Raw genomic sequence first — 143,187 nt, 5'->3', positions numbered from 1 at the left:
AGGTTTAAGTAGCAGACCCAAGCTCACGCAGCTAGTACACAGCAGAGAAGACGGTTAGCCGGGGCTGTCCCCACTGCCGTGGGAAAGGTTTGTCACTGTGTAAGTGTTCGTCTCCTCATTCCGTCCCCACTCTCAGAGTCTGAGGGGATGTGGTACAGCACAAAACCTACCAATTTAAAAGTCAGGCTGGACACGGTGGCTCACACCTGTAATCCCAGCATCTTGGAAGCCGGTGGTGGGAGGATCACTTGAGGCCAGGAGTTCGAGAGCAGCCTGAGCAACCTAGCAAGACCTTGTCTCATCAGTAACCTAAACACTTGTACCCCCATAATACGCTACAATAAAAATAAAATAAAATAAAATCAAAAAGACCTTGTCTCTACAATTAACCAATCGATCAATATAAAAGTCAGACAACTTGGACTTTAGTTTAGCCTCTGCTCCCCTTGGTGTTGTTACCCTGGACCCAACGCTGAACTTTTCTGATCCACATCTGTACAGAAAAGTGTAATATTGATGAAACCAGCTCTGTCTCCACCACAGAGTTGCAGGAGGACCACACAGGAGTGTGTGTTAAGGTGTTAAAAGGCCCTGCAGACATTCATGGCAGCAGCTCAAGCTGGTATCACACTTCATAGCTTGCAGAGTGTAATAACACTGTGAAAGAATTCCTGTTTTACACATGAAAACCGTGGCAAAGAGTGTGCGGACATGACACAGCTCATACTTCCCCGGATGGGAACTGCAGCCTGGATTGTAGTGCTCCAGTGTGATGGTGACGCCATCCGCACGGCACCACGCAGGTCTCTGAGATGATGACGCCATCCACACGGCCCCACGCAGGTCTCTGAGATGATGACGCCATCCACACGGCCCCACGCAGGTCTCTGAGATGATGACGCCATCCGCACGGCACCACGCAGGTCTCTGAGATGATGACGCCATCCGCACGGCACCACGCAGGTCTCTGAGATGATGACGTCATCCGCACGGCACCACGCAGGTCTCTGAGATGATGACGTCATCCGCACGGCACCACGCAGGTCTCTGAGATGGTGATGCCATCCGCACGGCACCACGCAGGTCTCTGAGATGGTGACGCCATCCGCACGGCACCACGCAGGTCTCTGAGATGATGACGCCATCCGCACAGCACCACGCAGGTCTCTGAGATGATGACGCCATCCGCACGGCACCACGCAGGTCTCTGAGATGATGACGCCATCCGCACGGCACCACGCAGGTCTCTGAGATGGTGATGCCATCCGCACGGCACCACGCAGGTCTCTGAGATGATGACGCCATCCGCACAGCACCACGCAGGTCTCTGAGACGATGACGTCATCCGCACGGCACCACGCAGGTCTCTGAGATGATGACGCCATCCGCACAGCGCCATGCAGGTCTCTGAGATGATGACGTTATCCGCACAGTGCCATGCAGGTCTCTGCGATGATGACGCCATCCGCACGGCACCACGCAGGTCTCTGCGATGATGACGCCATCCGCACAGCACCACGCAGGTCTCTGAGATGATGACGTCATCTGCACATTCTTTTCTCACTTTATCGTGCTGTCACCTTATTTATAAGGTTATTCATTAACAATAGACTTCCTTCTATTCTTTTTATTCATAATTTTATTTACAAACTACGTTCCAGGAACTCACCTATTGCATTAAGTTGAGTACAGCTATGTTCATTATTATTCATTTATTACTTTAGTATATTAAACTATATCATAATGGCTGAAAAGGATGAAGCAATTCTTTCTTTTTTTGAGACAGAGTCTCACTTTGTTGCCCAGGCTAGAGTGAGTGCCGTGGCATCAGCCTAGCTCTCAGCAACCTCAAACTCCTGGGCTCCAAGCGATCCTCCTGCCTCAGCTTCCCAAGTAGCTGGGACAACAGGCATGCGCCACCACGCCCGGCTAATTTTTTCTACATATTTTTAGCTGTCCAATTAACCTCTTTCTATTTTTGGTAGAGAGGGGGTCTCATTCTTGTTCAGGCTGATCTCCAACTCCTGAGCTCAAATGATCCACCTGCCTCGGCCTCCCAGGCTGCTAGGATTACAGGTGTGAGCCACTGCGCCAGGCCTGAAGCAATTCTTTAAAGGTACTTAAATTAAGACCAGTGAGGAAGTTAGACCTGATGGAACATGGCTCATACTATGATCCCTGGTGCAAACGAGTACCATTCCTAGTAGCCAGATATTATTTTCAATAAAGATGCATGCTAAGTACCTAGTTTTTAAAATATTCTAGCAAGTAACATAATGTTCATGTGGTTCTTTGACTTTAGAATATTTCACTGCCAAATTGGCATAAATCCTCCAACCTAACGTCCCTTACGAAGTCCTGCTGGAGAAGATCACATGGACGGTCTACCCTGAGAGTCTGTCTGTGCAGACTGTGGGCAGGCCGCAGTGCAGCCTTCTGCTGCAGGGTGCAAAAGGAAAGACAAGAGACTGGGGCTGAGACAGAACAGGGAGAGAGAGGCATAAGAAGGCAGAATTAGAAAAATTAGAGGCAAATAAGAAACAGGACTCTGTGTATGCCTGGCTTGGGCATTGCTCTGAGATGGGGAGAAGTACAGGAAAGAGAACAGGATGCTACTTGATATTCAGGTCACAGAAGCTGAAACAAACACTCTCCGAGAGTAGAAGTGGCTAGTGCACACACAAAACAGGAGCTAGCGAGCACCTACTGACTGCTGCCTCCGTGAACTGGACAGCTTCACGCCTCTACACCGCAGGTACTGTGCGGATGACGTCATCATCGCAGACTCTGCATGGTAATTTGTGGATGGCGTCATCATAGCAGAGACCTGCGTGGCACCGTGCGGATGACGCCATATTCGCAGAGACCTGCATGGCGCCGTGCGGATTATGCCATATTCGCAGAGACCTGCGTGGCGCCGTGCGGATGGCGTCACCATCTCAGAGACCTGCGTGGTGCCGTGCGGATGGCGTCACCATCTCAGAGACCTGCGTGGCGCCGTGCGGATGGCGTCATCATCTCAGAGACCTGCGTGGTGCCGTGCGGATGGCGTCATCATCTCAGAGACCTGCGTGGCGCCGTGCGGATGACGTCATCATCGCAGAGAACTGCGTGGCGCCGTGCGGATGACGTCATCATCGCAGAGACCTGCGTGGTGCCGTGCGGATGGCGTCACCATCTCAGAGACCTGCGTGGCGCCGTGCGGATGGCGTCACCATCTCAGAGACCTGCGTGGTGCCGTGCGGATGGCGTCACCATCTCAGAGACCTGCGTGGCGCCGTGCGGATGGCGTCACCATCTCAGAGACCTGCGTGGCGCCGTGCGGATGGCGTCATCATCGCAGAGACCTGCGTGGTGCCGTGCGGATGGCGTCACCATCTCAGAGACCTGCGTGGCGCCGTGCGGATGGCGTCACCATCTCAGAGACCTGCGTGGCGCCGTGCGGATGGCGTCATCATCTCAGAGACCTGCGTGGCGCCGTGCGGATGGCGTCATCATCTCAGAGACCTGCGTGGCGCCGTGCGGATGACGTCATCATCTCAGAGACCTGCGTGGCGCCGTGCGGATGGCGTCATCATCTCAGAGACCTGCGTGGCGCCGTGCGGATGACGCCATCATCTCAGAGACCTGCGTGGCGCCGTGCGGATGACGCCATCATCTCAGAGACCTGCGTGGCGCCGTGCGGATGACGCCATCATCTCAGAGACCTGCGTGGCGCCGTGCGGATGGCGTCATCATCTCAGAGACCTGCGTGGCGCCGTGCGGATGGCGTCATCATCTCAGAGACTCTGCGTGGTCGGGCCTGGCCTCCCTGAGCTCCTCGGGAGCTGCTCTGCCCATTGCACTGTGGGCAGCGGTGGCAGCAGCTGCCAGCTGGACCAGCCAATCAGTGTCACAGAGAAACAAGGTTCAGCCTACGGGCTTACAATTTCACTGCATCAGTCCCCAAAACAAATCCTAAATTCATCTAAATTAAAAATCAGAATTTAGTGGGAAAACCAGTAAATTATGGGGGTATAACCCCATTGTAGAAACCACAGAAAATGTAGAACACATTTTAAAAGTCGTCCATAACCCCGTAAACTCAGAGTAGTTACATCCTTTAAAAAGTAATTTATGTATAACTAGGCTCTAAATTTTCATAATAGTAATATAAAAAAAAATAACAGAAACTACCAAAGGCTGCTGAGACTTCACCTATCAGACAGGTTCTATTCTTACGTCTCTGTGGACTTCTTGCTTGTTTAAATAACACTCTTAATATTTAGACTCCAGAATTCTACATAACATTTTTACAATTAAAAACATCATAAACAAGCTGCTGCATGGGAAGAAAAGAAACCTGTGAATGTCAACAGGATACGTCCAACTCCACATTCACTTTTTTTTTTTCACTATATTTCCTTGCTTTTTAATGGTCCAAGATGGCAATCACATAATTTTAGATACAATTGTAATTTCCATATAGGGGCATCGTTCTATGGTATATTCCACATTCACTTCTGATCTTTATTACACGTCCTCTGCCAGTCTGGCGTGGTGGCTCCCACCTGGAATCCCAGCACCGTGGGAGGTGGGAGGATCGCTTGAGCTCAGGGGTTCCAGACCAGCCTGAGCAAGAGCAAGACCCCCAGCTCTACTAAATATGGAAAAATTAACCAGGCATGGTGGCCTGGGCCTATAGTCCCAGCTACTCTGGAGGCTGAGGCAGGAGGATGAGCCCGGGGGTTTGAGGGTGCAGTGAGCTACTATAACACCACAGCACTCTATCCAGGGCAACAGAGTGAGATTCTGTCTCAAAATAAAAAAGAAAAAAAAATCTGCCATTCTTATGTAATAGCTAGTATCTGCATACTATTTTGCATTCTGCTTTACTCACTGTGTGTCATTTTATATTAATATATACTTGTCCCTGAATTCATTTTCTAAGCTGCCATTCTCCCCACCCCCTCCAACTCTGTTTTTAATTCCATGTTGCTATCAGTTTTGTTCTTGCCACGTTAACGGTCTGCTTAGAATCTTCTCTTGGTTCTTTCTCCATTGTCTTTAGAATCAAAAACAAACTCGGGACCCAGAAAACCCTTCCAAGCTGGTTCTGTACTCTATCCCCCTCCTCCTGGCCTGGATACGAAGTCTCAAGTGGACACTCCGGGACAGAAGCCCTGGTCAGCTCTCCCAGCCCAGAGCATGAGGCCCACAGCCCCTGCCCACATGGCACCGTGCAGCTTGCTGGTTTCACTGGTCTACCTGGTGTGAATGACTATGGAGCTTTACCATCTCCTCTGAGGCTTGATGCTGTTGTTTCCTCCTCTGGTATGGACATGACTTGTTCCTAATGCTTGCCCATTTTCCACTGGAGACCCCATCATTTTCTCACTGGTTTGCATTAGATCCTTGTCAGTTTTAGATTTTGCACAAATCTTCTCTTGGTGTCATGTGTGTTAGCTCTATCCATAGTGTACTTCATTGAAAAGAAATGCCCAATTTTGATATATGTAATTAACTTTTTTTTTTTGCCTAATGAGTATGCTTTGTGAGTTTTTTTTTTTTTTTTTTTTTTTGAGACAGAGTCTCGCTTTGTTGCCTAGGCTAGAGTGAGTGCCGTGGCGTCAGCCTAGCTCACAGCAACCTCAAACTCCTGGGCTCAAGCGATCCTCCTGCCTCAGCCTCCCCAAGTAGCTGGGTCTATAGGCATGTGCCACCATGCCCGGCTAATTTTTTCTATATATATTAGTTGGCCAATTAATTTCTTTGTATTTATAATAGAGACGGGGTCTCGCTCTTGCTCAGGCTGGTTTTGAACTCCTGACCTCGAGCAATCCGCCCGCCTCAGCCTCCCAGAGAGCTAGGATTACAGGCGTGAGCCACCACGCCCGGCTTGCTTTGTGAGTTTTAACACTCATCCATCCAGATTGTTCTGCTGTTGTCCCATCTGTGGACATTGCTTCCCCTAGAATCAAAATTTTATTCATACTTCTTCTATTTTATCCTCTTAAGAATTTCTTTAGTTGTTCCATGCTGCCTTCTGAAGTCTGACCTCCGATTGTCAAAAATGGCGGGTTAGGGATGACCTCCTGGCTCTCCGCTCTCAGAGTGGGAGGTGAAGAAGACAATGTAAATCACTCTAGCGGGTAGTACTCCCACAGGATCCGCTTCACGGAATTGCAGGGAAGCTTCGAGGGCCTGCAGTGCTGCAAAAAGGAGGAAAGCGACTCAGTGGGTTTGCCGCAAAGTTCCGAGGGTCTGAGTTGGGGATTGGAGCGCAGGTCGGCCGTGCTCAGCGGCCAGCTGGCTGGGACTACGTGATCCGCCCCACAGGGGGACGCCTTCCCCTTCACCGACCCCCACACCCACACAGCAGTGAAGCATCTGAAGTCAGCACCAAGAGGTAACCCCAGCGTCAGGCGGTTGGGAGAGGAGACAGGAGCGGAAAGCAATTTGAACTCTCCAGTGCACGGCTCGGGGACTCCTTGGCTGGGAGGTCTGTACGCACTAGCAGCTTATGCTTTGCTTTTGAAGGGGCAGAAAAGTGAGACAGATCGCTCATTCGGCTGAGTTGTCTGGTGGACTCAGGCGGCCCGAGCTCGGCTGGCTGGCGAGGTGGCGGAAGAGGGAGGGAGGGAGTGAGCTCCTCAGTGGCACCATTGAGAAGGATGGTATCCTTCCTAACTCATTCTACAAAGCCAATATCACCTTGATACCAAAGCCAGGAAAAGACGCAATAAAAAAAGAAAATTACAGACCAATATCCCTCATGAATATAGATGCAAAAACCCTTAACAAAATTTTTGCAAATAGAATTCAGCAGCACTGTCAAAAATAATTCACTATGACCAGGTGGGCTTTATTCCAGGGATGCACGGCTGGTTCAACATACGCAAGTCTATAAATGCAATTCACCTCATAAATAAAACCAAGAACAAAGACCATATGATTCTGTCGATAGATGCAGAAAAAGCATTTGACAAAGTCCAACACACCTTTATGATAAAAACTCTTAACAAAATAGGCATAGGCGGCTCATACCTTAAATTTATCAAATCTATTTATGACAAACCCACTTCCAATATCATTCTGAATGGGGAAAAATTGAAACCATTCCTTCTTCGAACTGGAACTAGATAAGGATGCCCACTATCTCCTCTTCTATTCAAGATAGTGCTCGAAGTCCTAGCCATAGCAATCCAGCAAGAGAGGGGTATTAAGGGCATCCAGGTGGGGGCAGATGAGATCAAACTATCACTCTTTGCCGATGATATGATATTATACCTAGAAAACCCCATGGATTCATCAAAGAGACTCCTGGCTTTGATAAATGAATTCAGTAAAGTTTCAGGTTACAAAATCAATATACATAAATCACAAGCATTTATATATGCCAAGAATCATCAAGCAGAAACTCAAATCAAAAATGCAATACCTTTTACTATATAGCCCCAAAGAAAATTAAATATCTAGGAGTATATTTAATGAAAGATATGAAAGACTTATACAAGGAGAACTATGAAACACTAAAGAGGGAAATTATAGAAGATGTAAACAGATGGAGCAATCTACCTTGTTCATGGATTGGTAGAATCAATATTGTTAAATATCAATATGACCTAAAGTGATCTACAGAATTAATGCAATCCCAATCAAAGTGCCACCATCATTCTTTACAGATCTAGAAAAAATAATTCTTCACCTTGTATGGAGCCAGAAAAAGCCTTGTATAGCCAAAGCAATCTTAAGTAAAAAGAACAAATTGGGAGGCATCAGTCTTCCTGACTTCAAGCTGTAATATACAGCAATAACAGTTAAATCAGCCTGGTATTGGCACGAGAACATAAGCATTGATATTTGGAATAGGACTGAGATTCCAGAGATGAAACCATCTGCATATGGTAACCTAATCTTTGATAAAGCAGATAAAAATATACAATGGGGAAAAGAATCTCTCTTCAATAAATGGTGCTGGAAAAACTGGATAGCTACATGCAGAAGATTGAATCAGGATCCCTACCTCTCACCTCTCACAAAAATCCACTCAAGATGGATATAAGATTTAAACCTAAAGCATGAAACCTTAAGAATTCTAGAAGAAGATGTTGGGAAAACCCTATCAGACATCGGCCTAGGCAAAGAATTCTTGAGGAAGACCCCCAAGGCAATCACTGCAGCATAAAAAATAAACAAATGGGATCTGATCAAATTAAAAAGCTTCTGCACAGCCAAGGAAACTATTATTAGAGCAAATAGACAACCCACAGAATGGGAGAAAATATTTGCTCTCCACACTTCTGATGAAGGTCTAATAACAAAAATCTATCTAGAACTCAAAAGAATTAACAAGAAAACATCAAACAATCCCATTCAGAAATGGGCAATGGAAATGAACAGAATCTTCTCCAAAGAAGACAGAATAATGGCCTGCAAACATATAAAAAAAATGCTCAACATCTCTAATCATTAGAGAAATGCAAATCAAAACCACAATGAGACACCACCTAACCCCAGTGAGATTGGCCTGTATCAAGAAATCCCAAAACAACAAATGCTGGTGAGGATGTGGAGAGACAGGGACACATTTACAGTGCTGGTGGGACTGCAAATTAGTGCAACCTTCGTGGAAAAGAATGTGGAGATACCTTAAAGAAATAAAAATAGAAATACCATTCGATCCAGCACTATTAGGCATCTACCCAAAAGAGCATAAGACATTCTATTATAAAGACATTTGCACCCAAATGTTTATGGCAGCACAATTCACTATTGCAAGGACGTGGAAACAACCCAATTGCCCATCAATTCATGAGTGGATTATTAAAATTTGGTATATGTTTACAATGGAATATTACTCAATTCTAAGAAACGACAGTGAGCTAGCAACCGCTTATACTATCCTGGATGAAGCTTAAGCCCGTTATCCAAAGTGAGGTGACACAAGATCAGGAAAATGGGATCCACATGTACTCGCCATCAAATTGGAACTGACTGATTAAAACTATGGTGCTCAAGGGTGGTGGTGTTCACCAGGGATTGGGGTGGGTGGGTAGACCCACATCTTAGGGATGTGGTGAGCATTGTGGAGGGGAAGGGCAAACCTCTAACCCTTCTTAGGGAGAGGCAAAGATATACAATGTAACCAAAATGTAAAAAAAAAAAAGAAAGAAACATTTAGGGGGTGTCGGGCGGGTGGGAGGAGGGAGGAGATGGGCGTGCACTTACATAATGAGTGCGGTGAGAACCACTAGGAGGATGGACTCACTAGAAGCTCTGACTTGTTGGGGGGAGCAAGGGGTGGCAAGGGTGATAGATGTAACCTTCACAATATTTGTACCCCCATAATATGATAAAATAAAAACTAAATAAAAATAAGAAAAATACGCTTGGAAATACGTTTTAAGCATCATAATTTTAAGAATGAAAATATTTACCTATAGATTTACATGTATATACATTTTAGCATTTATTTTATATATGTATATGCATATGTGTTACTGTTGAAACCCTTAAGCATTAAAAACTCACACATTAAAAATGAAAAAAATAAAATAAAGTTCCTGAAGTCTGACCTCCTCCGGGGTAGGGACTGGGTGAGTTATTATGCATCCTTGAGTTCCCAGCACAGTCTGACTGACTCATGACAGGTCACCGTTGGTGGAAAGAATGAATGACACATCTCAGTGGCCATGTCATTGTCTTCGTTGAATGCTAGGAAGTCATTTCCTCTCCCCCCTGCCATGCCTTAGCCAAGAACCTTCCACTCCGTGGTCTCTTTTGCCCACAGTTATCTGGACCATCAGTAAACACGTGTCCACGCTGAGTGGATCAGAATCTCTCCTGAGAATCTGGAATTGGTGCCCAGACAGACTGAGTCAGGAGGCAGGGCAGCATTCCGGGGATCCACACTGATGTCAGGGATTGCAGGGAGTGTGCAGGGAGCAGTCATCTGTCCTGCAGGGAGAGACAGCGAGAGCCCATGGGGTGGCGAAGGAGAGACCAGGACTTCCTTGGTTCCTGCCAGGCTTCCAGTTGCTGGTTCTGAGCCCTCAGGAAGCCTTGGATTTCCTAAGCTGCCTCTGTGTCCCTTCACCTACGGAAAGCCTGAGGAGGTTCCTTTTCCGTGTAAGCAAATCGTGCCTAAGATACCGATGGGCTCAAGCAATCCTCCTGCCTCAGCCTCCGGAGTGGTGGGACTACAGGCGTGCACCACCAGAAAAATAAGCTTGGAAATATGTTTTAAGCATTATAATTTTAAGAACGAAAATATGTACATATAGATTTATATGTATATATACTTTAGCATTTATTTTATATATGTATATGCATATGTGTTACTGTTGAAACCCTTAAGCATTAAAAATTCATACATTAAAAATGAATTTTTTTTTTTCTATTTTTCTTTTTGTACAGACGGGGTCTCATCCTTGCTCAGGCTGGTCTCAAACTCATGGCCTCAAGCAATCCTCCTGCCTTGGCCTCCCAAAGTGCTAGGATTACAGGGGTGAGCCACTGCACCCGGGCCAGATTCATGTATTTTCTACATAGTTAAAGAATACTTGCGATTTTCATATTTTTCACTGAAGATAATATTAACTTGTTCAATACATATTTACTATAGCAAAGGTGTCTTTTGAGCTCTTTTAATAGCCACACAAATGTGGACTCACATGTTCAACTTGTCATCTACTGATCTCTTTTTTAACTGTCTACGTTTTTTATTCTTTAAGTGGACACGATTATGCTTACCACTACCAAACTCAGGAAGCCTCATTATAATTTTATTCATCTTTTGAAATTAGTAATATTGATTATGTATATTGCCATGTGAACTGTTACTGCCTATAATGACATTAGTTCTACTTTATTTTTAGAGCTGTTGGCATTCAAAACTGTTCCCATGAAAATGGAAAGTGTAGATAGCAAGTTGGTGCATTGGTGCAAGGACCCAATCAAAAGATAGAAATAAAGATCTCTCATTTATATGCTAATTCTAGTTTATGTGTTTTAAAAACATAACAAAATCTCATTAAATCAGTTCTCTATGATTTTACCTTTGTAGTAGCTCATACAATAACTGAGTTGAATAACTTTTTTTATTGCAAAATAAAAAACAGACACCAAAAACCACACAAAACACACAGCTTCATGAGTAATTGTAAGGCAGACACCCTTGTAATTACCACCCATGTTAATAAAGAGAACTTCACCACCCACCCAAGAAGCCACTGATTTGCTTAGATTTGTATGAGATCATTGTCAGATACTGAAAAATCTTCTCTTAGACATGTCATTTGTGTTAACTCCATCCATAATGTCTTTCATTGAAGAGAAATTCCCAATTTTGATGTAAGCAAATTAACTATTTTTTTCTTGCCGAATGAGTGTACTTTGTGAGTTTTAACACTGTTTCTTCTGAGTTGTTCCACTGTTACCCCTCTGTGAAATTAGTCACCACCTCCCCTAGAATCCTGAATGACTTTATGCCCCATCCCAATCACAAACCCCTGAGGTTAATTTTTAATTATATAAGTGACAAAAGGATTAGCTAAGCAATAATGCAAATAATTTTGCAAAGAGAATGTGTATATATATATATATATATATATATATATTAGATGGATTTTTAGCATTTAAAATAATTTTAGCAGGGTGTGGGGGAAATGGGGAGATAGAGGCCAAAGGGCACAAGGGTGTGGTTTCCTTGGATGAGTAAGTCTAGAGAGCTAATGTACAACGTGACTACACTTAATAATGTTGTATTGCATACCGGAAATTTGCCAAGGGAACAGATCTTAGGCACTCTCACCACACACAGAAAGGAGCTGTGTGAGATGATGGCTATGTTAACTTACTTTACTGCAGTCATCATTTCACTATTCGTGTGGGCACGTATATATCAAAATGTTATGTTGTACATAAATAAATAATGTTAAAATCCTACTTGCAGGCCGGGCGCGGTGGCTCACGCCTGTAATCCCAGCACTCTGGGAGGTCGAGGCGGGCGGATTGCTCGAGGTCAGGAGTTCGAAACCAGCCTGAGCAAGAGCGAGACCCCCGTCTCTACTATAAATAGAAAGAAATTAATTGGCCAACTAATATATATAGAGAAAAAATGAGCCGGGCACGGTGAGGCATGCCTGTAGTCCCAGCTACTCGGGAGGCTGAGGCAGGAGGATCGCTTGAGCCCAGGAGTCTGAGGTTGCTGTGAGCGAGGCTGACGCCACGGCACTCACTCTAGCCTGGGTAACAAAGCGAGACTCTGTCTCAACAAAACAAAACAAAATCCTACTTGCAGTCAAAAATTTATTATAATATTGGAGTAATGATTCTATGTAGTTCACTGTGTGAGACAGACAGATACAGATGTAGATAGACGCACACGCACGGTTTTAATATACTGTCCTCATGGTACTCGGCAAGCTGCTAATTTAATGGACGAGAAAGCCAAAGGTCAATGATAAATCGTTCCAGGATAAACCTAGACTTGAAATCAAGATCTGTCTAATACCCTGTGGATCCTGTTATGATCATTCTAGGTGGTTCTCATCAGTTCATTCAAGCAGGTTTGGCGTAATTTATGCTTGCAAGGTCTGTTACTGTATGTTATCGCAAGTAAAAAACTGCACTATTTTTTTAAATTATATAATACAAATATTTTACTCCTAAGAATGGTCTTTTTCCTGATTTGACCTAGTAAAGTTTCATGTTATTTTTAGCATAAGTTATATAGACTGGCTCAAAGCGAGTTTAGCACCAATAACTCTTATGGAATACGTGTTCTGTCAAACGCTGCACTGAGCAGTTAACACTGGGTATTTCATTTAACCTTGAACATAGTTCTTTTTTTTATTTTAGTGTGTTATGGGGGTACAAGTGTTAAGGTTACTTATATTGCCCATGCCCTTCTCCCCCCTCGAGTCAGAGCTTCAAGCGTGACCATCCCCCAAACATTGCACATCTTACTCATTGTGTTTGTATAGACCCATCCCCTCCGCCCCCCTCCCACCCTCCTGACACCTGATAAATGTTACTCCTATATGTCCACTTAGGTGTTGATCTGCTAATACCAATTTTCTGGTGAGTACATGTGGTGCTTGTTTTTCCATTCTTGAGATACTTCACTTAGTAGAATGGGTTCCAGCTGTATCCAGGAATATACAAGAGGTGCTATATCACCGTGGTTTCTTAAAGCTGAGTAGTACTCCATGGTATACATATACCACATTTTATTAATCCACTCACGAATTGATGGGCACTTGGGTTGTTTCCACAGTTTGCAATTGTGAATTGTGCTGCTGTAATCATTCGAGTGCAGGCGTCTTTTTTATAAAGTGACTTTTGATCTTTTTGGTAGATGCCCAGTAGTGGAATTGCTGGATCAAATAAATGGTAGTTCTTTAAGGTGGGAGTTAATATCTCCGTTTTATAGATGAGGGCACAGAGCGAGGCTGGTAAGAAACAGAACTGGGCTATATAAACTGAGGTCTGCGTCTGCCGCAGCTCCTATCGCTAATCCGCGGCACCTGCTGACTTCAGAGCCCAGGCCACTGTGCTGCAGGCAGGTCTTTTATTTGTTCGTTTTTTTTTTTTTTTTACTTGGATGTTCTTGAGTCATGGAACTGAAACTGTAGCAAAAAGAGATATCAGAGGAAGCAAATGAACAAACCACAAGTCCCATCAGAGCTCCTAAGGCTATGTCTCTCGGGCTTTCTTTCCTTGATTTGTAATGCATCAGGACGGTGCTTTGGGGGAAAAGTGAAACTTCATGCAATTGTCAGTGGAGAGCCCAGGCGGCTGCAGATCTACCCTGTGACTTACAGAAAGAATACACAGAAGGGAGAGAGAGAGGTACTAAAGCCTTCGTGTCATATTTATTAATTACTGTGGATTTTTTTTTTTTTTTTTTTTTTTGAGACAGAGTCTCGCTTTCTTGCCTAGGCTAGAGTGAGTGCCGTGGCATCAGCCTAGCTCACAGCAACCTCAAACTCCTGGGCTCAAGTGATCCTCCTGCCTCAGCCTCCCGAGTAGCTGGGACTACAGGCACAAGCCACCATGCCCGGCTGATTTTTATATTATATATATTAGTTGGCCAATTAATTTCTTTCTATTTTTATGGTAGAGACGGGGTCTCGCTCAGGCTGGTTTTGAACTCCTGACCTTGAGCAATCCGCCCGCCTCGGCCTCCCAGAGTGCTAGGATTACAGGCGTGAGCCACCGCGCCCGGCCTACTGTGGATATTTTTAAAAATATCAGTGTTATGGCAGTGTATCAATGAAAGAATAACTTTTGCAATATGCATTGAAGTTATTCTAAATTTAGTTTGTGTAGCAATTTATGTAAACCTGCCTGTCACAGTAAAAGGCTGTGTCTTCTTTCGTTTTCAAAGTCATAACTTAAATGACGACCAAGTATGTTAAGTGGCTTTTGTGAACTCCCCACAGTCTTTGCGTGCCCGGACTTGTCTGGTACAAAGTGTACACAACAGACCTGTGATTTATAAACTGTGGGGTAATCAAATGAACGCAAAGGAAAAAAAAAAGAATCCCCTTGTATTTGAGTGTTTTGGAAAAGATATTGCAAGAACAAATTGCTTGCTGCCATTAGCTTGACTTGTCTTTTATCTCAAAGGGACTTGGATTAAGCCTCTTTGTTATGTGAAAAACTAGGCTACATTATTCCCTGGAAATAATATCTGCATTATTCTCTACTGGAAACACTGCAAATCTTTCTGTTTCTATGATCAGAAATCATAGAAACATAGAGTGAAAAGGATGCCGAGAGAAAACACAACCCCAGTGTTTAACATCGGGCCTAAGTTCTCCTGTGCTCATATTTCCATCTGAAAAAAAATGAGGATATTACCATTACTTGATGGGTGATACAGAAGACTGTTTTAAAAATGTAGTCAAAGTGAGTGATACCTAGCTATGTGTTCACAGAAGGCGATTTTGTTTATAGGGTTTGATTCATGTGGTTTTTTGTTTGTTTGTTTGATTCCTGTGCTTTGAAGGGTTTCATTAGCCAGCCACTTTTCCCGGGACTGTAGGGAATGCTAAAGAATCCATACTCTAGTAGTCTGGAGGATTAGAGACAACATCCAAACTCATAAGTATATAAATCGGTAACACATTAAAAACATATTTAAGGAGACCACAACCCCCAACATCAACGTCTTTTCATTGCCTTCCAAGGGCCTCAGATTGTGTTTCATTTAGAATCTAAACATCTCAGGGGTAAAAGTAGTCTTATTCCCATTTAAACAGGTGAACAAACTGAGGCCTGGCGAGTTTAATGATATGATCTAATTCAGACAGATACAGCACAGATTGAAACAGGCTGGAACTCAGGCTTTCAGTCCTGTATTCTACTATAGTAAACTATTGCCTAAGTTCACTTTCTACTTATATGAGTGCTTTCAAAATTATCCTATAATATACAGAAATGTAGAGTCCCCATTTTGATTGTACTGAATGTGACTTAGTATGAACTAAACTGAATTCAATTTTAATCTTTTAGGAGAAAGATGAACTAGATCCTTTTGATTGGTCAATAATGACAAGTTTATAAGAGAGTTCAAAAGGAAAAAAAAAAGATTATTGGGGCCACGAAGTGACTTCCCTCCATTCCAAATTGTTTCAAGCTAAATTTACTCTCCAACCCCCTGAAAGAGCAAATGTCAGGCTTCAAGTCACAAAGCTGCTAGCCAGCAGAAGAGCAGTGTTTGCATGTGTCATGTGTTGGTTAATGTGCTCATCTCAAATTTCTAAACAGCTATACTTAAGGAATAGTGTGTCCAAAAATTCATAATCCTTTTGAAGCCTACTAGATTTGCTGGTGTCTTTTTTTTTAAGTGTACAAAGAAAGGGTACATTTGACAAGTATCAAGTTTGCATAAGTCAGGACTATTATTAATTCTATTTCACCATGACAACAGGCCACAGGCTTTTAAGCAAGGCATCTAAGAAAGTGGCCCAAAATATCGAGAATGCAACTCAATAAGCAAATTTTAAATAATTAAGTTTTCAACCACTTTTATTCATTTTATGAATTTGTACATAAGTGAAAAATCTGTCCTTGGAACTCGTATCTCTAAAGGCCAATCTCCAGTCCTCTGTGGAAAGCATCACAGGGCTTCAAGATGAAAAGAGAGAGCTAACTCTGATGATCAAAAGTCTCAAGGAAGGAGAGAGCAACTCCTTTCCCAAAAAGATTTGCTGATAAAAGCCTTGACTGTCCAAAAATAGTGCATGAAGTTTGTCTGCAATCAGCCCTGCTCAGGGCTGGGGTGTTCTGGACTGTTGACATAGTTCCTCAGTTGTAGTTCATTTCCCATAAACGATATTTGGTTGATCGGCGTTTTATTAATACGAGAGGCAGATGGATCGATGTTTTACTGATACGATGGCAGGTTAGACTTTGCCCGAGAACTATAAATGGTGGAAGATGGTGACTTAAATACATTCAAAATGGGATGACGTCCTGACGCAAACTGATGTGGTGATTTGCTACATCTGAATATAAAAATGGAGAAAATTAAGGTGTAAAAACAATCACCCGCACCATGACTACTCTTAAAAATGTGATTGGTTCACTCAAGATTGCCCAATCACCATCGGAAAATTTGCAGATTTCCTGCAACCCCTCCCTTATCATTCTTTCCCTTAAGGGATTCAAAGAGCTTTGTGTTTGCTGGCCACTATCATTGCAAGAGTGCAAACCAACTGAAATACTGGCATAGCAAACTAATTTGGAGAGGCAAATGTATAACTTGGATTGTTTGCTTTGGGGGATTTTCCATGTAAGCACTTTCACTGGCATGATGTTATAGATTGAGAGTTAATTGCTAAAAATTTTTGAAGAAAACTTATATTTTTTAAAAATTATAACTCCTTGAAAATATAACAGAGCACATAGTATACTGTGCTCTGTTATACTATGGGGAAAAAATCCATGCTCCTTTTTATGCTTTTTGGAGTATATTTAAATGATATATTTTTGGAATTTAACCACTTTCACAAAGCATACTGCATGGTCAGAAAAGAGCTGCAAGACTGGTAGAATCACTGTTTTTCTCTTTTGTTCTGAAAAAATAAAATTAAAACTATTAAAGTGCCTCTCCCCCCTCTCTCTTCCTCTCTCTCCCTCTCCCCCACTCTCTCCTGGTCTCTCCCTCTCTCTCAGTCTCTCTCTCTCTCGGTCTCTCTCTCTCTCTCTCTGTCTCTCTCTCCCCCCCTCCCTCTCTCTCTCCCTCTCTCTCTCTCTGGGTCTCTCTCTCTCTCTCTCTCTCTCGGTCTCTTTCTCTGTCTCTGTCTCTCTCTCGGTCTCTCTCTCTCTCTGTCTCTCCCTCTCTCTCTCTCCCCCTCCGCCCCCTCTCTCTCTGGGTCTCTCTCTCTCTCTCTCTCGGTCTCTTTCTCTGTCTCTGTCTCTCTCTCGGTCTCTCTCTCTCTCTGTCTCTCCCTCTCTCTCTCTCCCCCTCCGCCCCCTCTCTCTCTGGGTCTCTCTCTCTCTCTCTCTCTGGGTCTCTCTCTCCCTCTCTCCCTCCCCCTCTCTTCACTCCTGGAGACAGACCCATTTTGTTCTACAATAAAGAGCTGCCCATGTGAAACTGCTTCCTGCCCGGGGTTGCTTCATCCTATTGGCCCTGCTGGAATAGATGGGATCAAAATTATAACCACTAACCCTAAGAAATTATGCCAGAAATGTTGCACCTATTTCAAAAATATGGAGCAACCTGAAGGCACTTCGCTACAGGAGCCATTTGCCAAGGAAGAGCATTGCATGTCAGTGCAGATCAGCTTATGATGAATAAAAATTTTTCATGTCGTGGAAAAAAAAAAAAACTATTAAAGTGGAGTTATTCCATAGCCCCGACTGCTTTCTAGGATAGCAAAACATTGAATCCAATCTAATTTAGTTAAGTAAATAAATTAATAAATCTTAAACACCTACTATAAGCAAGGCACTGCAGTGGATCGAGGAAAACTTGGTGTCAGAGGAAAGGAAATCAATAAAATTATTATTTGTGGCTTTTTAAAAACACCAGTCCTAAGTCCAGGAAGCATTAATAAATACAGCATTCTACATCATGTTTGTCAGAAATCACCTTTCTACATGCCTGCCTTTACATCTCTCCCTTCCGCCCCCGGGGACATGTCTTTCCCATCTAATCTTCACATTTCTCAATACTGCAAAAGTTCAAGACTGGAAGAGTCATTCACATTGTTCACTTTTACTCACTTGCAAGGTGGGAACCAAAAGATCATTATCAGCATCACCTGTCTTCCTGCCTCACAGAGATGAGATAAATAGTTGACTGCTCCCTGTTTTAAACTAATTCAAAACTGTAGAATCATTCTTTTTTTTTTTAGAAGTTCCAGTGTATTTACTAATTTTGATGGAGAAGGGGTGACATTCTGGCTGGTAATGTTTAAACTATGATGACAGAGAGAAGCAGAATGTGAAGTGGTAGCCAAGCAAATATGTGGAGTTTAGTTAACTGCTTCCATATGATTTCAGAGGCTGTAAAGGCCTTCTTATCTCCAAGAATTACCACCGCTCTGCAGTGTCTAAAAACTTCATATCCTGGCCGGGCGCGGTGGTTCACGCCTGTCACCCTAGCACTCTGGGAGGCCAAGGCGGGCAGATCGCTCAAGGTCAGGAGTTTGAAACCAGCCTGAGCAAGAGCGAGACCCCTGTCTCTACTATAAATAGAAAGAAATTAATTGGCCAACTAACATATAGAGAAAAAATTAGCTGGGCATGTTGGTGCATGCCTGTAGTCCCAGCTACTTGGGAGGCTGAGGCAGGAGGATTGCTTGAGCCCAGGAGTTTGAGGTTGCTGTGAGCTAGGCTGACGCCACGGCACTCACTTTAGCCTGGACAACAGAGTGAGACTCTGTCTCAAAACAACAACAAAAAAACTTCATATCCTTCCAATTGAGCTCTCTCTGTTAAAATGCAGACTAAACACCCTGTAGCCCCAGACTTTCATGGAAGTGTGTTTTGATTCCTTATTGGGAGCAGGTTTTGACAGAGAACAGAAGGATGTTGACTACTATAGGATCAGGTAGAGAAGAAAGAGGCATAAGTTTTCTAAGCCTTGGGCACCATGCTTGCTTTTCAGTTTTGCTGGTGACTGATATAACGGAAATAATGAAACTTGATTTACTAAGAAATTGATTTATAAATGCTTTTTCTATAAGTTTTTTAAAAAATCAAAGTTCAGGATTGTAGAAAAGTTACAATAGTCCAAGAAACTCCTACATGCTTTTTATCTCCCCTTGGCAAAAGCTGCCCCTTGCTCTTTCATTGTTTCTCTCCATCTGCTCATTCATTATGCCTACAGTGTGCTTAGGTCTGAGTTTCCATCTCCTATCACTTCTCCTTAGACCAAATAGCTTCCATTAGTATTTCTCATACAGCAGATCTGCTGCTGAATCCTTCCAATGATCATTTATCTGAAAGTATTTATCTAAACATATTTGTAATAGGTGCTTTAAAGTCCTTATCTGCTAATTCAACATCTGGGTCATTGTGAAGTCAGTTTATATTGACTGCTTTTTCTCCTGACTATGGACCACATTGTTCCATTTTTTTTTTTTTCTCTCTTGACTGTAGTTGTCATTTTCCTGTTCTCCGGATTCCTGTAGTTTTCGACTGTATGTTGGACATTGTGGACAATGGAGTATAGCGTCTTTAGATTCTGTCTTCCTCTGAAAAGTGTTTATTTTCATTCTAGTAAGCAATTAATTTGGCAGGAATCAAATCATAATTCCTATAGTGGGCAACAGCTGAGAACTCTGCTCACGTCTTTTGGACGTTTAGCTATTTGCGTTCTGCCAGGCTCCTCAGACTCTTCCCTGCAGATGAAGAGTTCAGGGATCAGACAAGGACTTGGCAAAGTTCATATGCAGAATTTGGGGCTTCCTTTTCTGTAGTTTGCTTCTTTTTATTTTTATTTATTTTGTTTTTTTTTTTTTGAGACAGAGTCTCACTCTGTTGCCCAGGCTAGAGTGAGTGCCGTGGCGTCAGCCTAGCTCACAGCAACCTCAAACTCCTGGGCTCCAGCAATCCTCCTGCCTCAGCCTCCCCAGTAGCTGGGACTACAGGCACGCGCCACCATGCCCGGCTGATTTTTTCTATATATATATATTAGTTGGCCAATTAATTTATTTCTATTTTTATAGTAGAGACAGGGTCTCGCTCTTGCTCAGGCTGGTTTCGAACTCCTGACCTCGAGCAATCCTCCCGCCTCGGCCTCCCAGAGTGCTGGGATGGCAGGCTTGAGCCGCCGCGCCCGGCCTGGAAGTCCCTCTTCGTCACCTAACCGGCCCGTGGGCTCCACAGTCACAGGACGAGGGAGTGTGGCGAACGGCAAGGAGCCTTCACTGCCTCTGGCCAGAGCTCCGCGAGCAGCTGGCCTCCCTGAGGCTCCAACAGTGCCTTTTGCGGAGGGCCTTCCTCGACTACAGCCCTCTCCACCTGTCCAGACGCAGGAAACGCTTCTTCCGGCAGGCTCGCTGGGCATGCTGGGAGGAAGGCCGCGGACCGGAAGGGGTGCGCGACGGCAGGCAGAGCGCACGCGCAGCTGCTTTCCGCGGGGCGGCGCGTTGCCCAGCTCCTCTTCGGCAGTCTCCGGCAGGGCTCGGGTTCCCAAGCGGATAAAGCCGAGTCCTCCGTCCTCGTGGGTGAGGACTCCGCCTGCCTTCCCGCATTTCTCAGATCTTTGCCTCATTTCCCACTCAGTCGTGTCGGCAGGAGGACTGCCCGCAGATAGGCGGCTTCGTTGGGTGAGGGTCTTCTCTCCTGGTTCCCTGAAATTCTTCGGGTCAAAGGTCGAGCCTTCGTTTTGGCTGCTGGCGGTGGCGCCGGCCATGCCTCCTCGGATGCGGGCTGGCTTCTCCAAGTCAAAAGTTTTGTTGCTCTGCGTTTTTGCAGCCTCAGCTTCGACTGAAGTGAGCAAAGGCCTCTCCAGCCTCGACTGCTCTACAGACCGCTCTCTCCTCAGGGGAATGGCGACCGGCAAACGCTTTTTAAAGACGCAACAAATGAAACATCAATTCTACAAACCGTATAGGTTTTTTTTTTTGAGACAGAGTCTCACTCTGTTGCCCAGGCTAGAGTGAGTGCCGTGGCGTCAGCCTAGCTCACAGCAACCTCAGACTCCTGGGCTCAAGCGATCCTCCTGCCTCAGCCTCCCGAGTAGCTGGGACTACAGGCATGCGCCACCATGCCCGGCTAATTTTATTCTATATACATTAGTTGGCCAATTAATTTCTTTCTATTTATAGTAGAGACGGGGGTCTCGCTCTTGCTCAGGCTGGTTTCGAACTCCTGACCTCGAGCGATCCGCCCGCCTCGGCCTCCCAGAGAGCTAGGATGACAGGCGTGAGCCACCGCGCCCGGCCTCTATAAACTGTTTTAAGTAACTTAATCACATCAATAAGTATTTACTGAGCATTTACTTTGGGCTGGTTGCTGTGCTAACAGTAGGTACTTGAAATCCTTCCAGATATAAGAATTATATTGAGTTATAGTCGATTTGAATGGGTCTGGGTTTTTGTTTTGTTTTTTTAGAGACAGGGTCTTGCTCTGTTGCCCAGGCTGGAGTGCAGTGACATAATCACAGCTCACTGCAGCCCAAACACCTGGGCTCAAGCAATTCCCCTGCCTCAGCCTCTCAAAGTGCTGGGGTTACAGGTATAAGCCACTGGGCTCTGGGCCTGTTTTTTTTAAACTTCAAAATAAAACTGTTATTTAGAGATACTGCAACCCCTTCTCCCCAACATCCAAAAAACAGAATAAAACATACATTTTCTTGTTTTCTCATAAATGCTTCACATTTACGTGGTTCGTTTTCTCAAAGAAATCAGATTTCTTAGGCCAAAAGCATTTGCAGTTTAGTCACACCAACTTAGTTGCAATTAAAAATCCCCAACTTTCTTTGGTTGGTTTGAAATTTGTCAAAGGGTATTTTCATTAAAAAAAAAAAATCCCGGCAATAAAGCCTCTTTAATGACAGCGAGACAGCTGCTGTTTCCGTTCGGAAGAGAAGACCCCCTGGGGCTGGGTCCAACGTGAACGAGGACCTTTGGGGTCAGATCTGGGGCCAGTGAGAGGCTCCCCCTTTGTCTTCATCTTTCTGCCTAGAAGGTGGAACGTTACTCATCACAGTTTTAGTTTTTCTTTTATTGTATCTCAATAAGATAAAAATAGAGAATGCATCACCCTAGGACCCCACGCTAAATACCACTCCTTTATCTGGGCTAGAGGTCAAGGCAAGTTTCCAGGTCGGCCGGTGGGGTTTGTGGGGTTCCCCACCGCAGTTTGCAGCTAACTTCCTCATCCCCATCTTAAATCCTCAGTCTAGACCGGTTTCACTCATACAAGAGGCTCATTAGGAGGATGAAAAGGGACAGAAAAAGGAGGGGTGAGACAGTTCTCTTGCTTTATAGTTTTGCCTAGGGTTGCCTCTGGCTTATTAGAGTGTGAAATAATTAAATTAAGACTGAGTGCCAGCCCCTGTTCTGTGGTCCTCACTGTTTGGGACGTAGGCTGGAGGTGAGCCAAGTGCCCTTTATTGCTATTTTTGTTGTCTGGTATCTCTTTTCATTCTAATTCTGCTATCAGAACAGGAAAGGCCAGGTGCGCTGGCTCACCCATGGGGTCCTAGCTTCTCAGCATCACTTGAGGCCAGGAGTTCAAGACTGCAGTGAGCTATGATCGTACCGCTGTACTCCAGCCTGGGCAACAGAGTGTTAGAGGCAAGGACCCTCAAAGACCCTCAACTCCCCTATGACTCGTCCTACGCACGGGCTTCACCCTGGAAAATTCCAGCTATAGCTCCGAGAAGAATGCATTCCATGACGTGCTGACCACGGGATGCTCCAGGGAGTGCTGACTGCAATTGTTCCCGACCACCTGCCAGGTTGGAGATGAGTAACCAGTCACAAACAGCTTCGATACCGGTAAGACGCTGATTGGGGCTGATTAACCCAAACCCAAGACTCATGGTCACCCCAGTCTATTTTTCTGTTTCTACTTCCTTGTTTCTGTATGCTTATAAAACCTACTAAGAATCCAAGTAAAGTAGACCTTGACAACCCTTTGCTTGGTCTCGTTCCTTTCTCTCACCCATCTCTTTCAGGCATGGTCCCCCTTGACCCCACGAGTAACAGAAGGTCTTGAGGGTCATGACAAGTGGCGCCCAACGTGGGGCACGAGGTACGGACTTTTGTTGGATGCACGCGGTTTACAGACAGTTCTCTGGAGAATCCCTGAAGAGACCTCCATTCTGCCGCTCACAGAATCGACGGTCTGGTGAGTAGATTTTTTACATTGTCATCCCATCGAGATGGGCCATTCTTTGTCTAAAGAGGCCGTTTTTATCAAGGATCTCAAGGCCTCGCTCAGAGAGAGAGGAATTAGAGTTAAGAAAAAGGACCTAGTAAAGTTTTTTGTGTTCATTGATCATGCTTGTCCTTGGTTCATTGTTGGTGGACCTGAGATTCACCCACGCAAGTGGCAAAAGGTAGGCAGAGATCTAAACAATTTACTTCTAAATCAGGGCCCAGATGCCGTCCCTGTATCCGTTTTCTCGTACTGGGGACTAATCAGAGATATTGTTGAGGGAGCAGATTCAGACCCCAATAAAAAGCAGCTGCTCTCAGTAGCAGAATTCTGCCTCCGACCCATGTCGCGGTCCGCTTCGAGAACGTCTTTAGAGGCGACTAGAGGGTCGACTTCCCTTAATGATCCTGAGAGACCAACATGCCCCTCCCCTTGCCCCTCAGTTTGTATTAATATGCCCCCTCAGGACCCCTTGGCTGAGCTCCAGACATCTAGGGACGAGCCCCCGATTAGTAGGCCAGACACCAAGACCGTCTATCCTCCCTTACCCGAGGGTACAGCCCCTCATGCATTCAATTACCCGGTATTCAAGAAACAACCCCTCCAAGAGTCCCTCGACCCCGCAGAAGAGGCAACCCTTGGAGAGGAAGCGGCCCAATATCACGATCCCGAATGGCCTCCTCCTTACGCGCCCCAAATTTGTGCACCTTCGTTAATGCCTCCCCTTTCAATGCCCTTACTTTTGCGTGCCAAAAAAGACTTAAGTCAAAGGGTCACGCAATTAAAGGATGTCTTACAACTTCAAAAAGAGTTTGCCCAGCTTTCCAAAGACTTGTCCTCCCTCCAAGATACGGTTAAAGATTCGGTTTTCATTAGCCACCCACGTCATGAGACCACCCAATCCCAGGCCACCTTAAATAAAAAATCTTTAAAGTCCTCCCATAAAGCCCTAGCATTCCCGGTAGTTACCAGGTCTAATAGGCAAGGAGACCTTGCCGCCCCTTCTTCTAGCCAGTCCCCGCCCCAAGATTCAGATGACAAGAATACAGAAGAGAAAGAAAGGGAAAGTGAAAGTGATGACCCCCCGGAGGAGACAGTCCCGGGGCCCACTGCAGAGCCCACTGAATTTCGCAGACTAAAATTTAAAACCTTAAAAGAACTGAATTCTGCTGTTAGGGCGTATGGGCCCAATGCACCCTTTACCTACTCCCTCCTAGAGGCAGCCTCAGGGGGCGGCTACCTGCTCCCTGGAGAATGGGTCAAACTAGTACAGGCGGTCCTTTCTCACGGGAAGTTCCTCTCTTGGAAGGCCGACTTTCTCGACTGCTGTCAGACCACGGCTGCTAATAACTTAAAAAACCCCAATTCTGCATCTTGGACCCTTGAAAAGCTTAGCGGACAGGGGAGATTTGCTACTGAACAGCGCCAAAGGAGACTCCCAATTGGACTTTTGTCCCAGACCGCCGCAGCCGCCTTCAGCGCCTGGCGAACACTTCCCTCTACGGGATCTGTCCTTACTCCCCTGACAAAAATCACCCAGGGAGCTCAAGAGGGTTTTAGTGAATTTGTGGGCAGGCTTTTAGAGTCTGCTGAACGAACCCTCGGACACGAAGATGAGAATAATAGGCTTATTAAACAATTGGCCTATGAAAATGCCAACAGCACTTGCAGGGCCATCCTCAGGGGTAAACTCAAAAATAAAGACCTTAATGACATGATTAGAATGTGTAATGATGTTGACCCCTTAGCCCATAAGGTATCGCAGGCCGTACAGCTTGCAGTTGGGGCCGCCATCCAAGGGACCACGGCACAGAGGGACTACTTTAAATGTGGTCAACCAGGGCACTTTGCCCTCAGTGCCCCTTAGCCGCCTCCTCAGCTACCCCTAACCTCAGTGAGCCGCCAGGCAGGCCAGCCCAGCCCCCCTCCCTCTGTCCCCGCTGTAGGAGGGGAAAGCATTGGGCCAATCAATGCCGCTCCAAAACTGATGTCTTTGGAAACCCCTTGCCCCCCCTTTCGGGAAACGGCCTGAGGGGCCAGCCCCGGGCCCCCCGTCCTATTCAATTTCAGTCGGCCTCGGGGAACAGCCGACAAGAGAGCCCTCAGACTTGAGACTCCTCCGAGCAACCACAGGGAGCGCAGTAGTGGACTTGTGTGCCTCCTCCGACACAATATTAAGACCTGAGGATGGTGTTCAAATTTTGCCCACTGGCTCCTTTGGACCCTCCCCCCCCCCCCCGGCTAATATGTTCTTTTGTATTCTGGGCTGAGCCTCTTCCACTCTTGCAGGGCTCATAGTCCACCCCTCCATAGTAGATAGTGACTTTACCGGGGAGATTAACATCTTAGCCAGCGCGCTTACCGGCCCTGTGTGTGTCTCTAAGGGACAGCGCTTAGCTCAGGCATTGCCCTTGCCCCTTAATACATCCTTCCCAGCCATCGCCTCTAACCGAGGTGCTTCCTGCCCTGGCTCTTCTGATCTCTATTGGGTCCAAGCTATCACCAAAGAACGGCCCACCCTGTGGCTAAAATCAGATGGTAAACTTTTTGAAGGCCTTCTTGATTCAGGCGCCGATTCCAGGGTTATTGCCCAAGACGCCTGGCCCGATTCATGGCCACTGCAGCCCTCCCTTACGCACTTACAAGGTATAGGACAGTCTAGAGATACTCTCCAGAGCTCAAAAATTTTGACATGGGAAGACTCTGAGGGAAACAGAGGTACCACTCAACCCTTTGTAGTCCCGAGCCTACCTATTAACTTATGGGGGCGTGATATCCTTGCACAAATGAATGTCATGTGCAGCCCCAATGAGGTTATAACCAGCCAAATGCTTAAACAGGGATTCCTCCCAGGACAGGGTTTAGGCAAAGAGGGTCAGGGACTAAGAGCACTCTTAACCACCCTCCCTAAGTCAGACAGATCAGGACTAGGGTTCAAAGACCATTTTTCGTAAGGGCCATTAATCCCCCTGCACTTCAGGCAGATAAAATCACTTGGAAAAGTGACTCCCCTGTCTGGATGGATCAGTGGCCCCTCCCGTCTAACAAGCTAGCCGCAGCTACAGCGTTAGTGTAGGAACAATTAGCTGCCGGACACATAGAGCCCTCTACTTCACCATGGAACACCCCCATTTTCGTCATTCAAAAAAGGACTGGCAAATGGCGGCTGCTACAAGATTTACGGGCTGTTAACCAAACAATGGTTCCCATGGGGGCACTCCAGCCTGGTTTGCCTTCACCCGTAGCTATCCCCAGAGGCTACTATAAAATAGTCATTGACCTAAAAGATTGCTTTTTCTCCATACCATTGCACCCAGATGACTGCAAACGCTTCGCTTTCAGTCTCCCGGTAGTGAACTGTAGAGGACCCTCTCCGCGCTTTCAATGGCGAGTATTGCCTCAAGGCATGGCCAACAGCCCCACCCTTTGCCAAAAATATGTGGCTCAGACAATTGATTCTTTTAGAATTCAACATCCTCAGCTATATATAATTCATTATATGGATGACATTCTTCTCACTGGGGCCAATGAGGCAACCTTACATCAAGTTACCATGCAGGTTGTCTCGGCCTTACAAGCTTGAGGCCTCTGCCTATCCCCTGAAAAAATTCAGGTCTGCCTCCCTCACCTGTTCCTAGGCTTTGAATTGTTCCCCAATAAGGTCCTCTCCCAAAAGGTGCAAATCAGAAAAGACTCTCTTCAATGCCTTAATGATTTTCAGCGCCTTCTAGGCGACATTAATTGGCTTCGCCCATATTTAAAACTCACCACAGGACAGTTAAAACCCCTATTTGACATCCTGCAGGGAGATGCCAATCCAACCTCTCCACGCTCCCTAACTAAAGAAGGGCAGCAAGGCCTTAATTTAGTCAAGCAGGCCATAAATGCCCAGGCCATTGGCTATTTCTCCCCCGACACCCCCTTGTACTTCATTGTCCTCCCCACCCCCTTTTCACCCACGGGACTCTTCTGGCAGGGCAAGCCCCTTTTTTGGGTTCACCTGTCGGCTTCCCCCCCTAAAGTCCTTCCCACCTACCCTTATTTAGTAGCTAAGGTTATTCACTTGGGGCGAGAAAACTCCCTTAAGCTCTTTGGAAAGGATCCAGATATCATAATACTCCCTTACAATGCTTCCCAAATTCAGTGGCTAATACAAACTGATGATGATTGGGCAGTTAACTGTACGTCTTCCAGGGCAAACTAGATAATCATTACCCCCCTGATAAACTAATTCAGTTCCTCTATCGGACACCTGTAATATTTCCAAAAAAAACAAGAGTCTCCCCCATTCCAGGAGCCATCTTAGTCTTTACCGACGGATCCTCCTCAGGCACCGTGGCCTATAGCATTAATGGCCAGGTCCACAGTTTTCCCACCAGATTCTCCTCTGCTCAACTCGTTGAGTTAGTGGCCTTAGTCCCAGTCTTCAAACACGTAGATCAGTCACCATTTAACTTGTATACTGATAATTCTTATGTTGCTCATGCTGTCGCCACTTTAGAAACTGTGCCTCATATTCGGCCCTCCAACAATACCACTCAAACGTTCCAGCAACTACAAGGACTCATTCACTCCCATTCTGTGCCCTTTTTCATAGGCCATATTCGCGCCCACACTGGCCTTCCTGGGCCTCTAGTCGCTGGAAATAATCTTGTTGATCAGGCAACCCGCGTTGCAGGCCCAGTCCACACTATCGCTGTTGATCCTGTTTGTGCTGCACACCAAGCTCATAATTTACACCATCTCAATGCCCATACCCTCAGACTTAAATTCTCTATTATTAGAGAACAAGCCAGAGAGATCGTCCGCAAATGCAGGGCCTGTTTTACCCTTCTCCCTGAGCCACACCTAGGAGTCAACCCTCGCGGCCTAATCCCTGGGCTGGAACAGGCATAGCCTCTAGTCACCTCCAACCAGCAATACCTGCAGCTCTCTGCTGCCATCGATCTCCGAGAGCTCCAGCAGGGTCTAAAATATCTCAAAGAATCCCTCGCTTCACTTTCTGAGGTAGTGTTACAAAATAGAAGAGGCCTAGACTTAGTGTTCCTCCAAGAGGGAGGTTTGTGCGCAGCACTTAAAGAGGAATGTTGCTTTTACGCAGACAAAACCGGTCTGGTAGAAGATAGCATTGAAAGAGTTAGACAGAGCCTAGAGGATAGAAAAAAACGGAGAGAACAAAGTGAAGCGTGGTATCAAAATTGGTTTTCCACATCCCCCTGGCTATCCACATTGCTTCCCAGTGTCTTAGGGCCGCTTGTAGGTTTTCTGTTGCTCCTCACCTTTGGGCCTTGGGCATTCAAAAAACTAACTAATTTTGTCAAGTCACAGGTAGACGCAGCCACACAAAAATCGGTCTCCGTGTTTTACCAACGGCTAGAACAAAGAGACTCCAGAGAAGACCTCCGTGAAGAGTCTCCCAATACACCCACTGAAGGTCTAAATTTCTCAAACCTTGCCTCAGACATGGAACGCAGTTGGTTCCAAAGGCTGTGGAGATGCCCATGATGGGATTATCGCGATGCCGTGTACCAGATGCATACCCTGCCAACGGTGAGGTGACTCCATGACGGGAATATTGTAGGTCCATGCCCGGGGGCACACTTCATAATCAGAAGTGCCGGAGCTGGATGCCACCTACATAGCCTAAGATAGAGGCCTCACCTTCACGTTAATCGCCCAATCTTATATTAGGGGTGCTGGTCTCGGAAGCCCATCGCGTAGCCTAAGACAGGCTCTCCACCCACCTATATAAATCTCCCTCATATTAATAAAGAGAGGGGGAGATGTTAGAGGCAAGGACCCTCAAAGACCCTCAACTCCCCTATGACTCGTCCTACGCATGGGCTTCACCCTGGAAAATTCCAGTTATAGCTCCGAGAAGAATGCATTCCATGACATGCTGACCACGGGATGCTCCAGGGAGTGCTGACTGCAATTGTTCCCGACCACCTGCCAGGTTGGAGATGAGTAACCAGTCACAAACAGCTTCGATACCGATAAGACGCTGATTGGGGCTGATTAACACAAACCCAAGACTCATCATCACCCCACTCTATTTTTCTGTTTCTACTTCCTTGTTTCTGTATGCTTATAAAACCTACTAAGAATCCAAGTAAAGTAGACCTTGACAACCCTTTGCTTGGTCTCGTTCCTTTCTCTCGCCCATCTCTTTCAGGCACGATCCCCCTTGACCCCACGAGTAACAGAAGATCCCGCGGGTCGGGACAACAGAGAATCTGTCTCTTAAAGAAAAAGAAAAAACCCTATCAAAGAGGATCACATACAGCTGGCACAGTGGATCTGGCCAGAACTGTTTACTAAGTGAATTACTTAGCTCTATACAATATTCTTTTGTCCCTTCTCCCCTTAATGCTATTTTCTATGTTAAGTTTATTCTTGTATCATCTTAGTACCTGAAACTATTTTTTAATCACTGCTATTTAACCTTATTTCTACTCACCACTTGAATATTCCTGACATTCCAAGGATTTCACCAGAAAGCCTGCATTTCATTTTCTGATGAATCATAAATAACTCAACCAGACACGGCATGAGGTCAACAGCAAACATCTGTGCCCTTTGAGGCTCACTTCTCCCCTGAGTGCAGCTGGCTGGCATCAGCTGAACATCCAGTTATTTAACACATCGAGCTGTGCACCAGTGGGGCTGACCAGTGCTCACTGCTGAGTATCTTATGCTTTAAAGAGGGAGGAAGAAACGAGGAAAAGGGATAACGTGAGTGCTAACTACTGGTTTACTGATCATTCTGCTTTGCTTCCAGGGAAAACAGTTCTGTTGACTCTTTGGTGGTTGCAGAGCAGATGGGGACAGCCCGTCAGAGCCATTGCAAAGCGTGGCTGCAGGGCTGCACCCTTCTCCCGGCTCAGCTGTGGATGTAGGGAAGAGACTTCAAAGCCGGCTTGTGCTGTTCCTGCCAGTGGGGTGTGTGTGATCCCCATTGGTCAGCTCTAAGGAAGAAAGGAGGAGGAAATTGTCCTCCCTCAGGGGCTGTTGCTCACCGGGTAATCTACCAGTTTGTAGTTATGACCGTCTCTATCTAGTGGACACAAAGAAAACAGTTTCATTGTGTGATTCATATTTATTTCTCTAAGTTATTTTTGCAAGTCATCTGAGATGGCCAGGTTTTGCAGTCTGTCCAGATTGTGCCACATGTCAGTGACAAGTAAACCACTCCTGCTCCTGATTAAATTCTCTGCTCATGGACATATTTAGTAGTTGTCCTAAGGCAAAGCAAAGTTTAAGAAGATTGTCCCTTGCTGCTCTGCTATCCTAGCTCATAATTGTAACAGGAACTGGCTACAATCCTTTAGTCAGTTTTTAATACTATGTATAGGCAGTGCAATCAAACTCCTTTGTGAGTTAAGAATTATTCCATTTGGTCAACAATTTACCTTGTACGATATTTTGAAATGAATACATTTTTGAATAATTAAAATTTTAAAGCAAATGCAATTTCCGTGATTTTATTTTGCCTAAACCTTAATTTTCATTTAAAATTTATATTCTTTAATTCCATAATAACAAAGGGAAAATGAAATAATACTTAAAAGGATTAACTCTTACAGTTAAGAATAGCTTTATTTCAAAAACTGATTCTTTGAGCTACATGGACAGTTAAACTTTCCTACCACCACCTGCAAGCTTTTATTTAAATAAACATGAAAAATTAGGAGAAAACATTTGTGTACAGTACAAAATGGGATAAGATATAAGGCTCTTTAGGAAAGCTTATTATGCTAAAAAAGCAGGATTTAGCAGACAGCCACATGAAACAGTGATGGTGATATGAGCAAGAGCTGCCAGCTCCAACACGGAGGTGTCTGCTCACCCAACAGCATGGCCCCAGCATGGCCTAAGGAGGAGCCATCTGGTGGAAGTGAAACTGGGAGATTAAAAACAAACAAACTCCTGGGAACATAATTAATGGGGGGAAAAATGCAGTTACAGAAAGCTTCTAAAATTAGCAGATGGGTATGCTTCACGATGTAGAATAGACAGGCTACAAGCAAAAACCATTAATTCAATTAAAGACTTGCTAGCAATAGTAATAACACAAATTCACCTGTATTGACATTACAGTTATCACAGAACAGAATCTTGGAGGAAGTTATTCCAATGGTTGAATTTTTGTTTTTTTAATTTTGCAAAATTTTCTCATCAAAGAGGCATAAGCTCCCGGATTCTCATTTCCCAAGCTGTATTTCTGTTTCTCACTGATTATATCCTGAAGAAATCAAAGGTCTTCACCAGGTAAAGTCACTGTCTCTGGTTCCTGTGTTCAGACCTCTCAAGCCATTTGTATCTGTGTAACAAATGACTTAGAGATGCAATTAAAATAAGCAAAATATAATGCAAAAAACTTGGAAAAAGTCACAAGTGAAATGCTTTTATGCAGGCCGAAGGTTTTTTTTTTTACAATGCTGTTCATGACTTAGTAGAAAGAATTAGGAGCTTCTGCCACGCTGTTTAACAACAATCACTTATGTTGCTCATTTTCTGGGGCTTCATTCCAAGGAGAGCTGCACACTGTCAGCTTGGTTCTGTGGCTGTTGACAGTCATATTTCCTTGCTATGAAAGAAAACCCAACAATAATAAGCAAAAGAAGAGATAAATTAATGAAATTGCAAAATAATTACTAGCTAACATCATTAAATCATAGTCAAGCCATGATTCTCAGTAAAGAATTAGTTTGGAATGAAGCAATTTTATGTCTTCCGAGGAAATTTATTATACTTAATGATCCTCTAGTTTCTCAACACTGCTGCACCCATTTTGATATGTTTATTATTATTATTTATGTATCATGATTATTCAGAACTTCAAAATATAGGGTAAACATTAATTAAGCTATTAAAATTAATGTTTTGTCATTTCCTTCTTTTTTACCCCCATTTCTACCTTAAGTTAATAATGCTTTTGTCCATGCTGTAAGGATTTTGATATATTTTAACTTATAAGCCTAACAGACTTATTATTGAACATCAATGTCAACAATATAAACCAGATCTGGAATTCTGTCTTCTTTTTGTACTTTTAAGAAATGTTTATTGAAGAAAAACTGTCTTAATCTGAAACTACAGAAAACACAGCAAATATCATTCACTGCTTAGCTTTAAAACTTTCAACCTCTTCTTTTAAGTCTTTACTAGCAAAGAAAGAGATATTATTTGTTTATGCTACTCAGGGTAGATCCAGATTTTTATGACCTAAAGAACTTTGGGGGTCCTCTTTAAGAAAAAGAATTTTGTTTGCTATTTCCTCTTGAGCTGCCAGGCTCTGTCAGGAGAAGATATGTCATGAACACTAAGAGTGACCGATTATGCTGGCATTCATTAAATGTGCAAACCCACAGGTGTACTCACTGTTTAAGCATAATGGCGCTTAAAGATGTCCACATCCTAATCCCCATAATCTGCTAACATGTTACCTCGCAGGGCAAAAGGGACTTTGAAGATGTGATTAGGTCTTGAGATGGGGAGATGACCCTGGATTATTTGGCCCAACATAATCACATGGTTCCTAAAAATCTTTTTTAAGAACTTTTCCTGGCTAAGTTCAGAGAGAGGATAGGCGAACATGGAAGAAGAGTCAGAAAGATGCAATGCTGCTGGCCTGGATGATGAGGAAGAGGCCATCAGCCAAGGAATATGGGCGGCCTTCAGAATCAACAAAAGGCAGGACATGGATTTTCCCACAGGCTCCAGAGAAATGGAACCTGCTGACCTCCTGGTGTTAGTCAGCCAGACTGCTGTAGAACTTCTAACCCACACAACTGTGAGACAATTCCTTGTTTTAAGCCACCAGATTTGTGGTAATTTGTTACAGCAGCAATAGAAAACCAACATGCTCTGCAAACATAAATTCTGATAAATTTTATGTCATTCCCATCAAAATGTTGAAAAAGAAAAAAGTTGTACAGTGGGTTTATAATTGCATCTGCTATATTATTAAGGATATTACTGACAGAGGATAACTTCTGTTTTGAGTAGGCATCAATAAAAACTTAATTCTTGGCCAGGCACAGTGACTCAGGCCTATAATCCTAGCACTCTGGGAGGCCGAGGCAGGCGGATTGCTCAAGGTCAGGAGTTCGAAACCAGCCTGAGCAAGAGCGAGACCCCGTCTCTACTATAAATAGAAAGAAATTAATTGGCCAACTAAAAATATATAGAAAAAATTAGCTGGGCATGGTGGCACCTGCGTGTAGTCCCAGCTACTCAGGAGGCTGAGGCAGGAGGATTGCTTGAGCCCAGGAGTTTCAGTTTGCTGTGAGCTAGGCTGATGCCAGGGCACTAACTCTAGCCTGAGCAACAAAGCAAGACTCTGTCTCAAAAAAAAAGAAACAAAAAAACTTAATTCTTACAATTTTCCATATAGAACTTCTGATTCTGTACTTTTTTAAATAATACTTAAATTTTTCAGATGATTTTTTTATTGTGGTAAAATATATATAACATAAAATTTGTAATTGTAACCATTTTTAAGTATATAGCTCAGTGGCATTATATACGTTCACATTGTTGTGTGACATCACCACCATCCATCCACAGAACTCTTTTCATCATCCCAAACTAAACTCTGGACCCATTAAACAGTAATCACCCACCTTCAGCCCCTGGCAACCACAACTCTACTTTCTGTTTCTTTGATTTGTCTCATACAAGAGAAATAATCCAATACATTTCCTCTTGTGACTGGCTTATTTAACTTAGCATATTGTCTTCAAGGTTCATTCAAGTTGTAGTATGTGTCTGAACATCCTTCTTTTTCAAGGCTGAATAGCATTCTATTGCATGCACCCCACTGTTTATCCATTCATCTGGTGAGGACACTTGGGTTTTTTCCACCTTTTGGCTATTGTGAATAATGCTGCTATGTTAAATTAAATTTCATCTCATTTGGAACTGGTCATGCATATGGTAAAAAATGCAAAAGGAACAAAAGTGTAAACATCTGAAAAGGGTGTTTATTTAGCATTTGCAAAAGGAACTAAGTTTTCATTACTATTTCTGATAACATTTAGCTGATTGAACTCCATTCCAGAAAATCTATTTCAAACATGCAGCACAGAGTATACTCACAAAGGGAATACATTTCCAGTTGTTGTCTTAAACGAATTTTGCTGATTGTGTCGTAAAAGTTGGGCTCTGACGAAGTTTCTTCTGTAGGTGGCACGCTGAATATCCTCATAATTTTCCTTTTATTCCTAAAACACAAAATCAGTGCAGTGCAGAACAAAGACTTCCATTAATGTCTATAGGACTGTATTATTCTCATGATCCCGGCAATAAGAAGTTATGTTAAAAGGTCTTAAATGACAATAAGCCCATCTTATTTTCTGTTTTGTCTCTGTGAGATGCTTCCTTGGCCCAAGTATTCTTTCTCTCACTAACAAGTGTGAAGCTGTACATATATAGCCACAGGCTGTGAGAAAAGAAAGTAGCCGAACACGTCCATTTAATACAAGAAAGCGAAGTTACCTCCATATGGTTTTCCTCAATCTCCCCAAAAGCCAAATATTGCATGGAAAAATGCACAAACATGAAAACATCTGATTTTTCCTCCCTCTCACCTCCTCCAGGTAAAGCTAAATTACTGGGTTAGAGAAGAAACTGGAGTTGACCAGACCTTAATTGTAGAAAATAATGAATAAACATATTTCTTAAATACAATAGCACAACCTTAGTGGGGAGATCTTTTTAAAATTAAGAACAGTGAAAAAAAAGAAACAATAACAGTGTGCCTATGTGGGGAGGAAGTGGAGGCTACCTGTAGAGAGGAGCTGCTGCCTGCCCGCGAACAGACCTGGATGGAAAGCACAGCCTCCTCTCACCCGCCCCTAGAGTTCAGGGGCTGCTGGGCCAGCGGCCAGAGCTCAGCCAGGAGGGCGGGCGGAGGTATCGGAAAGCAAGGGCAGCCTCAGAACCATTCCCTGGGCCAAATGTAAGTTATTTCTGGATTACTGTTAATAATTATTTTGAACTATTTAATTCCCTTTTTTTTTACCTTGGCTGAGGACACCCTGAAGCATATGGCTGTAATAAGCAACTCGGTCTAACTAATGCTGCTTTTCCTCTTCAAAACACCCCATGGAATTAAGGTAGGAAATATTTATCGAGGATTTATACTATGTGGGCACACCCAGAACTCAAAGGTGAAAAGCAGAAGACATTTTATGGAGCAGACAGGCAAATACTCAGGTAAGACTGACATGGTTTAGTAAGTGCTGTGACACAGACACACACAAGAGACAAGGAAAAGCTTAAAGTGACTGAAAGGAGATTTGCTGAATACATAGGAGTTGGTGTTTCCGCATTTCAGGGACTTGGGCCAAAAAAATGTGCTCATTGAAGGGTGACAATGAACCCAGGCTGGATGATGAAATTGGGCTGTATTAGAAATCACAGCACTGGGAGGTTAGAGCAGCTGGCCCAGTGGCTGAGAGCTGCACTTAAAGCCTTTGTCCCTGACAGCAACGGCGGTTTTAGGGCCCAACCTTGGTCACTGGTGCCTGAGGACAGACCAGAGCAGGAACAAATATTCTGATGAAATTACTTTTTATGTGTTCAATTCAGATTTTTTTAAAAAATGTGCAAAACTTATAATTGCAGTTTCTTAATTACCCTCGGAAACTAAAAAATTTACCTCTTGGCATACATAAAGAGCCCGAAGCTAACGAGGATAACTATCAAATAAACATTGGTGGCTTCGTTCCAGGCTTCGTGAACAGTGTAATCAATAGAGCCATCGTCTCCCATCACTCCGTAACCTCCGGCCATGGGGCTGTGAGAGAGAAGAGAAAGCAGGGTTCTTTCTGTTAACGGTGGTGTGACCGTCTGCAGAAGGGCTGGCACACATGTGGCCTGTTTGTGCATGGCCCATGAGCCACAACGGAGTTACATTTCTTAAATGTAATGTCTCAAACGGTCTTAAGTACAGACAGCCCTTCATATCCGTGGATTCTACATCCACAGATTCAACAAACCACAGATGGAAAATATTCAGGGCAAAACCAATAAAAAATAACAAGATGACAATTAAAAATACAAATTAAGAAAACATAACAACCAGTTACATAGTACTTAAACTATATTAGGTATTGTAAGTACTCTAGGGATGATTTAGAGTCCACAGACGATGCATGAAGGTCATAAGCAACTATTACGGCATTTTACATCAGGGACTTGAATGTGCACGGATCTTGGTGTCCTTAAGGGTCCCGCACCGAACCTCCAGACACCAATACCTACACCTTATAACATCCTTGATTATGCTTCACAGCCCATAAAACCTAAAATACTTACAACTTGGGATGAAAATATCACTAAAAGGACAAAGGCTTTTGGACAAAGGACAAATGTTATTGCCGTCCCCAAATTGTAACTATCACCCAGGTAAAAGCAAGAGAACACCTTAAACCACAGACTGAAACACCTGGCTGTATGTACTAGTAGAACAACACTGCACTTGCCACAACAGTGCAGCCTTGCAAAGATGTGATGGCCAGTACGAAGCTCACCCACAGGCCTCCAGACACCACCCGGAAACGGAAACATTTGGAGCTTTATCTGGTTTTGGCCTGTTAGCCAAATTTGGTTAAAAAAAAAAAAACTATGGGATGAAAAGTTACTTTTTGCTATTTACACAGCTGTGACTTCTACTCAAGGAAATGCATTCTTTGGACATTCCCACAGAAAGTAAGTGCTAATAGCAAGTGTATCAAACAGCAAGTAAAAGAGTAATGATTTCTTACTTGTGTTTGAGAAGTTAATTGAATTTTTCCTTAAAGACAAAGTTCCTCCCTTGTGTTGGACATAAAAGGTAAGTCTAAGGAAAATGACCTAATAACAACTGAAAGAAATTGAGAAGTGTCTTAGACACTCTATAAAAAGGAGAAAAACTGAACAAATGATAGGTGATTAACGGTACTGTAGTTTCTAAAAATAAGAGTTATTGTCTAATACCAAGAAAAAGAGTATCTGGAATGTCTAAGAAGTTGTTTTGCATTTTTCTTCTAGGCTGCCTAAAATAATAAAGGCATTGCAGAAATTCTTCCACCAAAATACCTTGCAGTCCAGCCTGTAAGATTTGACTCAGTTAATAAAAATGTATTGAGGACAGAGTCTGCCCTTTTTCTTCTACTTGCCTCTGTATAAAATGAATGAAATTTCAGCAGAGGTCTGGCTCCTAACTCACGTGGAGTGTTTCCCCCTTTCTGACAACTGGTGTTTGTCAGATGTCTGGGGACATACTGTACTCATCTAGAATAAAGTGAATATCATGAAAAGCCAGAAGCTTACTCTTTGCACTGAGGGCAGGAATAATTTCTCTAAAATATCCATTGTTATCTGATGAATATAAAGATTGGTCTTGTGAAAATTAGCCAGGGAACAATAAAAACTTAAATTATAAAAATTTATAGCCCGGCGTGGTGGCTCACGCCTGTAATCCTAGCTCTCTGGGAGGCCGAGACGGGCGGATTGCTCAAGGTCAGGAGTTCGAAACCAGCCTGAGCAAGAGCGAGACCTCGTCTCTACTATAAATAGAAAGAAATTAATTGACCAACTAATATATATAGAAAAAATTAGCCGGGCATGGTGGCGCATGCCTGTAGTCCCAGCTACTCAGGAGGCTGAGGCAGGAGGATCGCTTGAGCCCAGGAGTTTGAGGTTGCTGTGAGCTAGGCTGACGCCATGGCACTCACTCTAGCCTGGGCAACAAGTGAGACGCTGTCTCAAAAAAAAAAAAAAAAGAAAAAATTTATAGATGCAAGATCAAAATGTTCTTTAAACACCATACTATACTCAATTTCTAGATATTAAAGACAGGCTATGGAGGTTTTTGTTTTGTTTTGAGAGTTGGGAGGTACAGGTGATATTGAGCATGTTCACAGTTTCAATTCTTTTGTTTTTAGACAGAGTCTCACTCTCTTGCCCGGGCTAGAGTGCCATGGGATCAGCCTAGCTCACAGCAACCTCAAACTCCTGGGCTCAAGTGATCCTCCTGCCTTAGACTCCTGAGTAGCTGGGACTACGGGCATGCACCACCACGCCCTGCTAATTTTTTTCTATGTATTTTTAGTTGGCCAATTAATTTCTTTCTATTTTTAGTAGAGATGGGGTCTTCCTCTTGCTCAGGCTGGTCTTGAACTCCTGACCTTAAGTGATCCACCTGCCTTAGCCTCTCAGAGTGCTAGGATTACAGGCATGAGCCACTGCGCCTGGCCAACAGTTTCAATTCTTATTCCTTAAAACTAAAATCGAGTTCCTCTGAATGTAATATTATGATTTATAGTAAGTAATCAGCCTACTTTAGAGATGAAAACTTTTGGAAGACCAGACACTATAATTGGCTTTATGATTTACGGAATCTCAAACTGTTAGTACCAAAATGTAAAATAGCAACAACCACTGCATTTGGTAAAAAAAGGTGACTTTATGTGTCTGATTTGTGATACTGCAGAAGGCCCAGGATAATTATGCAGCAAGGGTGGTAGCTTTCAGGATTGGGAGTGACTAACAAATTGGGGAAGAAAAAGAGAACAATATATAGCAATGGCCAATAGAACATTTCACAGGTGTCATTTACCTGAAAAATTACAAAAGTCTTTGTGACCTGTTTTCTAATGACTAAACAGATTTGAACCAGGTTAATTTCTTGCTTCAATTTTTTCACACAATTTTATGTATGTGCCAATCAATAAATGGTATATGCCTACCCAGAGCTTGACTTCCTGCTGCCCCAAATATGCCAGTCTTTAATTATGTTTACATAAGTATTTCTAATTACTGTTGACCCCAATGGTAAAATTTTAACGTGAATTATACAACATACATTATACAACATCATTGGCATGCAATGACACCACTATCCCATGACTCCAGGGACATGCACTTTGAGTTATTTTTAGTAGTGTAGTTGTGAAAGGTTTGCACTGAGGCTAGGCCTTTCCTGCCCAGTCCTCAATTAGAGCCAATGGCATGCCTCTGTAAGATGCCAGGAGTAAGGAATGATCTAGAGTCATAGTACAGACCCATGGCCCACATGTGGCCTGAACCATGACCCTGGCCTCTCCTCCCCGGCAAGCCACAGTGTATTAAAGTGTACACACATATACCTGTTGCCACACATATACCTGTTGCGTGGTTACTGCACACCCCCACCACCTTCCTCTAGAGTCTAAAGCAAACTGCCCAGGGATATTACAATGGATCATTCCTGGCAAGTTAATGATTCAGCAAGATTATCAATATACCCAGTCATGCGCTTGAAATGTCACTCAGGGCTCTTTTGAGAAAACTGACCTTCCCCCCACCACCCCATTTTTCCTGTAATATAATGCTTGAGCTACTTCAGTTAGAAGATGCATGAGCATGAGCTGAATTAAGTCCCAAGTAAATATGAGTATTCGGAGATAAAGTTACCAAAATATGACAAGGAGTTGGTTTTAGGTTGAGAACTTTGCTAGGGATCACATCACCGCACACCCTAAGTTTTTTTAAAAATCGGTGTCCTGATTTGGGGTTCCTGATCCCACGTCTAGGTGCGCCCGCAATTGAGCATGCTGAGCGTGCCTTGGATGTTATCATTTTTTGCCTCCCAACTGGAACCTTGTTATTTTTTGATGCAAATTCAGATCTGAAACACTTAACTCCCCAAGTCCCTTACGAGGACGAAACGCACTGCATAATAAACAAACAGGACTATTTCTCTCGGCCCTGTGAAAACACTGAAGGTTTGGGTCCTGAAGCAGAAGGGCACGAGCCAACAGGCCTGCTGCACCCAGCACGACGACGGGGGCGACCGCATCTGAGGTCTCCTCTTGGGGGTCCCCACATTCACCGAACTTCCACGGCCGCCCTCCCCCCGGGAGGCACTACAGCTCCAGGTCTCAGAAGAAACGGGGGTGGCGGCTGTGGTTACATAACCTGCCCAGAGTCACACGGGCCGGGGTGGAGGAGCCGGGCTGTCACACACCTCTCGCCTCCCAACCTGAACTCTTCGGCCGCGACCCCGGTCTTGCGAGACCTGCTCCTCCCGGAAGGAAATCACGCCGAGCGGGTACACAGCGTGATCCTGTCAGGCTGCGCGTGGCTCAACCCTAAAAACGCGCCCGCGGACGCCCGGCCACCCCGGGGCCGCCCCGCGCCGGGATGGGCTTTGCGGCCCTCCGCCCGCGCGTCCCCACGCACCGCCCCGCGCCGCCCGCCCGCCTGCCTCAGCAGGGCTCCGGCGCGGCCGGGCCGGGGGCGCCGACCCTCCCCTTGCCCGCGCCCGGGGCGGGGCGGGGCGGCGCGGGGGCGGGGCCGGTGACGCGGCCGCCGGCCGGGAGGCGCGGGCGCGGGCCACTCACGCTGCTCGCTCCGAGGGCGCCCGCGGCCGCCGCTGCTCCGCTCCCGGGCGCTTTTCCCCGGCGTCGGGGCCGGGGGAGCGCGGGAACCGGGACCGAGCGGACCCGGACGACCTCTGCCTGCGTCACTTCCTGCCGGCCCGTCGGTTTCCGGATGAGACGAGGAACCAGGTCTTTTTTTTTTTTTTTTTTTTTCTCCCTCCCCTGCCCCTTCCCCTTTTCAGTTTTTGAACCCGACAGACGCGGCGACAGCCCCCGGTGCCGCCCCCCGGGCGCGTGAGTGGAGCCCGGCTCCCTTCCCCACAGCCGCGCCGCGCCACCGCCGCGCCCCGCACGGCCCCGCGCGCGCCGCCCTGCGCGAGCCCCGCCGGGAGTAGGGGCCGGGGGCGCGGGCTCGGCTCCGCGCCCCGCGGCGCACGTGGACCTGGCCGCCGGGCGACGGGCGGGCCTCGGCGGGGAGGGGCGGGGGCGCCGTCCCGCGCCGCTGGGGGCCGCGGCGGGCACCGGGCCGCTCCTCCGTCGCCGCCGGGCGAGGGCTGCCCGTGGTGTTCGCGCGCGCTCTCCTCCACACGGTCGCGGCGTCCTCCCTGTCACGGCGTGTGGCGCGCGGCCGAGTCCGCGGTGCGAAGGCTGGATGCGGCCGGGCGCTCGCGTGGCTTTGTCGGCTTAAGGGCTTTGGGGCGTTCCGCGTGGGTGTGGGGCTCGGGGAGGGTGACTTAGAAAGAAGCGTTTTCCAGCTTGAGACGGGCAGCGAGTTTATGTTGGGGTTTGAGCGTCGGTGTTGAAGCGGTCGGATTTCAGCGGTTGGTGCAGCCTCGCCAATAAATGCCCCCTTGCCCACGTGCTTGATTGAGGTCTTTTTTTACTCTTCGCTTTGAGCAAGTTCTTCTCCAGGATCAGCCGACTGCTAACCATAAGTCATGCTAGACCGTGTGGAGGTTGTAGTCTTAATTGACAAGCAGAGATAAACACTAACATTTAACACTTAAGTTTCCCATCCCTTGTGGGCCATCTGTCAGAATTAAACCCACCGTTGTCTAGAATGAGACCATTGCTTGGTACACTAGTATACTACCTTTATGTATAGTATTTATATGTTTACGGATATGCACATAGCCATATATACATATAATTTTATAGCCATCTGGTTTGACTCTAAGGTTGGAAAATTAAGAACAGTAATAAGCTATGCCGAGTAATGTTTGTTTGCCAGGCCTCTGCCGAATGGTCTACATGTTTTATCTCATTTAATCTTCAGGAGTAAACTTTTCGCATAAGCATAGGTTGCTCAAAAATTAGTTGAATACATGAGTTTGATTTGAATGTGTCCAAATGTGGAACCTGTACATTAGATACTTGTTTTTGCTTTTGTAAAAGAAGGGTGTTGGTAATATAAAATGACCCATAAAGTAAATCAATGTGTTTTTTTTTTTTTTTTTCAAATCTAGAGATGGCTTTAAAAATTCATAGAACTGCAGTTAGTCCCTTTTTTTGGGTACTGAATAGGTTCCAAAGCTCTGCGTCTCTTACGTATCCTAGTTTTGGTTACATAACATTGTCACCAAATAAACAGACTATGAAAGTAACTATTGGGGAAGCCGTAATGGCCCATTCTTAAGTGGCCCCTTATCCATATTTAATTTCTTAGTGACATTCCTAATTAAGGATAAACAAATGACATAATGAAATAAGACTAGTTTTTCAGTATTAAACTAAGGAAATAAAAACAATGGGCTGGCTATTACTTTTGATGAATCTAGCACAATTTCACAAAGCATATGAAGGAAGGATGTTCGATTATTTATATTTTCCTAGGTAGTGAAAGTTTTGTGTGCCCAATTTTTTAGTGTGCCTTTAAATATCTTCAATGTATGTTTACTACTGAGTTCAGTACTCATGCATTAAGAAATTAAGTTTTTGATTGGATTTAATTAAGTAGTTTTGGCTGCCGTAATCAATAAGTTTATTTTGGCTATGTTTCCAAAGATACAATTTAATGATTTATATAGGCATAGCAGTTCCAATTAATATTGATTCTGAGATGAGGGTGGGGCCTGACAGTTTGCACCTTGTTAGAGTAGAAACAATTGAATGGACTAGAAAGAATGACGAAAAGTACTTGGAGGTGTGTCTTTGTGATTAAAGGTTATTGGAACTTACCTAAGATTCTAGTGGTCTGTCTTTGGGAAGAGAAAAAGATTGAGAATGCTTTGCCAGTTGGTATTTATGTGAGGGTTTCTTTACCTAAAGGCATTCTCTGGGGAGGGAATGAGTGGAGAGTTGTCATCAGTAGAAGGAGCTTAGAAGTAAAAGATGCACATCTGTTTTCTTTTGGAGTTAATAGAATGGTCTCATAGTGACTGATTCCTGCCTCCAGGTGCATCTTCAAGCACTTATCAACTCCGATGTTTGTGGTGGTTGCTGGTAGATAAAGAGGGGAAAGGTAGGGAATGGGGAGGTGGGGAGCAAAGCATTATTAGGCTTTCGTTTGGGCAAAATTAAGGAACTGCACGTCCACAGGCCTCTGTCATAAAAACCATTCCAATAATATTGAGTGTATATGTTTGTAAATCTCTTATTTGTATCAAGAAATATTGAGAATGTCCCTTAATGTGCTTTATAAACAATGGAACAGACTTAGAAAATGGTATATTCCAATACATGAATATTATCGAACTTTTCATAACATTCATAGCAGCCATTTCTGCATGTTTGTCACTATTGGAAAGCCATAGTGGCTATAATAACAGCATTATCTCCTGTCTGTAAAGCATTTAAGTGACGTTATATTTCCTGTAATAGGAAGACAGACCCTTCTCATTCCTCACTTTGAAAAGTGGCTTTCATATGGTGTGCCCATTAAGCTCCCTGAGTGCAGGGACTTTTCTGGTCTCAGCTCATTGTCTTTTCCCCTGGGCCTAGAACAGAGCCTGGCATATGGAAGATGCTCAGTAAATATTTGCTGAGTGACCAGTACCTTGAAATCTTCTCTTTCCACTAGTGAAGACCTCACCTGCCCTAAGGTGCAGGGCTACTCCAGCCTGACCTTTCCAGAGTCTGCAGCTCACCATGAGCTCTTGGACTGTGAGCTGTTTATACCATACTCTTTGGCATTTAATGTTTTATCGCTTTATATTATCATGTAAGTGTTCCACGTATTTTTTTTCCTCCAACCAAAATATAAGCTCCTTGAGGCCAGGGGATATATGCTTATATAATACTATTCTTGAGAACTGCCTTGGTATCCAGTATAATATGTATACAGAGTATGTTCATATTTATCTATTGAGTGAATGTTACATACCATGGGGACACATCAGAGATACCTAAAATAGTAGATAAAGTTTAGTTGGGCAAACCTAGTGTGTACTTGTGAAACAGTATGAGAGTTTAGGCAGGGGTCCTCAAACTACAGCCCGCGGGCCACATGCGGCCCGCCGAGGACATTTATCCGGCCCACCAGGTGTTTTTGCTGCCACTGCCTGTCCTGCTTAGCAGCCGACTCGTCCTGGGCCCACAGGATGCATGTGTGGAATGTGCGCCACATTCTCCAAAGGTCTGAGGGACAGTGAGCTGGCCCCGTTTAAAAAGTTTGAGGACCCCCGGTTTAGAGCTAAACAAAACAATAAGAGCAGACATTTATGTAGTGCTTAAAATGTGAATCTCACAACAATCCTTTGAAATAGGTACGTTTATCTCGTTTTTTTTTCCAAGGTGGAAATGGAGGCACAGCAAAGTAATTAAGTCAAGTCTTGCCCAAGGTCATGCCTCAAGTAAAAAGTAGGCAGTCTGACTCCAGAGTCAGTGTGGTTTCTCTGGGAAGTTTAACTTTATATTCCAAGGCCAATCTAGACATTTGCTCTACTTTCACAGCGGTAAAAGATGCTCTTTTTAAAATTTCAAAGTAGCATAAAAGATTGCAATGACTCTGAGCTTCAGAAACAGTGCTGGATTTTCTAGATAGAAGAGGTCAATGATGAAATAGTTAAGGGGATACTGTATATTGAAATGAATAAAGACGGGAGGAGGGATGGTGGGACGCACTGAATTCTGAATCTCAAGGTTCTTTTTATAGATGTTGAATTCTAAGATAATGACTCACCAGGACATAGGACAATGATTGTTTAAGTTACTAATTTAATGTCATAAAACTTACACCCAATGAAATAATATTGAATGGCACGATATATTAATGCATATTTTTTAAACGCTTACTAGATTTGAAACCCTAGTGGTAGTAGGGTGTTCAGTAACACCCACATTACCATACTCATTACCATAACTCCTACATTACCATACTCATTACCATAACTCCCACATTACCATACTCATTACCATAACTCCCACAATTACCATAACATGGGTGTTATTGCAGGTTTCCTGTGCACTTCTGTCCATTTGCTTTGTCCTTTTGTGGAATCTCGCTCCACTTTTTCAGCTCGTACTAGGCAGTAGAGAACACTGTTGGGACCAGAAGGCCTCTTCGAACCAAGTAATATTTTTTGGCGGGAAAAAAAAAAGTAAAATCGTGTGGTCAGTTTTGTGATAAACCTGGAATAAAGTCAGTTTGAGGCTGTGTAGAATTAGACGAGGGCCTGCAAACAGATCCCAGCAGGATGAAGAACGGTGGCATTCTCTGAGAGCCTAATTATGTGTGTCCCGTTTTTTGGGAGTTGACAGTATTCTTTTGGAGACATCAGGCATGAACAGAGTCACTGAATCTAAACGGCCCCCAGATAGGGGAGCTGGGTGTCACCACCCCTGAGGTCCAGGAATCAGAGGAGGAAGTGCCCTCACAGGAAGTGCGGGCTGCGAGCCTGGTCAGCAGCCGGGGAGGACACGCTCTTTGCAGGTACAGTATTCTGTGTTACCGGTCGGTCTCTCCTAGGAAGAATGACACGTCAGTCTATACTGAAGTGTTTATCCGATTGGCACGTTAGCCCTAGTCTTAATTTTAGTCTCTTCCCTGAATGAGAGGCTTTTAGGAGAAGAGAAAATGATACGCTGATTCGTTTACTTTAAGCCTCTCAAGCTAGGTAATTTAATGAAATCTCCACTACCCTCAATTTATGAATTTTAGGGTTGGAGAGCAGGATTCTGAACGTGATCTAGTTCTTTAACCAGGAATGTACATCAGAACGACCCAGGCTTTATCCCGTGTCTTCACTTAACCTCAGAGGTGCAGATTCGGTAGAGTTGCTGGAGCAGGGCCTGGGTGTCTGTGTTTTAAACCATCTTCAAGTGATTCTGGTGCCACTTGTGCTATAAGAAGAACCAGCCTTGTGTTTCATATATAAGAAAGCCAGGGCAAAGGGAAATGACTTGCCTAGAGTTGGTTCAGTGGTACCAAGATTTTATCACCAAATAATACACAATTTCAGAATTTTATGGCTAGAAGATGTTTTCCAGGTCATCAGTTTAGGAACTCATTTTATAGCTGAATATAAATCATGCTTGTTGATACCATTCTGAGTAAGGTATGAATGCAGAGAAACTGGTTTGTTTGTTTGTTTTCCACAAAGTCTGTCTTTTATTCTGGCCATAATAAAGATTTAAAAGCCAGTCACCAGAATTTTTATACAATTTTAACTGATGCTTTTTATTAATTTCAGCAACTGTCAATTATTTGCCATACTTTTATTGTATATCCTGTGGTCCCCTTTTTGATTTTTTTTAAAAAAAATATTGATACTTAAAGCTGACATAAACATTAATATTTCTTATTTGAATTACTTAGTTTTCAGTCTTAGCTAAAATATAATAGAGTGAAAATTTGCACTGCATTATTAGGGCTTTTTTTAATCTCGTTGATTTTTAACTTTTCTTCTTTTAAGGCATCTTACCTTGGAAACAGCACGCTTGGCTTCCATGTCATCTTTGAATGTGAGGTAGTCCTAGTTTCAGCACGTCCCCAGTACAGACCAGCGGGCAGGCTCGTTCCTTCAAGGCGTCTCTGTGAAGCCTGTGGAGTGGCAGCCGTTCCGGAAGTGAATGATAAAGTGGCAGCCGCCTGTGAGTGGGCTGCATGGCCAAATGACTCATGAAGATCTTCAAGGAAGAATGGTGAAAAACTGAAGAAAAAGGACATCCCTGAAGTAACTGCAGTGCCATCTAGGACTTTTGAGCAGCTGAAAGAAGATAGTTCTGAGAATGTGAATGACCAGGACTCTAGCATGTTTCTGTGCCTGTTTCTTACACTGTCTTTGTTAAGCCGTCCACTTTTGTGTGTGGTGTTTGAGTTATTTTCCAGTACTGCGGTAGCTGGCAATCTACTTACGATCAGAGTCTTATTCTGTATGGAACAGCCGTGGGACAAGAAATAGGAACAATTCACTGGGATGTTGGTTCCCAGAAATGGACTTTCCCCGAGCATTACCAGAGGGTGTGGCGTGTGGGTGAATGGCTTCCTCCTCCTGGCGTGCTGCTGCTCCTTGAAGTTCATCGTGCCTTTGGTCTCATCTTCCTCTATCTGCTCTCAGCCTCTGTGTATGCCTACTTTTTTTGGAACAATTTCTTCACACTGATGATCTGATTACTGTATTTTTCCAGTTTACTTTTATTTTTTTAATATACGGGGTCTCACGGTGCTCAGGCTGGTGTCGAACCCCTAGCTGCAGCTATCTTTCCACCTCGGCCTCCCAGAAAGCTTAGGATTACAGGCGTGAGCCACCGTGCCTGGCCTTTTTGCAGTTTAAAAATAAGAATTATATCTTCATAAATAGGCCTTTGATGTGGTGGTGGTTGTTCTACCCTAACTTTATTTTCTGAGATCAAGAATAGAACACTTCCCACTCTTTCCAGTGTTGTTCTTCTTTACAATTTTTATATCCTTGTTCAGTGTTTTGTTGTCATCTCTTGTTTTCTAGATGGAAGTGAAGGGTGATCTCTACCTTCTATTTTCAGTTATCTGGGAGACCAGAGCAATGTGGGTAGGAGAACTTTGAAAATTTAACAAATCTTTTAGCTATTGTTAAGAGATTAAACTTCCATCAAGCTTCTTTTTAGCAATATTGACGTAATATTACCTTCTTACCTTTTGTTTTTTGGGGGAGGCAGTAAGAAGCGTGGATTTCTCCAAATGCTAGTAAGCACAGGCAGGGGGGTGGAGGTTATGAAATTAACACGTGAACTAGTTGGTCATTAAGGTCATTACAAGTACACATTTTTAATAAGAAATTGGTTTGTTGATTAGAGTGAAGAGTATTTGCCGTAAGTAAATCTTAACTATTTTCAACTCTTCCATGACTAAGTCAGTTGACCCTATCAATAATTTTCTATTCCATAAATTGAAAATTTTTGCTCTTATGAATCAAGTTTTACCCAACAGGGAAAAATAAGCAGAATTTTAATTTAATGAACCAAAATTCCATAAAGCATTTGGGTTTTCCATATTTCCTTCCCTGTGGGCCTGTTTTATGTCATTCTTATTGTCCCACTTCTACTCTGTACCACCTGGTCCCCTTTTACATTTTTCTCTTCTGTCTAGAATTTCTTGTTTGGTTTCCTATGTGTTGCCTACTCCCTGCCTTTCCCATGATTCAACCTCCCATTTACAGCGTTTTCTAGTCTCTACCCTCTCTTGACTTGGTATGCCTCCTTCCTCGTCTGTTGCTGCTGTTATCTCTCCTGCCAGCTCCAGCTCCTGTCTTGTCCACCCTCGCCTCCCGTCCACTCTCATGTCGTCAGTGGCGGTCTGTTCTTTTCCACCGCCACCGTCCGCGATAGCTCATCGATCTGTCCTGGTTCATCCAGTTCTAATTCCTTCTCATCTCCAAGTTTATGTTGTTCTCTTCCTGTACTTTTTGGTCATGGTGCATTTGCTCCTTGAGCTCTTTTTCTACTTACAGGTATTGCTAGATGGATTTGTTGTCTGTCTTTGCACAGGACATGGTTCCTTGCTCTCCGTTTCTTGTGTAGCCAGGATGATTCAATTATTAATTCATTTTTCTTGGAACACTGAGCTTCTAAGAATTAGATTGGTGTTTTCTGCTTCTAAGAATTAGATTGGTATTCTAGAAGACTATTTAATATTACTTTATAGAAAGTCAAGATTAGTCGTGGGATCAGGATTAGTTGTGTGATCCTGTCATTTTTATTCAGTAGTTTGCGGCATTTATCACTCCCTTGTTTTGAAAGATTAAAGAACATCCAAAGCACATTTGGGGTGGAGGGGAGAACAGGAAGAGAAAGGTAAGTGCTAGAGAAGGCCCCATATTTTGAGAAATGGAAGGAAACTAAAACCACAAGCTTGAACATTTATTAGGTAAAAGGTCCCTTGAAAGAATAGAAAGTATCAGTATTCTATTAAGTAGTTTTGATATTGGGTCATTTGTATTTTTACATTCACCTTTAAGTTCCAAGATCTTTAATGCTTAATATGACTTAATCTTATAAATATTCATTTTGAGAGACTTGATGTCTCTTTAATTATTAACCTGTGTCATTTTGTAATTACAATAGACTCAAAAGACCATTAACAATTGCCCTCATTAGTTTCTTGTGTGGGAAAGCATATAAATTGTTTAGTCTTGCCCCTGTGGACTCTGTGGTTGTATTGTAATGAGAAGATAGCTTTTGGTAAGACTTTATCTTATTCTGTTGACTCCCACTGTCTCCTATTTTTACTTTGTTCTTGTAGATTCAATGATTGTGGTACTGCCCTGTACTTTAATTTTTTACAATGTATATAAACTGCTAGAGGTACACTGATGTGAGTGTAGCTCTTAGACTTAGAAAACCCTGTACATCACATATTGATTCCATCTTCTACAGTGAAAAAAAAAAAAAAAAGATATTAAGAATGGCCCTACAAGGAGGAGCTGATCATACTGAATGCTCTTGCCGCCCGAGCTTTCCTTGCCTGTGGCTGTTGAAGCTAAAAGAACAGGCGCCAGTCCAGGAGTGGTCCCGTAACATTCACCACCTAGGAGCAGCTAGTAAGAAGTGGTCTCAGAGCCACAGCTGGGCTCCTAGAAAGGAGTTTAGATATGTTAAGTTGCTGGTCTGTTTTCTTGAACTATAGAGATGAACAAGATATGGTCCATTCTTTTTGGAAACTTACACTTAATTGAGTTGGGTATATTAACAAGTGCATGATTGCAGTACTGGTGTGGCAATGCTAAAATATACATATGTAGCAGCTATTACAAGAGTAGACCAGTAGGGAGAATCAGAAAGCATAGGTCAAAGCCTAAAAAAGCCAGGCATATATGCATATATTTGGTGTATGTGTATAAACTCTATGAGGTAATAATCTCTGCTCTGTCCTTATTACCTGTGTGAACTGGGCAAGTTACTTAAAACACTCAGCCTCAGTTTCTTCATCTGTAAAATGGTAGTAATATCTAGTAGTAGTGATACATGGATGAAATGAGATAATCTATATGAGATGTCAGTATGGTCACTTATTCAATTATTATTTTAGAATTTGGAGAACTAAACTGGTAGAGAACATAATACAGGGAAAAAAAGAAAATTCCTTCTGGGGAGTTACACTGTTATTACAGAGATAATATGACTGATGGCTCAAAGTGCTTGGAATTCCCATTTTAAATTTGCTTTTATGGTTTTTGAAAAAACCAACCATACTACCTTATAGTCAGTCCCCATTCTTCTTTTTTTTTTTTTAATGAAACTTAGTTTATTTAGCTTGATCTATTTACCAGATGTCTTTCCCAGTGACTTTTTTTGTCTCTTCTCATGAATCAAATCCATTCTTAAAAAACTTAAAATTTGCAACAGTTTAGCATATTCGAGAGAAATGTTCCACAGGCTTCTAAAGTCTGTTCAGCAAAAAGAATGTGAGCATTGGAATAGGTCTTCATAATGACTGCTTACAGGAAAGTTGGAGAAAAATTTATTGGTTACAGAAGTTTTAGAGTATGTTACAAAATCAACCAGTCTTTGTATAATTGTAATACCAAGACTGGGTTATATATGCCAACCTGAGTATATTTCTTGGATTGTATTATGTTTGGCTAACTTGAAAAAAATCAACTTTTTTGTTTTTTCAAAGGTGTTGTGTAAATTAACTTCCTTTAACAGAACCAAACTGAACAAGCTACATTTCTAATATAGAAGAAATTGGCACCGTGATTTTATATTATTTTTGTTGATGGTGGATTATCTCCCTAAATCATGAAATCTTTAAGGTATGGGTCTATGGCTTAGACCAGGCGTCCTCAAACTATGGCCCTCGGGCCACGTGTTGCCCGCCGAGGACATTTATCTGGCCCGCCGGGTGTTTTTGCGGCTGCTGCTTGTCCTGCTTAGCAGCCAACTGGTTCCGGGCCCACAGTGCGCACTCTCCAACGGTCTGAGGGACAATGAACTGGCCCCTGTTTAAAAAGTTTGAGGTCGGGGCTTGGTGGCTCACGCCTGTAATCCTAGCTCTCTGGGAGGCCGAGGCGGACGGATCCTTTGAGTTCAGGAGTTCGAAACTAACCTGAGCAAGAGCAAGACCCTGTCTCTACTATAAAATAGGAAGAAATTAATTGGCCAACTAATATATATAGAAAAAATTAGCCGGGCATAGTGGCGCATGCCTGTAGTCCCAGCTACTCGGGAGGCTGAGGCAGCAGGATTGCTTGAGCCCAGGGGTTTGAGGTTGCCGTGAGCTAGGCTGATGCCACGGCCACTCACTCTAGCCTGGCCAACAAAGTGAGACTCTGTCTCAAAAAAAAAAAAAAAGTTTGAGGATCCCTGGCTTAGACCATATGATAAATCAGGCCAGATAAATGTTTCATTTCAAAAAATCATTTTTCTGACCTGGGCCGTTTGGCCTTGTGAAAATTCACTAATTGATTGCATGATTTCCCTTGTCTATTGTATTGTGATTTTGTGTATTATAAGTATTATATTGATATAGAACTACCAGCCTAGGATTTTGATAAGGATCAAAATATGTCTTATCTAAAGCCTTTTTTTAAAGGAAGTTATTATTTATAATTGAGAGGTTTCAATAAATTTGGTGTATATCTTAGAACTGATGTTTATATTCATAGATAGGAAAACTGTGTTCCCATAGAAAGGGAAACATGGTGCATTAATATTCCAAAGCTTAGTTTAAGCTGGCTGTGATTAGAAGAGTGGCTTTCATTTGTGTCCCTGGAAATTTTAGTCGTCCTTTGGGCATGTTAACAGTAGCGTGTTGAACAGCCATATGAATGTTTTGTTAGCAGAAATGTTTGGGAAATTGCCGTAGATGTTGTTGAATGAGCCGAGGTTGTGTCTTTCACTGCTACCTGTTATGCTTTTTGAGAAACTTTTTTCTGGTAGCATTTTTTCTTGAATTGTTACTTGTTAATATTGTTTACAATAACAGTTCCTATCGTGGAACCTCGATAGGGCCAGGCTCTTGACATACATTTTCCTCTTTGCTATTACTTACATACTTTCTAATGAAATTTGATGTTATGAAATACATTTGATATAATATGTTCATATACAGCACATAATCTGTGTAAATATTGATAAGTAAGCAAATAAGGCAATGTTAAGGGAGTTCTCCAGATCCATGGCTTTGTTGTATTACATTTTAAAAATGAGGAAATTGAGAGAGGTTATGGAGCTGCCTAAGGTCATGCAGATGAAGTGATGAAGCCAGGATTTTAATCTAAGTCCGATTAAATCCCATGCTTTCTACCACTTTTCTGTACTGCCTTTTAAAATATTTCCCATTGAAAAAGTAAAATTTGGCTGTTTTATGAATGCATATTATTTTGAGCTAAGGAGTACTTTATCCTCTATTGTACATCAATTTTTTTCAAAAATAAAATTACTTTGTTCCTGATTTGGAAGTAATAAGTAATACTGTTAAGTGTAATCAATGCTCAGTGGAAAAACAAAATCAGATAATTCAGAAAGGTATAAAGAAGACAGTGGTGAAGATCACTAGTAATTCTACCATACGGAGATTAATATTTTGGTGTATAGTCTTCCTGACTTTGGTGTGTAAATATATGTACATATATTTTAAAAACAAATAGGTTCATAACATGCATGCTGTTTGTAAGTCTTCCTTCATTTATTATATATTGGCCTTCATTCTGTGTCATTATGTGTTTTATATCTTCATTTAATTTTTTTTTGTTTTCCTTTTTTAAAATATAAACTTTTTCTTTTAGAAAAGTTTTAGATTTGCAGAAAAGTTGCGAAGATAGTATAGAGAATTCCCATATACTCTACATCCAGTTTCCCCCATGGTTAACATTTTACATTAGTGCCATGCATCTGCTAGAATTAATGAACCAATACTGGTACCTTATTATTAATATTAACTAAAGTCCATGTTTTATTCAGATTTCCCTAGTTTTACCTCATGTTTTTTCTGTTCCATGATCCCATTCAGGACACCGTACGTATTACATTTAGGCATCCTGTCTCCTTAGGTTCTCTTGCCTGTGGCAGGTTTCTGAACTTTCCTTTTTTTATGACCTTAAAGCAGTTTTGTGGTGTACTAGTCAGATGTTCTGTACAGCGTTCCACAATTGGGATTTGTCTGCCGTTTTTCTTGTGGTTGAACTGGGGTCAGGAGTTTTGGGGCGGGAGACCATAGACGCAGAGATGGCATTTTTTCATCAGCGTTTCAGCTGTACCTGCAATCAGTGTGACTCGCCACTGTTGACATTGACCTTGACCACCTGCAGGGCTGGCAGTTGTCAGATTCTCCACGGTTCTGTTACTCTTTTCACCCTTCTATGCTGTTCTCTTGGGAAGGAAGGCAGCCCACCCCTAAGTGGTGGGGAGTTAGGCTCTGCCTCCTCCAGGGCGGAGTATCTACATAAATTATTTGGAATCCTGGTGTACTGGAGGTATACCTATCCTCCATTTATTTATTCAATCACTTATATCAGTATAGACTAATAGATACTTATACTTTGGGTTATAATCCAATACTACTTGATTTATTGCTCAGATTGTACTAGCTTTGGCGATTGGGGCCTCTTTCCCTTGGTTCCTGTGACCCTTGCCATACCCCTACCATCGTGGGTTTATATCTTCATTTTTTTTAAATAGCTGCATGGTATTCCATTGTAAGAACGTACCATGATATATATTTAACCAGTCCCTTACTGATGGTAATTTAGATATCAGGCCTTTTCACTGTTAAAAACAATACCATCATAAGCAATCTATAGAATATATTTATGAAAATATTTCTTGATAATGTATTAAGGGAAGTGCTGTATTTAAAGGTCTTCCCATCTTACATTTTACATGACACGTGACTCTTGTCCATACCGTAAGCAGATGTCTGAGGTAGTGAGCCCCATACCTGTGAAAAACAGAGGTGTGTTTATCACTGTAGTTGCCTCCATTCTTTCCTCTTTTTTAGTATAACTAGGGTTGATATGGCCGTGGCGCCAGTAGTCGTAAGGAGCTGCTCGGAGATCACACATCGTCTTAAGATACCTGTGCCATACTAGGTTACTGTAGACAGTTAACAAGACAAATTTAAGCTCAGGTCAGAAAAAAAAAAAAAAAACAGCATTCTCAGTGTAAAACCTCTAGACCTGAAAGTTACCTTAGAAATCATCATGTTCTATCCCTACATTTTAGGAATAAGAAACAGAGTGTTTTTATAGTGATCTTATTATTATTAGTGATTTGCCTGGGATTAGGTAGTAGCAGAAGCATTCAAAAATCTGCAATTTTGTATAAGTCTCGGAATTTTTTGTTACATGGGTGTCTTTTGTTGTATATTCCATATTAGAATATACATGATTTTTTTATGTTGGGAAATTTCAAGCACATACCAAAGAGGACAAAATAGTATAATTAATTCCCATGTCCCCATCAACCACAGCTTTTTCTATCAAATTATGATTGATGTTATTTAAAACTCCTACCCACTCCCCACCCACGATATTATTTTGAAGCAAATCCTAGATATTAAATCACTTCATGTATAAATAATATATTCAGAAGGAAAAAAACTTTTTGAAAGCATAACCACAATGCCATTTTCACACCTTAAAAACATTTCTATTGAAGGATATTTAGTTATAAAAACTTTAAAAACTTATATTCCCTATGGATTACAATATGGTTCCTTGGTATAATCCCCTGGTATTATAGAGATATTTGTGTCCATCAGACAGAATGACCTAGGTTATGGCTTTTATGAAAATTTTGTTGTCTGAGTGTCTGGTCAGAAGAAATAGATTAATTTTTTATGTGAGTTCTTCAGAGACAGATTCATAAAGAATGTATGACAGGTGTTTCCGAACTATGTATTTGCTTTGTCCACCCTAATTAATACTTATTTTGTCCGTGTGTGAGGAAGAAATGCCAAGGATATGACAACAAGAATTATTTTTCAGATTTCACCCCATTAACCGAAGCCATGGATGGGAATTTAGTGCTGTAGTCATTCTACTCAGATCTTCTGTGGAGAGATTTTTTTGAATGTCAAGTAAGATTCCTGCATGCTATTTCCTGAATTGGGAGTTTACAAAGCTTCTAAGAAAACCACCATAATGATATCATCACTGAATTTGCTTTTAAGAAGATGACTTAAGAGGAAAGGATACCTTTGATATCAGAGATGGTCCTACAGGCAGAACGGACAACACTTACTCAGTTTTCTCCGAGCAGCACATTAAGTGGATTACTTGCTAGACTGAGACTTAAAAGGGTGATTAATTCTCCCAGTGTTTGAATGTTGTCTTTCCTGAGGTTTCAAATGATCATTAAAATTGAGATGCTATTTCTACAAAACAACTCTTCCTCAGAGGCTTTACACCCAGAACGACAAGCTTCCTTTTAAATTCCCATTTACTCACATCAGCTTTATCCTAGAACTGCCTGTTTGTTGACATCCTGTGAAATATGCAGTGATCCAAATTGGAGTTGGGGTGATAAAGGACAGAAATTTTCCTCTGGCTTTTTTTTAGGCGAGATGAAACCAATCTTAACTGCATGATTTTATTTAAAACTGTTTTGTTGCAAATGAATATTCATCTTGCCAGCCAAATGTTTTTTGTTATATTCAGACTCATGTTTTACTCTAACCTAAGGTTAGACTTTCCTGCCTTGCATTTGGCAGTGTTGCTGACTTTCCTACTCCCTTTTCTTTCATGAATAGGCTTTGTTATAGTCGTTTAGCTTTATTTTCCTCCCGTTTTGAGTGTCCTCTTTGTATTATTTCTGCATTCTGGCTCACTTTTATCTGCTTAATTCCATTCAGTAAACACCTTTTAAAGAAGAGAAATCAGGCCGGGCGCGGTGGCTCACGCCTGTAATCCTAGCACTCTGGGAGGCCGAGGCGGGCGGATTGCTCGAGGTCAGGAGTTCAAAACCATCCTGAGCGAGACCCCGTCTCTACCATAAAAATAGAAAGAAATTAATTGGCCAACTAATATATATATATATATATATATATATATATATATATATATAAATCAGCCGGGCATGGTGGCTTGTGCCTGTACTCCCAGCTACTCGGGAGGCTGAGGCAGGAGGATCGCTTGAGCCCAGGAGTTTGAGGTTGCTGTGAGCTAGGCTGACGCCACGGCACTCACTCTAGCCTAGGCAACAAAGCGAGACTCTGTCTCAAAAAAAAAAAGAGAAATCAGTATCTTCTTGTTTCTGAGCAAAAGTTGAAAAATTTAATAAAAATAACCACATTTTCAAGTGCATCTCTGGTCAAGCATATTCAGTTATTCTAGGCTAATGTATATTATGGATTTTAGGTTCTAGGAAGATGTAGTGTTCAGTATACAGTATTCTGTGGATGTTGGCGTATTTAGGGTTTAGCTTTGCAGCACTTCAGCTACTCTCCCTATTTTAAGCTACTTTTTAAAACCCCTTTTTGGTACAATAATGCTTTTTTCTTAAAATCCTCTTTTCTTAACTTTGACACCTTTGCTACTTGCCATCTGTGTGGCCTTGATTGAATTTCTTATCTTCTTTGTCCTTCAGTTTCCTAGTCTGGGAAGTGAGGATGCTAAGTAGCAACCCGCCTCATCGAATTATCGAGTTAAATGAGATAAGCTGCAGCACTGGGCACAAAATAAATGCCCTGTAGCTGTTGTGCCAGCTGTCTTTTCTCCTCTGGCATCTACTTGTGCCTCTCCCTTTACCTTCACTTAGATTAAGAAAAATGCTTTATGTATCTTTTTTAAATAGGTGACCCCCTTCACATTTTCTCCAAACTTAAAAAATTTTTTTTTTGTTTTAAAACGATTACAGATTCACAAGAAGTTGTGAGAGTACTACAGAAAGGTCTCATGTACCCTTCACTCAGTTTCCCCCAAAGGTAACTGTAGTACAAGATCAAAGCCAGAAAATTGCCATGGGTACAATCCACCGGATTTATTCATATTTCACTGGTTCCACATGCATTCATTCATGTGTGGGTGCGATATAGTCCAGCGCAGTTTGTCATGTGCAGATTTGTGTAACCACCACCACAATCAAGGTAGAGAGACCTGATCCACCGCCCCGAGCGTTCCCCCTGGCTGCGTCTTCATAGCCATCCCAGCCTCTGGTCACCACAATCTGTTCTCCATCTCTTACAGTTTTGTGATTTTTGAGAATATTATGTGAATGGAATCATGAGGTACGTGACCCTTTGAGATTAGTTTTGTTTCACTCAGCAAATTGCCTTTTAGAGCCATTCAAGTTTTGTGTATCAATGGTTTATTCGTTTTTATTGCTGGGTAGTATTTCATGGTATGTATGCACCACAGTTTAACCATTTGTCCACTGAAGGACATTTGGGCGGTTTTTTCTATTACAAATAAAGTTGCTGTGAACATTTGTGTACAGGTTTGTGTACGGACTTAAAGTTCCATTTCTCTGGAGTAAATGTGCACAAGTGTGATCTCTGGGTCAAAAAATTCTTAAATGCTCCATTGTAGGCTTTTTTTTTTTTGAGACAGAGTCTTGCTCTGTTGCCTGGGCTAGAGTGCCATGGTGTCAACCTCGCTCACAGCAACCTCAAACTCCTGGGCTCAAGCAATCCTTCTGCCTCAGCCTCCCAAGTAGCTGGGACTACAGGCATGCGCCACCATGTCCCCACTAATTTTTTCTATATATATTTTTTAGTTGGCCAATTAATTTCTTTTTATTTATAGTAGAGACAGGGTCTCACTCTTGTTCAGGCTGGTTTCAAACTCCTTACCTTGAGCGATCCTCCTGCCTCAGCCTCCCAGAGTGCTAGGATTACAGGCGTGAGCCACCGCGCCAGGCCTGTTTGTAGGCTTTTTTGAAGATACGCACTAATGCAGTTATTACTTGTGGATATATAAAGGTGATTATTTCTTAATGCCAACCATTATAAACAGCATATGTTGCCCTTTGTTTTAAAATAGCTTTGTGTATAATTGGCAGCATGTGTACTGTAATATAACATCTGTAGTCAATAAAATTTCATTTTGTTAGGGAATCCTCTTTCATATTTTATTGATATTTTTCTTGTGGGGAATATTACTGTTCTCAGATACTAAATTTGAATGGGGGAAATATTTCAAGTAATGGTTTTCTTTTTATCAGTTCTTTGCAATGTGGCAGGGATTCCAGTAATCACTGGGGAAGCATTTTTTTTAAAAAAATACCAAGACCTGGCACCATTTCCTGAGATTCTGATTGAACTGGCCCAGGCATAGGTACTTGTTTTAAAAGATTATCTAGGTGATAGCTTTTTGGGAGCTATTACAAAATAGTTCCAGCAAACCCTTTGTGTGTGTGTGTGTGTGTACGTGCGTGTGCCTGGGCGGACATAAAGAATATTTTAAATAATTATAAAGATTAGCACAAAGAATCAGGAAGTTCACTGATTGACTAATGTCTAACAGCATTTCAGCTAATTGGCAGAGCAATGTTGGCTTTTGTTTTCTAACGTAGTTGGGGTCCTAAGATGTTTTGTGAAATTATTGTCTCCCAGGCTAATAATAAATAGTCATCAGGGTGAGGCTACAAATATTCTTTTGACATGTGAGGGGTTCCTGACTAAGATAGCCATAAATTTAAGTAACTTTAAATTGTGTATCAAAAGTCAACATAAAGGCAATAATTATGGATGATGGACAGACGTTGTCTGGTTAATAGGTTTTGGCTTTCCCAAATGTATCTAGCCTTAGCATAGCTGATAAAGTTAAGTGTAAGAAATGAAACAAGAGGAGAAGGGTGAAATGTATTAATGAAAAGCAATGGTTGTTAACTCCAGCTGTTCATTTGAATGGCTGTCCTAGGTAGCTTCTAACCAAGTAGCTGTGCCTGGGCCAGTTCAGTAAGAATCCCAGGAATTGGCACCCAGGTCTTGGTATTTTTTAAAAAATGCTTTCAAGGGTCATTCTTTTGTTCAGCCGAGATTGAAAACCACTGAATTAACAGGCATGAATAGCTTCTCTCCTTGTACACACGCCACAGTTTGATAGTTTTGAGCTGCATGCATTTACCCCTTATGTATTTGGGCTCATGTTGGTTCTGCATAGCTCTTATTTATGGCTCTGTTGATTTCTGAGGGGGGGAAATCACATGTGAATGATGAACATATTTAAATTATGAAACACAGCTTTAATATGTACAACAGAAGAGTGTCTGTGTAGTGGGATCAAATACCCAGAACAGAAAATCAGAATCCTTGAAAAGTCAAAAAGGAAATTAGGCTTTATTTTAGGCCATACCATGGGTGAGAAACTTTTTGGGAGATTAAGCATTTATAAAAGCTACAAGGAGTATGAGAGTGAGAGATCTGAGTATTGACAGATCCTGTTGTCAGCTGCATTGAGTTTTTCTTTTCTTTTTCTAACTTAATTTTTTTACGTTGTGAAAAAAATGTTTACTTGTAACAAGTGAAAGTATGCAAGAAGGAACAAAAAACAAGAATTAATACCCCACTCATGATCATAGCCTGAAGTGAATTCTCCCATACCTTTTTCTATATTCATAAAAGTATATATAATGCTATAAGATTTGTGAGATTTTTTTGTTTTTTAAATAGGGTCATACTCTGCACATTATTCTGAAGCCTGCTTTTCCTTCTCAATGTATCACGGATATTCCTCCACGTCAATAGATACAGATTTAACTCTTGTTCCAAAAATTATGAATAAAATTTAAAGGCCAAGATGAATCAAATGTGAGTAGCCATTTGATACGGCTTTATGTAACATGATTTATTCAACCATTTTCCCTGTGAATGGACATTTCAGGGTGTTTCCTCTTTTAGAAAAAAGTTTTTGCAGCTATAAAGAATGGAATAATGTATATTTGTATGTAGAACCTTAGGTACTTATGCTTTTGTGTCTGAAGTATTTTTATAATCCATACTTTGGTTTTGGTCAGATTTCTCAGTTTCTGGGTATCTTTTCTATTAGTGAGAATTAGTGAGTTAACATCAACTGATTTATCATGGTTAATTAATCCTGAGTTGGGTGTTGGGAGAATGGATTATTTTAAAAATATTTGGGTACTAATGAATCCTAGGGAGCAGAACGTTTTTCACAGGCCCAGAATCCCTAAGGCAGCGACCTGTAACAGGAGGGTCTTCTGACAGATTACCAAATCACACACAAATGTATATTTTATGGCTTTCATCAGATTTTTAAAGGAGCTATTGCCCCAGAAAAGGTAAAAATTGGCAACACATGCATCAGAAACTAAGTCTAGAGAACTGTTTACAGAGTACTTGGGGTTCCCATCATAGCACATTTTTAGTGAGTGTCCTCTTTCTGTAAAGACCTGGATTGAAATAAACGTATCTCATTTCCAGGTGACATAAAACTAGGAGAGATGACTAATACTACAGATAGCAAACTCTAGGTTCAAACTAATCTGAATAGGTCTGTAATAATGTTCTAAAATCAGCAAGATGAGATACCCTAAGGACAAATCATCCGCAGGAGTTGAGAAATGCTTGGGGGTGGGTGGTGGACAGTCTCAAACGCAAGAGATGAAAAAATAGCTCGGGGTTTATTTGGGCGCAGGCTTCTGTGAGCCGTCTCTGCGATGTGGCTGCTAAAAACAGAGCCACCTCAGGTTACATCGGTGCGTGCCTAGATTACACGGGGCTGTTTTCCCTGTTCTGTGGGCTAGTTAAGTCACCTTTGATGAACTGTGCTTCAGTCTCTGAGCCACTTTTTAGGTGGGAAATTGGCAAAGGAGGGAGACAGGAATAATGATGGATTGAGGAATGAGGCCGCATGAGGAGCTGCTGCTGAAAGGGTTTGGTTGTTGGATCCAAGGGACAGGGAATGGTCCAAAATATAATCGTATAATCTACAGCGGGAGCGGCCCTTGTGGAGTAGGGAATAGGAGGCAGAGGGTGATGTGCAGAACTTAATGCTCTGTGGGCACGTAAGTTAAAGGTTCGAATGTGCGAATGAGTGGGCAGAAATTATAAGGCAAGGGATTCTGTCTTGGCCTGAGACAGAACCTTGTGGTGGTGAGAACTCTCCCGCAATGTGATGGGCTGCCTTGGACGGTAGGCTTCCCAGTTGGTGGAGGCCTTCAAGCCCAGCAGTGGGTGACTGGGTTGGAGCCATAGACTGAATTCCTGCTCGGAGCGAAAGGCTGTACAATGGGACTTCAAAACTCTTAATTGAAATTTTATATTTCTTCTCTTAGGTACCTTAATTCTAAAACCAGGAGAAAACTCTAGGATAGTACTGTAGTTTCTTTAAAGGCACATTTCTAAAAGTAATGCTTTTGACCGAAAGGCCACGTGGTTGTCAGTACAGGCGTTTCAGAGGTGCTGAAAAAAATAAAAACGGGGTTTTAGCCCAAACTGCAGCGCATAAGTTACTCTGCTGTTCAACCGGAAGTAACTAAGGGGAGACTTGCGTAGAGGGTGGGTTTAAGGTTTCATTTTTATTAATTTAAAGAGGGGAAAAAAACAATCTTTTCAAGCTACAAAAATGAGTAGAAAAGGAAATTTCGCCATCTCCTGTCCTCATGCTGGTTTCAGGAAACACGGGTACGCTATCTCCGTGAGACCAGTTGTTCTGGATTCTGACTCTGGCGATTGTAGCACCAGGTGGAACTTGCGTTGTGCTTCATCATGTGCAGAGCTTTGCACCTGGGTCTGCACACTGCCCTGCGTAAATGCATCTCCAAGATTTGTTTAAGTCACTCGAGACCAAGATATCCCTTATTTTCCCTCAAATAATTGAAGCAATCTAAAAATCCTTTAGGTTGTGGAAACGGATATATGTTGCAAACATTTTTTATATAAAACTTTTTTTTTTTTTCCTTGAGACAGACTCTCGCTTTGTTGCCCAGGCTAGAGTGAGTGCCGTGGCGTCAGCCTAGCTCACAGCAACCTCAGACTCCTGGGCTCAAGCGATCCTCCTGCCTCAGCCTCCCGAGTAGCTGGGACTACAGGCATGCGCCACCACGCCCAGCTAATTTTTTCTATATATATATTAGTTGTCCAATAATTTCTTTCTATTTATAGTAGAAATGGGGTCTCGCTCTTGCTCAGGCTGGTTTCGAACTCCTGGTCTCGAGCGATCCTCCCTCCTCGGCCTCCCAGAGTGCTGGGATTGCAGGCGTGAGCCACCGCGCCCGGCCTATAAAACTTTTTTAAAGCCCCTGTATCTCACATTAGTGCAGTCTTGGAACAGCTGGGGGCTGCTGCCACTTCAGATCCCCCGGTTTCCAGTCCTTGCCATAGTGCTAGAGGGGTGTGGGTTCGAGGGTCAGGAGATAGGCTTGCGGGTCCCCAAGCGGCTCCAGGGTTTGGTGGCCACATGATCCTGATCTCAGGCTGTCTTCTCACTTGGAAAGGAAAGAAAACTGCGAGCCCTCAGCGCAGCACCCGCACCAAGAGAGAACTTAATTGGCGCTCTGTTGCTGGGTCTGCTCTCACTCTTTCTGATTTAGCAGATACTGTTACCTGCAAGTCTTGTGCTGTCTTGAACGCAGCATGTGTAAAACTGAATTTTCTATATCCCCCACCCCTCCCCTCCCATACTAAACCTACTCCTGCCGTGCCCTCCGGTCACCTCTGTTTAATCGGAGGTACTTGTTTGTCAGACCTGGCACAGGGAGAGAGGTTGATCCCACAACTGTCTGGGGTTAAATTCCCGCCCCACAACCTATCTCCGTATGGCCTTGGACGAGCTTATTAACATCTCTGAAGCTCAGTTTCTTCAACTGTGAACTAGGTATGGCAGCAGTCTGTCCTAGGGAATCGGGAAAAGTCAATGAGATCAGTACACGTCAGGTGCTTAACATGGCACCTGGCACTTACCTGAGTGCACAGTACGTGTTTGTTATTTGTGGCTCTCAAGCTGGACGTCATCCTTAGTCCCTCTTCCAAAGCCAGTGCCACTGATTTGCCTCAGAGTCTCTCCTGCCTCCCTCCACACTGTGACCCAGGTAACTTTTTAGGAAAGTGCTTTTACATCAGCATCCTGCTTACCTGTTGTGTTCACTCCCTGCTGCCTGCAGCAGTTGCTCTCACCTGGCCACGTAGTATAATTACTTCATGGGAAGTCTTTTAAAAATACTGATGGCCAGGCCCCATCCCAGACCAGTCTCACTGATAAATACCGGGCATCACCTTTCCAGGAATTTTTTTTTTTTTTTTTTTTTTGAGACAGAGTCTCGCTTTGTTGCCCAGGCTAGAGTGAGTGCCGTGGCGTCAGCCTCGCTCACAGCAACCTCAAACTCCTGGTCTCAAGCGATCCTACTGACTCAGCCTCCCCAGTAGCTGGGGCTACAGGCATGCGCCACCGTGCCTGGCTAATTTTATATATATATATTAGTTGGCTAATTAATTTCTTTCCATTTTTATAGTAGAGACGGGGTCTTGCTCTTGCTCAGGCTGGTTTTGAACTCCTGACCTCGAGCAATCCACCCGCCTCGGCCTCCCAGAGTGCTGGGATTACAGGCATGAGCCACCGCGCCCGGCCAGGAAATTTTAATGAATATCCAGAATTGAGAGTCTCAACGGCCACAGAATAATGGACTAACACCTTAGCGTGGCACGTGCAAAGCCAGCAGCCTAGTTCCAACGGGCTTTTTCAGCCCAATCTACCGCTTCTCCTGTTCACATCCTGTCACTGGCACTCTGGACACATGCCTTTTGCCGTTCCTAGAACACGTCCTGTTGTGTCCTACCTACTTCTGAACCTCCGCCTGTACTGACTGCTCCTCCTAGCACGCCTCTCCCCCTTTCTCTGCCTCACCATTTCTACCACAACACCTTCCCCAAGTCCCACGGAGAATTGCATCCCTCACTTTTGTACAGACTTCTGTTGCAGGAACTTGCACTGTATTATAATTGTTTCTGTCGGATCCCGTTCATTTCATTTCTCTGGCTCTTGGCACCAGGGCGAGAAGCTCCCTGAGAGCCAGATGGGTAAATGGGTAGGAATGAACAAACAGCAGCCGGCCCCGGGGAGCCAGGAAACCTGTGGGCTGCAGATGCAAGTACGTACACTATACTGGATGTGGTTAGAAATGTGGTTAGCTTCTATCGTCTTCTATTGTTTTTCATGCTTTTGTAAGAAGGAAAGATCAAAATATAGGAAGTTTATCATCTGGGACCAGGGATGTTAAGACCAGCTTTTAAAAATACCCCCAAACCTTGAGCGTCATTGCACGTAACCGCGTGAAGTCCTATTGCGTCTGTCTCCTGAGGCTCTCTGGAGACTTCTGAATTGGGACGGCGAATCGGCCACCACGATGATGGCGGCTGTTTATTTTGCGCAGTGAATTATCCCAATTTAGTTACTGATATAAAGATACCCTTATATGGACAGTTCTCTGGACGTTATATGTTTCTAATTTTGATCTCACCCCTGGCCTTTGTGTTTTAGCTGCTGTCAAATCCTCTCGGCTATTTTTAATACTTTTTTTTCCCTTCATGTGTCTCGGAATTGTCCAACACATTCTGAAGAATTGAAACTTAAATGTGATTTATTCTTCCTGTTTTTCAGTGCCCGGGATTAGTTTAAGTTAAACGTGGTTTGAGGGAGATTACTGTAGTAAATGATCTCAGAGATATTCTTTTGGATGCTATTTAAAGGATGTGTTGCTTATTTGCCCTTTTATCGTAATTATTTTTTCCTGAACACTGACTGCCACAAAACTCTTTGGAGAAGAAATGGTTTATTTAAAGCTGATTCAAAGAACAGCGAATACTGTTCTGATGTGATTTGAGTATACAGATGCTGTGTATGAATAACTGGGATACTCTGTCTGCTTGTTACTTTAATAATGTTGAATAAGAAGGGCAAGATTTTTCTTTTTCAATATCAAAATGTTTTCTGGAATTTATAAATATGATACCCTTTTATGTTTTATCCTTTTTATTTAAAAAGAGGTTTTTTTTTAAAACAAAACAAAACAAACAAAAAAACCTTAAAAGAAATGTGGATCTGTCAAGACCTTCTTTCAACATGGTTTACATAAAAGGTTCTCAGTTTGGGAAATAAGGATGATTTTCAGTCATTTTTTTAAATTTCAATATTTTGGGGGCATACGAGTGCAGCTTTGTTACATGGATACATTGTGTAGCAGCGGGGTTTGGGCTTTTAGTGAGCTCATCACTCAAATAGTGTCCATCATACCCAATAGGTGATTTCTCGTCCCTCACCGAGCCCAGACTCCCCTCCCACCTTTCGCGTCTTCTGTGTCTGTTGTCCCGATCTGTACAACCCATAGGTTAGCCCTGCTTATACGAGAGAACATGGGGTGTTTGATTTTCTGTTCCCAAGTTATTTAAGTTAGGATAACGGCCTCCAGTCCCATCCAAATTGCTGCAAATGACATTATTTCATTCTTTTTTTTTTTTTTATGACAGATGGTGCTGTGATTAAACATACTTGTGTAGGTATCTTTTTGATATAATGACTTCTTTTTGACATAATGACTTCTGATATAATGATATAATGAAGCCAAATGACTTCATTTGATATAATGACTTCTTTCTTTTGGGTAGATACCCAGTTGTGTGATTGCTGAATCAAATGGTAGATCTACTGTTAGTTCTTTGAGAAATCTCTGTACTGTTTTCTGTAGAGGTTGTACTAATTTACATTCCCACCAACAGTGTATAAGTGGTCCCTTTTCGCCAGATCTATGTCAACATCTGTTGTTTTTTTTGACTTTTTAATAATGGCCATTCTGACTGGGGTATGGTGGTAACTCATTGTAGTTTTAATTTACACTTCTCTGATTAGTTATTTTGAACATTTTTTCATATTTTTTTGGCCATTGGATATCTTCCTTTGAAAACTGGCTATTCATGTCATTTGTCCATTTTTTAGTGGGGTTATTTGTTTTTTTCTTGCTGAGCTGTTGGAGTTCCTTGTGGAACTCACCGTATTAGTCCTTTGTCAGATACATAGTTTGTGAATATTTTCTCTCAATTCTGTAGGTTTTCTATTTACTCTGTGATTATTTCTTTAGCTGTGCAGGATATTTTTAGTTTATTTAAGCCCCATTTGTTTGTTTTTGTTGCATTTGCTTTTAGGGTTTTAGTCATAAATTCTTTGCCTCGGCCAATGTCCAGAAGAGTTTTTAGTAGGTTTTCTTCTAGAATTTTTATGGTTTCAGGTCTTACATTTAAGTGTTTAATCCATCTTGCATTAATTTTTTGCATATGGTGAGAGATGGGGATCCAGTTTCATTCTTCTGCAGATGGCTGTCAATTTTCCCAGCCCCATTTATTTAATAGGGTGTACTTTCCCCAATGTATGTTTTTGTCTACTTTGTCCAAGATCACTTGGTTATAGGTATATGGTTTTATTTCTGGGTTCTTTATTCTGTTCCATTGATCTGTGTATCTATTTCTGTGCCAATAACGTGATGTTTGGGTTACTGTACCCTTATAATATAATTTGAAGTAAGGTAATGCAATGCCTCCAGTTGTGTTCTTCTTGCTTAGAATTGCTTTGTCTATTTGGCCTCTTTTTTGGTTCCATATGAATTTTAGGATTGTTTTTTTCTAATTCTGTGGAAAAGGGTGTTGGTATTTTGATAGGAATTATATTGAATCTGTAGATTGTTTTGGGCAGTATGGTCATTTTAACAATATTGATTCTTCCAATCCCTGAGCATGGGATGTTTTTCTGTTTGTTTGTGTCCTCTAGGATTTCTTTCATGGGTGTTTTGTAGTTTTTCTTTTAGAAATTTTTCACCTATTAATACTTGGTTAAGTATATCCTAGGTTTTTTTGGCAACTATTGTAAATGAGATTGAATTCTTGATTTGATTCTCAGCTTGATCATTATTAATGTGTATAAATGCTACTGATTTTGTACATTGATTTTGTAATCAGAGTCTTTAATGAATGCGTTTATCAAATCTATGAGTCTTTTGGAGGAGTCTTTAGGGTTTTCTAGGTATAAGATCATGTCATCAGCAAACAGAGATAGTTTGACTTCCTCTTTTCCAATTTGGATGCCCTTCATTTCTCTCTCTTGCCTCATTTCTCTGGCCAGTACTTCTGGTACTATGTTGAATAGAAGTGGTGAAAGTGGGCATCCTTGTCTTGTTCAAGTTCTTAGGGGAAATGCTTTCAACTTTTCCCCATTCAGTATGATATTGACTGTGGGTTTGCCATATATGACTTTTATTGTTTTGAGGTATATTCCTTCTATGCCAAGTTTGTTGAAGGTTCTTATCATGAAGAGATGCTGGATTTTATCAAATGTTTTTTTTTCATCTGTTATATGATCATATAGTTTTTGTTTCTAATTCTGTTTATATGGCAGGTGACATTATTGAATTGTGTATGTTGAACCATCCTTGCATCCCCGGGATGAAACCCACTTGATTGTGGTGAGTTATCGTTTTGATGTGCTATTGGATTCAGTGTTCTAGTATTTTGTTGAGGATTTTTGCATCTGTGTTCATGAGGGATATTGGCCTAGAGGGTGGTACTGGCTCCATAGAATGAGTTAGGGAGAATTCCCCCCTCCTCAATGTTATGGAACAGCTTTTGTAGGATAGGTACCAGTTCTTCTTTGTACATCAATTTTTAGTCATTGTTTAAGAGCTTAAAAAAAAAAAAAAGATCTGAACCAAAGAATTGGGTCATGCACCCTCCTCTGACAATTGTAGTGACAAGAAGAAAAAACCACCTCTAACAATGAAAGCATTAAGGTCTAAAACGGATAATTATCTATTATTTCACAGTCTACAATCAACCATGAATGTACTGACACTGTTTGTCTACTCCTCTTTTGTGAACCAGTGCATGTATAAAGGAATTGGTCTCTGGTGTTTCAGAAAATGGCCTCTTGGATTATTATAATTATCGGGCTATTATAGCTCTTAGAGCTGAGTTGTTGATCCTTCTGGGGTTTTTTTTGTTTGTTTTTATTTATTTCCCAGACTAGTTTCTATTTCTTTTCTTTTTATATTTACTTATTTTTTAGAGACAGGGTCTTTTTCTGTCACCCAGGCTTGAGTACAATGGTGCAATCATAGCTCACTGTAGTCTAAACCTCCAGGGCTCAAGAGATTCCTCAGCTTCCTGAGTAGCTGGGACTATAGGCATGTGTCACCGTGCCAAACTAATTTTTAAATTTTTTTAGAGACAAAGTCTCAGTATGTTGAATAGGGTGGTCTCAAACTCCTGGCCTTAAGCAATCCTCTCACCTTGGCCTCTCAAAGTTCTGGATTACAGGCATGAGCTACTACTATGCCTGGCCTCTGGAGCTCTTTACTAAATGAAATGCTTAATGCCTAAGGATACATGCAATCATGTACATCTCTCAAGAGACCTAGGCTAGGCCCCCTGTTGAAACCAGCCACCTCCTGGACTAGCCAAGCGCAATTAGAATCTTTACAGATAATTTATCTCTTTTAATTTAAGGTTGATTTTGAGCTGCTTACCCTAAAAGTGACCACTTCAAAGTTTATCTGGTTGGAAAGAGATCATAACTCATTTATGGCAAAACTATTAAAAATTAGAAAATAGATTCTTGATTTCCCAAGTCTCTTGGTAAATTGCTATATCAAGTTGTCTTGATACCACACTTCTGTATAATTTTATTTCTACTCCTTTTACTGTTGAAATCTTAACCAGCATTCAAAAGGCTCCATTCGCATGCCATTCCTTTCGAGATGCCTTTCTTGGTTTACACAACTGGAAGGCCCTTCCTCTTTTCCTACATTCCTATTGGAATGAATTTTTAACCTTTGCAGTGCTTACTAATTACTCCCTTGTGTGGTAAAAAGTATGTGTACACTGTCTGGTCTCATTCGGATTATCAGCCTCTCGAAGGCAGAATTGTCTTTCATACCATTTTCCGCTGTGGTCTTTGGCATGCTGTCATTCACACAAATGCTTGGGAGTTTCATAATGGCAGGAATCAAATGTTTAACAAATGTTTGTTGAATGGATAATGACTGTTAGGAATGTACAGTTGTATGGAGTTTCCCAGGAATTCTAACATACTTTAAAAAGTCAACTGTTAAAAGTAATTATTCAAACCATAGCAGTAACAATGCTGCATTTGCTTTCTCAGTCCTGATATAAATTATAACAAAATTATGCTGAAATAGCTATTTATTATCAAGGTTTTTAAAAGACCTGTGTTGAAGAGTTTGCTACTACATGCATCTTTTTTTTTTTTTTTAGCTTACAAGAAATGAATTCTGAAGAAAATAACTGTGTATTCTTTTTTAGAGTTCTTTGTTCACGTGTGTATAAATTGAATCCATTTCTGAAGTATTAAGACAGACCGAATAGCTCTGGATCACATCAGTGTAGTTATCCTGAGCAGACAGGCTTTGCGAAGGTTTGTGTGCCAGTGAGCTTTTGCTACATAACAAACCACCTCATACTAGTGGCTTAAAAAAAAAAAATTTTCTGTCTCACAATTCTGTAGGTCGCCTCGCTGGTTTGGCCCTAAACTAGCCGGGCGGATCTCTGCGGTTAGCCGGCAGCTTGGCTGGAGCTATGTGGCTTGGGGTGTCTTCCCTCCACATTGGGGTGGCAGGCTGGCCAGTGCAGGACCCGAGCCGTGGTGGCCGTCCCTGGCTCCCTGTGGTCTTCTCGTCCTCAGTGGGCTGGCCGGGGCCGGGGCTTCCCGACAGCAGCAAGCCAGGGCGAGCCCCGGTGGGCCAGCACTTTTGGAGGCTCCAGGTTACATTTGCTACTGTTCTCGTGGCCAGGCCCAGAGCCACTGTGGTAAGGGACTCCCTGAGGGGAGGGACACAGGGAAGCAGGAGAAAACAGGGGGCCATTACTGCAACAATCTGCCAGGACATGCGATTTGTCCGTATTAATTAGTCATCATCCCTAAATTCTGATTCGACCTCCGGCTGGCGACAGGAGGTGGTATCACAGAGAAAAAATTAAAACAGGCTGTCATAGCTGTGGAGTTTTCCAGAAGAGTTTACAAACCCCAGTTTCCCTGAAATGCATAACAATCATTTCAAGTTCCTTTCAACTCTTTATTTTTTGAAGCTTTGTGCTATAAAAGCAGGGAGCCTTTAATCCTGACTCAGTAATATCCCAGGCTGGCCGCCAGCAGGGACTGCACTTATGCAAGACCTGGTGTGAGCGTAGCAGTGACTGCCCTTTATTGAGAGTGCCTGTGCGCCCGTGCTAGGCGCCGACTGTTTAGTCCTGACACTGTCCCTTGATGTGGGCGCTCATTACCCCCATTTTGCAGAAGTGGAAGCCAGCTCAGGGGTTAACCTCAGAGTTGCCCGAGGTCACACAGCTAGTAGGTGGTGGACTGTATCTGGGACTAAGGTCTTTCTGACTCCACAGCTACAATCCAAAGAAGAGTTTCGGCTGGACGCAGTGGCTCACGCCTGTCACCCTGGGAGGCTGAGGCAGGAGGATCGCTTGACATCGGGAGTTTAGGACCACCAGTAGCAAGGGCAAGACCCTGTCTCTACTGAAAATAGAAAAAATTAGCAAGGCGTGATAGCACGCACCTGTAGTCCCAGCTACTCGGGAGGCTGAGGCAGGAGGATCGCTTGAGCCCAGGAGTGTGAGGTTGCTGTGAGATAGGCTGATGCCATTGTACTCTATTCAGGGTGACAGAGTGAGACTCTGTCTCAAAAAGCAAAAAAAAAAAAAAACAAAAACAAATGTTTCGGTTACATATACGGTCTTTGCCCCACCCGAGGCAGAGCTTCAAGCGTGCCCATCCCCCACATGGTGCACACCGCACCCATTAGGTGTGCATATACCCATCCCCTCCTCGCCCTCCCACCTGCCTGACACTCAGTGAATGTTATTCCTGTATGTGCACTTAAATGTTGATCAGTTAATACCAATTTGGTGGTGAGTACATGCGGTGCTGGTTTTTCCATTCTTGTGATACTTCACTTAGTAGAATGGGGTCCAGCTCTATCCAGGATAATGCAAGAGGTGCTATATCACCACTGTTTTTGTGGCTGAGTAGAACTCCATGGTATACATAGAGCACATTTTATCAATCCACTCATGTATTAATGGGCACTTGGGTCGTTTACACATCTTTGCAATTGTGAATTGTGCTACTATAAACATTGTAGTGCAGATGTCTTTATTATAGAGTGTCTTTTGTTCCTTTGGGTAGGTGCCCAGTAATGGGATTGCTGGATCAAATGGTAGATCTATTTGTAGCTCCGTATTGCTTTCCACAGAGGTTGCACTAGTTTGCAGTCCCACCAGCAGTGTAGGAGTGTCCCTATCTCTCCGCATCCATGCCAACATTTATTGTTTTGGGACTTTTTGATAAAGGCCATTCTCACTGGAGATAAGTGATATCTCACTGTGGTTTTGATTTGCATTTCCCTGTTGATTAGAGCTGTTGAGCATTTTTTCACATGTTTGTTGGCCATTATTCTGTCTTCTTTTGAAAAGTGTATGTTCATGTCCTTTGCCCACTTTTTGATAGGGTTGTTTGACTTTTTTCTTGCTGATTTTCCTAAGTTCTATATAGAGTCTAGTTATCAGCCCTTTATCAGGTGTGTAACATGCAAATATTTTCTCCCATTCTGTATGTTGCCTGTTGCTCTTGTGGTAGTTTCCTTGTCTGTGCAGAAGCTTTTTAATTTGATCAGGTCCCATTTATTTATTTTTGTTGTTGCTATGATTGCCTTTGGGGTCTTCTTCATAAATTCTTTGCCTGGGCCAATGTCTATAAGAGTTTTTTCAACATTTTCTTCTAGAATTCTTATAGTTTCATGCCTTAGGTTTAAGTCTGTTATCCACCATGAGTTGATTCTGGTGAGAGGTGTGGATCCTGTTTCAGTCTTCTATATGTGGCCATCCGATTTTCCCACCACCATTTATTAAATAAGGATTCTTTTCCCCAGTGTATGTTTTTGTCTGCTTTGTAAAAGATTAGATGACTATATGAGGATGGTTTTATATCTGGGTTCTCAGTTCTGTTCCATTGGTCTATGTCTCTGTTCTTATGCCAATACCCTGCTGTTTTAGTTACTATAGCCTTGTAGTATAGCTTGAAGTCTGGTAAATTGATGCCTCTCAATTTGTTGTTTTTGCTTGAGATTGCTTTTGCTATACAGGGTCTTTTCTGGTTTCATACAAAGTGTAGAATCATTATTTTTTCTAGATCTGTGAAAAATGTTGGTATTTTAATAGGGATTGCATTGAATCTGTAGATCACTTTGGGTAGTATAGACATTTTAACAATGTTGGTTCTGCCAACCCATGAGCATGGTGTGGTTTTCCACCTGTTTGCATCTTCTGCTATTTCCTTCCTCAGTGTTTCATAGTTCTGCCTGTAGAAGTATTTTACCTCCTTAGTTAAATATATTTTTAGGTATTTTATTTTCAAACCCCCAACCAACACATAGTGAATGGGGAAGAATTGAAAGCATTCCCACTTAGAACTGGAACCAGACAAGGTTGCCCACTATCACCACTTGTATTCAACATAGTGCTGGAAGCCCTAGCCAGAGCAGTCAGACAACAGAAGGAAATCAAGGGTATCCAAATGGGGGCAGAAGAGGTCAAACTATCCCTGTTTGCTGACGATACGATCTTATACCTAGAAAACCCCTAAGATTCTGCCATGAGACTATTGGAATTGATAAACAAATTTAGCAAAGTCTCAGGTTACAAAATCAATGTACAGAAATCAGTGGCATTCCTATACGTCATCAACAAACTGGGAACCAAATCAAAGACTCAATACTCTTCACAAATAGCAACAAAGAAAATAAAATACCTAGGAATATATTTAGTTTATGTTTATTGCATGTAAGTGAGCGAGCCCACAGCCACACATGTGTGCATATTAACATGCTGTGGAAAAACTGTTGTCAGATATTTCTGGACTGGACCTGTCCTTTGGTATGGTCACTAGGCACGCGTGGTTACTAAGCACCTGAAACGTGGACCCTTCAGATTGAGGTGTACCTACTGTAAAATACAGAACTTCACAGACTTAGGACAGTACAAACAAAAGAATGTCAGGTACCTCATTAATATATTTTATATTCATTACAGGCCAAAATGATAATTATCTTGGACGTATTGAGTTAAAATATTAAAATTAATCTGACCTTTTTGTGGTTACTTTTTTTTTAAAGTAGTACTGGAAAATTTTAAAGTATGACATGTAGAAGGTTGGTATCCAGGTTAATTCGTTAGTGTGAGTTCATGAAAGTGGTCTTTGTTTTTTTTTTTTTTAATTTCATGGAAATAGTCAACTTAAAGACCCTTAGATCACCACCCTCCACTTGCGTGGCACTGCCTCTGCCTTCTTCCCAGGTACCCAAACTTCCTGAGGACAAATGGGAAGAAGTTTGTGTTTAACGACACGTACGGATTCCTCTCTGCCGTTTTAAGTGCTTAGATCAAAAGTAGATTTGACTCAAGGTATTGTCACGGATGGAAAGGAAGCTGCAGAATGACTCATCAGTTGGAGGATGCACTGTTTTCTTTGCCGGGTTTTGGTTCTTGCGTTTTGGAGCAGGTGTGGCTGCTGTTGAAAGAAATGGCAGAGTCACGCTGTGCATATTTGACACGTGAGCAACTGAAGAGTTGCTCGGTGTCCCCTGCCTCCAGGATAATGGACGTGGGGTACGTCAAGCATCAGACTTTTCCTCTCCAATCCGAAATCCAATGCAGAAACGAACTTGGTGTATTTGCTTTTGCTTACTTTCTGGCTTAGGGCAGGAATAATGTTTTGGCTTTAAGAGACTTTTCTACTGAACGGTGACATAACAGGATGAGAATAATTGTGTCAAAAATAGCCTCACGACGCCCCTTTGGGCATTACGAGTTCCCGAATTAGGTTTGCTATGGATTATTGAAAGTAATGATATCAACCAGAGGTTGGCCATCTTTGATTAGTGCTAACTTCTTTCCTTTAGGCACCTCTGGTGCCTTAGAGTGACAGTCAGTGCCCAGCAGCCACTGTGAAGCAAGTGCTGGCTGCAGCAGCCTGAGGTTGGGCCGGGAGGGTGGGATCTCAGGACAGCAGCCAGCAGTTTTTTGTAAACAACAGGAGGGGACTGTGCCGATGATGATCAGCTCACACCAAAGAAAACCAGCCCGTTTGCGCACTTGGAAGATCTGTAGGAGTGCAGCTAAGTGGTTAATATGGAAGACATGTTACATAGAGCAGGGAAACCGAGTCCAGGGTTGGTTGTGGCCGTTGGATTACCCCCATGTCTGTTCACCCATCTGTTTACAAAAAGGGAGGAGGGGAATGACATATCTCCCAGAGAGGTTTGGAAATTTGATTGATGTTTGTAAAGTGCTTTGATACCTTTCCTAGAGTGTCCAATAAGAGCAAAACATCTCGTCGGAACCTAAACACCTGAAAGCAAGTCAGTCTGAACCGTCCGGAGTAGATACTGGCAGTTCTGTGTCTTTGTCGTAAGTTGGACTTACTAAGAACGTTTCTATTTTTGAGAGAAAGTTTCATGTTCTGATTTTCCTTTAAATATCAGACACAATACCCGGGGTCTTTAACGTCAGCTTGAGCCTCGGCATGCCTTGTAGATGGCCCGTCACCTGTAGAGGGCAGTTTTTTTCCAGCCAGGCAGTTAAATGCACTTCAAAATGCTTCTTGCCAAGGACAATGCCTTTCGCAAATGTCTGAGATGTTTGTTCTCAGACGTGATTTATTAGTGAACCTGTGTCCTCATAGCAACTCCTTGGGGGGTGCGGAAGACAGAGCCAGAAAGCGAGAAAATGAAATTAGTTCGTCATACATAAAGAAAAAGGCTTTTATTTTAAGCGTATGTACGTACCCAGAGACTTACTCTGGAACTTGTATGTTCCATTGCCTGTTTAATTCCACACGGTGCCACGGCTGGTCAGAATTGTTGAAATAATCACACAGAAGAACGTCCTCTTACTCTGCCTTTCCCTGAGAGGGGCATGCAGCACTGCCACCTTGTTGCCAAAGTTTGGTCTGATCCAAAATGTGCTTGAAAATCAAGTGAATGCCTGTTGTGAAAAGAGCCTACTCTTTCTCTCTGTCAGTACTTGCAAAAACAACTTAAAAGAAGCTAGCATCGCTGGACTGGATTCAGCAATTAGCATAATCATGATGCTGTGTATTGTTCACCAGGGCACGCCCCTTGGCCAAACTTCCCATTAAGAGGACACCAATGTTGTCCTAGTGAATAAACCCCAGCACACATGATGCCAGTCGGCGTGTTCCTGTCTGCCGCTGGGCTGCAGTTAATTTTAGCCGGGGCTAGTTCTATGAGTTGTAAAACTGTTTACCCAAGTAGAAGTTAGTAAGCTGAAATGTGACTTCTCGGCCTACCGTGATAGGGTATCTATTTTAGACTTCGGATTGGGTTTGTGGATCGGGAGAGCAGACTTCTGGAGGATTGTGGCTCAGTTTTCTTTGAAACTGCTTGTAAGTACTGGGTGAATTTTTAAGACTTCTCTTTGTCCTTTTCTTCTTAAACCTTCCTGACGTTACCATCATAGAAAAAGTTTTTATTTCTTGGGAAAACTGCAAATGTTGCGATTGGTACTTAGAGAAATCTAAAAATGGTGGCAAAATATTTTTCTTTAAATGTATCCTACTCCAAGAAACTGTCTTACTCAGTTTTCCCAAGAGAAAGTATTTGATTGTTATTTTTGCGAAAGCAATCTGTAGGTGATTACTCATTTCATCTGTTAAAACATTTGATTAATGGATATGGTTCTTATATAGAAACGTTAGATTTCGATTGTGTCATTGAGCTTTATTTTCTATGGTAACCTAACTCTTGAGGGAAAAAAATGTTAAAAGTGAATATTCCTGCTGTACCCTGCACTACAAGTTTATGATGTAGAAATAATGGGGTGTCAAGTGTAATTTTGCTGAATATATAGAAGGGCAGCTTTCTTTTTTCTTTTTTTTTTTTTTAAGGAGTAATTTGTACTTAAAAATAGACGCATATACTCCTAAAGAGAAGTACTTAAAAAAAAAAATCAATTTAGGAGCAAAGTTTCAGAAAGTAATTTAAAGCATCCTCTGGAAGATTGAGTTAGTTATCAAAATTAAGCAAAGGCCATGAAATTCTCTAATCTTAACTGCTTTCAGTCTAACAAGTTATTGCCAATTTAGGTTTAGGCTGAAGAAATATTTTAAATTACATCTGATTCACCTTGCTCAGTGAGAAACGTGTTTTCAGAATGGACTGACTTTATGCTAGACAGAATGCCAGGATTTCTCTGTCAGTCCGCGCGTAAATTATATCAGCTCTAGGAATACTGATTTTAATGGGCACTTCTCCTGGGTGGTATAGCCGCTGCCCACCAGGTACCCGTGTCTGCCGTCTCTGCCATGGGGGAGGTATGCATCCGCTGGTTAGTGTCATGAATGCCATTGTCCCATTTTGAAAAGCTTTATTTTAAAGACTTCTTTATTATGTATTGTCTCATTTCAAATACAAGTGACATAAGATGTCAACAATGAGGGAAATGTTTCAGTGGCACATTTAGTGGGAAAAGAATGTAAGAAGGGAACATAGAACTGAGTTCTTGGCCTATTTTTAGAAAGAAACCTTTTTTTTTTTTTTTAACTTAGTTTCTCACTGAGTGGAGGAGAAATTTGCTGTCCAGATTAACTATAACAGAAAAGTCTCTCATGTTATTTTCAGCAGCAAAAGAGGTTTTGTTCCAGTAACGCTTCATAATATCTACCTTTATCCGAAGAATGTAACAGTTCAGAACATTTTCTTGCTTTTAATTGTTATAATAATGCACCACGAGAACCTTAGTGGAGTGTTTACAAAGGTGTCCTGTCATTGGATGTTAGTTTTTTAAACTAATATTCACTTGATCGATCAGTTGTAGTTTTTAGTCCTACCAAGAGAGAAGCTGATTAGAATGTATCCGCTTTTTTTAATCTAACAGAAAGAAGCTTTTTGTAGGTTTTTTCTACTACCAGGAAAGCGTGTGTTTTATGACAAGTCTTTAAAATTGTCGTGAACGCTTCCAGAGTGTTTGTGCTAATGATTTATGCGCTGTGAGAGAGTGATACAGGTGAATGAAAGAGGAGCCGGTCTGGTTGTGTGGGTGTCTGTGCCGGAACGCCCCACCCCACCCCGCCCCCGCCGTGTGCTGGGCCTGTGGCCCTCACGCTGCCTCCCATCCTGTGCGCCTGACCCAGTGATGTGGCTTTGGCTTCCCCGTGAGCACAGGCTCTGTCGACCGTGCATGGCCTTGGGTGTGGCAAGTCCCAATTGCGAGTCACAAATGGGGCGCCCAGGACCAGTGCCCACCTGCACCCGCCATTGCCGGCACGCTCCCCGCAGGTAACTGTGCACATCCGGCTCGAGTCCTGTTTGAGCCACCATGTCTGGCTGCCTGTCCTCTCGCTCTTCACCTCTTAAAATAGATATACAGGCCGGGCCCGGTGGCTCACGCCTGTCATCCTAGCACTCTGGGAGGCTGAGGCGGGTGGATTGCTCAAGGTCAGGAGTTCGAAACCAGCCTGAGCAAGAGCGAGACCCCGTCTCTACTATAAAATAGAAAGAAAGTAATTGGCCAAATAATATATATAGAAAAAATTAGACAGGCATGGTGGCGCATGCCTGTAGTCCCAGCTACTCGGGAGGCTGAGGCAGGAGGATCGCTTGAGCCCAGGAGTTTGAGGTTGCTATGAGCTAGGCTGACGCCACGGCACTCACTCTAGCCTGGGCAACAAAGCGAGGCTCTGTCTCAAAAAAAATAAAAATAAAAAATAAAAAAATAAAATAGATATACAAACCCAGAGGCCCTGACAGAATGGCTGCTGGTTGCAGTAGATTTATTTTAATGTTACTTTATTCCTACAGAATAGCTCTCTGCTCAGAAGCTTTGAGAGATTTTTGGGGGGAAAGCAGAGGGGACTCTTTCTTTGGGGGTCCCCTTCATTCACACAAGGTTTAATGGGTAACTGGTCTGCATGGCTATATGGGAACTATATTATATGACAGGTTGCTTTTTGGTTTGGAGCTGAGTGCTGTGTAATCATATCCCTGGAATATTCTCTTTCAAAAGGAAATTTTGTAGGAAGAGGCTTTGTTATACTGAGTTTCAACTTTTGTGATGAAAATGAAAGCAACAGTGAGGAGAGGGATGCCTTGGGCTTTGCCTGGCTTGTACACGTGTATAGGGTCCTAGGAATGCTGACTTCGGGGAAATGCTGGGACTGCTGTTACTATTTAGCATGTATTAAGCACCCCCAGAGCGCACACAATGCACAAAGAAGGCATGGTGCCCACTCTCGGAGCACTCACGTGCTAAAACTAAGCAGTACACAGAAACTGGCCCCCCGACATTCAGTACATAAACAGGCAGAAGAAACAGTATGAATCAGCCTGGTGCAGTGGTGTGCATCTATAGTGCCAGCTACTCGGGAGGCTGAGGCAGGAGGATCGCTTGAGCCCAGGAGTTGGAGCCCACAGTGAGCCAGGCTGAGGCCACGGCACTCCAACCTGGGCAACAGAGCAAGACCCTGGCTCCAAAAAAAAAAAAAAAAAAAGAATATGAAAACGAAAGAAAGGGAAACAAGATGGAGTGGGGTGGTCCGGGGAACTTTAACATTCAGTTCACCTGGACTCTTGCCTAAGAGGATCGGGACAGGTGGCTGTGCCACCCAGGCTGCTGCGTCCTGTCCCCTCCCTTCCAGCAGCTGGGGAGTTGACAGGGACAAGCGAGAAGACAGACCCCAAGAACCCTACCCTCCCGCAAAGGGAAGAAGATCGTGCCGTTTCACTTGTGTCTGAAACTGCTACCATGCAGATAGAAAGCCCAGTACATAGATATAAAAAAAAGCATCTTTCTCCATAAAATGATATTTAGGTAGAAATCTGAATTTGAGGTCCAGATTCTCTCTTCCCTCCCAAACTGACTTGCAGTTGAGCAAGTTACTTAACCCGGCGCTGGGTTAGGCTGTTGAGTCAGCTGTGAAATCAGTTAGAGAAATGCCTCGAGCTTCTCAGGAGAAAGGCGTCCGGAAGGCCTCCTAAGCATCACTGCAGTAGCCCTGAGAGGAGTTGGGCGCCGTGAATTGGAGGAAGGGCTGAGGAGGCGAGCTCAGGTGTTGGAGACTCGAAAGTGGGGACGACGGACTCTGTGAGTCACTCTCCGCCTCGAGCCCAGCCTCCGTCTCTGACTAGCCCATGGCCCCACAACTAAAAGGGACTTGGCGAGGGCTCAGCAGAGAACTTCAAAAAATAATGAAGGGTTGGAAAATGATGCCTCTGATAAAAGGGTTAGGGAACTTATTATTTAGCCTGGAAGGGGGGAGAATAAGCAGGGAGACGCTTGAGTTCTTATTTCAAGGGTGTGTGTGTGCCTCAGCGCCCAAGGGGTGGTGACCACCTGGTTACCTGTTTCCATTGGGAACACGCGGGTTAAGTCTGGCATTGGGAACCCTAGCAAGGGTCAGGTGGGGACAGCGGTGCTCACAGTGTGGTCCCTGTGGCTTCAGCAGCACCTGGTAACGTCCTGGGAAATGCAGATTCTCAGGCCCCCCCCCAAGACCTGCTGATCCAGAAACCGCGGGGGGCAGGGGCTGGCCCGTCTGCCTGTGTCCGACAAGCCTCCCGGGTGATTCTGACGCACCCGGGTGATTCTTCCAGCTTGCGGACCACTGGACGAGTTTTAAGGAGGAGGGTATTATAAAATGGGGAATTTGGATGCTGGCAAACGTAAGCTTTTTTTCCCTGAAGTCACCCCAAAACCGGGTCTACGTTTGTAATGTTTTCAGTGTTATCTCTGATGTCGGGAGATAAATGCCCTCCCAAGGTCCCTTCCAGCCCTGACTTTGCTCTGATTTCCTTTTTGTTACTTAGAGAAGATTGAGAATTAACCAGGAGAATTTCCCAGTTACCTTTCTGAACTCTTCAGTAGTTAAGACAGTGCAGTGTTCATTTCAGATGGGAATCACATGAGATAATATGCGAGTAATAATATTGTGTTATCGGATAAATCCCGCTTTATTTTATCACATACTAAATGGACTCTCTTTTCCTTCTTTGGCTTCTCAGAGCCACCTGAAGGGAAGTTTGGGCAGAGGCAGCAGGTAGTCGAAACAGAAGGGTGGGTTGAGGGGTGAGTTGACGTCAGCCCACGAGCACTGGCATTTCTGGACCGGCTGGCGAGATCTGTCACTGTCCCCACGGGGCCCAGTTCAGAAGACAGGAATCTGTAGGGGAAACCTCGACTCTGGCCATTTCCCCAGCTCTGTCACGTCCACAGCAGAAGAGCTGAGGGGTGAGCCGGCACCGCCTGCAAGAATGTCATTCCTCACTCCGGCCTGGGGAATGCCACTGGAGGCCCTGGGAGGAGGGTGACTCGCAAGGACCCCACGAGGATCTGTACCTTATTTGTTCTATGCCTTATTTGATGAGAGTCAAATACACGCACAGTCAGTGTGTTGGTCTTTGCCAGCCGTGCAGGGGAGGGACATGTTTTACCTTGGACATTTTTGTGTCTGTAGCAGATAGCGACAGTGGTCCACATGGGGGGCCCTTAGTACAGATAAGTTCTCATTGTTCAGCTGAAATGGCCAAGGCCACGGGCGCTGTCCCCTCCCCCACGTATCTAGAGTAGGGGAGGTGGCCGTTCCTACCCTTCCCAGTCTAAGTAGTTACTCCTCAGAGTCCCTCCCCATGTGCCCGCTCTCTGCCCCACCCCTAACGCTTCTTTTTTGCTTTTTTTATTTTTATTTTTCCCAGACAGGGTCTCATTTTGTTGCCCAGGCTGGAGTGCAGTGGTGTGATCCTAGCTCACGACAGCCTTGAATTCCTGGGCTCAGGGGGTCCTCCTGCCTCGGCCTCCCAAAGTAGCTGGGACTACAGGTATCTGCCACCGTACCCGGCTAATTTTTCTTGCTTTTTGTGGAGACCAGGTCTTGCTGTGTTGACCGGGCTGGCCTCATACTCCTGCCTTCAAGCTATCCTCTCACCTCGGCTTCCCCAAGTGCTGGGGCTACAGGCATGAGGCCCCACTTTTTTTTTTTTTTTGCACATAATGCATTTTAATTTACTTACGTCTTTGCCCTTTTGCATATTTCCCTTTGTGCTTTTGCTCCACAGGACTGCCTTGGGTTGAAAACACAAACTTCCGAGAGTGTGCCTGTTTGTCACACTTTGCGTGGCATTCAGCACGACCCTTTTCTTGTGACCGTCATGTAGAGAGGGCCCTCTGAGAACGTGTTGCCAGTGCTATTTTAAAAAAAGCGTCACTCAACACACTGCTGTGTCCCAAAAAAAGACACACGCTGCCTCAGCCAGGGAACTGTGGCCCTAGGGCTTCAGCACTGGGAAATGGCGTCACTAGCCTCTTTGGCTTTTACAGCTCTAGTTAATTGCATGTTTTCAGAGTGTTCAGAACTCCTTGAAGTGGGACAAGACAGGTGAGGGCAGCCGGGCCCCACACGCTGGTCCACCCTGCAGTGGGACGTGGAGAGTGAAGGCAGCAGGTGCACACGCTGACGTCACCGCTCGGTCTTTCCACCTTGTTGCAGTTGAAGAAACTGCCCGCACCCACATCGAGCACGGGCTGCCCCCTTCTCCACATGTCTGTTTTCAGAATAACGAGGCCCAGCGAGTGTGGCGGTTGCACACAGATAAGAAGGCCATGATCGCCGGGCGCGGTGGCTCACGCCTGTAATCCTAGCTCTTGGGAGGCCGAGGCGGGCGGATTGCTCAAGGTCAGGAGTTCAAAACCAACCTGAGCAAGAGCGAGACCCCGTCTCTACTATAAATAGAAAGAAATTAATTGGCCAACTGACATATATATATAAAAAAAAAAATTAGCTGGGCATGGTGGCTCATGCCTGTAGTCCCAGCTACTCGGGAGGCTGAGGCAGGAGGATCGCTTGAGCCCAGGAGTTGGAGGTTGCTGTGAGCTAGGCTGACGCCACGGCACTCACTCTAGCCTGGACAACAAAGCGAGACTCTGTCTCAAAAAGAAAAAAAAAAAAGGAAGGCCGTGATCCAGAGGGCATGGGGAGCTGGCTGCAACACCCCGAGTGAGCCTCTGACTGTAAATGGTTTCTCTGAAACCAGTCAACTCTCAATAACTGTGTACCCAACAGGGAAAATTCTAATTGTCTGTTCGATTTGGTGTTCAATAATGGCAAGCCCAAAGGCTATTTTCATTTCCGTACAAAGAGAGATTACTAAATAGTCATTCTTTTTTTTGGGGGGGGGGGTATTTCTTCCTTGGAAAAATAATGTTTCTAAAAATCAGTCTATAGGCCGGGCGCGGTGGCTCACGCCTGTAATCCTAGCTCTCTGGGAGGCCGTAGGCGGGCGGATCGTTTGAGTTTAGGAGTTCGAAACCAGCCTGAGCAAGAGCGAGACCCCGTCTCTACTATAAATAGAAAGAAATTAACTGGCCAACTAATATATATAGAAAAAATTAGCCGGGCATGGTGGCGCATGCCTGCAGTCCCAGCTACTCGGGAAGAGGCTGAGACAGGAGGATCGCTTGAGCCCAGGAGTTTGAGGTTGCTGTGAGCGAGGCTGACGCCACGGCACTCACTCTAGCCTGGGTAACAAAGCGAGACTCTGTCTCTAAATAAATAAATTAATTAATTAATTAAATAAAAGCGTTTCTCTTTGTAGGGTCAGAGCGCGACCCACCAGGCTTTACTAACGTGGCAGCACTTTTAAGAGGGCACCGGCTCGCTCGGTTATTCCCGCCAGACACTGCTAGGGTGTCCTTACGGCCTTAATCAGAAGGTGATTTTGGGTTATTTCGGGTGGCAGCTGATTTAAGGAAATCCTGAGCAGAAGCGGCAGCCCTCCTCTCGGCCTGCCTCGTGCCTGGACACGTGAGAACCAGGACGTGTGACGCTCACGTAAGGGCTGCCTCTCTTTGAAACACGGGCCGAATCGACTCCACTTTCAACAGGATAGAGGCCTTGAAGTCGGCGCAAACCAGAGCGCCTTCGCAGACTCACGTGCTGCCGTGCTGCGGCCAAGCCCGCGGTCCGGAGCCTTGTTACTCACGGAGGAGTGTTTCCTGGAATATGTGGGACTCAGAAAGCTGGTTTTTCAAGTTTCCCTCTTACCATCCTTCATCGTACAAGGAGTGCTCTTTCATCCTCGCCTTTGTTTATCCTCCTGTTTCTCCCGCAGTCCCGAGATCCCTGCCTGCCCCTGCCTGCCCCAGGAGGTGCCCACGGGTGCGGCTCCCTTTCCCTGGGGAGGAGGAGAGCGGTGTGGGGGGGGCCTTTTCTTTTATTTTTGAGACAGAGTCTCACTCTGTTGCCCAGGCTAGAGTGAGTGTCGTGGCGTCAGCCTAGCTCACAGCAACCTCAGACTCCTGGAGGGCTGAAGCGATCCTGCTGCCTCAGCCTCCCGAGTGGCTGGGACTACAGGCATGCGCCACCATGCCCGGCTGATTTTTTCTATATATATTAGTTGGGCAACTAATTTCTTTCTATTTATAGTAGAGACGGGGTATCGCTCTTGCTCAGGCTGGTTTTGAACTCCTGACCTTGAGCAATCCGCCCGCCTCGGCCTCCCAGAGTCTAGGATTACAGGCGAGAGCCACCGCGCCCGGCCGTGGGTGAGCCCTTGACCCGCGCACAGAGCCCTTCCCAGAGAGGCCGGCCACGGGTCCTGGCTGCCGGGCGCTTCCACGCGAGTGGAGCCCTCACGCTTCCGACCGGCGATCGAGCACGGACGCAGGCGATGCCCCGTCCAGGTGGAATGAATTGGTGGTTAAGGTTGAATTCTTTGAGAGTCGAATGGTTCAATGCAAGCAAGAAAACATCTTTTTACTTCTTCTAAAGGGACAGAGCAGGCGAATGTTTTTCGAGGCCGTAGACTAAGCTAGACGACGAGGCAGGAAAACCGTCTGGTGGCCGTCAAGAGAAAGAGGATGGCTTTTGGAAGAGGAAAAGAAGAGAATGGATCCCAGTTTAAAGATTGAGTTTATTTTCTTCTTTATTTTTTTGTTGTTGTTCATTCATTTTTTTGTTTTGTTCGCTTTTGCCTTTACCTTGAAGACTAAAAGCAAAAAGTAAGGTACGAAGCAGTTAACTCAGTGAGGCCGTGAGGAGTTATGAAACCTCCTCTGTCGTAAAGGTTTTAAAAAAAAAAGAAGAGTGATTGCCTTAAACCTGACTCGAAATGAAAGTGGCGCAGGGCCGGGTAATCGCCGAGTCGCCCTGTCACTCGTGCCTTGGCCGCTGTGGGGGGCGCAGGGTCCCCGGGGACTTGGAGAGCAGAGCGCTGGGCACGCGCCTCTTTCCATCAGGCCTGATTTCTGCCGGCTCCGCTTTTGTTTACCTTCGCCTGTTTTTTTTTTTTTCCCCTGGATCTTTCAGTCTTAGCGTCCTCAGGCCCTTCCAGGCATGTCAGTGACGATTAAATAAATCCAGAATTTTTACTTGAAGAAAAATGACTCAAAGCCTAAATCTGGAAGAAACTTCTCCTGATCGGGCATAAAGACTTGACATTTTATGCTAATTATTGTATTAGAATGATGATTTTTAAAGCTAAGGTTTATGTTGTGTTCTAAGAGGAAATGATCATTACCACCAGGCAATGGTATAGTAAGAAAATGTTTCATTTTCTTATTTCCCCACTAAGTATTAAGTAGTGAACTTCTGAGAACTCAAAGGATCCCATTGGACGCAGCCAGGGAAGAGCAGTACAGTTGCAAAAGTATCTTTTTCTAAACGCAAATCCGGGTCACTTTTTAAAAAAACTTAACACAGAGTAGGCCGGGCGCGGTGGCTCATGCCTGTAATCCTAGCACTCTGGGAGGCCGAGGCAGGCGGAGCGCTCGAGGTCAGGCGTTCGAAACCAGCCTGAGCGAGACCCCGTCTCTACTAAAAAAAATAGAAATTAATCGACCAACTAAAAATATATATACAAAAAATTAGCTGGGCATGGTGGTGCATGCCTGTAGTCCCAGCTACTCGGGAGGCCGAGGCAGGTGGATCGCTCGAGGTCAGGCGTTCGAAACCAGCCTGAGCGAGACCCCGCCTCTACTAAAAAAAATAGAAAGAAATTAATCGACCAACTAAAAATATATATACAAAAAATTAGCCGGGCATGGTGGCGCATGCCTGTAGTCCCAGCTACTCGGGAGGCTGAGGCAGGAGGATCGCTTGAGCCCAGGAGTCTGAGGTTGCTATGAGCTAGGCTGACGCCACGGCACTCACTCCAGCCTGGGCAACAGAGTGAGACTCTGTCTCAAAAAAAAAAAAAAAAAATTACAGAGTAAAATTCACCTTTCCAGTGTACAGTTTTGTGAATTTTTACACATGCACAGATTTTTGTGACCGCCAGCACAGACAGGATGCGGAACAATTCCAGCTCCCCAGAGTACTCCTGTGCTGCCCCTGTGTGTTCAGGCCTCCCTCGCACTCCCCGAGCTGTGGAAACTCCAAACCACACACACACACACATCCTCGGTCAAGGTCAGATTTACCTGGCTGAGGGAGTTTTAAGCACAACCTTTGACCAAAAAGTGGCTTGTGCTGTCCCACAGGTGAGCCCTAGCAAGTCAGACTAAAATACAAAAAACAGAGGGAAAAAATCTGAGCAGGGGTAGCAGTGGCTACACACTGTAGGGAAAGTAGATTTCAGAGCATTAGCCTGGTGGCGCATGCCATTCGTCCCAGCTGCTCGGGAGGCTGAGGCAGGAGGATCGCTTGAGCCCAGGAGTTTGAGGTTGCTGTGAGCGAGGCTGACGCCACGGCACTCACTCTAGCCTGGGCGACAGAGCGAGACTCTGTCTCGGAAAAAAAAGAAAAAGAATTAGTTCAGCCAAATACCCAGTCAAATAACAGACCTCTGGGGAGTAGGAGTGTCAGTAAGCGAAGTTGTTACAATTTATATCTAAAAGGCCCAGTTTTCAACATAAAAGCCAGGCGACATGTAAAGAACCCGGACAGTGTGAAACACACAGAGCGGGCAGGCACTGGAGAATGCTTTTAAGTCACCCAATATTGGCCCTGCAGACAAAGACTTCAAAGTAGCCACTGTAAATCCGTTCAAAGACTAAAGGAAACTAAAGAATTAAAAGAAAGTGTGGTGGCAGACTCATCAAATACAGAATATAGACGAAGAGAAATTATTAAAAAGAACCAAATGGAGATATGACACCAAAAGCACAGGCAACAAAAGTAAAAATAGTGGACTACATCAAAATTTAAAATTTACGTACGTCAAAAGGGCACAACAGAATGAAAAGACAGCCTACGGAATGGGAGAAAGTATTTACAAATCATGTATCTGATAAGGGGTTAGTATCTAGACTATATCAATAACTCAACGACAAAAACCAAATAGCCAAATTAAAACATGAGCAAAGGACTTGAATAGACATTTCTCCAGAGAAGATATACACATGGCCAATAAGCATGTGAAAAGATGCTCAACATCACTAATCAATAGGAAAATGAAGATCAAAACCACAACGAGATAGCCACTTACACCCATTAGGATGGCTACTAAAAGAAAGAAAACCAATAGAGAATAACAAGTGTTGGCAAGGATGTAGAAACATTGGAACACTTGTGCACTATTATTAATATTGAACGGCGAGCTTGCTGTGGAAGACTATGAAAGTTCTTTGAAAAATTAAATATAAAATTGCTATACAATCTAGCAATTGCTCTTCTGAGTGTATACCTAAAAGAATTGAACATGTGATCTGAAAGAGATATTTATTTTTTTTGAGACAGAGTCTCGCTTTGTTGCCCAGGCTAGAGTGAGTGCCGTGGCGTCAGCCTAGCTCACAGCAACCTAAATCTCCTGGGCTCAAGCAATCCTCCTGCCTCAGCCTCCCGAGTAGCTGGGACTACAGGCATGCACCACCATGCCCGGCTAATTTTTTCTATATATATATATATCAGTTGGCCAATTAATTTCTTTCTATTTAAGGTAGAGACGGGGTCTCGCTCTTGCTCAGGCTGGTTTCAAACTCCTGACCTCGAGCAATCCGCCCGCCTCGGCCTCCCAGAGTGCTGGGATGACAGGCGTGAGCCACCGCGCCTGGCCTGAAAGAGATATCTGTATACCCATTTTCATAGCATTATTCGCAACAGCCAAAGGGTGCAAGCAACCCAAATGTCCATTGATAGGTGAATGCATAAATACAATGTGGTACACATGTGCAGTGGAATGTTGTTCAGTCTTAAAAAGGAAGGAAATTCTGGCACGTGCTGTGATGTGGATGAACCCTGAAAACATTACGCTAAGTGAAATAAGCCAATCGCAAGATGCCAAATACCGTACGATTCCACTCTTTGAGGTATGTAAGCAGTGAGGTTCATAGACACAGAAAATAGAATGGTGGTTGCCAGGGATGGGGGGGGTGCTGAGGAGTTGTTGTTTTCTGGGTACAGAGTTTCAGTTTTGCAAATGAAAAGAGTGCTATGAGTAGTGGTGGTGATGGCAGGGCCACAGTGTGAATGCACCTAATGCCACTGAACTGTGCAACTTACGCATTGATAAGATGGTAAATTTTATATATTTCACCACAATTTGAAAAATTTTTTTTTACAAAAAAGAAAATTCTGTAGCTGAAAACGACAATAACCAAGATGAAAAACTCACTAGAGAGGCTCAAAAGCTAATCTGAGTTGGCAAAAGAAAGATTCTGCAAACTTGAAGGTAGAACAGTAGAGATACTGCAGTCTGAAGAACAGAAAGGAAAGAGAATGAAGACAAATGGACAGACCAGGAGAAATGGGAGCCGCCATTCAGTGCACCGTTGGGAGTACCAGAAGGAGAAGAGAGAAAGGGGCACACACAAAAAAATTTAATAGTTTAAAAGAGTTAATAGACATTTTAAATGTATTTTTTTAAAGAAATGTTAACTTCCCAAATTTGATGGAAAAACACCTATCTGCATATCCAAGAAGCTTCACAAACTCCGGTTAGGGTAAATGCAAAGAGATCCATCTCCAGACATGCTATAGTCAGAAGTTCCAAAGACGAAGAGAAGGTCTTGAAAGCTGCCCGACAGAGGCGATTGCCAAGCGCGGTGGACCCCTGCAAGGCTGTGACTCCTTGCCGGAATTGGGCGGGCAGGCAGCCGGACGGCATCGCGAAGTGCCGGATCCTATATCCAGCACGGCTGCCTTTCAAAAGCGAAGGTGAAAGTGTTGCGGCAGTGTGTACAGCTAGTGTTACAGCCCTTGTTACAGCTCTTATTCGTTTGACCTGAACCAAGCGGCACGCGAAGAGTCGGAAAACAGCCTTTACTCTTCCATAGCAGACTCAGCACGCTTAGCGTTACAGCTCTCTTCTTGTCTTCCGATGTTCTCCCCCTTCCTGCCCTTCTGGCCCTGCTTTTATACCCTTGGTAGGGCTCAAGAAGTGTCCAATCAACTACAAGCTTTAACATCCAATCAGCAACAAGCCTTAACATCCAACCAAAAACAGTGGGATTCAAAAATTACCCAATCAAGATCCTGCAAGCAGCGAGGCCAGAAACAGGCCCCTTTTGGCATGAGGGCCTGGGGCATTTGGCACTCGGGGGTCCCAGCGGCACTCGGGGGGGTCCCGGCGGCTGGGTGCTGCAGGGCCGGCCCCAGCGGCGTGCCTTTAACTGACCATGCACAGCACTGGCCCCCGGAGATGGGGAACTACGGGGAGGCATCAATCGGCCACGTCCCGCACCCGATCCGCGTCAAAAGAAACACACGTCCAAGTAAATAATGACTGAGAGAATCCATTGCTAACAGACCCGCCTTGCCAGAAACGCCAGAGAGCAGTTCTTGAGGCTGAAAGACGGTGACCCCAGACTGTGACCTGCACACGTGCTCAAAGGCAGGTGCTCGTGCCAGCAAGGCCACTCAGGAAGGGGGTGGTGGGAGACAGGAGAGTCACATGCCTCTTTTTCTTTCTTTTCTTAACTCATTCAGAATATCCCCAAAGAACAGCTTGTATCTGGCTGCTTTCTTGTTAGCCTATGAAAGCTCATCAGTAGCTCTGAGTTAGAACTCTCTAGAAGGAAAAACCGAGGCAGGCAGAGCTAACACCTCGGCCCGAAAAGGAAAGTCTTGATCGTGCGTGAGGAATTGAGTGCCAGGAGCACTCTCAGAGTAAGGACACGATTTTCAAAGAAATCTCATAAATGGTTATATCTCTTTTATATGTTTTTTTAACCGCTATTCCCCTGGTTCTTTGAAAGCATGTCAAGCAAATGCGTATGGTTTCTTAATTTAGTAAATTAAGATTCCAATTTCAGTAGTCTCCATGGGTGATGGGAGGAACTGCTAAATCGCCACCCGACTGCCAATCACATGAACAGTTTTGTGGATTTATTGCCCTGTTTAGCCTGTTGACGCCGCTAATTTGGCAAGTTTATTGGAGGAGTTGAGTCAGGTTTCCAAACTTTTCAGGAAGCATTTCAGAGGCTTGAGCAGCCTCTGCTACAGAGCAAAGAGGAAGAGGCTGGCTGAACGGATTTAACAATCATCTGTCCTCTCTTGCTTTTTTCTGCTGCCTAAAATTACTGCTTAAGAATCTCTGGAATGAGAACAAGAAATATGGGGCTGTAAGTTGAGAACGGAAAATAGCTAAGAAAATAATCTTCATTTATCAACTCTTCTGTTTATATTAACGTTGCATTAATAGAACGTGCGTGTAGTACCCGCAAAGTTTCAGGAGCACCGTCCATATTTTTATGTTGAGCTTCCAATATAATCAGCACAAAATTCACAAGTAAATATGTAAGAGCCATATCTATTTTCATACATGGTTCCATTTTAAACTGCGGCAGAAAGGAAAGCATTTCCCTAATATAGCTCTTGGAACTTGGCCAGACAGCCCGACACTTCAGGGCACAGAATGGGAGCAAGTGTTCCCGGGTCTGACATTTGGTAGAAGTTTCATGTGTTCAGTGACTTGTTGGTAAAGATTAAGCTATGTTTGGTTATGAGCAAAAAAAACCACCTAGATTGTCTGGGGTGAATTCCATGTATAGTACATGCAGAAAGGGAGGAAGGGGGAAATGCTTAGAAGCCTTTTCTGTCTCACTGTGGGAATTAATGCATAGAGCTCAGGCGTTCCTGCCCCTGTTTAACAACAGTGTCGTGCCCCAAACACTCCAGCAGGACGGCAAATCTGCTTCAACAGTCTCCACTGCAGGTAATTCTGCGTTTCCAGTGGGAGCTGATTTCAGCATGCAGCAACCCATTGAGTTACAATTTTTTTTTTCTTCCTGTCCAAATAGTCTTTCTTATTACATGAAAGACTGTTTTCCTTGTGCTCCATGCTTAAATTACACAAAGAGTGGCTGATATGTATTTCCTCATAGTAACCTTTTCACGGGTGCATTGCATTATAAATTTAAAATGAAAATAACAAATAAAATCTTTTTTACAATTACCCCTCATTCAGGCTTCATCCACACATCTTCAAGAGAGGGAGCGTACATTTCCCAAAGGCAGTCTTTCAGTTTTTAAAAAGTATTTTCCATGTAGGACCTTCTAAATCTTCTCTTCTTCAGGCCCAAACACCCTACCTCCTCTAACTTTATCTCATTTTAATTATTTTGGTGTTCATTTCTTTCTTCTCTAAAAACATATTTAATAGATTTATATATAATGCCTTCCCAGAGAGCAAGAGGCAGTGTGGAAAACATCTAAATAACACAAAAGCTTTATGAGCTGGAAAGAAATTTAACCATCAGAATAAGAAAAATGCGGGCCGGGCGCGGTGGCTCACGCCTGTCATCCCAGCACTCTGGGAGACCGAGGCGGGCGGATCGCTCCAGGTCAGGAGTTCGAAACCTGCCTGAGCAAGAGCCAGACCCCATCTCTACTATAAATAGAAAGAAATTAATTGGACAACTAATATATATAGAAAAAATCAGCTGGGCATGGTGGCGCATGCCTGTAGTCCCAGCTACTCGGGAGGCTGAGGCAGGAGGATCGCTTGAGCCCAGGAGTTTGAGGTTGCTGTGAGCGAGGCTGACGCCACGGCACTCACTCTAGCCTGGGCAACAAAGCAAGACTCCTTCTCAAAAAAAAAAAAAAAAAAAATTGCAGTGGGGGAGAGTGAATATAACAGGAACGAGGCCCAGAGAGGAAAAGGGGTCCAGCAGGGCTGAGCCCTGAGGGTCCGAAGTAGAAACTTCAGGCAGAGGATCGAAATAAGTCTGTTCTTGTGCCCTGAACTCAAGGAGGCCGTCGGCTGCACTGCTCAAGAATGGGTCAGAGATTCCTGCCCCCTCCCCGCCCCACGGGGCCAGCCTGTGGCTCGCAGTTCCAGGCTGGGCTATCTCTTCCTGCTGCTCTGGTCTCTGGCTGATGTGGAATGATAAGAGTCGGACAGGACTGGAAGGCGTCATCTGATTTTGCACGTTTTCCAAGCACGAAGGCTCTGCAGTGTTCTTAGTGATCCGTTCTCTTAGCACCCCTGTCCTCCCTCCCACCCCTCCGGTGAGGCCAGGACCACAAGGAATCTGAGCTCCCAGAAGAGAACCTAGCATCGCCAAGGAAACCTCACAGATGTCAAACCTGAGCGTCACTTCTGAGTTCCTTCGCAGTGTTCTCATTTGTACCTGCTGCCGTCGTGCTGACTGATGGCGACTGGATCGCGACTGGCGCCATTTAAACTTCGTTTTGTTTATGACGGTCACGTCTTCAGAAGGACCAAAACTGGACTGGATCACTTCTACAGTCTCTTCAAACTCTAATGTCCTGTGATTCTCCGATTCTGCCAACCACAACAGAAATAAAAGAGTGATTATAGGTTGCTTCTTGTATTAACCCCAAAGACCATTCCAGTAAAAAAAAAAAGAGGCCAGCAAAAACACTGGCTCCTTCAGGACACGGTTTTGTTCAGCTCGGCGCTGGTAGCCAGACCTCAGGAAGAGAAAGATGATGAAGGAAGAACCTCAGAGGAGGAAGGACCAGCGTGACTGAGGGTGGCCCTTGGAATCCTGCTGACTGGAACATAGTAGGAAACGCCAAACCGCACAGAGACGTTTTTACTGGGTGCTCAGATGCCAGAACAAAAGGATATTCTTGACGGTGAAAATCAAAGATAAAGGAATGTAAGACGTGTGTCTCATCTTATATTGTAGGTCGTGAGGCTGAGGACAAATTGTCTTGAGAGGCCTGGGCTGAAAACGTAAATAGATTCATGGTCAGTTTATTTTGTTTATTAAAGAAAACTAAGCAGATTTTGACAGCACATACTAGCTTCCTAAAAAATGTACTTGGTAGTGTTTGGATGGGTCTTCCGTTGATAAAAGTGGTCACTGCACGTGGTAGAAAATTTTGGATGACGTGAAAAATGTGTAACGGGCACCCGGAGAGCCCCCTGCTAACCTTGGGCAGGTTCTGTGAGGCTGGTGCCAGCGCGCTCACGCGTGGTCGGGATCATACGCACATGCCACGTGCACGCCGATTTTTCACTTAGGATTGCTACGTTCCAACGTCATGAAAAACTCTCAAGTTACGTCATTTAGTGACGACATAATATTTCATCCTGAGAAGTTGCCAGTTCTTCAGCCATCCCTTGTCTGGAAACATTTAGACGGTTTCCTCTTTTTCATGATCATAATAAGTGACTCTACAGTAAGCATCCTTTTTTTTTTTTTTTTTTTTTTTTTGAGACAGTCTCACTTTGTTGCCCAGGCTAGAGTGAGTGCCGTGGCGTCAGCCTAGCTCACAGCAACCTCAAACTCCTGGGCTCAAGCAGTCCTCCTGCCTCAGCCTCCCGAGTAGCTGGGACTACAGGCATGCGCCACCATGCCCGGCTAATTTATATATATATCTATATATATTAGTTGGCCAATTAATTTCTTTCTGTTTACAGTAGAGACGGGGTCTCGCTCTTGCTCAGGCTGGTTTCGAACTCCTGACCTTGAGCAATCCGCCCGCCTCGGCCTCCCAGAGTGCTAGGATGACAGGCGTGAGCCACCGCGCCCGGCCTAGTAAGCATCTTTGTATGTCAATATTTGCCCACATTTCAAAGTATTCGATTTTTTTTTCTCAGACTCTTCAGGTTAACGTCATTGAGAACACCCATAGACCCCACCTGAGTACCTTTTATTCAAAAGAAGGTACCGGGGTGGTTGTGCATTTGGCGCGTTTGCAAGAACCATTTCCTATAAGAAAGTAAGTGCTGGTTTTAGAACTGCTTAAACCATTTCTAACTGCACGGGAGGTAAAGTTGCGGAACGTCACGTCACGGCTGGCATTACAGAGCTGGCTTGAGAGCTGGCCTTGGCGCGACAGGCCCTGTTGTGCTGGCTTGCTTACCTCGAACTTTCTCTGATTGACTTCCTGGAAGCTCTGGGTGGATGAGGTGCCCGCAAGTCCAAATTTAAGGTATCTTAAATTAAGATACCTCAAATTAAGCCCAAAATTAAGTATCTTAAGAGACTGATCTCTGGTCCCCTAGAGAAGCGATCTTCCACTGAAACGTTTATATTCGCCCAAAAGTTAAATACTAAGGAATGGGTTTCCCGCCGTCCAGATCCCGTAGAAGCCATGCTGAGGACTTGCCTCCGTAGGAAAGTCGGGCCCTTCTCTTCCCTGTGGATTTGAAGAGCAGCCAGCAGTCTGGCCCAGCCACAGCCTCTCTAGCCCTGGGAGAGTTACGTCTTGCACCCCTTTCTGTGGGACCGTGTGTTTGCCGTGCACCTGCTGCAGGGACCTGTGTGCGTTTGCCCCTTGCTTCTCGATGCCGTTGTTTTAAGCGTGTTGCGATGACCTGTCCCTGAGCCCTTACTTGACAGGCCGGGTTTACTATGTCTCCATGGAAGGTTCCCTTTTTCCCTGAATAAGAGAATGATTCTATCTTTGTTTTCCTAACTGGGTAATTTTTATAACATCCTAAGGGACTTGGTGGAAGTTGGGGCCAATGTTTGCAATCCAGAACAGGGAAAAATTTCAAGAGTGAATATGGCCGTCTATTAATATGACCAGTATTGTTCTGTGATCAGTTCACCAGTTGTACAGTTTCATGGGTTTTGACAAACACGGATAGTAGCATAACCACCACCACACTCGAGATACAGAACGAGGAGCTTCCCCAACGGGCATATGCTTTCATCTCTCCTGCGTAAATGCATCTCAGGTTGGGAATGCTGGGTTGGGTGCTGAGCGTGCACTTAGTTTTATAAGAAACTGCCAAACTGTTTTCCAAAGAGCCTTTGCCATTTTGAGTGACTTTTGTTCATAGCTCCTTTTTTTTTTTTCTTTTCTTTCTTTTTGAGACACAGTCTCGCCTTGTTGCCCAGGCTAGAGTGAGTGCCGTGGCGTCAGCCTCGCTCACAGCAACCTCAAACTCCTGGGCTTAAGCGATCCTCCTGCCTCAGCCTCCCCAGTAGCTGGGACTACAGGCATGTGCCACCATGCCCGGCCAATTTTTTCTATATACATTAGTTGGCCAATTAATTTGTTTCTGTTTATAGTAGAGACGGGGTCTCGCTCTTGCTTAGGCTGGTTTCGAACTCCTGACCTCGGGCAATCCGCCCACCTCGGCCTCCCAGAGTGCTAGGATTACAGGTGTGAGCCACCGCGCCCGGCCTGTTCATAGCTCCTTATAGTGTTTCCTTTCTCTACCTCCTCACCTCCCTTAAAAAAGTCCCTGTCCCTCATGATGTGTGTCATTCTGTAACCAGAGACAAGGCCAGAGTCTGTGTGTTGAGGAAGAAGCGCAGGACTAGAGGGGGTAGACTAGGTGTGCCCACATGGCCACTAAGAAGGGAGGAGCACAGCACCGAGAGATCCTTCTAGAAGGATTTTGGAACTTCGAGTTTTTCTTCTTCTGGCCATGACCACGGTGATACCAACAACTTCAGGTTGCCTGGGGCTGACCACAACTTTGAAAACACTTTTACATAATTAGATTTGATCTTCACAGTAACTCCGCAAAAAGCGGCGTGCCATCACTGTCCCCATTTTGTAGATGACGAGACTGGATTCAGTGTGCGTGAGTTTCGCTAGGTCAGCTGCTAGATGACAAGAGGACTGGAACTGGGCCTCCTGTTTCCTGACCACCGCCCCTGGCTCCACCCGCCGATAACGACTGTAGTCGCCACAGATTGATCCCAGGTGCCAAGCCAGGGCCGGGCGCCCCTGGGCTCCACCCGCCGATAACGACTGTAGTCGCCACAGATTGATCCCAGGTGCCGAGCCAGGGCCGGGCGCCCCTGGGCTCTACCTGCCGATAACGACTGTAGTCACCACAGATTGATCCCAGGTGCCAAGCCAGGGCTGGGCGCCCCTGGGCTCCACCTGCCAATAACGACTGTAGTCACCACAGATTGATCCCAGGTGCCGAGCCAGGGCCGGGCGCCCCTGGGCTCTACCTGCCGATAACGACTGTAGTCACCACAGATTGATCCCAGGTGCCGAGCCAGGGCCGGGCACCCCTGGGCTGCACCCGCCAATAACGACTGTAGTCGCCACAGATTGATCCCAGGTGCCGAGCCAGGGCCGGGCGCCCCTGGGCTCCACCCGCCGATAACGACTGTAGTCGCCACAGATTGATGCCAGGGCTGGGCGGCCCTGGGCTCCACCTGCCCATAACGACCGTAGTCACCACAGATTGATCCCAGGTGCCGAGCCAGGGACAGGGCCGGGCACGCCTTACCCAGTCCGCAGGTGAGCAGCGGCTCTGGACCGAGGCGCCGGTTTCAGGCGAGTCGCTGGGTGGCTGGACCGGACCCAGGGCCTCCGAGGGCAGGTCTGTGCCCCCGCGCCTCCCTGCGTGGAGAAGCAGACCTCCCCTTTTGTCCTGCCGAGGGAAAAGGAGGCTCTCGCTGGCACTCCCTCCTCGACCAGATGCTCAGTGACTTAGGCTGGTCAGCTTGGGCCATGAGTGTGAAGGACAAGAGCCAGACTGAAGCACCGAGACCCAGTCGTGGAGATCAGTCGTCTACGGTTATCTCGGCGGGCCGGGGCCTCCGGGCCGGCCTGGTGGGGAGGTGGCGTCGGGATGGTGGGCAGCCTCCCCAATCGACACGGGGCTGGCACCTCCACCCACCACCGTGGACCCATCTGGACAGGGTGTCCCAAAGCTAGCCTGTGACCACACCCCATCCTAGCGCCGAAAACCAAAATTAAAAAACAACAAAAAAGGGGGAAAAAATGGATGTGGGCCTGGCGCCGGGGGCCTATGGGACAGTGAAGGAAAACAGACAGTGACCAGATAAACACGCACACATGTCACTGTACACGGGTGAGCAGCGCCGTGCGGGCCAGCAGCGCCATGCAGGAAGGTGACCCGGCATCACGAGAGCACAGAGGAGGCCTGAGCTGGTCTGGGGGCAGCCAGCGCGGGCCTCCGTGGGACTCAGCCGCAGTGGGGTCGGCCCTGTCCCGGGATGGCTCGGTCCTGGCACTGCCCACGGCGGGACGCAGGGGAAAAGCCCTCGGTTATATTTTAGTCCAGTTCCACAAGCCATCTGTCCTCTCTCTGCCCCCGTACGTAAACCGTCACCCAGAGTCCTGCCAGCTTTCACCACTGAGATGCCTCTTAAATCGCTGGCTCCCCGCGGCCCCACCAGCACACCTGGCCCAGACACCTGGGCTCTCGGCCGTGCCCGGCAGCGAGGTCAACGGTCATCTGTCCCCACTCGCTCTCTCACCTCCTCCCCGGCCGCCCACCACACCGCGACCAGAGAGCAGTCTCTCAAAAGTGCCAAGTCTTGGCCGGGCGCGGCAGCTCTCGCCTGTAATCCTAGCTCTCTGGGAGGCCGAGGCAGGCGGATCGCTCAAGGTCAGGAGTTCGGAACCAGCCTGAGCAAGAGCGAGACCCCCGTCTCTACTATAAATAGAAAGAAATTATTGGCCAACTAATATATATAGAAAAAATTAGCCGGGCATGGTGGTGCATGCCTGTAGTCCCAGCTACTTGGGAGGCTGAGGCAAGAGGATGGCTTGAGCCCAGGAGTTTGAGGTTGCTGTGAGCTAGGCTGACGCCCCGGCACTCACTCTAGCCTGCGCGACAGAGCGAGACTCTGTCTCGAAAAAAAAAAAAAAAAAAAAAGAAACTGCCAAGTCTTCTGCGACAGCACCCCCCTCTCTGATTAAAGCCCTTCGGTGGCACCCCACTGTCCATGTGGGGGCCACTGTCTTTAACGTGAGCTCTCGACCTCCCTCGCCCCGCCTGCCCCCTGCCCCCGGGGCCCTGCTTCCTGCCTGCGTCCCGAGACCGAGCCATGCCGGGACAGGGCCGACCACTGCGGCTGAGTCCCACGGAGGCCCTGGCTGCCCCCAGACCAGCTCAGGCCTCCTCTGTGCTCTCGTGACGCCGGGTCACCTTCCCGCACGGCGCTGCTCCCCCCGGTATGGTGATACGTGTGCATGTTTGTTTGGTCGCTATCTGTCTTCCTTCTTTGCCCCAGAGTCCCCGGGCGCCAGGCCCGCATCCGTTTTTGTTCATCACTGAGTTTCTAGTGACGGCCACGAAGAAGGTTCTTGATATTTGCCGGATATTGCTTTGGTCTGCCCTATTGGCAGGCTAGCCTATGAAAGAAGATTTCATTAAGAATTTGTTCATATTTTAAGATAGGTAATATTGGCCCAAAATGATTTTTTTTTTTTTATTTTCAGGTATACATTTAGTGTGTCCATCTTTTTAAAAAAATTTTTTTAGAGACAGGGTCTTACTCTGTTGCCCGGGCTAGAGTGCCGTGGCGTCATCGTAGCTCACAGCAACCTCAAACTCCTGGGCTCTGGGGGTCCTCCTGCCTTAGCCGAGTAACTGGGACTACAGGTGCCCACTACACCTGTCTAATTTTTCTATCTTTTTGTAGGAGTGGTCTTGCTTTGTTGTCCAGGCTGGTCTTAAACTCCTGGTTTCAAGCCACCCTCCTGCCTCCACCTCCCAAAGCTCTGGGATTATCAGGCATGAGCCACTGTACCTGTCTCCATCTTATAATAAAATACTCTTTCAGTGGAATCTTGTCTCTTGCCTTTAGAGTTGTCTTTTCATTTATCTCACTTGGGATGTGAATCTCCAGAATTGCATAGGCAATCTTGGAAAAGGGTAAGATCCATCAGCGTATAGTTTCTGTTTCGTTGTATGCCTGTAGCTTGCAGACATACATGTGCTTAGTATATGTGTGTTGATTTATTTATTACATATTCTTTTTGTTTGAAAAGCGTGCAACCACAGTATACAGTTTTGGGAGGAAAGGAAAAAAACCTACCACTCAAACTCATTATATTATAACAGGTTCTAATTTTGATATATTACCTTTTGGTCATTTTTAACATTGCCATAATTTCTGTGTACATAAAAGTTTGCGAACTGGTTTTTTCCCCTAAATAACCTCATTGTTGATGAGTCAAAGCATTATATTGTATATGGCATGGTATTTATTCAGTACAGTTCAATAAGCATTTACAAAGAAACATACTGTGCTAGGCACTATTCTTGTATGCTAATACCATTCAAAAAAATACACAGATTTGGTCCGTTAGCTATCCAATAATAGAATGCCATAGTTACGAAGTTTTTAGTGACATTTTTACTTCACGGATATAGTTTGGCATCTCCTCTTCATCCCAAAGGCGTGCGGGTGGGTAGAGTGGGTGGGAGCTGAGGTTAGAGTGTGCTTGGTGTGGTCAAGGAGTAGCAAGGGCCAGTGGCATGGGGCAGAGTGAGGTGGGTGGGTGGGTAGAGTGGGTAGGAGCTGAGGTAAGAGTGTGCTTGGTGTGGTCAAGGAGTAGCGAGAGCCAGTGGCATGGCGCAGAGTGGGGTGGGTGGGTGGGTAGAGTGGGTAGGAGCTGAGGTTAGAGTGTGCTTGGTGTGGTCAAGGAGTAGCAAGAGCCAGTGGCATGGCGCAGAGTGAGGAGGTGGGTGGGTAGAGTGGGTAGGAGCTGAGGTTAGAGTGTGCTTGGTGTGGTCAAGGAGTAGCGAGAGCCAGTGGCATGGCGCAGAGTGGGGTGGGTGGGCGGGTAGAGTGGGTAGGAGCTGAGGTTAGAGTGTGCTTGGTGTGGTCAAGGAGTAGCAAGAGCCAGTGGCATGGCGCAGAGTGAGGAGGTGGGTGGGTAGAGTGGGTAGGAGCTGAGGTTAGAGTGTGCTTGGTGTGGTCAAGGAGTATCGAGAGCCAGTGGCATGGCGCAGAGTGGGGTGGGTGGGCGGGTAGAGTGGGTAGGAGCTGAGGTTAGAGTGTGCTTGGTGTGGTCAAGGAGTAGCAAGAGCCAGTGGCATGGGGCAGAGTGGGGTGGGTGGGCGGGTAGAGTGGGTAGGAGCTGAGGTTAGAGTGTGCTTGGTGTGGTCAAGGAGTATCGAGAGCCAGTGGCATGGCGCAGAGTGGGGTGGGTGGGCGGGTAGAGTGGGTAGGAGCCGAGGCCAGTGAGCTGGAGCCTTTGTCATCCTCTAAATGAGTGAGTGTTCACTGGGGCTTGTCAACTTTCTTCCAGACACATGCACAAGTGCCCGTTCCGTTTGCGGAAATGTGCAGGAAAGTCACCGGCCACACCCTGTGGTGTCACAGAGTCAGATTTGGTTATCGCTGGTCGGGGAAGCCAGGCACATTCCACATAGTTAGTTGAAAGGCTGTGTAACCTAAATTTCTCATCTGCTTATCTTTTACTCATTTGAGGCAGTTGTTCCTCTCTGAAAATAACAACCAAACTATTTTCTTCAAATTGCATGAAATACTTAACCTAGTGGGACTTTCTATCTACCAGTCTATAATTACTAAGCATGCCTCAACCTCTGCTAATTCTAGAAACCAGGTGTGGTTTTTTTTTTTTTTTTCCCCACTTGGGGGGAGGTTATCCTAATTATAATCTGTCTGGAATTGCTTTATGGTTAGATCTGTCACATGCCAAAGTTAGATCCCATTAGCAGGCTTAAAACATTTATTTCAGAAAGAACAAACTGTTACAGGTTGCTCACGGTAATTGATGTCTTTTGTTTTCTTTCTGTTACAGGAGGAGACATCACAGCCTTCCCGGGTTGGGAGGGAAAATATGGAATGTGTTTTACTGCTGACTGAACACGACCAAATGAACTGTACTGACAGTGGTTTGAAAGCCAGCAGTTAGCAGTTTGTTCAGGCTCTAACGTGGGGTCCAGCACTTTCCAGAGCAAACTCTACTGTTTACAAGAACTCTCGGCCTTACAAAGTCTACAACCTCGAGCTTTTGTTTTATTTAACATATTTCGGCGGAAGGAGAAGTCACCCGGAGCCCACTTCCCAAAATGGCCCTGGACGAGTATCTGTGGATGGTGGTCTTGGGTTTCATCATAGCTTTTGTCTTGGCATTTTCCGTGGGTGCCAATGACGTTGCCAACTCGTTTGGGACTGCCGTGGGCTCTGGCGTGGTGACCTTGCGGCAGGCGTGCATCTTGGCTTCCGTGTTCGAGACCACTGGCTCCGTGTTGTTGGGGGCCAAAGTAGGGGAGACCATCCGGAAAGGGATCATCGACGTGAACCTGTACAACAAGACGGTGGGGACCCTGATGGCCGGGGAGGTCAGCGCCATGGTCGGTAAGTCGCTTACGGGAAACGCCGGCCGCCGCCCGGTTCCCTACGGCACTTGGGTCGTGTCCGTAAACGTGATTTTTGCTCTGACTTTTCAGAAACGGGCTCGATGTTTTACATTACTGTCTTATGTGTTGCTCTCTGCATATTAATTGGATCATGATTTTTAAAGTGTTAAAAACATCAAGCAAACATTTGTTGTCTCAAAGTTTTAGCCGGCGTAGTTGTTAAAATAGACTTTGTTAAGTGCATACTTTTCATGAAGCACAGAAAAAGATCTCCGTAGGAATAGCTTTTTATCATTTTAAAGTTATCTGAGAATGAGGAAAGGAATAACATGTCTTAGGGAATGTGCTTTAAAGGTTAATGTCATGAACTTTCCCTGAACATTGATTTGTGTTTTTTCTTTTTTTTCTTAAGATTTTTTCATCAATCAGGGCACAATGTTTTGAAGACTTGGATGTCAAAAAATATTTGTTAATGCAACTTTTTTATATCAAGTTCTCAGTTAAGGTTTAGTTACCAAAGGAATCTTACTGAAGTGCTTGTGTTTCAAGAAATCCTGGTCTTCCACGTCATGTGGCCCTTTCGTTTGGCTTTTGTTTTGATTTTCTGATTCCACTTTTGGGAGCTCCATCCAGTATGTTTTGTTTTGTTTTCTGGCCCCCAAAAATAATATGTCTGTCACCTGGTTGTGGTGTGACCTTTTACTGGCAGTTCTGAGTCGTCTAGAGGAAGACGAGTACTGAAGCCAAGTGTGACCCAGCAGACTAGCGGGTTGGTGTGACTACCCCTGGCTCGAGGTGACGCAGGCTCACAGCACCATGGGCTGCCCCCAGCACGGCCTCACTACAGCCGAAAAGAACATTCCAGGCAGAAACGCGTTAAGTGCAGCTGACAGGACTCTTTCTCTGCTTGCCTCTAGGTAGAGATGACGTCACAGCACACAGCTGATCTAGACGGGTAATTTGGCTAGGGAGAAGAGGGTTAGAGAGGAACCCTACCACCTTCTGCTTGCCACAGGACATATCCTTTGTAGGAAGAGTCCTGCAGTAGGAGGTAAGATACCCGGGTGCCAAGAATACGGCTACATCCCACAGGGTCCCTAGGGATTTATTTGTCACCAGCATTTCTTTTCTTTTTTTTGAGACAGAGTCTCGCTTTGTTGCCCAGGCTAGAGTGAGTGCCGTGGCGTCAGCCTAGCTCACAGCAACCTCAGACTCCTGGGCTCAAGAGATCCTCCTGCCTCAGCCTCCCGAGTAGCTGGGACTACAGGCATGTGCCACCATGCCCGGCTAATTTTTTCTATAAATATATATATTAGTTGGCCAATTATTTTCTTTCTATTTATAGTAGAGACGGGGGTCTCGCTCTTGCTCAGGCTGGTTTCGAACTCCTGACCTGGAGCAATCCTCCCGCCTCGGCCTCCCACAGTGCCGGGATTACAGGTGTGAGCCACCGCGCCGGGCCGCACCAGCGTTTCTTAAGCACCCAGGATGTGGCAGTTATTTGCCAAACTCGAGATGGCCCACTCTGCTTTTGTTCCAGCAAGTTAGTTTGAGAAGTTGTTGGGGCATCTGACCGGAAGCAGCCATACGGGTCCCTATTTCTCAGCTGGACACGTCGTGTTGTAAAGATGTGAGGTTCAAGATCACTTTCGTATCCACAGCCGTTGGTGTTACTGAATTTTACTTACCTTCACTGAACGTATATTTCTCAGCATAGTCAGATGTAATTGAAATTTTCCTTTGAAGTATAACCATTATGTGTAAAGTTCACTCTTGACAGTTGTGAGAATGTCTAAGATTTAACTCTGTCAAGCCGAAATTAAGATTTTTTCCCCGTCAACATGATGTGAGTAAGATGTGTTGAGAGTATGGGGCCAGTAAAGAAAAACACTGACAAAATTAAATCTTTTTTTTTTTTTTTGAGACAGAGTCTCACTCTGTTGCCCAGGCTAGAGTGAGTGCCGTGGTGTCAGCCTAGCTCACAGCAACCTCAATCTCCTGGGCTCAAGCAATCCTCCTGCCTCAGCCTCCCGAGTAGCTGGGACTACAGGCATGCGCCACCATGCCCGGCTAATTTTTTCTATATATATTAGTTGGCCAATTAATTTCTTTCTATTTATAGTAGAGACGGGGTCTCGCTCTTGCTCAGGCTGGTTTCGAACTCCTGGCCTGGAGCGATCCGCCCGCCTCGGCCTCCCAGAGTGCCAGGGTTACAGGCATGAGCCACCGCGCCTGGCCAACAAAATTAAATCTTAACTGGAGTTTTTCCTTTTGTTGGACAAGACCTGGGGGAGGGCTGGTGGCGCCTGCGTAAGACGCTTGCCAGCTTGAGGCTGCGGGCGGCCGGGGAACCTCCGTGCGCTGGAAAGTTTTCTGAGCTGGGCTTTGTGTCACTCTGACTTTCCGTGGGGACGGGACAGCTTGTCCAGCTTTTCAGCTTTCCCGTCCCTGGCCTTTGGCTCTTTCCTGAAAAAAACGAGGGATACTCAACCTCAAGTAGAATTTGGGTTTACCAAAGCAATTTGAGGTTTTGCTTGAATAACTTGATTTTGTTTGCTTTGGTTTCTTTTTCTTATTTTCTTGGTATGTGGTCAGATGAATCTCAAGCAACTATTTTGTTGGGGATCTGTATGCGTTAACCCAGGTTTTTAAGGTTGGGGCTCTCTGCGACGGGAGCTATGTCAATTTAAGAGGGCAGTATAATTGCCGTCAGCCAGAACCAAAGCCCGGTCGTTCTGTCCAGATGCCAGAGTTCTCCGTCCTCCTCTTTGAAATTCAACATCCACTCTTTCTGCTCCCTCTCTCCTCCCCTGCCCTTTATTCTCTTCCGTTTTTACTCTTTTCTTTTTCCTTCAGTCACTTCTCCCCAAGCCCATGGGCGGCTGTGCTTTCCGACAGTTGTGTAGGGGTGACAGGGCTGGCTGGAAGGGCTCGCCAGCGCCAGCTGATCTCCCCAACTGGCCGTCTGCTGAGAGCCCCGCTCGGCCCTGGAGCAGTCGGTCGGCTTGTTCGGGAACCAGCAGTGCTTCCAGAAGCCTGCGGAGAACTCACCGCTCCACATCTCCTGGCAGAAATGCCGCCCTAGCGTGAACTCAGGCCTCCCTGCCCACCCAGAACCGCGGCCATCCCAGCCACCCTCTGTGCTGCCTCACATCCCCGTCCGCCTCCCTGGCGACCCCGGGCTGCTCTGCCATTTCTGTCACCTTCCCAGGGAACAGTTGCCTCCCCACCTTCCCTAGGGTTTATTGTCTTGCACCCTGATCCCATGCTTAATGCCTTTCCTCTTCGTAGGATGTCATTATCCTACGCCAAATTAAATCTCTTTCTTTTTCCCACTGCTCTTCTTGGCATTAAACGTTCCTGAGGCCGGGAGCTTCTGCACTCCCAGGCCCCAGGCAGGTACTCCTGCCTCCTCCTCCTGCTGCCCCTGCACCCTCCCTACCACCCCCCTCTCCTCCCCTCTTCCTCCCCAACGCAGCAGTCCCGCACCCCTGCCTCTCTTGACAAACTGCCGCTCCAGGACACGCTTTGTAAAGTCAGCCAGAGGCAGGATGGCCGCTGTCAGGAAGCAAAAAATCTCATGGTCTGAGTCCAGCTGGGGAAGTTTATCCCATTCTCTTAACATCATTAGATTATTTTAACTGCTGTAAGACGATGAATCGTGCGGTTCACTTTTTGAAGCTGGGGTTCTGTGCTACGAAACGTGCTCCAAACTCTGGCTTTACTTTTAAAACAACTAGTCCCCGAGGAGCCAAAGCTCAGATGTGGAGGCTTAAGGGGCTTGTCCGTGGGGAGCCTGGTGCTGCCGCCCAGCCTATTCCCGTCTGGTGGCACGAGGCCGGCCCCCTCTCCTCCCAGCGTACGCTCTAGGGACAGGCACGGGGTCACGGCCGGCTCAGCTCAAAGGTCGGCACGCCGGGCACTCATGGGAGCAGCTGTTCGTGTTGCCTCACGAACTGGGACCGTTGACAGCCACGAATGATCCCTCTGCAACTCAGATATCTTTGAAGGAAAGGCCAGGAGTCTGCTTAGGATTGTTGCTGCTGCCGGGGCAACCAGATTTCCAGAATTAACCTTTGGGATTAATAAATGTGCCCGGCTTATCGGCCGAACCCTTTGTTCCCTTACAGTTCTGCAGGGCCTTTCAGCAACTGTTTCTGAAAGCGATCTCTCCCAGCTGATGCTTTTCGGCGCTCACTTCAGAATTTGATCTGCTTATGAAAATACCTGAACTGAACTGTAGCCCAGAAAAACACTAAGCCTGGAAGAGAGTGGTGGGATTGGGGCGGAAGGGCATCCCAAACTAAGGGATCCTCTTATGAACAACTGAGTGAAGCCTCTTTCCAGTATGTTGCCTTTCTCCTCTCGTGTTCATCTAGAGCCCTTTTAACTCTTCTGCTTGGCTTTGGGCAAACCTCACTCGGAACAAGCTCATCTCCAGCACCCTCACCTGACTGTGACAACAGGTGATGCGTCGTTAGATACGGAGTCGCCATGTTGAAGAAGGGGTAGTCGTTCTGTCCACCACAGTTAATTGAATGATTCTTGTCGGGACTGGAGCACTTTGTGAAGAAACAATCTGTAGAAAAAAAAATTTTTTTTTATGAGACAGAGTTTCGCCTTATTGCCCAGGCTAGAGTGAGTGCCGTGGCGTCAGCCTAGCTCACAGCAACCTCAAACTCCTGGGCTCAAGCCATCCTCCTGCCTCAGCCTCCCGAGTAGCTGGGGCTACAGGCGTGAGCCACCATGCCCGGCTAATTTTTTCTATATATATTAGTTGGCCAATTAATTTCTTTCTATTTATAGTAGAGACGAGGTCTCACTCTTGCTCAGGCTGGTTCGAACTCCTGACCTGTTTCCCGCCTCGGCCTCCCAGAGTGCTAGGATTACAGGCGTGAGCCGCCGCGCCCGGCCTAATCAAAATTAAACTCAGGGAGATGTTGCAGAGAACAACAGTTTGGATTTTTTTTTCCCCCTGGTGGCTGTCTGAGGGTCCACACTCTGTATCTGACTTTTTCTCCCTTATTTCATTCTGTAGGTTCGGCTGTCTGGCAGCTGATCGCGTCCTTCCTGAGGCTCCCGATCTCGGGGACCCACTGCATCGTCGGCTCCACCATAGGCTTCTCGCTCGTTGCCATCGGCACAAAAGGTGTGCAGTGGATGGAGCTCGTCAAGATCGGTAATTGCCATTCTCTTTTACCTGTGAGGACGGTTTGCCTTTTCTAGAGTAAGTTTTATTAAATGTGACCTTTTATCTTTTCCCTTCACATGCCAAGGTTTAGAAGACCTACATGGTATGGGTCATGCATTTTCCCTTGAAATTTCTGTCATCGGAGATGGTGAACTGTTACGTGTTAGATAGTTTTTTAACTCCGCTCTTTTAAGATGTTGCATTGGCATCTAGCTTTGAAAAGCTCACTCTTTGTTCTTCTCGGAAGACAAATGTTTTCGATCGAAATCGGTCTATAGCTCAGAGAAAGTCGAGGCCCCAGGAAGGAACACGGCACGAATCCAGGAGTCACGGCGGTGGGGAAGCCTCCGAGTGAGCCCCGCGTGACTCCTGCGTTCGCGGGGCCTCCGGTCTGGCCCCCGGGAAGCAGGGCCCTGCCGAGTGTTCCTTCTGGGTGCCAGGCCTGCCTCGTGTGAAGGTCTAGGAACTTAACCTCCTGGAGGCAAATCCATTCAACCTCGTAAGCAGCAAACCACGAGTTGTGAAAAATTTTCTTATGCCACCTGCATCCCCTGGGTTACTCTTTTTTTTTCTTAAACCAGAATCTCAGTGGTCTTGGAGCTCTGGATCAACTGTGTCCCTCACCTGCCAAACAGGGACACAGACTACCTGGAAAATCACCTTATACCCTGCGCTTCTTACAACAGTGGTTCTCAGCCCCAGCTGCACTTGAGAATTACTCGGGGAAGCAATTTAAAACTACCAAAGCCCAGGCCCCATCCCAGGCCTCCTAAATCAGAATTCTGGAGGTGGAGCCAGATAATAACAAGTTTTTGAACCCTCCCCACGTGGTTCCAGTGTGCGGCCAGAGCTGAGAACTACCTGGCTAGGGGCTCAGAGTCTCAAGGTTCCCAGAGTTAGATGTCAGGAATGAAAGTAGCGGGCTACTCGTGGAAAATGAAATGGAAGTTGGCCCATCTTTTACACGGCCTGCACTGTTGGGACAAGCACAGGTTCTCCGTATACACTGATAAGAAGGGAGGCAGGGGGCTCTGTGGGACATGGTCACTTGGCCACGCACTGCTGGTGGGACCAGTTACGTGTGACTGTGTTCGTGTCTGAGGATAGCTGTAAACGCGTCAGCTCTGCCGAGTCACAAGGGCTTGTTAGGTTCTGAAAAAAAGGTAAACAATTCTGGGAATATTTATTAATGTATGTAATATATTATGGCTATCATGGTATTCTATAAATATGGCCATGATTACATATGAATTTTAACATTCATTAGCTTTTTTTTTTTTTTTTTTAATCAGTTGCTTCTTGGTTTATATCTCCACTGTTGTCTGGTTTCATGTCTGGCGTGCTCTTTGTACTGATCAGAATTTTCATCTTAAAAAAGGTAAGTGAGGCTGTTTGAGTTCTTTTTTTTTTTTTTTTTTTTTGAGACAGAGTCTCGCTTGTTGCCCAGGCTAGAGTGAGTGCCGTGGCGTCAGCCTAGCTCACAGCAACCTCAAACTCCTGGGCTCAAGCAATCCTGCTGCCTCAGCCTCCCGAGTAGCTGGGACTACAGGCATGCGCCACCATGCCCGGCTAATTTTATATATATATTAGTTGGCCAATTAATTTCTTTCTATTTATAGTAGAGATGGGGTCTCGCTCTTGCTCAGGCTGCTTTCGAACTCCTGACCTTGAGCAATCCTCCCGCCTCAGCCTCCCAGAGTGCTGGGATTACAGGCGTGAGCCACCGCGCCCGGCTTGAGTTCTTTTAAATTTCAGAACCAGTTTTGGTTCTACTCAGTAGAAATTAATAGCGAGAGGGATTCGACGAGTAACTCTGTTTATGCATTGTGAAGGCATAGCACCCTGGAGTTAGAGTCAGATATTATTGTAAATAGAAAGAGCCAAGGGTAGATTACCCAGAGACTGCCCCAGAAACCAGCGTCACACATGGTGTTTGTCGCTCTGTGCTTTAGTTCATTAGTCAACACTCCTAGGAATTGTGCTCAGAGCTCAAAAAGGAAAGATAATTGTTTCCTGAATGTTAGACATCATAGAATAAGATCGCGTTAAGATCTCGAAATTGACTATCATTAGGAACAGCTGGAGAATTTTCTTACTCAGATGTAAAGGTGTGTTCCTGTTTTTTTTTGTTTTTGGGTTTTTTAAATGGAGAAAGCAAGCTTGAAACACTGACTCAATTTGAGGAGAGGACAAAAAGAGGAAAATATACTTACTGGGATATATTTTGTCTTAAAAACTTAGGATTTGCTGAGATCAGTAATCCAGAAACAAAACGTGACTGTCTTTTTTTAATTGACAGTCAAGGGAGGGGCTGTTGCAGTATTTGATGAGCCACAGGCCCGTCTTTGGTAGCTGTGCGGTCGCATGCCGGGTGGCCTTCCTCCTGCTGTCTCCTCGCTTGAGAGTGCAGCTCCTTTCTCTTAGCACTGGCTAGGCAGCTGTAGAAAGGCTCTTTCTCTTGGATGGTATGCACTTGCCATCATCCTATCTCACCCTTCCTTCCCCTGGGATTGGCCACACTGATATCCATCATCCTATCTCACCATTCCTTCTGGGATTGGCCACACTGACATCCATCATCCTATCTCACCATTCCTTCTCCTGGGATTGGCCACACTGACATCCATCATCCTATCTCACCCTTCCTTTCCCTGGGATTGGCCACACTGACATCCATCATCCTGTCTCACCATTCCTTCTCCTGGGATTGGCCACACTGACATCCATCATCCTATCTCACCCTTCCTTCTCCTGGGATTGGCCACACTGACATCCATCATCCTATCTCACCATTCCTTCTCCTGGGATTGGCCACACTGATATCCATCATCCTATCTCACCATTCCTTCTGGGATTGGCCACACTGACATCCATCATCCTATCTCACCCTTCCTTCTCCTGGGATTGGCTACACTGACTTCCATGATCCTATCTCACCATTCCTTCTCCTGGGATTGGCCACACTGACATCCATCATCCTATCTCACCATTCCTTCTCCTGGGATTGGCCACACTGACATCCATCATCCTATCTCACCATTCCTTCTCCTGGGATTGGCCACACTGACATCCATCATCCTATCTCACCCTTCCTTTCCCTGGGATTGGCCACACTGACATCCATCATCCTATCTCACCCTTCCTTTCCCTGGGATTGGCCACACTGACTTCCATCATCCTGTCTCACCATTCCTTCTCCTGGGATTGGCCACACTGACATCCATCATCCTATCTCACCATTCCTTCTGGGATTGGCCACACTGACATCCATCATCCTATCTCACCATTCCTTCTGGGATTGGCCACACTGACATCCATCATCCTATCTCACCCTTCCTTCTCCTGGGATTGGCTACACTGACTTCCATGATCCTATCTCACCATTCCTTCTCCTGGGATTGGCCACACTGATATCCATCATCCTATCTCACCATTCCTTCTGGGATTGGCCACACTGACATCCATCATCCTATCTCACCATTCCTTCTCCTGGGATTGGCCACACTGATATCCATCATCCTATCTCACCATTCCTTCTGGGATTGGCCACACTGACATCCATCATCCTATCTCACCCTTCCTTCTCCTGGGATTGGCTACACTGACTTCCATGATCCTATCTCACCATTCCTTCTCCTGGGGTTGGCCACACTGACATCCATCATCCTATCTCACCATTCCTTCTCCTGGGATTGGCTACACTGACTTCCATCATCCTATCTCACCATTCCTTCTCCTGGGATTGGCCACACTGACATCCATCATCCTATCTCACCCTTCCTTCTCCTGGGATTGGCTACACTGACTTCCATCATCCTATCTCACCATTCCTTCTCCTGGGATTGGCCACACTGACATCCATCATCCTATCTCACCATTCCTTCTCCTGGGATTGGCCACACTGACATCCATCATCCTATCTCACCATTCCTTCTCCTGGGATTGGCCACACTGACATCCATCATCCTATCTCACCCTTCCTTCTCCTGGGATTGGCCACACTGACTTCCATCATCCTATCTCACCATTCCTTCTCCTGGGATTGGCCACACTGACATCCATCATCCTATCTCACCATTCCTTCTCCTGGGATTGGCCACACTGACATTTATTTCCATCTTGGAAGGTGCCGCCCCCTCCTCCCTGCCAGGCTTCACCCTTTTCATTTCCTCTGCCTGGAATCCACCCTCACCTGGCAAACTCCTACTCAGCCCTCAGATGTCACTTCCTAGGAAGCCTCTCCTCTCCTGCCCCCAACTTCTGGTCGGTCTCCCCTCTCCTACTCCCGCAACACTCTGTACCCTCTTGTCACTGCACTCAGCTGAGTGCTGTTTATTTCTTGCTCAGTTGCCGGTTCACTATTTGACCTTAAGATCTGTGAGAGCAGAAACATGACTGTCTTGGTCACTTCGGAATTCCAGTGCCTGGCTCTGTGCTTGGCACCTACGAGGCACTTGCTAAACACTCGGGAAGAGGGAGTAATGGGCGCTTGGATGGGCAACAGGTGATGGAGGGAGTGAAAAGAGAGAAAGAAAGGAACAGGAGAAGAAAACACAGGTCAAATGTGACATTTGTCATTTGAGTTTTAAGAATAGGTTATTTGAGGCCGAGCGTGGTGGCTCACGCCTGTCATCCTAGCTCTCTGGGAGGCCAAGGCGGGCGGATTGCTCCAGGTCAGGAGTTCAAAACCAGCCTGAGCAAGAGCGAGACCCCTGTCTGTACTATAAACAGAAAGAAATTAATTGTCCAACTAATATATATATATATATATATATAAATCAGCCGGGCATGGTGGCACATGCCTGTAGTCCCAGCTCCTCGGGAGGCTGAGGCAGGAGGATTGCTTGAGCCCAGGAGTCTGAGGTTGCTGTGAGCTAGGCTGACGCCACGGCACTCACTCTAGCCTGGGCAACAAAGCGAGACTCTGTCTCAAAAAAAAAAAGAATAGGTTATTTGAGAAAACCTAAGGAGATTTAATTGAAAAACACAAACTCAGGGCTGACTGCACACCTGCACAAGTTATGGGTTGGGGGTCTTCCTCTAGCAACTGCCGTCCCTAGGAAATTAGTGCTCTGGAAGCCAGCAGCACAAAGCACGTAAGCACCCAGTGTTTTGCTCTCAGTGCAGCCTGGGTTCTTTTCACGTGATGCATGGCAGACCATGGTGCTGGCTGCGCCCCTCGCCCCTGGCCCGGCAGCCTCAGCGTTTGCGACTCCTCCGCCTCCCGGGCCTGGTCCAGTGTGACTCTCTCACCGCCGAGCCGCCTTTTGTCCCTCCTTACACCTTGCTCACTCCACTCAGGCTTCCCGACGACTGCCGACGGCTCCCTGAAACACCCCAGAGCAGCGTCTTGATGGGGTGCGCTGTTCCGCCAACATGCATGGCTTCCAGACACGTTTGCGTTTGGCAGGAGGTGTCTTTGAGAAGAGCCTCTGCTTATCCATTCTTCTGTAGCTCACAATCAGGATTGATTGATTAATTAATTAGACAGGGTCTCACTCCGTTGCCCAGGCTAGAGTGAGTGCCGTGGCGTCAGCCTAGCTCACAGCAACCTCAGACTCCTGGGCTCAAGCGATCCTCCTGCCTCAGCCTCCCCAGTAGCTGGGACTACAGGCATGCACCACCATGCCCGGCTGATTTTTTCTATATATTTTTAGCTGTCCAGCTAATTGCTTTCTGTTTTTTCAGTAGAGACGGGGTCTCCCTCTTGCTCAGGCTGGTCCCTAACTCCTGAGCTCAAACAATCCGCCTGCCTGGGGCTCCCACAGTGGTAGGATTACAGGCGTGAGCCACCTCGCCTGGCCTCACACACACATCAGGTTTTAGCCCCAGTTTTCCTTTAATCATGGAAGGTAGCGTGTTCATATAAATGTGCAAGAGTGTCTTAACGTAGTTATTGGAAGTTAGTCCCTTTTTTGACTATTTCAGCAGCACCCATGTGCCAGTGCTCTATTAAAGACTTCCTAGCCCGTGTGTTTGCATCAGATTTCTCCGTAGATCTGCTTAAAACTAAATTTATTGCATGCTTTTCCGAAGTTATGGAACCTAAGACACGTACAGTACCATTCTTTGTTGAAGTATTAGATTTAGGGAGTGTTGTAGCAGGAGCCTAAAAGTTCTAAATAAATGTTTTACTAGGCAAGGAACCCAGTTCTTTTTAGCTGTTAGTAGTTGGAAGTCTAACACTATGCCTTGCGGGAAGATCTTGAAAATCATGGCGCTGGGTAATGTAAAGTTGAAATGTGTTGTGTGATAGAGCAGACAACAGATGTCTAAGTCACTTGACTTAGGGACAGAGGTGAGAGTCTCAGAACAGGTGTCGAGCGTAGGCTTTTAGGGCCAAACCCGCACGTAGCTAGAGTAGTCAGCTCCCCACGTTGCGAAAATGTAGAGGCTGAGCTCCGGGCTTGGGTCCCCGGGAACCGACCTGACCTAACAGCCCTTTTCCGTTGCTGAGTCTGACATCAGCTCATGTGATGCTAGCGCATGAACGGGCCCGCCGGCCGCAGTAGTGGGCTCTTTGACACTGCACTTGTGTGGCAGAGATGGCCCCGGCCGGTGCCACGTCTGCAGACGTGAAGCACGTCACGGGCAGCCTTTTTTGGCCACACCGGGCTTTGGGGAAAACTTTCGTATAAATAGTGTTCTCTTGTCATTTTGCCTGTGTTGGCTGCAGATGCTCCTCAAATCCTGACCTCCCGCTTTGTCTCCTTGTCCCGCAGGAGGACCCCGTCCCCAATGGCCTCCGAGCACTTCCAGTGTTCTATGCTGCTACGATAGCAATAAATGTATTTTCCATCATGTATACCGGAGCACCAGGTAAGAATTCTCCGGAAGCTGCAATCCAGCAGGCAGAGGTGCATCGGATCCTGACAGTATCCGTTTATTTGGTGCTGGCATTTGTCGTGAGCTCACAGTAAAAAAGCATCACTCATGGCCTTTATGGAGTAGTAAAAACATCAATAAACGTGTTTACCTGTTGTAAGTTCCCAAGAGATATGTGAAGTACAAAAGCAGCAGACTTTCAAGTTTAAAAAAACAAAACAAAACAAAACAAAAAAACCCATTCTGGCCTGTGCCCAGCTGTGTTGCCTTTGCAGCTCACTCAGCCTCTCTGAGCCGCAGAGCCTGGTCTGAGCGCACACACCTGTGAGGCGGGGCGGGCCGGGGCGGGGGTGTGAGGCGCCAGGTGCCGGCCGGTACACGGGTAGCAGTCCCCACATCCATGGCATGGCAGGAGGCTCCAAGTGCCGACAATGTAGAGATCCCCGGAGATGCTAGTGATCCTAGCACTCTGGGAGGCCGAGGCAGGCGGATTGCTCCAGGTCAGAAGTTCGAAACCAGCCAGAGAGAGACCCTGTCTCTACTAAAAATAGAAAGAAATTAATTGACCAACTAAAAAATATATATACAAAAAATTAGCTGGGCACAGTGGCTCGCGCCTGTAATCCTAGCACTCTGGGAGGCTGAGGCGGGCAGATTGCTCCAGGTCAGAAGTTCAAAACCAGCCTGAGCAAGACCCCATCTCTACTAAAAATAGAAAGAAATTAATCGACCAACTAAAAATATATATATACAAAAAATTAGCCGGGCATGGTGGCGCATGCCTATAGTCCCAGCTACTTGGGAGGCTGAGGCAGGAGGATCACCTGAGCCCAGGAGTTGGAGGTTGCTGTGAGCGAGGCTGCCGCCACGGCACTCACTCTAGCCTGGGCAACAAAGTGAGACTCTGTCTCAAAAAAAAAGGTTCTGACTACCAGCCTTTGCTGGTGCCAAACCAATTCATCTGGGAACTAGAAGCCATGCTTTGTTTTTTCAGATACTGAAACCAATGATTTTTTTCCCCCAGAATTTCACCTTTTTTTCCCATTATAATGGTTTTGTTTTATGAGAGTTTGGAGGGTTTTTTTGGAGGAGGCGGTATTGGTTAAAAATTAATTATTTTCTTTTACATTCTGGATAGGAAAAACAAACTTTTGCATAGTATTCTTATTTGCACGCATTTCAGTGCTGACGAACTAATAACACTCCACTAGATATTTCTGCTAATGTTTTGGTAGAAGGGGTTTCTCTTGGTGAGATGCCTTCCTATAGCCAGGTCCTGAGCAGGCCCACTGTTGCAGGGCGTGCAGTCGACAGGTTTTAGTTTGTGTTGTTTCTTCATCCCGTTAATGTCCTTTACGGCTTAAGATTCATTTCGTGGCCGCGTCTGACAGAAAAGTCTCCCACTCTGTGTTCTAAAGATGGATTTCCGCCAAATGACACATCAAGTCACAGTCGAAAGTGCCATCTTCCAAAACAGAGGTGAATTCTTATTGCTTTCTCAAGCTAGGCTTTCCCGGTGCAACTGAGATGTTATTCGGCACATCTAATTGTATTTTGTGTACTTCATTGAAAATAAAGTAGATTTCTGCACGATTCTAACAGTGTATAACCTTTAACGTTGGTAGGCAGCGTTCACAGCATCGACCCTAACGCTGCTCGTTCTTGGGGCTCTCAGGCTTGGGGTGGTTTCGGGGCGAGCGCGTAGCAGCTGCCTCGCTCCATACGGAAAGCGCAGCCAGAGAGAGATGGGCTCCTGCACTCAGGGTCCCTGCGGGTTTCATGATTCGTGGGCTGTAGGATGTGTTTGTCACAGACTTTTCAAAGTGTTTGTGTTCCATGATAAAAAAAAAAAATCGGAGCAGCAGAGAAGCAACCACTCCACCCCAGGGGTCCCTCCCCACCGGGGCGGGGGGCGGCCCCAAGCACAGTGCCGGGCCCCGGGAGGGCCTGGGGCGGAGTCGGAAGTGAGCCGTAGCAGACAGACCGCTCGGTCCGGGAGCACCTTGCATGCAGCCCTCGTTCCTAGTTTTGTGTGCGCTCTTCGAGCTCACGTTCGCCAGACAAGGCAGAGAGCCACCGCCAGAGGCCTCCCGGGCTGGTGCTGTGGAAACTGAGGCAGCCTTCCGTAGTGCCGAGTCCTGGAAGCGGCACAGGGCAGACACAGGGCGACTCCTTGTTTTTCCTGCATTTTATTTTTCCCACTGTCTATTCTTGCTTCCTGGTTCTTCTTCTTCCAAATGCCAGAAGATGACAAGTATGATGTGTTTTTTTTTTTAAGAAAATATATGATTTTTAAAAAAATATTTGGCCTATTTTCCCCATCTCTTCTTTTTCTTTTCCCCCACCTTTTTGCCGTAGTTTGAGCGCGCATTTGCTAAAAAGAATCCTCTTTACCCGGGAGAGTATGTTATTCCAGGGAAAATTAAGCCGTATGATGGATGGAATGCTAAGACAACGTAAATACTTCATAGGTCTGTCACGAGACATAAATAATACAAGTCTGTTGAGCTGGGCTTTACATGCATTGAACCTCATAGTCCTCTGAACTCCAGGAGACTGGCAATTTTGCTAACCCCACTTTACGTGGGAAACTGAGGCAGAATTTGGACCGGGCAGTCTAGTCCTGACCCCCACCCAGGGTCTTGGTTATGGCATTATAGCGAAATGTAAGATAGCTTAGGTGAAGCTTCCAGGATAGTACCTGGTACGTAACGTTTCTGTTAGTGGCAATAAAAATTGCACCAGACAGGGGCGGTGTGGTGGCTCACACCTGTAATCCCAGCATTTTGGGGAGGCCCTCGCGTGTGCCTGCCCCCGCCTGTCCCGCGCCCCTTCCGGAAGTTTCCTTCCTTCCTTCTTTAGAATATAGGGCCTCACGGATGAAAGGGTGAAACTTTCTGACAGAAGTGAGTGGCAGCATTAATCTTACCCAGTTTTTCAACTCGATGAAGTTTTGATGAGCAGGATTTTTACGCGAGGAAGTGAATTAGGCGGGATGTGTTGGATGCTGCCTTGCAGGGCTTTGTTCTGGCTTCCCGCCTCCCTCCGCCCTAAATCACCACGGAGCTGTTTGCGTCTTAGGCTTAGTTTGGCTTGTTTGGCTTTGCATTTGACACGACTCTTCTCAAGTAAAAGCCATTCTTATACTCCAAAGGCTAAGTTATTAGCACTTTAAAGAAATTGCCTTTGCGTTTTTTATCTTAAAAAAAAAATGATTTGTGAGGACAAAAGTACTGTAAGAAGTGAAGTACTTAAGTTTGGATACAAACCTAAAAGTTCATTTTTAGCTGTGTTGAACCCGGTTTTCATTCAGTGCTTGAACGCTGAGTGCTGCAATTCCATGTGCACTTGGCGTGGCCAAAGCAGGATCACCCAGCTGAGTCTGGCGGTTCCACGTGAGGTCTGAGTCCAAGTGGGACACCCGAAACCCCAGCACCCAGCACCACGTGGTAACGGGCAAAGATACAGATTCCCAGGCCCAGCCCTGGACCCACCGAGTGAGAAATACTACAGCCCCGCAGTCTGCGTCTCAACAGGACCCGCTCCTGCCATGGCGTGAGAACGTCTCTTTCCGGAAACATTGCGATACCGCGTTATGGTTCTTACGAATGGGTGCTCTTAAAAGGTTCTGACAGGCCAGGTGCCGTGGCTCACGCTTGTCATCCTAGCTCTCTGGGAGGCCGAGGCGGGAGGATCGCTCGAGGTCCGGAGTTCAAAACCAGCCTGAGCAAGAGCAAGACCCCGTCTCTACTATAAATAGAAAGAAATTAATTGGCCAACAAATATATATAGAGAAAAAATTAGCCGGGCATGGTGGCGCATGCCTGTAGTCCCAGCCACTCGGGAGGCTGAGGCAGGAGGACCACTTGAGCCCAGGAGTTTGAGGTTGCTGTGAGCTAGGCTGACGCCACGGCACTCACTCTAGCCTGGGCAACAAAGCGAGACTCTGTCTCAAAAAAAAAAGTTCTGACCACCAGCCTTTGCTCACTCTTTTTTACTAGCCATTGAATTCTCAAGCGAAACCAGACCTGGTTTCCGGCTTCCCCAGAGTAAGTCTGTACCTGGGACGTGGCTGCCCCTCCACCTAGTCCTCTCCCTCTGTCTCTTCCTCCTCCGCCTCCTCCACTTGCAGCTGCTTCTGATCCTGTTTGGGGGATATCAGAGCATCCAAGACCCACGGCCCCCGGTTGGGCTTGTCCTCAGGGTCTCTGTGTTCCGTCGGCAGAGAGGCCAGAAGTCGCAGCCGCACTGATTCCCAGGCCCGGAGCAGGGACGCCCGGGGTGAGAGGAGTCTCTGGTTATCACCAAAGGCTGGATTCAAGACAGAGTGATTTAAATTCGCTTCCTTTTCAAACATTTGATGAACAAACCCTGGTTTGAGAAAGCTGGTACATGTAAAAAAAAAAAAAAAATCCTACTTATAGAGCAAATTAGGAAATTGCACTTTTTTATTTCTTTTCTTTTTTTTCTTTCTTTTTTTTTTTTTTTTTTTTTTGAGACAGAGTCTTGCTTTGTTGCCCAGGCTAGAGTGAGTGCCGTGGCGTCAGCCTAGCTCACAGCAACCTCAAACTCCTGGGCTCAAGCGATCCTCCTGCCTCAGCCTCCCGAGTAGCTGGGACTACAGGCATGCGCCACCATGCCCAGCTAGTTTTTTCTCTCTATATTAGTTGGCCAATTAATTTCTTTCTATTTATAGTAGAGACGGGGTCTCTCTCTTGCTCGGGCTGGTTTCGAACTCCTGACCTTGAGCAATCCGCCCGCCTCGGCCTCCCAGAGTGCTAGGATTACAGGCGTGAGCACCGGGCCAGCTGGCGCCCCACACACACACTTTTGTACGCTTTGATGATGTTGATCTAAAACAAACAAACCAAAAAAAAAAAAAACAAACCACATAACAAAAGCCAGGAACTTAGTTATCAGGTAAGCAAGATGATAAACACTAATTCTGCAAAGGAGACAGTGCTGCCTGCTGTTAAGTCGGAAGATATCCCCACCGTATTATTATGTGACCAGTGAAACCACTGGGCAGTATACGTAGTGTGATTCTGCTTCTGTTTGCAAAAAATGGTAAAAAAAAAAAAAAAAAAGAAACCCTTGCAGACACTCCGTTCCAGCCTCCGTACCTAGAAGCTGTGGGAAGGTGCCCGCCAAGTGGCGGCCACTGCTCCCCTGGGAGGCGGGCTCCGCGGGGGTTGGGGGGCTCCCGCGCCCTGCATCTGAGCATCCTGCGCTGTGGCTGGCGCTGCTGGTATTTTCACAGTGAGCGCGTGTTATTTATAAAATTAAGACGAGAGAAATCCGTGCAACGAAGTCAGTAAGGAGGAAGGTCACGGTAGGGGACGGTGAGCGTGGGTTCGAGGAGACCAACGTGGCTACGGCCTTGTTGTTCACAAGTTTCACTTGCTTTGTAGATTTCCAACAATGAGTGAATGTCACACGTGAAAAACAAGTGGCACGACAGAGGATGACAGTGGCGACCGGATTTTTATAAAAAGTCCTGTGTGTTCCTTTCCTCAAGTGGCTCGAATGTTCTTCTGATCTTTCGGGGACTTTTGGGAATAGAATTGTAAAGATGCTTGAGGTTAGAGCTGAATCGCTCTCCGTTGTACTTTGCTGCTCAGAAAAAAATGAAAGGAGCTGGAGATGAAAGGCCGTTTAGTGGCTGGTGCCCAGCGCGGAGATCCAGAGCTCCCCGCGCTGGTTCCCGGCAGCCACTTTCGGCTGAGCCAACGGGAGCATTCAGGCAGTGCCCTACTTTGTCGCCTCGGAGTGAGTTGACGTGCCGTGGCTTACTGCCCTCTCAAAGGGGTAATTATTTGGAAACAATTTGAAATCCGAACCAGGAAGACAAATCAATACAAAGCACTTCTGTCGAAAATTTTGTCACGGCCAGGTCAGCCTTGAGTTTTTAGAATAAAAAAGGTTTTTTGCCTTAGATGCCCATTGATTGATGCAGGTACTTCTCTGTGCTGAAAATCTCTGTGCTGAACTGTTTTTTTTTTTTATCTGTGAAACCGGGTATTATGATGTGTTCAGTGCAGTTTGGAGCTGTATAACGTAAATGTCAAGTTTGCATTTTTTTGTATGTAGGATTTAAAAGTAAATCCTTGTGTTCTTCCAGTGCTCTGTCAAAGCATTAAACTGCTGGGATAACTTAGTTAGACGCCTGTCCGCGTTCTGCTCCTGTGTCCCCCCTTGCTCCCTGGAACAAGCTGCTGTTTCCCGCATTCCTGCTCAGCACTCCCCTCTGCGGCATGCCTCTGTTCTGCTTTCCCTTCTTGTTTCTCACAACTGGGAGGGTGACTTTGGAGCTTTCTGGCCACGTCACATCCATGGCTGGGGCGGATGGGGTGGCAAAGGCACAGAGGGCAGGTGACACTGTGTCTCGCCAGCTGAGCAGAGGATGAGAAGCCCCGTGCCTGACCTCAGTCCCTCCCTTCCAACTTTGCCCCTGGCCCCCCAGGCCCACGTGGCCCTGCCGGGGAGCTCGGAGAGCACCTGGAAGAAGCTCCGGGTGCAGCGCTTCTCCACTTCTGTGTCGGGCCTGCTCGGCACGGGCAGGAAAACACAGGGCCTTACAGCAAAAGCGTTCGCTCTTTAAAAAAATCTGTGTCCCGGCCAGGCGCAGTGGCTCACTCCTGTCATCCTAGCACTCTGGGAGGCCAAGGCGGGAGGATTGCCCGAGGTCAGGAGTTCGAAACCAGCCTGAGCAAGAGCAAGACCCCGTCTCTACTATAAATAGAAAGAAATTAATTGGCCAACTAAAATATATATACAAAAAATTAGCCGGGCATGGTGGCGCATGCCTGTAGTCCCAGCTACTCGGGAGGCTGAGGCAGGAGGATCGCTTGAGCCCAGGAGTCTGAGGTTGCTGTGAGCTAGGCTGACGCCATGGCATTCACTCTAGCCTGGGCAACAAAGCGAGACTCTGTCTCAAAAAAAAAAAAAAATCTGTGTCCCAATTGTTCCTCTGTCCCTGCAGTAGGGAGGGCCTGCCCCTCTTGGATCAGGTTGACTCAGTGAAGCCAAAAGCAGCACAGTTCACAATTTTATCACCGACAAAACCACAAAGGAAACAGGGAAACCTGCCTAACACACCATGCTTTGGAGCCGCGAGAGTGGTTGGAATTGGTACGAGTTTGGTGTTGGTAACGAGAGTTTGGCGCTGGTAAGAGAGTTTGGCGTTGGTAATGAGAGTTTGGCGCTGGTAACGAGCGTTTGGCGTTGGTAACGAGCGTTTGGCGTTGGTAATGAGAGTTTGGCGCTGGTAACGAGCGTTTGGCGCTGGTAACGAGAGTTTGGCGCTGGTAACGAGAGTTTGGCGCTGGTAACGAGAGTTTGGCGTTGGTAACGAGCGTTTGGCGCTGGTAATGATCACCGACCGCTCAGGTTGGGGGAAGCGGCTCCAGGAGAGCGTCCGTCACTCGTGCAAACCCTGACATGGCGGTGAGACTGCAGAAGCCGGGAGCCACAGGCGCCCCGAGAGCAGCCGGGGTGGCTCGGGCAGCTCCCGGCTTCAGTGCAGGCCCAGAGGGTGCAGCTGAGAGGCAGGCCCAGGCCAGCTCCGACGGCAGAGCCGAGCCCGGAGTTCGAGGGTGGGGCAACGCGCCTGTCCTCCCCCATGGCCACCTCTGGGCTGTAACTGAGCTAGGTGATGCTGGGCTCTTGTGTTTCATATTTACATACGTTAATTCTGACTCTGACTATACGTTAATTCTGACTCTGACTATAGTATTAGCTACCTATGCTTTAACCTCTCACACCTATCCAAATGTTTACTAGTGCCTTAACTGTGTAACTTTGAGCTGGTTTGTGTGTATAAAATGGTTAACAATTTAGCTAAGCCTGCATCATTAAACCTTTATTTAATCTAAGAACAAAGTTTTAGATTGTTTGCTTCTTTAAATTAAAAGAAATTGTTTTTTGGGTTTTTGTTTTTTTTTTGAGACAGAGTCTCACTCTGTTGCCCAGGCTAGAGTGAGTGCCGTGGCGTCAGCCTAGCTCACAGCAACCTCAAGCTCCTGGGCTCAAGCGATCCTCCTGCCTCAGCCTCCCGAGTAGCTGGGACTACAGGCATGTGCCACCATGCCCGGCTCATTTTTTCTATATATTTTTAGTTGTCCAATTAATTTCTTTCTATTTATAGTAGAGATGGGGTCTCACTCTTGCTCAGGCTGGTTTCGAACTCCTGACCTCGAGCAATTCTCCCGTCTTGGCCTCCCAGAGTGCTAGGATTACAGGCATGAGCCACCGCACCCGGCCAGAAATTATTAATAATTTAGAAAAGTGGCATTCTTATTGTGTATTTTAGAAGTTAACTATACCATTCCGAATTCCCTTCTCTCCGTAAAGAGATTGGAAACCATTGTATCTTTCCAGAACTTTTCTATATGTTCACATATATGGCAGTAGTGTGGGAGTCAGGGTGTTTTCTTTTCTTTTTTTTTTGCAATCATTTTACTATGTTTTATTATTACCTATGTGATTTTAGTTTCTTGCCACTGTATTTTTAGCTATAGGGGTTTTTTTGTAGGTATCCTTTATCAAGTTCAGAAAGTTCACCACTATTCCTAGTTTACCCAGGATTTTTATTATGAATGAGCTTTGTATTTTGTCAAATGCTTTTTTCTTCATCAATCGAAATAATCATGTGATTTTTCTTGATTAGCCTATTGAGATAATGGATTATATTAATTGATTTTTAAATATTTAACCAGCCCTGCATACCTGAGATAGATCCCACTAGATCAGAGTGCATAATTCTCTTTATATGTTGTTAATTTCATTTGCTAAGATTTTCACAGGGATTTTTGCATCTTTGTTCATATGAGATGTCAGTCTGTAGTTTTCTTCTCTTATAATGCCTTTGGTTTTGGCATGAGGGTGATACTGGCTTCACAGAATTTTAGGAAATATTCCCTCTGCTTCTGTCTTCTAAAAGAGATGATAGAGAATTGCTGTAATATCCTTTTTAAAGGTTTGATAGAATTCGCCAGCAAATCCATGTGGGCCTGATACTGTTTGTTTGTAAAGGTTATTAATTATTGATTCTATTTAAAAAAAAAATAGATACAAGCCTATTCAGATAGTTCAGTTCTTCTTGTGCGAATTCTGACAGATTTTGCTTCAAGGAATGTGTCAGTTTCATCTAGGTTATCAGATTTGTAGTGTTAGAGTCATTGATAGTGTCCCTTCATCTTCCTTTTAATGTCCATAAGATATGTAGTGGCATCTCTTTGTTTTCTGGGGTTTTTTTTTTTATTTCCGGATATTGTGAGGGAACAAACATTTTGGTTGCATTTTATATCATTGCCTCTCTCTAGCGGGGGTTAGAGGCCTGCCTTCCCCCCCACACAATGCTCACGTGTCCTATAGTTGTGAGTTTACTCCCCCCCCAACCCCCCATCCCTGGAGAATATCACTACCATGTGAGCACCAACGTGTTAATCAGTCAGTACCCATTTGATGGCGAGTACAAGCGGATCCCATTCTTCCGATCTTGTGTTACCTCTCTTCAGATAATGGGCTCAAGCTCAATCCAAGAAAATATGAGAGGCGCTAGATCACTGTCATCTCTTAAAACTGAGTAATGCTCCATTGCATACAAGATACCAAATTTTAATAATCCACTCATGAATTGACAGGCACTTGGGTTGTTTCCACGTCCTTGCAGTAGCGAATTGTGCTGCCGTAAACACTCGGGTGCAGGTGACTTCATCATAGAATGACTTTTGCTCTTTTGGGGAGATCCCTAATAGTGTGCTGCTGCTGGATAGAATGGTGGTTCCACTTATAGCTCTTTGAGGTGTCTCCAAATTGTTTTCCACAGAGGTTGCACTAATTTGCAGTCCCACCAGCAGTGTGAGTGTTCCTGTCTCTCTGTATCCTCGCCAGCATTTGTTGTTTTGGGATTTTTTTGATAGATGCCATTCTTACTGGGGTTAGGTGGTATCTCATTGTGGTTTTGATTTGCATTTCTCTAATGATTAGAGATGTGTTGAGCATTTTTTAATATGTTTGCTGGCCATTATTCTATATTCTTTTGAGAAATTTCTGTTCATTTCCATTGCCCATTTATTGATGGGGTTGTTTGATTTTTTTCTTGCTGATTTTTTTGTAAGTTCTAGATAGATTCTTGTTATCAGCCCTTTATCAGAAGTGTAGAGAGCAAATATTTTCTCCCGTTCTGTGGGTTGTGTATTTGCTCTAATGGTAGTTTCCTTGGCTGTGCAGAAGCTTTTTAATGTGATCAGATCCCATTTATTTTTGTTGCTGCAGTGAGTGCTTTGGGGGTCTTCCTCAAAAATTCTTTGCCTAGGCCGATGTCTGAAAGGGTTTTCCCAACATCTTCTTCTAGAATTCTTAAAGTTCCATGCCTTAGGTTTAAGTCTGTTATCCATCTCGAATGTATTTTTGTGAGAGGTGAGAGGTGAGAGGTAGGGATCCAGTTTCCTTCTTCTGCAGGGCTATCCAGTTTCCCCAGCACCATTTATTGAAAAGAGATTCTTCTCCCCAGTGTATGTTTTTGTCTGCTTTGTTAAAGATTAGATTACCATATGCAGATGGTTTTATCTCTGGATTCTCAGTCCTGTTCCAGAGATCTATGAGTCTCTGTTCTTGTGCCAGTCCCAGGGTGATTTAATTATCATTGCTTTGTGGTGCAGCTTCAAGTTTGGTAGGCCAATGCCTCCCAATTTGTGTTTTTCTTTTCTAAACATACACTGGGTCTCTCTGTGCAGCACCCCCAGCTGCCTGAGTACTTCCTGGACGAGGGGTTGCTTTCCCCATCAGCACATGTGGGCCGGTTCCGTTTTATGACTGTGTGCTGTAATTATTTCACATCTCCCTAATGGTGCCTGTATTAGTTGTTCTGCAAATTCTTACTGTGAAAAGTAATGCCGTGGTGGGTTTTCTCGTACACGTGCCTGTGTGCTCACGCCTGAGCGTGAGTGTGCACCTTTGAACCTGTGTGGAATGTGCCCGTTGTGGCCAGTGACAGCAGGTGGGCCAGATTCGGAGTCCTGGCCTCTGGCAACGCTGGTCACAGAGCTGGGAATAGAAGACGTCCCTGAGCCGTGCGCACGCCCACCCTTTCGTTGGTTGACGTGATTGCTGCTTAGCGTGCAAGACTGGATTTTGATGAAAAGCTTTTCTACGTTGTAATTCCATAAACTGATGCTTCAAGGAAGAATTAAGTTGAATGGCCAGTGTCCTCTTAAAATATTTCTATTTCTCAGCTGGTTCCAAAAACGGTTTGTGTGTGCGGGGGGGAGGGTGTCGTGTCCCTTTACGGCCAGGCCGCTAGCTGCTGAGGAGCCAGAGGGGAGCAGTCCCCACGCTGGGCAGTGGCTATTTAGATGTTGATGTGTCAATGGCTTTAATCTCAGCTTAACATGATGTTCGTGCTCAGTTAGCCAAATCTTAATAATTAGCTTACTAACCAGTTTAAGCACATATTCTTAAGACATGGTATGTCTTTTTTTTTTTTTTTTTTTTTGAGACAGAGTCTCTCTTTGTTGCCCAGGCTAGAGTGAGTGCCGTGGCGTCAGCCTAGCTCACAGCAACCTCAATCTCCTGGGCTCAAGCGATCCTCCTGCCTCAGCCTCCCGAGTAGCTGGGAGTACAGGCATGCGCCACCATGCCCGGCTAATTTTTTTTTTCTATACATATTAGTTGGCCAATTAATTTCTTTCTATTTATAGTAGAGATGGGGTCTCGTTCTTGCTCAGGCTGGTTTCGAACTCCTGACCTGGAGCGATCCGCCCGCCTCGGCCTCCCAGAGTGCTAGGATCACAGGTGTTAGCCACCATGCCCGGCCAACATGGTATGTCTTAAACACAGAGCTTTCTACCCCAAAAGGCATGGCCCGTTTGTGTGTTTTTGTTTTGTTTGTTTGTTTTTTTTTTTTTGGTTGAGAATTGTATTAAATACAAAATCCAGGTGATTCGTTCCAGATTTGGGGATGGGAAACCCACGGCTCTGGGGCCTGGCCTCTCGGAAGGAGCCCAGCGACAAGGCCACTGTTTGTTTCTCCCTCCAGTGCTGGGCCTGGTCCTGCCGGCGTGGGCCATCGTGCTCATTTCCTTCGGCGTCGCTCTCCTGTTCGCCTGTTTCGTGTGGCTCTTCGTGTGTCCGTGGATGCGGAGGAAAATAGCAGGTACGGGCTGTTTCGTTCTTATGACTTACAAAAATGCTGCTGATCTGGGAGACTTCACAAGTGCTGCAGAGCTGTCTTCACTGGTGGGACAGGCGGAGTGCGGCCGAGCCTGGAACGTGGGCTGAGACGCACGCCCAGCCCTCTGCCTGCAGGCTTCCGGTTGCTTCCTGGCTCAGGCCTTTTCTTGGTAACTTGTGGCCCAGACGAGCAGTGGGGTCCCAGTTACCCTGGGTAACTGCCAGTGAACTGTGTGTGTGTGCGGTCAAGTTCTCCCAGCCTGGTAAAAACACTGGCCTTCAGGGAAATGCAAATTAGCACCACAGTAAGACATCGTATCACACCCACGATAATGGCTAAAAGTAAAAAGACTAGTGATTCCAACTGTTGGTGGAGAAAAATAAGTAGGACTCTCATGCATTTATGCTGAAATGTAAATGGTGGAACCACTTTGGGAATTGGTTTAGTGCTTTCTTTACCAAGTCAGCCATACGTAGTCACCGTGCGGCTCAGTCACTTCACTCCTAGGTGTTTGTCCGAGAGAAATGGAACCGTATGTTCCTAAAAAGACTTGTGTGCGAATCTTTTAGTCATAACAGCCAAAACCTGGAAACACCCCAAGTGTCTGTGAACAGAATAACCAAACCGTGGTAAATTCGTACAACAGAAGACCACTCAGCAACGGGGTGAACCACTGGGAAACACGACAACAGTGAATTTCACAGCCGTTGTGTCAGACAGGAGAAGCAGACACAGAAGAGGGCTACACTGTAGGATTCCATTTTTATAACGTTTCCCTAAATTCTCCATTAAATGTTTTATGGAATTTTCCATAAAATTTGAGAACAGGGAAGATGGCTCTATAGTGAGAGACCCCTGGTTGCCTGGGACGGGCAGGCAGGGGCGGGGTGGGGGGACAGCAGGGGGCAGAGCCATGTCTTCCTGCTCCTGGGGAGGGACTTCCGGGCGTACTCGCTGGTCATCCACCTGTACGGTTAGGATGTGTGCATTTTATCGTGATGTGGAAAATGTCGGGTGCCGGGACGCGGCCGCTCGCCGCCTCCCTGTAGCTCCGGATCTCCGCGGGCCAGCGCTGCGCGTGGCCAGTTGGAGGGCGCGCTGCTGGGGCCGGCCCCGGGGCAGAGAGCCGCTGGGAACCCGCGTGAGGGAATGCCCCCAGGCCCACGTGCTGCTGTTTCTGGCCACGCTGCTTGCGTGATCCTGATTGGGTAATTTTTGAATCCCACTGTTTTTGATTGGATGTTAAAGCTTGATGCTGATTGGATGTTAAAGCTTGTAGTTGATTGGACGCTTTTTGAGCCCTACCAAGGGTATAAAAAGCGGGCAGAAGGGTGAGAAGATCGGAAGACAGGAAGAGAGCTGTAACACTAGGTGTGCTGAGCCTGCTGTGGAAGAATATAAAGGCTGTTCTCCGACTCCCCGTGTGCCGCTCGGTTCTTTCCCAGGTCAAACAAGTAAGAGCTGTAACAAGAGCTGTGATGCTAGCTGTACACGTTGCTGCAACAATTGTGTGCATTATACCTCAATTAAAACAGTTTTTATTTTAAAAAAAAAAAACTAAATGGTTTTAAAATCAGCCAGGGCTGTTTTCCTCCGACCAGCAACATAATTGAATTCCAACCCTTCGAACCACATACTTTCAAAGAGCTCTCAAAAAAAAAGAAAAAAAAAAAGGAAATGTTTTCATTTGCCTTCAAGAATGCGCCTCATGTTTTAATATGGGTCTATCTGAGTTGAAAATCCATGTTTCAAACAAGATCAAAATAAATGAGACATACCGCATTCGTGAATTGGAAGACTCAATAGAGTCAAGTTGTCGGTTCTTCTCAAGTTGATTTATGTAGACTTAGCACGATTTAAATAAAAATTCTAGCAGGGTATTTCGTAGATTTACACAAGCCATTGTTAAAATGAATGTAGGAAACCAAAACAATTTTGAAAAGGAAGAATAAAGTTGGAGGACTCAGAGTACCTGGCTTTAAGACCTACTGGGAAGCCACCCGGCAGTATGGCAGGTAACGGAACAGAACGGGGTCCGGAAGTAGACCCGCACGAACGTGGCGAATAGAGCTCTGACGAGGGGGTAAGGGCGGTTGGGTGGGGAAAGGACAGTCTTTTAGACAAATAGTGCTGGGACACTTGGGTGCCCATATGCCAGAAAAAGAACCTTAACCTAAACCTTATACCTTATTTTAAAAAATCAACTCAAAATTCATCATAGATCTGTTAAATGTAAAATAAAAAGAACAGACTTTTTAAGGGAAAAAAAAAATAAGGGAAAGCCTTTGTGACCTTGGATTAAACAAAGAATTTTTAGATGTGACACCAAAATCATCTGTAAAAGAAATCCGATAAATTGTGCTTCATCAAAATGAAGAGCGATTGCTCTGTGAACACTATTAAGAGAACGAAAAGACAAGCTACAGACTGGGAGGAAGCGTTTGCAAATCCCGGGTGTCTGGCAAAGGACTTGTATTCAGAATCGATGAAGAAATGTGAGAAAGCAAACACCTCAGTTAAAACATGAGCAAAATATTTTAATAGACACTTCACCAAAGAAGATACCTGAATGGCAAAGAAGTCCATGAAAAAGTGTTCAACATTATTAATCATCAGGGAAGTGCGAATTAAAATCACAATGAAATATTACTATACATCTATTTGAATGGCTTTTAGAATAACTGACAGTATTAAATGTTGACAAGGATGAAGAGCAGCTGGAACTCTGATGTGTCGCTGGTGGGATTGCCAGGCGGTACAGGGAAACAGTGTGGCAGTTTCCTGTATGGTTAAATATACACTTTCCATAAATTTACTGTTAACCGCGCCTAAATATTTCCCTAGGAAAACGGAAGCTTAAACTCACACAAAAATCCGTACATGAATGTTTATAGCACCTTTATTAGCAATCGCCAAAAACTGGAAACAACCTAGCTTGTCCCCAGAATGAATAAACCGTGGTGCGTTCATACACCAGCACGCAACTGGGCCACGAAAGGGCACAAACTACTGGTGCGTGCAACAACACGGATGAGTTATGTTGAGTAAGGAGCCAGCCTCGAAAACCAGCACGCTTCATTACTTATAGGACTTTCCCCCCCAAAAAAAGGCAGAACTACAGGGACAGAAACCAGGTCAGTGGTTTCCAAGGTCAGGACTAGGCAGAGTATGGCACAGGTGGATTTGGGGAGACGGTGGGACTCTTCTGTACCCTGATCGTGCTGTGCTTACACGAACGTGTTGAAACTCAGGACTGTCTACACGTACACAGAAAGTTTACTGCATATAAATTGTAAAACAAATGGCTTTTAAAATCTGCATGAATGGGCCGGGCGCGGTGGCTCACGCCTGTCATCCTAGCACTCTGGGAGGCCGAGGCGGGCGGATCGCTCGAGGTCAGGAGTTTGAAACCAGCCTGAGCAAGAGCGAGACCCCGTATCTACCATAAGTAGAAAGAAATTAATTGGCCAACTAATATATGTAGAAAAAATTAGCCGGGCATGGTGGCGCATGCCTGTAGTCCCAGCTACTCAGGAGGCTGAGGCAGTAAGTAGGATTACTTGAGCCCAGGAGTCTGAGGTTGCTGTGAGCTAGGCTGACGCCACGGCACTCACTCTAGCCTGGGCAACAAAGCGAGACTCTGTCTCAAAAAAAAAAAAAAAAAAAAAAAAACCTGCATGAATGCATACAACTTCAAGCCCACGTTGAAGCCACGGCATAACGGTTTAAAGACCAGCTGCTTCCTCTCTCGTGAAGCTACTCCCTGCTCTGCGCTGAGAATGTCCCTCATGTCATGCAGACCACTGGCCTCAGAGGAGCCACGCTGCACACACTGCTTGTCTGATTTGACCCTGTGGGAGTGATGCAGTACACTTAAATGCTTTGATTTTTGAACACTTTTCCTAATGGCTAAACCTTGATGTCAAATGAACCTTACAATCTGCACCTTCCAGCTTTAGGCTCTGAAGTCAGAGCAGAAATGGACACCGTTCCCCATGCTGGCTTGCCAGGAGGTTTTCTGTGTGTATTTCTGTATATTTTGATATCTCCATGTACTTACTGTTTTATTATTTTATGTACAGATTAGTGGTTAAGGGCATGGAGCACAGAGCCAACCTTAGCTCTCAACCAAGCTTACATTAGCTCGGTGTCATCTGTCCCATGTCACCTGTGTAGCCTTGAGCTAATGACTTAACCTCTCTGTGCCTCAGTTAACTCGTTAATAAAATGAAAAAAATAATAATATACTTCTCTCATGTAAATGTTAATTTTTGCCATTATTATCATCTTTATAAATATTAATCTTCTCTCATTGATTATAAGCACCTTGAGGTCAGAGATCTTTATGTACTTTTTTTTTTTTTTTGCATTCCCTGTAGTGTATAACAAATTTAGTTTTAAAAATCTCTACATTTGACCATCTAGGGAGATACAGAGATAGATGATAGAGATGGAGCCTATATGCGAGCATCTGCAGGGGAACGAGAAGTTTATTTCCATCTGAGCTCTGCAGGTGAGAGTTCAGCAGTTTGCCCAGGACAATCTGCAAGCAGAAAGACAATTGAATTAGATTCGATTAAAAGGAATATACCATTGAGCTTTAAAACAGCTTTTTCAAAATCCCTTCATTCTTTTTAAAGTAAAGGGTTTTTAAAAGTAAGTAGGATCTCCCTGTTCCTTTTTGAAGAAGATACTTTACTTGTTTCCTAAAATTTGGTAACCTGAAAAAAATACGAGACCAAGAATTTATTGACCAGAAGAAAACCAAGCATGTGGCAGGGCGCAGTGGCTCACGCCTGTCATCCTAGCTCTCTGGGAGGCCGAGGCGGGCGGATCGCTCCAAGTCAGGAGTTCGAAACCAGCCTGAGCAAGAGAGAGACCCCGTCTCTACTATAAATAGAAAGAAATTAATTGGCCAACTAATATATATAGAAAAAATTAGCCGGGCATGGTGGCGCATGCCTGTAGTCCCAGCTACTCGGGAGGCTGAGACAGGAGGATTGCTTGAGCCCAGGAGATTGAGGTTGCTGTGAGCTAGGCTGATGCCACGGCACTCACTCTAGCCGGGGCAACAAAGTGAGACTCTGTCTCATAAAAAAAAAAAAAAGAAGAAAAGAAAAGAAAACCAAGCATGTTGTAACAGTATCTACAAAGATAAAAAGAATAAACATTTCCATGATTCCAAGGTTAGCTTAAGAAAATAGAAGGCCAATCTAGGTGGTTGTAGATTCTCAGAACATTAGCCCTGGAAGGAACCTTGGCCATAAAATCTAACCCTCCTTTTTTGTTGTTTTTGGATGTGCTTCCTTGGGCCCTAAACTTCCATCTTTCCCTCAGTGGCCGGATTTTTTGGCTAGGGTTTTCCGGATTGAACTTTCTCCACTTTTTTTCCCTCTATCTAGCTCTTAACATGTTGTGTGTATGTCCAAAATAAGTACCAAAGTTTAAATATATGTATATTCATTCTCCAATAAGAAGGGTTCTCCTCCAACATTCTCAGTTCTGACTATATTTTCCTTAGGTAAATTACAGAAAGAAGGTGCTTTGTCGCGAGTCTCTGAAGAAACCCTCAGTAAAGGCCAGGAGGCGGAGTCGCCAGTGTTTAAAGAGCTGCCGGGAGCCAAGACGCAGGACGACAGCGTGATCCCCCTCACCGGGGTAGCCGGGGAGGCGGCCGGGCCCTCGGAAGCGGCGTCTGCGGGGATCCACCCCCGGGCCGCGTACGGTAAGGACACCTGGACAGCCAGCCCGGGTTCTGTGGTGGCCCAGAGAAGTTCCTCAGGGGAGAACCAGCCCTGCCTGGGGGTGCAAAATCTGGTTTTAATGCACAGAAGTGTCCCCCACCCCTTTTACATTTTGAGAAAACCCAGAGGCCAAGAGGCTGAGCAGGAGCCCAGCTGCAGCCAGCAGGGCAGGCTTGCTCTCGTCCCCTGTGGTCTCCTCAGAGGTGCCAGGGGCCACCCACTGTGTGCGCCCACGAGCAGCCCTCCCTGCAGCTGCAGGCGTGGCCGGCCTGTGAGTGCTGGTCTCCCCGATGTACCAGGGATGCCTCTCCTCACAGAAGGCGGGAAGAGAAAGCTAAAATTGTAACCAAGGAGATGGACCTCCCATAGAGTCCCAGAAACCTTAGGAAACATCCAGACCGTCCTGGGGTTGTTCTTTAGCCTCATAACATTTGCGGACACGTCACCCAAGCCTGCCTGGGCAGCTCCCACCCCTCAGCGAGGCGGGGCACTGGCACCTGCCTGCCGGAGAGGTGTGGGTCTCGGACACGGCCCCAAGAAAGCAAATTAATCTTGCTCCCCGGCTCTGACACATACGGCCCTTTGACAGACAGGGTTGACCTTTTAAGCACCGAGGATATCTGTCTCACATGAAGTGAGTTTTGTCTCAAATATGAGGCTTTTCTAAAATAAGTTTCTTGTAACAGGGGTCCCCAATCTAGGGTGAGTTGTGTGATTATTTCCTTATATATTACAGTGTAATGATAAGAGAAATAAAGTGCACACAATAAGTGTAATGTGCTTGAATCATCCCGAAACCATCCTGGTTCGTGGAAAGATTGTCTTACATGAAAACGGTCCCCGGGTGCCAAAAATGTTGGGGACCACTGCCTTACAAGGATTCTCCCCTTCCCTGGTGCTGAGAGAGGAAAGAGCACTGGTAGTCATTTCTGGAAAACACTTTTTTAGCAGAACCTGACATCTTTTTTTAAAAATACCATGTTATTAGTTTTATCCCTTTGTTGTATGTTTCCAAGTTTCTTTTGATTTTTTTTTCTTTTTATATACATTTAAAATTTTCACTTTATACTGTTTATTTTCTCTTTCACTTATTTTCCCAAATGCAAGAACGTGTTCTGTAATATCAAGTTTCTTTTGTTTCGTTTTTTTAACCACATCACCTGCCCTTGGTAGCCGATTTCAGAAAATGACGTATTTGGGGGAAAAAATTAAAATCATTCATGATCCAACCTTCCTGACACAGAAACCCCAGGAAGTGGCAAGAAAGCATTTCCTTCCAGACACGGTTTGTATGCAAAAGGCTGGAACATGAGACCCTTTGTTTTTTGTTTTGTTTTGTTTTGAGACAGAGTCTCGCTTTGTTGCTCAGGCTAGAGTGAGTGCCGTGGTGTCAGCCTCGCTCACAGCAACCTCAAACTCCTGGGCTCAAGCAATCCTCCTGCCTCAGCCTCCTGAGTAGCTGGGACTACAGGCATGCGCCACCGTGCCCGGCTAATTTTTTCTATATATATTAGTTGGCCAATTAATTTCTTTCTATTTATAGTAGAGACGGGGTCTCGCTCTTGCTCAGGGTGATCTCAAACTCCTGACCTCGAGCGATCCTCCCGCCTCGGCCTCCCAGAGTGCCGGGATGGCAGGCGTGAGCCGCCGCGCCGGCCCAGACCTTTCTCTTTAACGCGTTCCAGGAAGGGCGCTCTCCATGACCCACGGCTCTGTGAAGTCGCCCGTCTCCAACGGCACCTTCGGCTTCGAGGGCCACGCGAGGGGCGACGGCCACGTGTACCACACGGTGCACAAGGACTCCGGGCTCTACAAAGACCTGCTGCACAGGATCCACGGGGACAGGGGCCCCGAGGACAAGCCCGCGCACGACGGCGCCTACAGGCTCCTGCGCCGCAACAACAGCTACACCTGCTACACGGCCGCCATCTGCGGGATGCCGGTGCATGCCGCCTTCAGGGCCGCGGACCCGGCCGCGCCCGAGGACAGCGAGAAGCTGGTGGGGGACGCCGTGTCCTACTCCAAGAAGAGGCTGCGCTACGATAGCTACTCCAGCTACTGCAACGCCGTGGCCGAGGCCGAGATAGAGGCCGAGGAGGGCGGCGTGGAAATGAGGCTGGCGGCGGAGCCGGCGGACCCCGGCCGGCCGCACGAGGACCCTGCAGAGGAAGAGAAGGAGGAGAAGGACACGGCCGAGGTCCACCTCCTGTTCCACTTCCTGCAGGTCCTCACCGCCTGCTTCGGGTCCTTTGCTCACGGAGGCAACGATGTGAGGTGGGTGCATCCGTTCACTCAACGCGGGGCCTGCCGGGGGTGCCGGGTGCCGGGCTGGGGGACACCAGCGAGCGGCAGGGAGGAAGCACCCCGCCCAGGCAGGAGGGGGCGGGAGACACGCACAGGCCGGTGAGTCACACGGGTCGTGGCCGGATGCCGACAAATGTCAGAGGGGGATGAAGGGCAAGGTGGCCGCAGCCTGGGGGCGGCAGTATAAGATCCGCCACTCAGGGAAGGGCCAGCCAGTGGGGTCCGGCAGAGGGACAGGGCCCCACGGCACGGGGCAAGGAGGCACCGCAGGTGCAGAGGCCCGAGGCCAGGGGTGCCCGGTGTGCTCAAGGAAGAACAGGGAGGCACGGCGGGCCAGAGCTGAGGCGGGCAGCAGGCCGTGCCTGCCTGGAGCGCACGGGGCGTGCGGACACAGAAGGGGCATCTGCCGACCGACCCCGAGAGGGGCCGGAGCAGCCGCGGCTGCCACGGTGCAGGTGGCGGGACTGCGTGGGCTTCGGCCTTGTGACGGGCTAGAGAGAAGCCAGGGTGTGAGTGGGGGCGGCCGAGGCAGTCCAGGGGGAGCAGGACCAAGGAGGAGGCAGGACAGCCGGACCCGAGCCGTCATGGTGGCAGTGGGCAGGAAAAGGAGAAGCAGGCGGGGTCCAGCCACTCCGGCCCCAGCGCTCCGGAGAACACAGTTGCCATTTCTCAGGGAGGGCGGCCAACTGGGGTGGAGGGGAGAAGCTTGGAGCTGGGCACGGGAAGCGCAAGACGCCGTGGCGTGCAGGGGACAAGCCGAACGGGCAGAGGCCGGGCCGAGAGGCAGGTGCGAGGGCCGGCGGTACCCGGCAGAAGCGCCTGAGCGACGAGGCACAGAGGCAGGGAGTTGAGTGCGCTGGGCGCCCGGCGTCCAGGGCTGTGGGAATGGGAAGGAGACAGCAAGGACATGTGTCGAACCAGGAAGCTAGAAGAACTTTCTAGAAGCTGATTTTTCATGTACATTTAGCAATAACCTGGAAGCTGACACGTGTGCACCCTTAACTCTTTTTTCTATTTGTTCAAAAATTTCTACTTTTGTTACTAAAAGCTGTTTTCAAAACCACAAACAGGCCGGGCGCGGTGGCTCACGCCTATCATCCCAGCACTCTGGGAGGCCGAGGCAGGCGCATCACTTGAGGTCAGGAGTTCAAAACCAGCCTGAGCAAGAGCGAGACCCCGTCTCTACTATAAATAGAGAGAAATTAATTGGCCAACTAATATATATAGAAAAAAAAAATTAGCCGGGCATGGTGGTGCATGCCTGTAGTCCCAGCTACTCGGGAGGCTGAGGCAGGAGGATCACTTGAACCTCTTTCTGGGTTTGGCCTGCACTTAAGGGAATGTCGTGGGCCGTTTGAGCCTCTACCCAGACCACTCAAACTTTCTCCCTCAGCAGTACGGCTGTGTCACTTTCTTGCCGTGCGTACGTTCAGTGGGGTCTCTTCAAGGGACCTTTCCTTTGCGTTCACAACTTGCCTAACTGTTCGGGACAAGAGGCTGAGCTTTTGGCCCGTCTCGGCTTTTTCACATTCCTTCCTCACCGAGCTTGACCATTGCTAGCTTTTCATTTGAAGTGGTAGACATGAGCCAGACACGAGCAGCTCACACCTGCAGTCCCAGCAACTCAGGAGGCCAAGGTGGGAGGATCACTTGAGGCTAGGAGTTCAAGACCAGCCCGGGCAACATAGCAAGACCCTGTCTCTAAAAAAAAAAAAACCAGGCCGGGCGCGGTGGTTCATGCCTGTAATCCTAGCTCTCTGGGAGGCCGAGGCGGGCGGATTGCTCGAGGTCAGGAGTTCGAAACCAGCCTGAGCAAGAGCGAGACCCCGTCTCTACTATAAAATAGAAGGAAATTAATTGGCCAACTAATATATATACAAAAAATTAGCCGGGCATGGTGGTGAATGCTTGTAGTCCCAGCTACTTGGGAGGCTGAGGCAGGAGGATTGCTCGAGCCAGGAGTTTGAGGTTGCTGTGAGCTAGGCTGACACCACGGCACTCACTCTAGCCTGGGCAACAAAGCGAGACTCTGTCTCAAAAAAAAAAACGAAAAAAACTAGCTAGGCGTGGTTGTGTGCCTGCGGTCCCAGCTACTCAGGAGGCTGAGGCAGGAGGGTCACTTGTGCCCAGGAGTGTGAGGCTGCTGCTGTGAGCTATGGTTGTGCCACTGCACCCTAGCCCAGGAGACAGAAATCCTGTCTCAAATAAAAATTAAAAAGTAAAGTGAAAGAGGTGCAGCTCTTCCTTTCGCTTGAGCACTTAGAGGGCCATTTCAGGGTTATTGACTGTCGTGATTTCAGTGTCGGCGTGTCTCGGGGAACAGAGGTGCCAGGGGAGAGGGAGAGGTGGCGCAGTGGCCTTCCTGGTGGGGCGGCCAGAGCGCACACACGTGGTGTTACGCGGGTGCAGCCCACGGCGCCCCGGAACAGCTACAGTCGCCACGTCAGGGATCGCTGGTCGCCGATCACCGTAGCAGACCTAATGACGATGGAGACACCCGGCACGCTGTGGGAGTTACGTGCGCAGAGATGTGAAGTGAGCACACGCTGTTGGGAGGGCGGTGCTGGGAGACTTGCTGGACTCAGCGTGGCCACGAGCATTTCAGTTTGCAAAAAAAAAAAACATCCCTGGGATCCGCAAAGCGCAGCGAGGCGCAGCACGCCAGAACGAGGCATGCCAGGACTGTGCACGGCGCCCACTGCGTGTATCATCCTTCGTCTTGTCTTTCCCCAGTAATGCTATCGGTCCCCTGGTCGCCCTGTGGCTGATTTACGAACAAGGTGCGGTGATGCAGGAGGCAGCCACCCCCGTCTGGCTGCTGTTTTACGGAGGCGTTGGCATCTGCACGGGTCTCTGGGTCTGGGGGAGAAGAGTGATCCAGACCATGGGGAAAGACCTCACCCCAATCACCCCATCCAGGTAAGCCAGCAGGTGAGCGCGGGGCACGGGGCTCATCCTCAGGGCCTGTGCGGGCCCCTTGGTGCAGGTGGTCTCAGGGAGGAGGGGGCAGCAGGCAGGAACAGCCCTCCCCCTGGCACCACCACAGCCTCCCCCTGCCGCCCCCCGACCTGAGTCTGCAGGGCCGGAGAGGAGGGGCAGGAAGATCAGAAAAGGAGGGAGACACTGAGCAGAGCGGAGGGAAGGGGAAAGCGCAGCCCGCCCTGCAGCCCCTGCCCTGTCCAGCCCCTGCCCTATAGCCCCTGCCCTGCAGCCCCTGCCCTGTCCAGCCCCTGCCCTGTAGCCCCTGCCCTGTCCAGCCCCTGCCCTGCAGCCCCTGCCCTGTCCAGCCCCTGCCCTGTAGCCCCTGCCCTGTCCAGCCCCTGCCCTGCAGCCCCTGCCCTGTCCAGCCCCTGCCCTATAGCCCCTGCCCTGCAGCCCCTGCCCTGTCCAGCCCCTGCCCTGTAGCCCCTGCCCTGTCCAGCCCCTGCCCTGCAGCCCCTGCCCTGTCCAGCCCCTGCCCTGTCCAGCCCCTGCCCTGTAGCCCCTGCCTTGTCCAGCCCCTGCCCTGTCCAGCCCCTGCCCTGTCCAGCCCCTGCCCTGTCCAGCCCCTGCCTTGTCCAGCCCCTGCCTTGTCCAGCCCCTGCCCTGTCCAGCCCCTGCCCTGTAGCCCCTGCCTTGTCCAGCCCCTGCCCTGTCCAGCCTCTGCCCTGTCCAGCCCCTGCCCTGTCCAGCCCCTGCCCTGTAGCCCCTGCCCTGTCCAGCCCCTGCCCTGTCCAGCCCCTGCCCTGTCCAGCCCCTGCCCTGTAGCCCCTGACCTGTCCAGCCCCTGCCCTGTAGCCCCTGCCTTGTCCAGCCCCCCTGCCCTGCAGCCTCTGCCCTGTCCAACCACCGCTGGGCTTGCCCAGTGTGAGTCCAGAGAGCAGCGGGGAGGGAGGGGTGCAGACTGCTCCGGGGCTCAGGGCCGGCCTTTCCAGAAAGTTCTCTGGCCACACCAGCTCCCACCAGCCACCCCTCTGCGGTTGCTCCTCCGTGTGTCCCTCCTCTTGCTCAGGTGGCCCTGCCGTCCTGGTGGGTCCCAGGCTCTGTGTGCGTTCCCTCTTCCTGTGGCCCCTGGCTGCATAGGGGTTAAATAAACGTACAGAGGGACTTTCAGAACACGCCAACATTTAGAGCTGCCTGTTGTAGGAAACCTTTGCTTTCCTCTCTTTCATTCTCTCAAAACGTATCGGAGTGGCTTATAACCAGTCAGTAACAAAGTCTTTTAAAATGTTAAAAATTTGTTTTGAAAAATCCTGGAGGTTTCCTTTTCTTTTCCTTCTAAGTTTTTAAGTATTCCCCCTTGAAATTTATTTTCATGAAGATTCCTTTAGAAGACTGATTTGAAGAAAAATTAGTAATCTGAGGAAAGTTCCCTTTTTTGTAATAAGCGCACATTTTTTTAAGCGGAAGCACAGTTTCTTTTCCTGCGCCACTTCAGAATCGGCCAGTGCACCCTCTCATTATTACACAGCAGGAATCTCTGACCCAGTTACACGGTGGGCGGTTTTTGAAAACGTTTCACAGAGCCAGGCCGCGCGGGCTGTGCACGGCGCAGCGTGGAGTCCTGGTGTGAGTCGTGTCCGTTGTGTTAAGAGCCAGTCCCGCCCCACCGGCGGCAGTGGACAGCTGACCCAAAGAATGTTCTAGTAAGAGCCCGGCCCCCACAGGAGGCCGACGCAGAGGGTGTCCGTGACGTGTCTTCCTGTGCTCCCTCCCGCAGCGGCTTCACGATCGAGCTGGCCTCGGCCTTCACGGTGGTGATCGCCTCCAACGTGGGCATTCCCGTGAGCACCACGCACTGCAAGGTAGGCCCCGCCGGCCCGGCCGGTCCGTGGCCGCTGAGCGACGGGCAGAGAAGCCGGTGGCGCCCTGCCAGGTGGCTGTCGCCTCCAGGTCCTCCAGGCCTGCTGTGGCACTCGATGGCTGTGGCACAACGTGCTTTCTCCAAGTGCCTCCCCGCCTCGGTCCTGTGCCCGGCCGGGCGGTGCCTTCCCTCCTCAGGCTGCTTCCCCTCGGCCCTGGCTCCCGTTCCTCTCGTTGCCTCCACGTGGGGTGGGTTTCGCGTTGAGGTCACGCGTGCGCCAGCCGTGTTCGTGGGCTCGCTCGGGGGTCACTGCAGGCAGGGGCTCAGAGCTGACAGTAGGGACAGAAATAAACAGAAGTCACCTCGGTGGAACCGGAAGTTACACGGCTGCCCCGGTGGTTTTTCCCTGCGTGATTTCCAAAGCGACTGTGTTGCCTTGGAGAAAACCCCACGTGCGGGGTAATTCCTGGCCCTGGCCACTGCCAAGCGCTGCGAAGCCCAGAGCCGTGCAGGAGGGAGCTCCGTCCTGGTGGGGATCGTTGCCGAGAGGAGGAACCTGCAGCCCGAGAACAGGCTCCACGGGCTGCAGCGAGTTATCCGAGGTCAGCCAGGACTGGAACCCGGCTCCCAAGAGCCAGGCCTGCCCAGTGTCTGGAGGCAATTCTAAAATGCCTACAGTGGCCCTTCTGCATGCAAAACTGCTCACCAATCTCCACAAATCAAAAGCCACTTCCAGGTTTTTCCTGGGTTTGTTCGTTGATACTGTTTCAGAAAAACATACTTGTGCCCCCCCGTGTGTCTGAGCCAGGAGGAGCTCGGCTGCCGAGGCCGCCGCCGCAGCCAGCGAAGTTTACTTACCCGCAGTTTTAAAATTCCAACCCACGTGTTTATAAACAAATGCCAACTAAATGCAGCTGGCTGAGGGTTTCCAGCACTGAGGCCAAGGAGCGCGTGGGGCAGCTAAGACAAGGCTGGGGCTCAGGTGCAAAGAACCAGTCTCAGTGGAAATAATTTGGTTTTTCCTTTTTTGCTACAATATATAAAAAAAAAAACTTCAGTGCCTGCAAATTTCCATTATAAAGATGACGTCCCGGCCGGGCGCGGTGGCTCACACCTGTAATCCCAGCACTCAGGGAGGCCGAGGCGGGCGGATTGCTCAAGGTCAGGAGTTCGAAACCAGCCTGAGCAAGAGCAAGACCCCGTCTCTACTGTAAATAGAAAGAAATTAATTGGCCAACTAATATATATAGAAAAAGTTAGCCGGGCGTGGTGGCGTCCCAGCTACCAGGGAGGCTGAGGCAGGAGGATCGCTTGATCCCAGGAGGTTGAGGTTGCTGTGAGCTAGGCTGACGTCACGGCACTCACTCTAGCCTGGGCAACAAAGCGAGACTCTGTCTCAAAAAAAAAAAAAAAAGAAAAAAAAGTGCATGTGCACTGAAATATTCCAAACATGCAAAACTATACAGAATGAAAAGTGACATCTTCCCTCTTCACCTCGCTTCAATTCACTGTGATATGTGGGAACAGAGAGGAAATGCATGTTGCTAAATATATTCTTTCCCAAGGAAATAGGCTTAGGCTTGTAACTCTTCTGTAGGCATAAATAATCTTTTGCACTGCTTCTTCTTCTTCTTTTTTTTTTTTTTTGAAACAGGCATGGCTTCCTGCAGCCTCCAATGCCTGGGCTGAAGCAGTCCTCCTGCCTCCCGAGTACCTGGGCTATAAGCACAAGCCACCACACCCAGCTAATTTTTTTTATTTTTTGTAGACACAAGGTTATTGCCCAGACTGGTCTCGAATTCCTGGCCTTCCACCTCGGCCTCCCAAAGTGCTGGGATTACAGGCATGAGCCACCACACCCAGCCTTGGGCTGTTTTTAAATAAATATAACACTGTCTTTTTAATGATTAACGCTGCACTTAAGCAAACTCTTTCATACAAGTTGAAAGATCTCATAAAAAATCAGCAGAAGTTTGGTTTTTCTAGGTTGCCGTTAACTTGCTTACCTAACTGCATTAGCAATTGAATCTGTACTAATGTATAAAGTATTAAAACTGACAATACTAATTGTGCTAATAATGCTAAACTCTAGAATACAATTTATAGAAATACATGAAAAGCATAAAAATTGTATTAAAAAAAACAAAACTCTTAGATTATCTTTAAATGTTGTTTCCCCAATAGTGTATTTCTATGTATACTATAATAAGGAGGCCGGGCGCGGTGGCTCACGCCCGTAATCCTAGCACTCTGGGAGGCCGAGGCGGGCGGATTGCTCGAGGTCAGGAGTTTGAAACCACCCTGAGCAAGAGCGAGACCCCGTCTCTACTATAAATAGAAAGAAATTACTTGGCCAACTAATACATATAGAAAAAAAAAAATTAGCCGGGCATGGTGGCGCATGCCTGTAGTCCCAGCTACTCGGGAGGCTGAGGCAGAAGGATCGCTTGAGCCCAGGAGTTTGAGGTTGCTGTGAGCTAGGCTGATGCCATGACACTCACTCTAGCCTGGGCAACAAAGCGAGACTCTGTCTCAAAAAAAATAAAAAATAAATAAAATTTCAACACACCATAAATGAACTGCAAGTGTTTAGAAAAATACTTGAATTGGGGTTGACATTCTGATTTTCGGATATCTAATTTTGTGAGTCATGATTGACAGTTTAGATTCAATAATATTTATGCTCCTTTTTATTTATTCATTTGTTTATTCTCATTAGCTAAAGCTTAAGGGCTGCAGAGATGATAAAGCCAGTTTAAATCAAGAGTCCTGAGTTCTAGTTCTCAACCTGCCCCTGATTCACAGTCTGCCCTCCACCCCCCCAAGGCGATCCTGTTTTACCCTGTGCAGAATGAGTCCACTGGATCAGATGTTTCCAAAGTCTTCTCCAGCTCCAACACTTCACGTCTCTGTTATTCTAAGAGAAAGGTTCATTACTGCCATTTCCTCATGCAAAAAAAAAAAAAAGCAGGTTCCCATATTGTGATAAGCAATAAGCCATGAGGAAATATTTAAAACAAGGACATTCGCAGTTCATTGATGAGGTTTAGCGAGAATAGAAACCACTGACTTGGCCTAACTTCCACGCAAATAGAGCAGGGTATAGGTAGGAAAGTGCATCAGAACCGTATACTGAATAAAGCAATCCCAAAACAATTAAACCTAAAACCTCAACCGTTTTAAAAGCGTCGCCAAACTTAGGGGAAAGATTCGGTCATTTTATGACGTAGCTTGTTTCCGGGATTAACCCATGTACACGGGTGGAACAGCACCTGCGTTGTCCCGCGTGTAACTCGCGGCCTCTCTCCCGCAGGTGGGCTCGGTGGTGGCTGTGGGCTGGATCCGCTCTCGGAAGGCCGTGGACTGGCGCCTCTTCCGGAACATCTTCGTGGCCTGGTTCGTGACGGTGCCCGTGGCCGGGCTGTTCAGCGCTGCCATCATGGCGCTGCTCATGTACGGGGTCCTGCCCTACGTGTGACCTGTCGTGCTGCGGCCGGAAACAGCTAAAGGGACGGTCCTGGCGTGGCCGTGTGGCAGGCGTGTGCCCCCGTGGCGCTCACACGTCCCCCCCCCCCCGGCCACACGTGGCTCTCCCGTGACCAGCTCTCCACGTCCCTCTGGCAGGGTTCCCCGCCAGGCCTCTCGCCCGGGCTGCGGGGACTCTGCTTCCAGGCTGACTTGTCTGCTGTACATAACGATGTGCATCGCACGGCGTCGTGGTGACATAAAGTGGTGCGGTTACTTACATACTAAATATATGCTGTATACGTAGAGTAGGTGGCGCTGTTCCCAACACACTCAAAACGGGAGTGGAGATCATTGCCTAGATTCAATATTCCGTCAATCTTGTACATAAACGATTTCAGTGGTGACTTTTAAGAGCCTTTTAAAAGGAAAGTTTTGATTGGAAAATGATTTTTTTCCCCCAGATGATACATTTCCCTTCTGAGATATATATATATATATATATACACACACCATAAGATAAGTGAGAAACTGGCCGGGCGCGGTGGCTCACGCCTGTAATCCTAGCTCTCTGGGAGGCTGAGGCAGGTGGATCGTTTGAGTTCAGGAGTTCGAAACCAGCCTGAGCAAGAGCGAGACCCCCGTCTCTACTATAAATAGCAAGAAATTAATTGGCCGACTAATATATATAGAAAAAATTAGCCGGGCATGGTGGCGCATGCCTGTAGTCCCGGCTACTCGGGAGGCTGAGGCAGGAGGATCCCTTGAGCCCAGGAGTCTGAGGTTGCTGTGAACCAGGCTGACGCCACGGCACTCACTCTAGCCTGGGCAACAAAGTGAGACTCTGTCTCCAACAAAAAAAACCCACAAAAGATAAGTGAGAAACAGACGGGGATACCAGCCTGGGGGGAGGTGAGGGGGTGGCAGGTCAGCGCTCTGTCAGCGCCCGGACGAGGTCACAAGTGCGTTCTCTGAAGAATTCGTTCGTATACTGTGTATGGATTATTCTGTAATATATCACCATTGCTTTTGTAAATACTTAAAACTGTTTTAACTTTTTTAATGATGTGCTTCCCTTAATACTTTTTTGATCAGAGAATTTCGGAAAGTACCAAAGATGCAGGGGAATCGTTTGCCAGTATTATCCCGTTGTCTGTCTCCCTCTTCTCGGGTCCCTGCGGCTCCCGGGTGGGGCAGGGCCACCGAGCGCCCGGACACCAGCAGACCCCGCGTCAAGCCCAGTTTCGGTTTTCACCCCCGTCCCCTCCGCGGCCTGAAGAACGGAGTCCCCATGTCTAATGTCAAAGCAGACGACTGGCTTTCCATGTGCTTTGACGTCGCAGAGATTCGGGGTGGGGGGAAGAGAGGTGGAATATTAGAAAATACACTGGACTTGAGCATTTCTCTGAGGCCTTCGCTGAGCTGGGCGTCCTGATGTTCTACTGTAATCCCACTGGGTTCTCTGTTCTGATGGCGGGAGGGAGAAAGCACGACTAATGTTAGAGCCTGAAACTATGGAAATGCTGCTAAAATTTTTATATTGACATTTTCTTGGTACTTCATTGTGATTTTTTCATTAATCAGCCACATTAAATTTATAATAAAAAGTGCCCCTCAAAAGTTTGCCTCTGAAGTCTTTTTCTAAATATGTAAAATGTTTTCAGAGTTTCCACAATAATAAAACTATATAATTTGGTCACTTGCATTTTTCAAATACCTTTTATTGGTTTTTTTTTTCCAAATACCTTTTATTTTTTTCCCCCTTATTTTACTACTACTACACATTTGTGCATAAAATGCACATGAGCATAATAAGAGAAACTTCTTGGTTAAAAAAGAAAGAAAAGAATTAAAAAATTAAATTAAAAAAAACAAAAATAAATAAAAAAATACACATGAGCGGGAAAAGGAAAGAGTGACGCGGTGCTGCCGCCCACCCAGGTTCACTGCCCGAGAGGCTGATACACCGAGACCGCAGGGCTCACAGCAGAGAAAGGGTGAATGTCGCAGGCGCCCGTGGGAGGACACAGGAGTGATTTCTCAAATCCATCTCCCTGAACATTTGGGAGAAAGGGTTTTTAAAGACAGTTTGGCGGGCACAAGGCCAGGCAATTGGGTCTGCTAATCGTCTGGGTTCGGGGCAGAAGCACAGAGGTGTAGAGTCTGTCTTCTTTGCTGGGTCGGTTCTTGGGTGGGCGTCGCGATAC

The 143,187-nt window shown here is 45.8% G+C and overlaps 2 protein-coding genes across 10 annotated transcripts; one reads left to right on the top strand and one right to left on the bottom strand.

The window, feature by feature from the left end:
* Window positions 1-30,917: 30,917 nt before the first annotated feature.
* On the bottom strand, window positions 30,918-40,855 carry SMIM19 (small integral membrane protein 19). Of its 3 annotated transcripts, none has more exons than XM_075997422.1 (4): window positions 40,713-40,855; window positions 36,005-36,142; window positions 34,441-34,565; window positions 30,918-31,927 (listed from the first exon to the last, which is right to left on the bottom strand). In XM_075997422.1, the coding sequence occupies exons 2-4, from the start codon at window positions 36,136-36,138 to the stop codon at window positions 31,863-31,865; spliced, it is 324 nt and encodes a 107-aa protein (XP_075853537.1). In that variant the 5' UTR covers window positions 36,139-36,142; window positions 40,713-40,855; the 3' UTR covers window positions 30,918-31,862. The 3 variants fall into 3 exon arrangements, with proteins under 3 accessions (XP_075853537.1, XP_075853538.1, XP_012632839.1); XM_075997423.1 differs by lacking the exon at window positions 40,713-40,855 and adding an exon at window positions 40,577-40,681; XM_012777385.2 differs by lacking the exon at window positions 40,713-40,855 and adding an exon at window positions 40,337-40,387.
* On the top strand, window positions 40,084-142,600 carry SLC20A2 (solute carrier family 20 member 2). Of its 7 annotated transcripts, XM_075997420.1 has the most exons (12): window positions 40,741-40,880; window positions 46,544-47,195; window positions 99,932-100,491; window positions 105,532-105,672; window positions 106,977-107,062; window positions 112,407-112,503; window positions 124,550-124,666; window positions 130,206-130,409; window positions 132,114-132,702; window positions 135,466-135,651; window positions 137,432-137,516; window positions 140,829-142,600. In XM_075997420.1, the coding sequence occupies exons 3-12, from the start codon at window positions 100,203-100,205 to the stop codon at window positions 140,991-140,993; spliced, it is 1,959 nt and encodes a 652-aa protein (XP_075853535.1). In that variant the 5' UTR covers window positions 40,741-40,880; window positions 46,544-47,195; window positions 99,932-100,202; the 3' UTR covers window positions 140,994-142,600. The 7 variants fall into 7 exon arrangements, with proteins under 7 accessions (XP_075853534.1, XP_075853535.1, XP_075853529.1 ...); XM_075997414.1 differs by lacking the exon at window positions 140,829-142,600 and having other exon boundaries at window positions 137,432-140,818; XM_075997417.1 differs by lacking the exons at window positions 40,741-40,880; window positions 140,829-142,600 and adding an exon at window positions 41,236-45,561 and having other exon boundaries at window positions 137,432-140,818.
* The last annotated feature ends 587 nt before the right edge of the window (window positions 142,601-143,187 follow it).

This window comes from Microcebus murinus, chromosome 24, assembly GCF_040939455.1.
Source record: "Microcebus murinus isolate Inina chromosome 24, M.murinus_Inina_mat1.0, whole genome shotgun sequence".
In the NCBI taxonomy this organism is placed as follows: domain Eukaryota; kingdom Metazoa; phylum Chordata; class Mammalia; order Primates; family Cheirogaleidae; genus Microcebus; species Microcebus murinus.
This window is presented reverse-complemented; position numbering and strand designations above follow the sequence as displayed.

Excerpts from the sequence above, each read along its gene's own strand:
- SMIM19 (XM_075997422.1), bottom strand. The coding sequence starts at position 36,138 with ATGGCCGGAGGTTACGGAGTGATGGGAGACGATGGCTCTATTGATTAC. Across the intron at positions 34,566-36,004 it reads CTCTTTATGTATGCCAAGAG|GAATAAAAGGAAAATTATGA; the intron begins GTAAATTTTTTA and ends TTTGTGTTTTAG. Across the intron at positions 31,928-34,440 it reads ACTGGAAATGTATTCCCTTT|CAAGGAAATATGACTGTCAA; the intron begins GTGAGTATACTC and ends TTTCTTTCATAG.
- SLC20A2 (XM_075997419.1), top strand. The coding sequence starts at position 100,203 with ATGGCCCTGGACGAGTATCTGTGGATGGTGGTCTTGGGTTTCATCATA. Across the intron at positions 130,410-132,113 it reads CCACCCCCGGGCCGCGTACG|GAAGGGCGCTCTCCATGACC; the intron begins GTAAGGACACCT and ends AACGCGTTCCAG. Across the intron at positions 132,703-135,465 it reads CACGGAGGCAACGATGTGAG|TAATGCTATCGGTCCCCTGG; the intron begins GTGGGTGCATCC and ends GTCTTTCCCCAG.